The sequence below is a fragment of the Heterodontus francisci genome, chromosome 11 (genome assembly GCF_036365525.1).
Source record: "Heterodontus francisci isolate sHetFra1 chromosome 11, sHetFra1.hap1, whole genome shotgun sequence".
Lineage (NCBI taxonomy): Eukaryota > Metazoa > Chordata > Chondrichthyes > Heterodontiformes > Heterodontidae > Heterodontus > Heterodontus francisci.
The window spans coordinates 42,538,011-42,677,416 of record NC_090381.1 but is presented as its reverse complement, the minus strand read 5'-3'; the positions used below and the strand labels follow the sequence as shown (position 1 = coordinate 42,677,416).

General features: G+C 43.5%; 2 protein-coding genes across 9 annotated transcripts; both read left to right on the top strand.

Moving 5' to 3' along the window:
• Positions 1-31,460: 31,460 nt before the first annotated feature.
• Positions 31,461-83,245, top strand: LOC137375217 (hepatic and glial cell adhesion molecule-like). 7 transcript variants are annotated; one of them, XR_010975953.1, is made up of 10 exons: positions 31,462-31,802; positions 32,469-32,655; positions 38,305-38,434; positions 43,236-43,340; positions 43,827-44,189; positions 65,624-65,905; positions 69,237-69,332; positions 73,665-73,806; positions 75,673-75,724; positions 78,519-83,245. XR_010975953.1 is itself a non-coding variant. In XM_068042040.1 (8 exons), the coding sequence occupies exons 3-8, from the start codon at positions 38,383-38,385 to the stop codon at positions 69,483-69,485; spliced, it is 924 nt and encodes a 307-aa protein (XP_067898141.1). In that variant the 5' UTR covers positions 31,461-31,802; positions 32,469-32,655; positions 38,305-38,382; the 3' UTR covers positions 69,486-70,296. The 7 variants fall into 7 exon arrangements, 4 of the variants coding, with proteins under 4 accessions (XP_067898141.1, XP_067898139.1, XP_067898140.1 ...); XR_010975951.1 differs by having other exon boundaries at positions 73,665-75,724; XR_010975952.1 differs by lacking the exon at positions 78,519-83,245 and having other exon boundaries at positions 75,673-77,063.
• Positions 83,246-103,192: 19,947 nt separating this feature from the next.
• On the top strand, positions 103,193-122,991 carry LOC137375216 (signaling lymphocytic activation molecule-like). 2 transcript variants are annotated; one of them, XR_010975950.1, is made up of 4 exons: positions 112,266-112,341; positions 112,432-112,766; positions 120,070-120,348; positions 122,199-122,991. XR_010975950.1 is itself a non-coding variant. In XM_068042037.1 (3 exons), the coding sequence occupies exons 1-3, from the start codon at positions 103,209-103,211 to the stop codon at positions 122,237-122,239; spliced, it is 348 nt and encodes a 115-aa protein (XP_067898138.1). In that variant the 5' UTR covers positions 103,193-103,208; the 3' UTR covers positions 122,240-122,991. The 2 variants fall into 2 exon arrangements, 1 of the variants encoding a protein (XP_067898138.1); XM_068042037.1 differs by lacking the exons at positions 112,266-112,341; positions 112,432-112,766 and adding an exon at positions 103,193-103,236.
• Positions 122,992-139,406: the final 16,415 nt, after the last annotated feature.

Genomic DNA, 139,406 nt, shown 5'->3' with positions numbered 1-139,406 from the left:
ACCCCAGTGTTATACAGTGACATCTGTACAACAATGCAGTGGTACATCCAACAGTGCTGTAAATATTTCACAAGGGCAGTGTTTGCAATGTAGTGGGTTGTTAGTGGCAATAATAGGAACAATGGGGAGGCTCCAGGCAGGTGCTGTGACATTTCTCATCAGAAGAGAGAACTGATGAACATCATCACTACGTGGGTTTCTGTTGAGTCTCCTGTCCAACCAGCCCCTCGATCAGGGGCCTTGCCAGTGGACTCCTTATTCCTACAGTGTTAATTCTCAGTATAAGCCCAGTAACACTGGCGAGTCATAGCCCTTCACTAGAGAGCAAACAACCACAGGGGAAGAAAGATCAGATGTTAAATCCTCACTGAGTCACATGCTTATTCCAGCTAGAAGAGTAACTAGCTACGCAACAGCTGGCCTCACACACTCAGGTTAAATTGCTCACCTTCCTCAGCAGCTCGTGAGGCAAGTAGGGCAAGCATGCAGTATCCAGTTATCCAGTCTGGGTGAGTGTTGTGACCACCACTCTGCTGGTGCGGCCAAGCCACGGCCAGCCTGCTATCAGTCATACAGGACTGGCGGGCCAGATTCAAACCTTTGGCAGGCGGATTCTTGCCTGCGGGCCATTTGTTGGACAACCATGCTCTATAATGATTACCCAATCCACAACGTCAGATTTGTGCCCAGGTGACAAGTTGAAAATCTACCACATGAAGTCTACTACTGCAAACAGCAGCCATGATGTATTGTAGATTGACAATGTGTGTATATTACCAATGGTGTTTTCTAAATCAATTCATACTTTTATTTGTGGGTGTGGTCAGTCAGAATTCAGCTCCTGGTTGTTGCCCATTAGTTCCAGATGGCAGTGATGCCCATGTGATTGTTCATTAGGGCTAACATTTGGTTCAGCTGTCATCACCAGCCCAAAGTTTAACCACCTTCACGATGAATGGGCATTTAGTTTGGGCACCAAGGCAACCAGTGACTGTCGAGCCGTATCCAGCAAGGAGGAAAAAGAAAGCGATTGGAGAAAGATTTACAGCAAAGATGGAAATAACAGTCAAATCATACAACCATATGTATATAAAGAAAACAAGGATGGAGTGTGGGGATTCACAATCATTGCAACATTATCTGCAAACACTGAATTTACTGTGACCAGTTTGTGCACATTAATCTCAGCTGACATTTCAGTGCATTGCTGAGTGAGTCTCATTGGTGCCATCTTTTGAATGAGTTGCTAAATGAGGCCCTATGTGTCTTTCACCTTTATAGTGCAGATCAACATTTTTCCTGGTCTGCTGTATTTGTCTACATAACAATAGTGGTTGCATTTTCATTTCATAGGTATTGTATCAGTTGCAAAGCACTTTATCATGCATTAGATAAAGGCATTATATTAAATACAAGGTCTTTCTTTCTTGGAAAGATTCATTTTCTCATGTATCATTCCCATCTGTCACTAAACTCAAAGGTATTAGGGGTTAACTTGGCTAGACCCCGAATTCAGGCACAAGGATCACTCTGCTCAATTATCCTGCACCCGAATGAAATGATGCAGGCAGCACCCAGACTTCATGCTGCCTGTTCCTTTCCATGATTGTGGTTTGCAGCCCAGTGCTGATAGCACTGCTGAGTGGTTGCACACCTCAGCAGGGAGCCCAAGTTTGGGCAAGGCTGGCACCACTTAAAGCTAATATACACTACTTAAGGCCAGACTGCACCTCTTAAAGGTGAGGATGCTGAAACTGCTTGGGCAACATTGGAAGACCTTCCTTTATGACCTGAAATGGTGCGACTGGCCTGAGATTATCCACCCAGGATTTTGGAGTTTGCATTGGAGTCACTGATGCAGGAAGTGGACCAGAGGAGAGGTCCTCTTCCCTTCAGGGACCAGGAGGTCCTCCAGACAGCTGCTCAGAAGACAGTGGGAGCAGGAGGCCTTGGTAGATATAAAGGAAAATGGATAGGATAGAGAGAAACTATTTCCGCTAAGACAAGGGGATATAGAACCTCACTTTTCAGGAGTGAAATTAGGAAACATTTCTTCACGCAAAGAGTGGTAGATGTTTGGAACTCTCTTCCCCAAGTGGCAAGATCAATTGTAAATTTTAATCTGAGATTGATAGATTTTTGTTATCCAAACATATTAGGGAATATGGGGCAAAGGTGGTTATATGGAGTTAGGTCACAGTCCAGCCATGATCTTATTGAATGGCAGAACAGGCTCAAATGTTTAAATGGCCTACTTGTGTTCCTATGTGATGGTCAATGCCAACATCTAGTGCTGAGGACATAGATGCAGTGTCACAAGAAGTTTAATGACCTCACACAAGTTGTCAAAGTCAGTGAACGTATCTTTACGTGCCAAATCCTACCAACTGCACCGTTAGCCTCAAACACTGCTCCTGGCAATTGGTGCAGATAGGTGAAGTGCTTCCTGAAGAGCCAAGGTGGATCAGGCTGCCTGCTGGGAGCCCTTCTCCTCCTTCCTCTGTGAACAGCTTGTCTTCTCTGCTGTCTCTGCTCCATCTCCCTCTGATGCTGCAGCTCCAGGGAAACTGCAACTATATGCTGAAAACGTATAAAGCTCTGGTTAGGCCACAACTAGAATATTGCATCCAGTTCTGGTCACCACACCTTAGGAAGGATGTGAAGGTCCTTGAGAGGGTGCAGGGGAGATTTACCAGAATAGTTCCAGGGATGAGGGAATTTAGCCACAAAGTTAGGTTCGAGAAACTGGATTTGTTCTCCTTGGAGTAAAAGGAGATTGAGGGAAGATTTGATAGAGGTGTACAAGATTATTACAGGTTTAGATAAGTTAGACAAAGCAAAACTGTTCTCATTATCTGATGGTACAAGGAATAGGGGACACAGATTTAATGCTTTGGACAAGAGATGCAGTGGGGATGAGGAAGAACTTTTTTAAGCAGTGGTGGAAATGACCTGGAACTCACTGCCTATGAGGGTGGGGGGAGCAGAGCCGATCAATGATTTCAAATGGAAATTGGATGGGCAGTTGCAGGGCTACAGGTTTAGAATGGGGTGGGGGGAATGGGGCATGAATGGATTGCTCTACAGAGAGCTGGTATGGACTTGATGGGCTGAATGGCCTCCTCTGTGCTGTATTGACTCTATGACTCTGTGGAACCCCTGGTACAATCAGAGGCTTTTCAAAAACACAAGTAACTTCACAATGTCCAGCATCATTCCCTGCTGACTTAAACAACTTTTCACAACTCCTCCAACTACCCAGTACTTCTACTGACACTGCAACTGCAAGTAGAGAGTCAAAAGCAACTCCCCTACAAGTTGGACAGTGACCCCTTTAAATAGATCTGGTTGGAGGTCCCTTCAGGTGTGCATGTTTAAGAGTGGGTATTAACAAGAGCAGGTGAGTTTCAAAATGGCAGGTCAGGTGTCAAATTAGCAGTAGATGCTAACTGCCAACACGATCTGCCCATTATAGATACTTCCAGCGCACGCACTGAACACCCACACTATCACTATTCACAAATATCGATCAGCACAGACCATGCCAGAAATAGTTTTTAAAAAATTCATTCATGGGGTGTGGGTGTCACTGGCTAGGCCAGCATTTATTGCCCATCCCTAATTGCCCTTGAGAAGGTGGTGGTGAGCTGCCTTCTTGAACCGCTATATTCCATGTGGGGTAGGTACACCCACAGTGCTGTTAGGAAGGGAGTTTCAGGATTTTGACCCAGCGACAGTGAAGGAACAGCGATATAGTTCCAAGTCAGGATGGTGTGTGACTTGGAGGAGAACTTGCAGGTGGTGGTGTTCCCATGCATTTGCTGCCCTTGCCCTTCGAGTTGATAGAGGTCATGGGTTTGAAAGGTGCTGTCTAAGGAGCCTTGGTGCGTTTCTGCAGTGCATCTTGTAGATGGTACACACTGCTGCCACTGTGCGTCGGTGGTGGAGGGAGTGAATGTTTGTAGATGTGGTGCCAATCAAGCGGGCTGCTTTGTCCTGGATGGTGTTGAGCCTCTTGAGTGTTGTTGGAGCTGCACCCATCCAGGCAAGTGGAGAGCATTCCATCACACTCCTGACTTGTGCCTTGTAGATGGTGGACAGTCTTTGGGGAGCCAGGAGATGCGTTACTTGCTGCAGGATTCCTAGCCTCTGACCTACTTTTGTAGCCACGGTATTTATATGGCTACTCCAGTTCAGTTTCTGGTAGCCCCTAGGATGTTGATAGTGGGGGATTCAGCGATGGTAATGCCATTGAATTACAAGGAGAGCTGGTTAGATTCTCTCTTGTTGGAGATGGTCATTGCCTGGCACTTGTGTGGCGCGAATGTTACTTGCCACTTATCAGCCCAAGCCTGGATATTGTCCAGGTCTTGCTGCATTTCTACATGGACTGCTTCAGTATCTGAGGAGTTGCGAATGGTGCTGAACATTGTGCAATCATCAGCAAACATCCCCACTTCTGACCTAATGATTGAAGGAAGGTCATTGATGAAGCAGCTGAAGATAGTTGGGCCTAGGACACTACCCTGAGGAACTCCTGCAGTGATGTCCTGGAGCTCAGAAGATTGACCTCCAACAACCACAGCCATCTTCCTTTGCGGAGAGTTTCCCCCCTGATTCCCATTGACTTCAGTTTTTCTAGGGCTCCTTGATGCCATACTCGGTCAAATGCTGCCTTGGTGTCAAGGGCAGTCACTCTCACCTCACCTCTGGAGTTCAGCTGTTTTGCCCATGTTTGAACCAAGGCTGTAATGAGGTCAGGAGCTGAGTGGCCCTGGCAGAATCCAAACTGAGCATCACTGAGTCAGGAAACCACTGGCACTATGGAACTGAATTTTGAGGCTCTGTAATTCCTTTCTAGATTACTCAGGCCATATTGCAGCAAGTTCCTCCACACACCTCATCACAATAGCAGGGATAGCATGGAAAAAGTAATTTCTATTTCATTTAGTCTTGCAGCAAAACATTTCAGACCTTCCCTTTTGTTCGTCTTCCCCCACTTCCCATTTTCATTTGCTCAAAGTCTATTACATTTCTAACCTTTGCCAGTTCTGATGAAAGGTCACAGAACTAAAACATTGTTTTTCTCTCTATAGATGCTGCCAGACCTGCTGTGCATTTCCAGTATTTTCTGTTTTTATTTCTGATTTCTAGCATCCGCAGGATTTTGCTTTTATTTTATTTTTATTTCAGTTCTGGGTTAGTTAGTTTTGAACAAACAGTACCAGACCTGTTATAGGATCCAGGAGAACACAGTATGGAATATAATGTGAAGCAATGTATGAATCAATGCGTGGCCTAGTCAGGTTGCTTAGCTATATGTTTCCTTAATCTGTCTTTGTTTATTTAGTTTTGTATGCACGAATATGAGGGCCAGAAAGTTTGGCTCCATAATGCAGCTGATGTCAGCACTGTAGAAGCTGCAGACCTGAAAATGGCAGCAGATGCACTTCCAGCCACATCCTGCGGAAACCGTACAGTGTCCCATGCTTGTAAGGGTGCTAGTATAGGCATGCTGCACATCACTGGATCATACGAGCATACATACAAACGACTTAGGAGCAGGAGTAGGCCTCTCGGCCCCTTGAGCCTCCTTCACCATTCAATAAGATCATGGTTAATCTGATTGTAACCACAACTCCACATTTCCGCCAACCCCCGATTAAAGTGATTTATGACTTTAACCCCTTATAGGAACTAAACCAAATCAAGCATACATCCCTATGAGTCTCCCTTAATTAAGTTCAAACTGGACGGATTCCTATAGACACTTGTTTGGGTCAGAAGAACTGAATTAGTCTTCCCTCAAAGAAAGAAAACTAACAGAGAATATTACTATCTTTCAGATAGCCTATTTTAAAAATAATTATAGCTAAGTCATAAATATCCCAGATATTATAAGAGTATGGGAAACTCTCTTCAATAAGTATCTCCCCACTTAAGGAGACACAGAGAGGGAGTTCTTGTAGTTGTATACAGAATGCTACACAAGACGATTTATTAACTTTTAGATATTTATTAAAGAGTTGAACATGCAATACACTTTTAGTGGCTAAGTATACTACAATATCTAAGATTACTAAGAGATGTAAAACATAATCTTATTTCTAAAATAGGATTCAAAAGTTCAACCTTGACAACGTTACAGCAAAATATCTTAGAATATTCATCAAAATTTAAAGTAAACTTTTACCTTAAATTCCCCAAGTTAGCCTTCCTGCTTAACAAGACAAAACATTCTCAGTTAAGAGCAGAATTCTCTTGTCATGCAGTCAGCCAGAGGTTGAGAAGCATTGATGAGGAATTCAATACTTCTAGTTTTTTGATTCAAAACTCTCATGTTTATACTGTTTCTATCAATCATCTCATCTTTTAGAAATCTTTTAGAATGTAGGTGTTACCTTTCTGTGTGTGTTTTTCCTGCTTTTGACATCCATATATGGTAATATTATTAGCTACCATTCCCACTTAATTTATTTGCTGGAAATTCCCTTCTCTTGAAGTTGTGAGCTTTTATCTGGTCAAATGTTTGTAATTGGGTTTACTTGGCATCTGTTTTTGTAAGTACTATTTCATTTTGTAATTTATCATCTGTAATTGCCTTTTTACGGTACCTTGCACCATCCTCTTGAGTCAGTCTGTCTATATCACTAACACTAATTAAGTTTATAGTTATCAGTACTGACTTCACATAGGATGTCTCAGTGTGTTTCATCTTTTAATAGCATTGTCGCAGAGACCTTGGAGTGGATTTTTTAACTTAAAAGGTGTTTCTGGTTCACATTCTATTGTAACAGGGATGTTTATGGATTTTTAACTCTGCCCCTAAAAAAGGGATTTCAGTGAATCTTGAAAACTACCCATTTATTCAATCTTTAATTCTAAAAGGTATAATGTATTATATATCTAAATTATATCTAATTAAGCCTATTATACCTATGTTTCAGCGCACAATAACCTTTTACCCCCTTGCTTATCAGGAATCTAACTATCTCTTCCTTAACAATATTCAAAGTGTCTGCTTCCACTGCCTTTTGAGGAAGAGAGTTCCAAAGACTCACGACCCTCTGAGAGAAAAAAAATTGTCCTCATCTCTGTCTTAAATGGGTGACCCCTTATTCTTAAATAGTAACCCCTAATTCTAGATTCTCCCACAAAAGGAAACATCCTTTCCACATCCACCCTGTCAAGACCCCTCGAGAATTTATGCTTTAATCAAGTTGCCTCTTACTCTCTAAACTCCAGTAGATACAAGCCTAGCCTGTCCAATCCTTCCTCGTAAGACAACCTGCTCTTTCCAGGTATTAGTCTAGTAAACCTTCTCTGAACTGCTTCCAATGCATTTACATCCTTCCTTAAATAAGGAAACCAATACACAGTACTCCAGATGTGGTCTCACCAAAGCCCTGTATAACTGAAACATAACCTCCCTACTTTTGCATTCAATTCCCCTCGCAATAAATGATATTAACTTTCTATTAACTTTCCTAATTACGAGCTGTACCTGCATACCAACCTTTTGTAATTTATGCACGAGGACACCCAGATCCTTCTGCATCTCAGATCTCTGCTATCATCCTGATAGAGGACGGCAGGTTCGTGCACCACAGAGCCAGTGCCATTCCCCCAGGTGGTGCCTCAACAATCCGAGTCATCTGCTTGAGCACAGATTGCTGGACTGCTGTATTAGCCTGTATGCCCCTTTGAGCACTGGTTCCTATAACCATGATGGCAGCAGTCTGAGACTGCATGACAGCAAGCTGGGCTTACACAGCAACAAGCATGTATCTTATGATCTCAATCTGAGTTTCCACTGCAGTATTGCTTGATATGTTGGATGACTTCTGCCTGTGCTGCAATGGAAGCTGAGACATCAGCCACCAGATGCTTCATCACGGTTGGGTCTGCAAGTGCTGTCTTAAGTTGGCTACCACTTCCATGCTGGAAAGGATGGGCTCCAAGCTGTAAGTGAAGCCCTGTGCCAAGTTAGAGTCAGACTCCACTGCTCTGTGATGGTGACAACAGGCTCTGTGGCAGGCCTGGCAATGCACCAAGCATCTCTGTGTTGATGCCCATCAGCGTTCCCCTGTGCACCACTCTGTTGAAGTCCTCATCTGAATTCTCTGCAGCTGAACACGACTGCAATCTTAACCTTCGGGAAGCTGGCACGCACGTTATCCTTTCCTCCTAACCTGGCTGCAGCCCACTCATGTGCAGTGACTCACCACATGCTGATCTTGCCTCTATATTTTCCTCTTAAGTTTGCCTAGTACCTGTTTCTGAGATGGTGTTTGCAAGTGAGAGAACAGGTGACCATGCTTCTTCATCAGGTGGCTGCTCTTGGTCGCACCCTTCATGGTGAGCCTGTAGTGACTGACCATGCAACAGGTCTTGAGTATCTGAAAGCATAAATACAGAAGAGGATGGTTGGGGTGAGGGAACGGGTATTGGGTGGAAATTCAAGAGGTCCATGGTCGCACCATCTGCAGCTTGCAGGGATAGCAGGGATGAAGGTGAAGTGGAATTTGAGAAGATGCATAAGGAAGGAACAGACCGTCGTCCTGAATGGTCTTGGCAGCACTGGTTGCAACGCCCTCAGTCACTGCCAGCCAATAAGTCTCAGGACTATCTCCTCCTGTGGGGCTGAGGAGATGCAGCCGTACCTGTCTCACCAGTTCTCTGCTGCTCCCTACTGTTAAGTGCGACCTTGTCTGCAAGGGAGAGGGAAGAGTATCAGTTTGTTGCAATGTTTTTGGGTGATGTGCTTGTCATGGATGAATAGCTGGACGCATGTGGAAACTGCGAGAGGTGGGTGAATTGCTTGCAGAAATGGTAGTGTGAGAGGGTGAGGTGGAGCATCTGAGTATTAGGTATGAGTCCTAATTGCTGGTTAGTGAGTGATGGGGTTGTGCTGCATTAAGTAGTGTGTGAGGTTGGTGGTCCAGTGGGTAGGAGAACATAAAAGGGAATCTAAAAGTCTTCCATAGGCACATTAATAGTAAAAGTGTGATACAAGGTGGATTAGGGCCAATGAGAGACCTAAAAGGGGATTTATGCACAGAGGCAGAAAGCATGGCTGAGGTCAAAATGAGTGCTTTGCATCTGACTTTACCAAGGAAAAAGATGCTGCCCAAGTCATGGTGAAAGAGGCACTGGATTGGCTAAAAATTGATAAAGAGGAGGCATGAGATAGGCTGGCTATACTTAAAGTTGATAAGTCACCAGGATCGGATGAAATGCATCCAAGGCTGCTTAGGGAAGTAAGGATGGAAATTGCAGATGCACTGGCCATAATCTAATCCTCTTTAAACACAGGTGTGGTGCCAGAGGACTGGAAAATTGCACACGTATACCCTTGTTCAAAAAGGGCGTATGGACAAGTCCAGCAACTACAGGACAGTCAGTTTAACCTCAGTGGCGGGAAAGCTTTTAGAAATGAAAAGCTCAGACCAAAATTAATAGTCACTTGGGCAAATGTGGATTGATTAAGGAAAGCCAGCACAGATTTGTTAAGGGAAAATTATGTCTAACTAAACTTGCTTGAGTTTTTTGATGAGGTAACAAAGGGTTGATGAGGGTCATGCAGTTAACGTGGTGTACGTCAATTTCTAAAAGGCATTTGAAAAAATAACACATAACAGGCTTGTGAGCAACATTTAGCCCATGGAATAAATAGGACAATAGCAGCATAGATACAAAATTAGCTGAGTGACAGGAAACAGGGAATAATTGTGAACAATTTTCTTTTGGACTGGAGGGGTCAGTGTCAGGATCTCTGCTTTTCTACATATATATTTATGACCTAGACCTGGGTGTACAGGGCACAATTTCAAAATTTGCTGATGACACAAAAACTCAGAAGTACTGTGATTTGTGAGGAGGATAGTGATAAACTTCAAGAGGACGTAGACAGGCTGGTGGAATGGGCAGACAAGTGGCAGATGAAATTTAATGCAGAAAAGTGTGAAGTGATTCATTTTAGTAGCAAGAACGAGGAGAGGCATTGTAAATTAAAGGGTACAATTCTAAAAGGGGTGCAGGAGCAGAGGGACCTGGGGGAATATGTGCACAAATCATTGAAGGTTGCAAGGCAGGTTCAGAAAGCAGTTAATCAAGCATATGGGATCTTGGGGTTTATACATAAGGGAATAGAGTACAAAAACAAGGAAGTTATGATAAACCTATATAAAACACTGGTTCGGCCTCAATTGGCAGATTGAACAATTGAATCACAGAATCACAGAAACTTTATGGCACAGAAAGAGGCCACTTGGCTATCGTGTCTGTGCCGGCTAAAAATATTCCATCCAGCCTTATCCCACTTTCCAGCATTTGGTGCATAGCCCCGCAGGTTACGGCACTTCAGGTGCACATCCAGTCACCTTTTAAATGAGATGAGGTTTTCTACCTCTACCACCCTTTCAGGCAGTGAGTTCCAGACTCCCACCACGCTCTGGGTGTCCAGTCCCGGGCACCACACTTCCAGAAGGATGTTAAGGAATTAGAAAGGGTTCAGAAAATATTCACGAGAATGATTCCAGGGATGAGCAACTTCAGTAATGTGGATAGGTTGGAGAATCTGGGTTTGTTAGACCCATCGAACCATAGAAAAATTATGCTACAGAAGGACTCCATTCAGCCCAGCGTGTCTGTGCCGGCTGAAAAAACTAGCCGCCCAGTCTAATCTCACCTTCCAGCACCTGGTCTGTAACCTTGCAGGTTACAGCACTTCAGGTGCATGTCCAGGTACCTTTTAAAAGAGTTGAGAGTTTCTGCCTCCACCACTGCTCATGGCAGTGAATTCTAGATACCCACCACCCTCTGGATGAAAAGGTTTTTCCTCATGTCCCCGCTAACCCTTCTACCAATCACCTTAAATCTGTGCCCCCGGTAATTGACCTATCCGCTAGGGGAAACAGGTCCTTCCTGTCTACTCTAGCTAGAACCCTCAAAATTTTGTGCACCTCAATCAAGTCACCCCTCAGCCTCCTCTATTCTAAGGAAAACAACCCTAGCCGATCCAATCTTTCCTCATAGCTGCAACTTTCAAGCCCTGGCAACATTCTTGTAAATCTCCTTTGTACTCTCTCCAGAGCAATTATGTCCTTCCTGTAATGTGGTAACCAGAACTGTATGCAATACTCCAGCTGTGGCCTAACCAGTGTTTTATACAGTTCCAGCATTACATCCCTGCTTTTGTATTCTAAACCTCGGCCAATAAATGAAAGCATTCCATATGCCTTCTTCACCACTCCATCTACCCGTCCTGCCACCTTCAGGGACTTGTGGACATGCACTCCAAGGTCTCACATCAAGGTAACCAGTCTATGATTTGAAGATATATTCACTGACCTTGACCACCCGTGTGAGGTCATTAAACTTTTTGCGGCATTGCAGCCAGGTCCTCGGGGCCAGACTTCTTGCATTGACCTATGTGGCTATCTTCTCCCATCCCCTTCACAGTGTCTACCTGGAGGGCTTCCTGGCCCATACTGGAAACATGACCTCTCTCCTCTATTCCCACCTCCGGGACTAAGGCATCAGAGAACCTGGGAAGCCTCTCTCTGGCCTCCTGCTCCACAGGTAGTCCTGTTTCTTCCCTGAAAGACTTTCACAAACAGTTTCACCAGTTGCTGCAGCAAGAATGCACTCCCCTTTAAGAGGGTGCCTTTAAGCAGTGCAGGCTAACTGTAACTAGTGCTAGCCACGCACACATCTGGGCTCCTGTTGAGTGTGCAGTTAGCCAGCAGTGTGTTTAGCGCTGGGCTGCATGCCACAATCAAAGTGATCACCTCAACCAGGCATGGAGTAATCACGCATCACGATCCCCGTGTCTGCTAACAGGCCTCAGCGAATTTTTACTTTGAGGGATATTAGCAATAAGCAGCATTTTTCCATTGCATGTAAAAAACACTCCAAACTCAGTCTATTAAAGCCAGTAACATGGTACAGCTTCTTCTGCTTTGTCACAGCAATATGTTATATTCCCATTTCAGAACAGCATCCCTTACTCCGCCAGGAACAGTAACATTTCAGTTTTCCACATCAGTCATTCCTGAGGCCTGAGGAAAATTGACTACTTTGTGCCATTTTAATGCATAGATTCATGAAGCTGTGTTGTGGAGAAAATAACCACTCTCGAGTCCACAGGATTAAAGTAAATAAAGGTTTTATTCAAGCATGGTGCAAGGGAGAAGTTCTCTGGTCACCCAAACAGCTTCTCAGTGAAACAAAGTCTATAGCACACATTTATAGAATACAATAACCATTACTCATTTGTTTACACTACCCCCAACGCATTCCAGGTCTGCAGCTTGATCAATAAACTGGATTGTATTGCCCCACTAACTTTGTCCTGCCATCTCCTCCCCAGCCTTGAAGCTGCCAGTTCTCATGGTTTATGGCAGCCTGCCCCATCTCCAGTCGCACCCTTATCTCTTTGATTAGTGAAGCAAGGACAGCATGTTTACACAGATGTGGAGGCAATTAAATAGAGTTGTACAGTTCCAGCATAGTGGTCAAGCGAGCATTCCATCATTCAATGGGCCTCACACAACTACAGTGATTCTTCAAAACCTATGAATACATTCTAATGCTAATTCTACTAATGTTGCATTTCTGATCCCACTTCAGGCTGCTTAAATGAAGGGAAAGGAAGATAAAGCACATGAATGGTTCATTCTTCTTGTTTGCATTTTAGACAAGGTTCTGGAAGTGAAAAGAAAACAATATCCTGGATTTTTTTATTTGTTCATCGGATGTGAGCATCGCTGGCTAGGACAACATTTATTGCCCACCCCGAATCGTCCTTGAGAAGGTGATGGTGAGCAGCCTTCTTGAACCGCTGCATTCCTTGGGGTGTAGGTACACCCACGGTGCTATTAGGAAGGGAGTTCCATGATTTTGGCCCAGCGACAGTGAAGGAATGGCGATATAGTTCCAATTCAGGATGTTGTCTGGCTTGGAGAGGAACTTGCAGGTGGTGGTGTTCCCATGGACTTACTGCCCTGTCCTTCTAGGTGGAAGAGTTCGCAAGTTTGGAAGGTACTGTCGAAGGAAGGGTCGCAAGTTGCTGCAGTGCTTCTTGTAGATGATACACACTGTTGCCACTGTGCGTTGGTGGTGGAGGAAGTGAATGTTGATGGTGGTAGATGGGGTACCGATCAAACGGGCTGCTTTGTCCTGGATGGTGTCGAGCTTCTTGAGCGTAGTTGGAGCTGCATCCATCCAGGCAAGTGGAGAGTATTCCATCACACTCCTGACTTGTGCCTTGTAGATGATGGACAGGCTTTGGGCAGACAGAAGATGATTTACTCGCTGCATAATTCCCAGCCTCTGACCTGCTCTTGTAGCAACAGTATTTATATGTCTGGATCATGGTAACCCTCAGGATGTTGATGCTAGGAAAGTCAGCAATAGCAATGAGGTTGGACATCAAGGGAAGATGGTTAGTGTGGTATAAGGTTGTAAAGGGATAATACTTAAGACAGTGAGAGACTCCCCCACCACTGTACAATGATGTAACAGTCACATAAGATAGGCTTGAGGAAAAGAAGGTATAGCAGCACAAAGGATGCTAGCTTAGGTAGCATGTGGAGAGTGTAAATAGCAACTGTAAATAATAAATAGTTGTTAGTTAGCCTTTACCGGAGTCTAAGACTTTCTCTAGAACACCCTACAACGCTACAAACACAAATATAACTAAACCCGAGATTCTCTCTTGTTGGAGATGGTCATTGACTGGTACTTGCGCGCTGCAAATGCTGCTTGCCACTTATCAAACCAAGCCTGAATGTTGTCCATGTCTTGCTGCATTTGGACTTGGACTGCTTCAGTATCTGAGGAGTCGTGAATGGTACTCAATGTGCAATCATCAGCGAACACCCCCACTTCTGACCTTATGATAGAGGGTAGGTCATTGATGAAACTGCTGAAGTCTAGGACACTACCCTGAGGAATTCCTGCAGCAATGTCCTGACACTTAGATGTTTGCATTGAGAACAATGATCAAGTTGATAGTGCTCACTGTTATTAAGTAAACTGAACAGCAGCTTCCAGAGTCTGCACATATGCACTTAAATATGAAAATCTACTCCTCCACAGGCTGCGCTATAACCGTACCTCATGAGAGACTTGGAATTGAAATCCATGTAAGGGCGTGAAGATGCGATATTTACCCATGTGTTACCCATTAAACATGGCAGAAAAAGTTGGAGCTGGTACATTCAGCTGTAAGTGAACTTTTAATGGCACGATAAGACATAACTACTGCCAGACAACCTCTCTGACACTAAAAATGTAATAAAACTTTTTTTTCTTTGTTCTCTTTTATCTCTCCCCCTAAATACAACCTTTCTTTCCCTCTCTTTATTTTGCCTTCTCTACCTAATTTTACATTAAATTATATCTAATTTCTACTTCCTGCCGTAGACTCTGCATTTCTCAGTGAGGATTCAACAATCTGATTGGTTGAAGAGCCACCCTGTTGCTTGCCCTGCTCACTCACACCACAGATCTTCTGTCGGGGGCGCCATGCTGGATCAGTTACCTGATGACTGTACATCGCTGCTCACAAGCCCACAAAATGTCTGTGGCCAGCAGTAAGTATGGGAAACAGCGAGGACCATTTCTTCAGCACTGAACACAAAATCTGGGCCAACAGCCTAATCCATTGTGACACCTAGGCACTTTATTTGTATTTTTCTTGTATTATACCTGCCTTTTTGAGCCTCCCTTTCTCTAAAGGTTGCCCCAGGCTCCCTCAACTCATACATTCCACTTCCTAAGAAGTACTCTCCAAGTTCCTACGAATTGCACTTTGTAGGTGACTGCTAGGATGCATATACGAATGGTTCAGGTTGATTGTCTTCATGGGGAAGCAGCTTGGCCCTGCTTAGCATCTACCTCCAATGTCCCAACTGCCCATAAAGAACATCTTTTGTGGAGAATTCGGAGTGTGGACCTCGACTTCCAATGTTACCACATTTAGAATGTTAGTGTAATCTGGCTGACACTTCTTTCTTTCAATTCTGGAATTTATGTGAAAAGATTTAGAGAATAATCAGTTGAAAATTAAAAGAAAATAAATACAGTGACCCTGTGAAGTTTGAGTATTATTCTTTAAGTTGTGTTTACAATGATGCCAAAAACAGTTACCTCGATTGGGTTAGACTCCTATTTTGATTGAGAAAATGTACATGCCAGTTTCACATTGACATGGACAAAGGTTATCCGATTATCCATCTATTCAGAATAAAGAGTTTACCATTTTTTAAACAGCTGTTATGTCAATGATTACCCGTGTATATGTCCAGCTTATCCCATTTCCCAGGAATTGTCTCTACAGGAAGAGATGATATTAACTCATTTTGCATCTTTAAATGATAGGTTAAAATAAAACAATATAAAACTCAGGAACCATCAATTAGAAAAGCAATGTAATTCTTGTTAGTTGCCTTTCTACTCTCTTGTAGGGATACTTTTGTGAAATTCATTCAGCCATTTTAGCAGTAAATCTCTGTGTGTTGTGGTTGCATCTGTCTTTCTTGTCCCCACAAGAACTCCTCTTGGTTTAGGAAGTTCCTGATTTTGGAGAAAGAATTTCCAACCTGCATACTCTGCCTGCCGCAAGTGAAATAGCAGCTGCAAGCAAGGGCTAACGTAGAAGAGTTGCTGTGCAAAATAAAATCAGCTTTCAACAGCAGCAAGAAGCAAAGCACCAAAGAAAATGTGGATAAAGACAGATTATGAGGTTCAGTGTAAATTCTGTCACCAGGGGTTTGGGGAATTATAATGAGACTTGTGCTGGACTTGCATGCTGCAAGAAACAACTTTTTGTCAGAAAATCAGAAAACAAGTCAGGAATGTGTCTGATTCAGCAATCTGCATTCCTGTCATGTCAGACTTCACATTATGAACAGAGCCTCACAGAATCAGTCTACGTGTCACAAATGGTAAACTTTGAAATTACAAATTTGGCAAGTTTCCTTTCCTAAGCAGAGATTTTTCACTGCCACGGATGGAATGGAAGCTTGAAAAACAAGTGACCAATCATAAGTCAGTGAAGGAGAAGGTTAATTATGTGTCTGCTTCTTGGCCAAGCAGAACTAAATGTAATGGGAGTTTTTTGTGCTTAAAAGTACATCCTATTCTAAGGAAACCATTAAACAAGTACTTAACGAATCAGTCAATTGCAATATCATATCAACTGGCTTCCAAAGCAATGCAAAACTTATACAAAGTGATGTAAATCCTGTGTGAAAAATGAATCTGTTCCTGTTCTACTTTTCTGTAAATTAAGCTGTGTCCAATACTAGAGCTTATAGTGCACAGAGCATTGCAAACCACAATCTCTTGATGCTCAGCATCATGAGTTCACATAAATTCCTGCATTTCTTTTTGATGAGCTGGGGCTGTGACAGGGTAGGAAACCCATCTCCAAACTTGAATGTCCAGGGTAAATAATTTTAACATTAGCTAGATCCAAAATATTACATTGAACTATTGATATATCCAGGTGAATTCTGACATACTTCCTAATCAGTTGTGGACATTAATATCAGTTACTGTCCCCAACACAATGCCCACACCCACCCTTACTCATGTTGTACAGTCTTGTGATGTGTAGTCAGCAATATTGAGCCATCAGTTCAAATTAAAACAAGTCTGCAATTCTGAAACAAGAACCACAAAGGCTGAAAATAAACAAATAAATCATCAGTTGTAAAATAAAAAAGGCATAAATACCATTCAGACTAGTCCACTGCACAATCTGTAACACAAGACAAAGAAAATCAGTGTAAATTTGGTCCAGAGAGACCAGAATCATGGTGGGGAGAACTGAATGAAAATGTCAAACCTGTTACAGAAAAAAATCACAATTTACATTTAAAATCTAAGCAACTGCACTGTTGAACTACAGGAAAGCCCCCAGCAAGTTAACATCTGTAGCACTTAAAGTAGCCAGAAGCGCTGCACAAAGAACAGCCAGGCGCTGTGCAGATGACTACTGGCAACACCTATGCAGTCGTATTCAGCTGACCTCTGACACCGGAAACATCAGAGGAATGTATGATGGCGTTAAGAGAGCTTTGGGCCAACCATCAAGAAGATCGCCCCCCCTCAAGTCTAAGTCAGGGGAAACGATCACTGACCAACGTAAGCAAATGGACCACTGGGTGGAGCACTACCTAGAACTGTACTCCAGGGAAAATGTTGTCACTGATACCGCCCTCAATGCAGCCCAGTCTCTGCCAGTCATGGATGAGCTGGACGAACACCCAACAAAATCGGAACTCAGTGATGCCACTGATTCTCTAGCCAGCGGAAAAGCCCCTGGGAAGAATGGCATTACCCCTGAAATCATCAAGAGTGCCAAGCCTGCTATACTCTCAGCACTCCATGAACAGCTTTGCCTGTGCTGGGAGCAGTACCACAGGACATGCGCGATGCCAATATCATCACCCTCTATAAGAACAAGGGTGACCGCGGTGACTGCAACAACTACCATGGAATCTCCCTGCTCAGCATAGTGGTGAAAGTCTTCGCTCGAGTTATTTTAAACAGACTCCAGAAGCTGGCTGAGCGTGTCTACCCTGAGGCACAGTGCGGCTTTCGAGCAGAGAGATCCACCATTGACATGTTGTTCTCCCTTCGCCAGCTACAGGAGGAATGCCACGAACAACAGGTGCCCCTCTATGTTGCTTTCATAGATTTCACCAAAGCCTTTGACCTCGTCAGCAGACATGGTCTCTTCAAACTACCAGCAAAGATCGGATGCCCACCAAAGCTACTAAGTATCATCACCTCATTCCATGACAATATGAAAGGCACAATTCAGCATAGCGGTGCCACATCAGACCACTTTCCTATCCTGAGTGGCATGAAACAGGGCTGTGTTCTCGCACCTACACTGTTTGGGATCTTCTTCTCACTGCTGCTCTCATATGCGTTCAAGTCTTCAGAAGAAGGAATTTTCCTCCACACCAGATCAGATGGCAGGTTGTTCAACCTTGCCCGTCTTAGAGCGAAGACCAAAGTATGGAAAGTCCTCATCAGGGAACTCCTCTTTGCTAATGTTGCTGCATTAACATTCCACACAGAAGAGTGTCTGCAGAGACTCATCGACAGGTTTGCGGCTGCCTGCAATGAATTTGACCTAACCATCAGCCTCAAGAAAACGAACATCATGGGACAGGACATCAGAAATGCTCCATCCATCAATATCGGCGACCACGCTCTGGAAGTGGTTCAAGAGTTCACCTATCTAGGCTCAACTATCACCAGTAACCTGTCTCTCAATGCAGAAATCAACAAGCGCATGGGAAAGGTGTCCGCTGCTATGTCCAGACTGGCCAAGAGGGTGTGGGAAAATGGCGCACTGACACAGAACACAAAAGTCCGAGTGTTTCAAGCCTGTGTCCTCAGTACCTTGCTCTATGGTAGCGAGGCCTGGACAACGTATGTCAGCCAAGAGCGACGTCTCAACTCATTCCATCTTCGTTGCCTCCGGAGAATCCTTGGCATCAGGTGGCAGGACTGTATCTCCAATGCAGAAGTCCTCGAGGCAGCCAACATCCCCAGCATATACATCCTACTGAGCCAGCGCCGCTTGAGAAGTGAGTCGCATGGAAGATGGCAGGATCCCCAAGGACGCAATTTACAGCGAGCTCGTCACTGTTATCAGACCCACCGGCCATCCATGTCTCCGCTTTAAAGACATCTCCAAATGCGACATGAAGTCCTGTGACATTGATCACAAGTCGTGGGAGTCAGTTGCCAATGATCACCGGAGCTGGCGGGCAGCCATAAAGGCGGGGCTAAAGTGTGGCGAGTCGAAGAGACTTAGCAGTTGGCAGGAAAAAAGACAGAAGTGCAAGGAGAGAGCCAACTGTGTAACAGCCCCGACAACCAATTTTATCTCCAGCGCCTGTGGAAGAGTTGTCACTCTAGAATTGGACTTTATAGCCAATCCAGGCGCTGCTTCAGAAACCACTGACCACCTCTAGGCGCTTGCCCATTGTCTCTCGAGACAAGGAGGCCAAAGAAGAAGATTTTCAATCACTTAATCCTATGATTTCAATCCCACTTCAGCGTTTTATTGGCTCAAGGTCTCCTAAAAATAAGGAGTAGATGATTTCCAACAAGCAACCAATGAGAACTTTAGGTGGATGGGTGCTATTCCTGGCTCCGATTTGCTCTGCCCTCTACTGTGTTATTGACTTCATCACAGAACAACTAGTAGAAGGTTATGACACTTCAACTGCATATCCAATTATTTTTTTAAATACAGTGAAGTTTTCTGTTTCTATCACCCTTTAAGACCATGAGTTCCAGACCCCGGCCACCCTCTGGGTGAAACACATTCTCCTCCACTCCCCTTTAATCCTTCTACTAATTTAGGTCCTTCCCTCATAATTTTATAGACTTCAGTTGAATCTCCTCTTGGCCTCCTCTGCTCCAAGAAAATAACTCCAGCTTATCCAATATTTCCTCATAGCTAAAATTCTCCATTCCCAGCAACATCCGCGTAAATCTTAATTGTACCCTCTCTAGTGCAATCACACGTTTCCTCTCATGTGTTGACCAGAACAATACGCAGCACTCTAGCTGTGACCTCACTAGTGCTTTCTACAGTTCTGGCACAACTTCCCATCTCTTATATACTGTGCATTGGCTAATAAATGAAAGTGTCCCGTATTTCTTTTTAACCATCTAATCTACCTGTCCTGCTACCTTCAGGGATTTGTAGACTTACACGCCAAGGTCCCTCTGTTCCTCTACACTTCTCAGTGTCCTACCATATATTGTGTATTCCCTTGCCTTGTTTGCATTTGTGGAAGGCTAACAAGGCAAGGGAATACACAATGAATGGTACGATACTGAGAAGTTTAGAAAAACAGAGGGTGTGCATGTCCCAAATTGCTGAAGGTGTCTGGACAGGGAGATAAGGTGGTCAAGAAGGCATATGGGATGCTTGCCTTTATGAGCTGCGGCATTGAGTATGACAGCTGGGAGGTTATGCTGGAACTGTATGAAGCACTAGTAAGATCACAGCTGGAGTACTGCGTACAGTTCTGGTCACCACACAGTAGGAAAGATGTGATTGCACTAGAGAGGATGCAGAGGAGAGTTATGATGATGTTTCCTGAATTGGAGAATTTTAGTGATGATGAAAGATTGGACAGGCAAGGGTTGTTTTCTTTGGAACAGAGGATGCTGAGGGGAGATCTAATTGAAGTGTATAAAATTATGATGGGTCTAGATAGAGTGGATAGGAAGGCTCTATTCCCCTTGGTTGAGGACTCCATAACCAGGGGGCATAGATTTAGGATAAGAGGTAGGAGGTTTAGAAGGGATTCAGGGGAAATTTTTTCACCCAGAGTGTGGTGTGGATCTGGAACTCACTGCCTGAAAGGGTGATAGAGGCAAATACCCTCATAACATTTAAGAGGTATTTGGACATGCACTTGAAGTTCCGTAACCTACAATGCTACAGACCAAGAGCTGGAAAGTGGGATTAGGCTGAATGGTGATGGATACCTGTTGGCTGAAACTGACATGATGGGCTGAATGGCCTACTTCCATGCTGTAAATTTCTATGATTCTCACACTTGTATGGAATGAATTCCATTCGTCATTTTTCTGCCCAACTGACCAGTCCATTGATATCTTTTTGCAGTCTACAGTTTTCTTCCTCACTATCAACTATACAGTCAATTTTTGGATCATTCGCAAACTTTTTAATCATGTCCCCTTCATTCAAATCTAAATCATTAATATTTATCAGATGGGATTTGACCAAGGCTTTTTATAACTGAAGCATAATTTTCTCACTTTGGTATTCCAATTTCCCTTGAGATAAAGACCAACGTTCTATTAGCATTTTTGATTACTACTTGTACCTGTACAATAATTTTGAGCATCATTGCTTCTTTGGAGCTCATGGTCTCTCACCATTAAGAAAATATTCCAATTTGTCTTTCTAAGACCCAAAGTAGATGACCTGAAACTTCCCTACTTTGAACTCCATCTACCTAAGTTATTTACACTCACTTGTCTGCCTTTACCAAACAATTTCTCTTAATATGTTGATAATGTTTTCTGCTAGTTTTTTTCATAATCCTATTTTGCATGTTGATTGCGTTTTTTTGTATCTCCTTCTCCTTTTAATATCTCTCCTAGGCTGCTGGATCTCCACTTTTCCTTGCATTTTTGTAATCCTTTTCGCTCAATATTATCTATTACCTCATATGTTGACTGTGGGTGTTTCACTACACAAGTGTAGTATTTGCCTTTTAGTGTATGTATGTGTTTGGTATTGTACCAATTAATCCTTTGAATACTTCCCACTGTTTGCCTGTCAGTTTACCCATTAACAGTTCAGCCCAATTTATGAAGGTCAAGTCATTTCTCATTCTTTCGAAATTTGCCTTAACTAAATTTTAAATCCTGATTTGATACACTCACTTCTCCCACTCAAACCTCATATCAAATTCAATCATATTATGGTCACTATTTGCAGATGTTTCCTTAGCTTCCGTCACCAGTTCTGCTGTGTTACTCATAGTATGGCCTATTCTCTTGTCAGTTCTAAAACATGTTGTTCCAGAAAACCATCCTGAATGCATTCTCTGCTATTACTACTTGAGCTGTCCTGCTTCTCCCAGACTATATGAAACTTATAGATCCTGATATTAATATGAAGGTGACTTCCGGGTTTAGGGTAGGAGGGAAAAATTGCATGGGTGAAACCCGGTTGTCAACTCAACAGGCCAGTATCTGCGATCTCAATAATTGAACCAATTAATTTGGACTTCCGGATTCACATCTCCAAGCTGCGCAGCCATGTGACACGATCTCAGCTGTATTTAAAGGGACAGTTCCCAAATGTAAATTGGAATTTTTTAGGATGGATGGTGCACATAGAGCTAGGGCAGCACCCAGGTTCAGTGATGCATCACTGGAATTACTGCTGGGTGCAGTCAGAAGGAGGAGGGGCATAGTTTTCACCAGCAATGGAAGAAACCTGCTGCTCTCACCAAGAATGTGCATTTGAAAGTAGCTGAGGAGATGAGGAGTAAGAGCTTTGTGCCCAGGGCATGATGCAACACCAAGTGATTTAATGAACTAACCAGGTCAGGAAAAATTAGTGCATTTGCTCAATCAACTACATCCTGTAGTTTAAGCTCCCCCCCACCTCCCCCCCCCAACCCCCTCCCACCCCACACACACACACACACAATCACTCTGTCTTATTAAGCATTCTCCATCACATCACTGTTTACATCCACTCAACTTTTAGCAGCATCCACTTTCTTTGCACCTCATCACCTCCCCATTTATCCATCCATTGTTGCACTCACCCCAATCCTGATGCAATGTGATACATCTATCTCATAGTCACCCTCACTGAATGCACTGCATCCATTGAATAAATAAATGACCTTCGCTCACTCATAGCCCTATTTTATCACTCTGCAGGAGAAGAGAACACAACACACAAGGGAAAGAGAGAGGACTGCAGATGGACAGTCACAAAGTTTCCAGCTAACTGATGAAGAGAAGGACACCCTGGAGATAAGTGGCACACCTGCAAGTCCCGTTACCCATCATGCCTGTGGTCGCTGACCTACAGTGGCTCCCAGTTTGGCAACACCTCAACTTTAAAATTCTCATTAAAATTAAAATTCAAATCCCTTGCCCTTTCCTAGCTCTATAACCTCCTCCAGACTGATAAGCCTTTGAGACCTCTGTGCTCCTCCAATTCTGGCCTCTTGTGCATTCCCAATTTTAATCACTCCACCATTGCTGGCTGTGCCTTCACCTGCCTAGGCCCTAAGCTCTAAAATTCCCTCCCTAAACCTCTCCACCTCTTGATGCTCCTTTAAGATGTTCATTAGAACCTGTTTCTTTGACCATACTTTTGATCATCTGTCCTGATATTTTCTTCTATGCCTCAGTCAAATTTTGGAGTGGTTTGGGATGTTTTGCCACATTAAAAGTGCTATATAAATGCAAGTTGTTGTTGGTATTGTCTGGAATGTTGGACTGTCACAGCATGAATTCAGCATGACAGCTTCCAGGGAATCTGACGTAGTTCTGCATGAACTTCTTTGGTTGCGCACCAACTGCGCATTAATGGACGAATATCCCTTGCAGTTTATAACCTTCTGGTTGCTGTGGTGGTGCTCAGATTGCCACATGTGTGCTGTCAGTGTCACTCTGTACCTGTGGGGATCCAGCCAGTGAGAGGTAAAGTTGCATAATTATTGGTCCTGGTAAGCAATCCATCAGTGACCTACCTTACACATTGCTGTGCAGCCAACTAGGAGAACTTGGATATGTATGTTGTGGTGCCCTGGAAGGATCCGGAGGCAAAAAAGTTGACAATGATGGTGACTTTCATAGCCAATGGCAATGCATGACCTCTGGGTCCAGCAGGGAGCAGCTCCTCCTCTAGGAGGCTGCAGATATCTGCCACCATCTGATATGGCAACCTCAAAGGAAGCACTGCCCTTCAGAGAGCATGGATGGAATTTCTATTTGTTTGAGAGGGCGGGATGAGGGGTGGGCTCACTCCAGGTTTAAATGGCACCACCGCGAGCCAGAAAAGCCAGCCCGCCTGACATCGCTAAACGGCCAGTAAAGCCACTTAACAAGCTTCTTGTTAGCTCATTAAGGGCAGGGATAGGCACCATCTAAAAAAAAATCAAAATGTCAGCCGGGACAGGAATGAATGCACTGCTGTAGCTGATCATGAATTGGGAAGTTGATGAAGTTGCAGAGGCATCTGAGAAGTTTAAACAAAAGTGCAATTTGGCATTCAGTAGTTAGCTAAAAGGTACTAATGAAGAAGAGAGGGTCAGCTATATCCTTCTGTGGGCTGGAGATAAAGGATTACATTTATTTAATAGCTGGGACCTAAGCGAAGAGGACAGCAAAAACCCAGACGAAATGTTTGAAAGATTCAGCACCCATCTCCAGCCAAAATCAAATCATCAGATATACCGATATGAATTTCAAGGTCTCAGACAGGAACAAGGCGAGCCTATTGACAATTTTGTAGCAAGATTGAAAAGTGCAGCCAGAAAATGTAAACTTAAGGACGCAGATGAACGGCTGATAGATCAACTCATTTGGGGCTCTGCACATCCTGAAGTACAGAAAGCTCTAATCGGACAGGACAAGCTCACAATATCACAGGCTGTAGACATTGCCAGAGCACATGAAGCCACGAGCAGACAGATGAAGACTCTGACCTCCTAAATGGCTAGCCTTCAGTTAAGCCAAGAGACAGGCAGCAGGGTCAATGCAGTGAAACAACAAACAGAGAGGAGGATGTGCAGGAGCTGTGGACGACCACATGAATTGACAGATAGAAGGAAATGTCCCATATATGGATCAACCTGCAGAGCTTGTGGAAAGACCAATCATTGGGAAAAGATGTGCAGAACAAGGCAAGAAGATAGTAGACGAGTCATCAGAGCCAGAGTAGCAGGGCGAAGGAATAGTGAAAAAACCCAAAACATCCATACCCTGGAAGATGGCGATGGGTTTGAGAACATGATAGACATAGGAACCATAGAACTCCATGAAATGTCTGGATAGAGCTGCCTGTTTCATGACTCCGGCATCTGCATTGCCACCCTTCTGATCAGGGCTGTGCCTTACTTCCATCCTCTGAAGGGGGACTGGTGACAGCTGACCCTGCCTCCCCCGTCCCCTCCTGCTCTAAGCAACGCACGCTTCAGCCTGTGCCACCATCTCTAATAACACGCGATAACCCACTGAGGTGCCAGTATCTGTGCTGGTAAAGGCTATGCAAGAAAGATGTGACAGTGCACACTCCGAGATGTGCTCCTCCTCTGAGTCTTCGGGAATTTGTTGCTTTGTCTGGCCTCCTGCTCCTCTGGAGCTGGTCCTGTGGGAGACATAAAAGCAGATGGTGATGAGGGATCGGGATATAAAATAATGAGATGACAACCCATGCTTTGACAGTTTGTTGCATGGCGAGCATTGTCATGCATTCCCTAAACCTGGAGATGTTGAGATCTTTTATCCTGTCTTTGGCAAAGCCGCTCTTTCTCTGTCACCAGTGTCCCTGTGGCATGGCACTCTGGCCACATCAAGGGCAAGCTGCTCAAAGTGCATCAGCAACATGAGCTGTGGCATCCCACCATCCAGGTGTGCCTCTCGTTCTCCCTGGAATTCAATTACCCCGCTTGGCCAGCGGGGTGAATAAAGATGCAGTTAGGACAATGCCTCTCTCCCCCACCACTCGCAGCTTGTCAGTTTTGCATATGCTGCTATAGTCTGCAATCCAGCCTCCTGTCCAACAGCACTAGGATTCTGACCTATGCTTATGGGTCTTCAAGGCTGTTAAGCATCTATCTCTCCTATGGTCAGTAAAACTCCATGCACCCCCAGGATGCCCCTCCCTTATGTACTCTGGTGCCTGCTGACCAGGAGGCGATCCATTTGGGCCTATCTTTGGACTCACCTTTCCAGACCTGAAAAGGTCACTGAGGCATTTCCTGCATAGCACCCAGTTCCTCCTCACCAGTCCTCTACTGTTGACATCATGAGCCACCTCCAGCCATGCCCTCTTGGTGAGCCTTGCAGGCTTTCTGTTGCCACTGACAGGAAACACAATGTGCAGAATTTTGTGCTGCCTTGGAGGCAGGCATGGAGGTGGGGGTGGCAAACAAAATGGCAGGGGGCACCGTCCCCGATGTTGCCCGGGGCCCTCTGCCATTTTGTCCAGCATGGGGCAGGCCAATTGGCCACTTAAGTGCCTCTTCTCATTTCCAGCTCAATTTTGCTGAAGGCCACCGCCATGCTTGGACACTGCCAGGTAAAGCCTGACGGCCTCCTAATGGGGTCGGTGGGGGGGGGGTCCATCTTTTAGGGGAAATCTATTAATTGGTTATTTGAAAAAGACCATAGCAGAGAAGTATCAGAAAGTATTTAACTCATAAATTTATATAAAGTAATAAAGTAATTAACTAAGTAGAGATGGCTGTGCAGGTGATGTGCTGTAGCTGTATGATGTGGGAGCTGGCTGACTCCATTGTGAACGGCAGGGACCACATCTGCAGCAAGTGTTGGTTGCTGGAAGAACTCCGGCTCAGAGTTGATGATCTGGAATCTGAGCTTCAAACACTGCGGCACATCCGGGAGGGGGATAATTACCTGGACGTTTTGTTTCAGGAGGCAGTCACACCTGGTAGATTAAGTAATTCAAATTCAGTTAGTGCTCAGGGACAACAGGGTGTGATTGCAAGTGAGGCAGGCAGGGGGATCCTGAGTTCAGGAGTGGAGGAGCCTCAGCCTTTGACCTTATCCAACAGGTACGAGATACTTGCTCCCTGTGTGGATGAGGAAAAGGGCTGCGGGGAGGATGAGCCAACTGACCATGGCACCATGGTGCAGAAGGCCATTCAAGAGGGGGGAGCAAAAAGACAAGTGGTAGTTATAGGGGATTCTATAATTAGGGGGATAGATAGTATCCTTTGCAAGCCGGATCGGGAGTCCCGCATGGTGTGTTGCCTGCCCGGTGCCAGGGTGCAGGACATCTCTGACTGGCTTGAAAGGATATTGGAACGGGAGGGGGAGGATCCAGTTGTTGTGGTCCACATTGGGACTAACAACATAGGCAAGGCTAGGATGGAGGACCTGTTTGGGGATTATAAAGCACTAGGAACGAAATTAAGGAACAGGTCCTTGAGGGTCATAATCACCGGATTACTGCCCGAGCCACGTGCAAATTGGCTTAGGGATAAGAATATTAGGGAAGTAAACACGTGACTAAGGGAGTGGTGTGGGAAAGAGGGGTTCCATTTCATGGGGCATTGGCATCAGTTTTGGAACCGGGGGGATCTGTACCGATGGGACGGTCTCCACCTGAACCAATCTGGAACCAGTGTTCTAGCGAAACGGATAAATAGGGTGGTCTCTAGGACTTTAAACTAGTGACTCGGGGGGAAGGGAAAGGGAAAACGACAGGGAGTATGATGGTAAATAAAAAGGTAAGCAGCAGGTTAACATGTGTGCAGGAAGGTTTAAGTTCAAGGCAGACTATGAAAGAAGCAGAAAGGAAGGATAACTCAGGGGTTATTATTAGAGATGTTGGAAATCATGAGGGTAAGAAAGCTAGCATAAAGGCACTTTACCTGAATGCTCGTAGCATTCGTAACAAGGTTGATGAGTTAACGGCACAAATCATCGCGAATGAATATGATTTGGTAGCCTATACGGAGAAATGGCTACAGGTTGGTCACGACTGGGAGTTAAATATCCAGGGGTACCAGACTATTCGGAAGGACAGACAGGAAGGTAAGGGAGGTGGTGTAGCTCTGATATTCAAGGACGACATCAGGGCGGTACTGAGAGATGATATAGGTTCTATGGAGAATGAGGTTGAATCCATATGGGTGGAAATTAGAAACTCTAAGAAGAAAAAGTCATTGATAGGCGTAGTATAAAGGCCACCAAATAATAACATCACATTGGGGCGGGCAATAAACAAAGAAATAACTAATGCCTGTAAAAATGGTACGGCAATTATCATGGGGGATTTTAATCTACATGTAGTTTGGTCGAAACAGCTCAGTCAGGATAGCCTTGAGGAGGAGGTCATTGAGTGTATCCGTGATAGTTTTCTTGAACAGAATGTAATGGAACCGACGAGGGAGCAAGCTATCCTAGATCTAGTCCTGTGTAATGAGACAGGAATAATTAATTACCTCATAGTTAGGGATCCTCTTGGAAGGAGTGATCACAGTATGGTTGAATTTAGAATACAGATGGAGAGTGTGAAGATAAAATCCAATACCAAGGTGCTGCTTTGAACAAGGAGGACTACAATAGAATGAGGGGGGACTTGGCTAAAGTAGACTGGAAACAAAGATTTTATGGTGGGACAGTTGACGAGCAGTGGAGGACTTTCAAAGCAATTTTTCAAAGTGCTCAGCAAAAGTATATTCCAGTGAAAAGGAAGGACTGGAAGAAAAGGGGTAATCTGCCATGGGTGTCTAAGGAAATAAGGGAGGCTATCAAATTGAAAGAGAAGGCATACAAAGTGGCCAAAAACAGCATGAAACTAGAAGATTGGGAAAACTTTAAAGGTCAACAGAAAGCCACAAAAAGAGCTATAAAGAAAAGTAAGATAGAACATGAGAAAAAACTAGCACAGAATATAAAGACAGATAGCAAAAGTTTCTATAAATATATAAAACGAAAAAGAGTGGCTAAAGTAAACGTTGGTCCTTTAGAGGATGAGAAGGGGAATTTAGTTATGGGATATGATGAAATGGCCGAGGCATTGAACAGGTATTTTGTATCGGTCTTCACAGTGGAGGACATTAATAACATGCCAGGAATTGACAAAGAGACGAACGTAGGTGAGGACCTGGAAACAGTCATTATTACGGAAGAGGTAGTGTTGGGCAAGCTAATGGAGCTAAGAATTGATAAGTCTCCTGGCCCTGATGGAATGCATCCCAGGGTACTAAAAGAGATGGCGGGAGAAATAGCAGGTGCACTGGCGGTAATTTTCCAAAATTCGCTGGACTCTGGGGTAGTCCCAGCAGATTGGAAAACAGCAGATGTGACGCCACTGTTTAAAAAGGGAGGTAGACAAAAGATGGGGAATTATAGACCGGTTAGCTTAACCTCTGTAGTGGGGAAGATGCTTGAGTCTATTATCAAGGAAGAAATAGCAGGGCATCTCGATAGAAATTGTCCCGTTGGGCAGACGCAGCATGGGTTCATGAAGGGCAGGTCATGCTTGACAAATCTTTTGGAATTCTATGATGACATTACGAGCAAGGTGGACAATGGGGACCCAGTGGAAGTGGTGTCCCTAGATTTCCAAAAGGCCTTCGACAAAGTGCCGCACAAGAGGCTGCTGCATAAGATAAGGATGCATGGTGTTAGGGGTAAAGTATTAGCATGGATAGAGGATTGGTTGACTAACAGGAAGCAGAGAGTGGAGATAAATGAGTGCTATTCTGGTTGGCGATCAGTCACTAGTAGTGTGCCTCAGGGATCGGTGTTGGGACCGCAATTATTTACAATTTATATAGATGATTTGGAGTTGGGGACCACGTGTAGGGTGTCAAAGTTTGCAGATGACACTAAGATGAGTGGCAGAGCAAAGTGTGCAGATGACTGTGAAACTTTGCAGAGGAACATAGATACATTGAGTGAGTGGGCAAAGGTCTGGCAGATGGAATACAATGTTAATAAATGTGAAGTCATTCATTTCGGTAGGAGTAACAGTAAAAAGGATTATTACTTGAATGGTAAAAAGTTACCGCATGCTGCTATGCAGAGGGACCTGGGTGTCCTTGTGCATGAATCGCAGAAGGTTGGTCTGTAGGTACAGCAAGTAATTAGGAAGGCAAATGGAATTTTGTCCTTCATTGCTAAAGGGATTGAGTTTAAAAGCAGAGAGGTTATGTTGCAGCTGTATAAGGTACGGGTGAGGCCGCACCTGGAGTACTGTGTGCAGTTTTGGTCTCCTTACTTGAGAGAGGATGTACTGGCACTGGAGAGGGTGCAGAGGAGGTTCACTAGGTTGATTCCGGAGTTGAGGGGATTGGCTTATGAGGAGAGACTGAGTAGATTGGGATTATACTCATTGGAATTCAGAAGAATGAGGGGGGATCTTCTAGAAACATATAAAATTATGAAGGGAATAGGTAAGATACAAGTAGAGAGGATGTTTCCACTGGCAGGTGAAGCTAGGACAAGAGGGCATAGCCTCAAGATTAGAGGGAGCAGATTAAGGACTGAATTAAGAAGGAACTTCTTCACCCAGAGGGTTGTTAATCTATGGAATTCCTTGCCCAGTGAAGTAGTTGACGCTTCTTCAGTAAACGTTTTTAAAGCTAAGGTAGATATCTTTTTGAACATAAAGGAATTAAGGGATACGGTGAGAGCGCGGGTAAGTGGATCTGAATCCACAAAAAGATCAGCCATGATCTTACTGAATGGCGGAGCAGGCTCGAGGGGCCGGATGGCCTACTCCTGCTCCTCGTTCTTATGATCTTATGAAATACAGAGCCCCTGGAAGTCTCTCCAAGCAGCAATCACTGCCTCCTTATCTGTAATTATGGAGATACATTTGTAACAATGAGCCGTGATTTTGCAAACTTAGGATTTCTCCTAAAGTGTGCAACAACTGCCACAAGTCACTAGGGGGTGAAATTCCTACTGTACAGCTGAGTAAATTGCGTTTAATGCTAATATTAGGAAGATAGAGGTTTAGAGTCTATAAACATCCCTGTGAGTTACCATGAAAGTTTGCATTATATCCACCTATTAATGTGTCCAATTACACTAACATTTTATTGCAAACGTTATTTTCTCTGTGTAGTTATATAATTTCACGAATAGGTGTTAGGGATATTTATTGTTCCCTCACCTCGGGATCACTTTACAATTCTTCAACCCTCATTAGTGTTTGCTGTTTAACTGTTCTTGGCTAAATAGGGTTTTCTGTGTATTTAGCAAGATAGGATTTGGCTTTCCCATGAAACAAAGATATATTTTGCCAATCATTAAAAGATAAATGTGATTCAAAATTGCACAATTGTTGCTGAGATACAATTAAAGTAACAGATATAGGAACAAAAATGTGGAAGGATGGAATACGAAATCTGGAAATTGAGGACAAAGAGAAGAAATGCTTTACTGTAAACGTTACTCATTTCCATTTGTTTTAATTTTAAGACTAACTATTCCATGCTAAGTCTCAGGATGACAATATTCACAGAATTGGGGATGTAGAGATGGACCTCCACCAGAATTGAACTAGAGGCAACACATTTCTGAAGATGGTGCAAACAGGCTGCAGATTCAGTGTTGATGGGGCTGCTGTTTACAAACAGGACATTTTGAGAAGAAATACCAGTCACTCAATGTTTTCTTACATTGGAAGTAAACTACAATCTGGTGAATCCCCCGAGCTGACTTCAGGCTCAGAGGTTGGACACTCCTAGAGAGAGTCAGAGTGTGTCCGAATTGAACATTGAGTCACATAGTAATTCCTGTGTCTGGAAAGTGACTCCTTCCAGTTATTCATAATTCCCTAGTTAGCGACAGGAAACAGCTCGGCTTACAATGAGCTCTGTTTCTCTCTTTTACAAAGAAGGTGTTCAGTGCTGGCAGTCTTAAATTGCGAATGAAATCTTCGAAATACATTTTAATGTGTGAAGCACTTTAATTACATTAATATTAAGTTATCAATAATCTGTCAACTGTCAGTTAACACCAGATACAATGAAGAAAACACTAAACAAGAGATTTCAGCTATTAATATATTTTAAAATGAATTGTTTGTAGATGTTGAAGGTGGAATCAATATTTAACTTCCCTCATCGGCCTATTTCAGTGAATTTGGACCAATGGCAAGTCAGGTATTGAAATGAAGCCCTGGGAACCAGACAATCTGTAGCTAAGCCAAGTTCCACCCTAACTGAAAATCTAACAGTTGACAAGTTTAAATACAGATGCTGTTTATTCTAAAGTTCCAGGCTGGTGTAAGTCGAACAGGACAGAAATGGAGAAGTAGGTGAGTGTGTGGACATTTGGAAGCAGCTCCTGGACAGGAGAGAATCAATCCACTCAAACACCAGCTGGTGGCTTTGAACAGACAGGAATTAATGTGAGTGAATTCAGCCTGACTGTCACTGAGACACTTCTCACTTATTGTCATTCACTGACTGCTCAAACTGCACACAAAGGAGCTGACAGAGAGAAATATTGGAAGGAGAGAATTTCAGGAACACATTCAGGTGAGTTTCCACATTCAGGTTTATCTTTTTACTGGTGTTACAGACAGGTGAGAGATGATAGGGATGGTTTCCCCTTTTTATCTCTCGACTGACTGAAGATAGCATTTTTTTAAACCCCTGAATGCTTTAATAATCAAAACAGACAAATGATTGATTTTTTCGTAAGTTTAAAAGAAAGATAAATGTTTATTATACAATATCCAAAATATACACAACAATACCGACCCTCAAACTCATACAGATATACGCACACACTCAAGAAAAGATAGAGATTATAAAGATAGTAAGCATTACGTCTGATGATTTTAAAGAGTCGCCTGTTAAACTTGCCTATCCCCAGGGTAAGGACTTGAAACAGTGCAGGCCTGTATTATTTTCCCTTGCTCACTGAAGAAAGACTTCGGGTGTTCAGAAAGACAGATGTGCTGTTGCAGACTGCTTTTTGTTATGTTCCAACCAAAGGTCAATGATGAAGTCTTGGCATGATTTCTCAGGTCGAGAGTTCAAGGTCAAACTCCAGTCACTACCTACATGTAGTTCAAAGCTGGTAATCTTAGGCAGGGTCCCTTCTCTTCGATGGCATAGATGGATCTCCTTTGTCGGCCCAGAATATACCTTTACTAAAGCTCCTAATTTCTGTCATGTGACCATCGTTTTTCTTTCCAGTGTTCTCATAAATGGTTTCTGATGGTGAGGCCACTTTTAGACAATGGAGTCCATGTGTCATTCATCCCAGCTCAACTTTATAAAGTTTTTATACGCATGCGTTGGATTTTGAGTTTGGAGCCAAAAAGTCTGCAACATCATCGTTAACCCAATCAGTTGGAGAGAAGCAGCCATTTCCACAGAAAAGGTCATTTGCATTTTAATGATTTCTCAGAGATGTGTCTATAAAGGTCATTTATATTTTAATTCCATCTTCAAGACTTGTCCAGGCATGAAGATTATCTCAGAGTTCTTGTAGTTCTATGTGTATTGGCAGGAAAAAAATGTCACGGGGACCTGTTACTCCATTTTGTTTACAAGAAAGGTGTGCGTTTTTGGGTTTATTTCATAAGTTCATTTTATAGTTCATAAGTTCGGATTGTATGAGCCTGACACCTTCCTGAAAAAGGGAAAAAATGAAATTCCTTGGTACTTCATTTTTTATGAAAGAAAGCAAAGTAAAATACATGACAGTAAACATTCCTACGCATTTATTCAGATACATTCCTCAGTCACTGTCACCAGGCCTTCCACAGCTTGCTGGTGGCACATTGTCTGATTAAATTCTGGACAGAGCATCTGCAATGTCTTTTTTCCAGCAATGTGCATGATTTTTACATTACATGGTTGTAGGAGTAAATTTCATCTGAACAGCCTGGCGTTGTTGACTTTGACTTTCTCTAGGAAAGTCAGAGGATCATTGTCACTGAATATTAATATTTCCCTGTGTCCATTATTGACACAAACCTCAAAATGTTGAAGGGCTAACAGCAGACCCACAGCCAATTGGTCTCTCAATACCTGAGTCATCTTCCTAGAGTAAGACATCTCCTACTCCAACATCACTCACGTCAATAGCCACCTTGAATGATTTGTTAAAGTTTGGGGCTCCTAACACAGGTTTATTTGTTAGAATGGCCTTCAATTTCTCAAAAGCCGTCTGGCATAGTTCTGACCACTCTATCTTAACAGTTTTCTTTAATAAATCGGTCAATGGGGCAGCTAGAGTGCTGAAATTAGGGACAAATATTCTGTAGACTCTGCACATCCCCAGCAATTGCATTATATCTCTTTCGGTCTTGGGAACAGGGAAATCTATCAGGGCTTGTACTTTTGTTGCTGTTGGTGACACCCGAACTTGACCTACAACATGGCCCAGGTAGGTCATTTTGGCCTTAACAAACTCGTTTTTGGCTAAATTTTCCACTAGGTTAGTGCTTTGAAGCCCTTCGAATCACGCCCTTAAACGATCTAGGTGGTCTTCTCAGGTGTTGCTATGCTAAACCGAATGGCATGGCTTTGCATTGGAATAGGCCATCTGATGTTACAAAAGCTAAGATTTCTTTAGCTTGGATGGTCATGGGAACTTGCCAGTACCCTCTTAATAAGTTTTGCTGATGTAAGTGGAGTTGCCTACCCAGTCAATACAATCCTCAATACAAGGAATTGGGTACGAAGCATCGGAACATAGGAAATATGAGCAGGAGTAGGCCATTCGGCCCCTCAAGCCTGCTCCACCATTCAACTAGATCATGGCTGATCTTCTACCTCAATATCATTTTCCTGCAGTATCCCCATATCCATTGATAACTTTAATATCTAGAAATCTATCAATCGCTGTCTTGATTATGCACAATGACTGAGACTGCACAGCCCTCTGGGGTAGAGAATTACAAAGATTTACCACCCTCTGAGTGAAGAAATTTCTTCCTATCTCAGTCCTAAATAGCCGAGCTCTTATTCTGAGACTGCGTCCCCTGGTTCTGGAACAGGGGAAACCACCTTCCTGCATCTAGCTTGTCGAGCCCTGTAAGAATTTTGTATGCTTCAATGTGAGACCCCTTGGGGATGAGCAACCATAATATGATAAAATTCTTCATCAAGATGGAGAGTGACGTAGTTGATTCTGAGACTAGGGTCCTGAATCTTAAATAAAGGAAACTACGTAGGTATGAGGCGCGAGTTGGCTATGATGGATTGGGAAACGTTACTTAAAGGGATGACGGTGGATAGGCAATGGCAAACATTCAAAGAGCGCATGGATGAACTGCAACAATTGTTTCTTCCTGTCTGACGCAAAAGTAAAATGGGAAAGGTAGCCATGGCATTAGAGATGGCATTAGATCCAAGGAAGAGGCATACAAATTCGCCAGAAAAAAACAACAGACCTGAGGATTGGGAGCAGTTTAGAATTCAGCAAAGGAGAACCAAGGGATTGATTAAGAAAGGGAAAATAGAGTATGAGAGTAAGCTTGCGGGGAACATAAAAACTGACTGTAGAAGTTTCTATAGGTATGTGAAGAGAAAAAGATTGGTGAAGACAAACCTTACAGTCAGAAACAGGGGAATTTATTATGGGGAACAAAGAAATGGCTGACCAACTAAGTGCATACTTTAGTTCTGTCTTCACAAAGGAGGACACAAATATCATATGAGAAATGTTGGGGAACACAGGGTTTAGTGAGAGGGAGGAACTGAAAGAAATCAGTAATAGTAGAGAAATGGTGTTGGGGAAATTGATGGGATTGAAGGCTGATAAATCCCTAGGGCCTGATAATCTACATCCCAGAGTACTTAAGGAAGTGGCCCTAGAAATAGTGGATGCATTGGTGGTCATCTTCCAAGATTCTATAGACTCTGGAACAGTTCCTACAGCTTGGAGGGTAACTAATGTAATCCCACTATTTAAAAAGAGAGGTAGAGAGAAAGCAGAGAATTATAGACCAGTCAGCCTGACGTTGGTAGTGGGGGAATTTCTATAGTCCATTATCAAAGATTTTATAGCAGAGAACTTGGAGAACAGTGGTAGAATCAGACAGAGCCAGCATGGATTTACAAAAGGGAAATCATGCTTGACAAATCTACTGGAATTCTTCGAGGATGTAACTAGTAGAGTTGATGAGGGGGAGCCAGTGAATGTGGTTTATTTGGACTTTCAGAAGGCTTTCGACAAAGTCCCACATAAGAGATTAGCATGTAAAATTAAAGTGCATGGGATTGGGGGTAGTGTATTGCAATGGATAGAAAATTGGTTGGCAGACAAGAAACAAAGAGTAGGAATAAACGGGTCTTTTTCCGAATGGCAGGCAGTGACTAGTGGGATACCGCAGGGATCGGTGCTAGGACCCCAGCTGTTCACAATATATATTGATTTAGATGAGGGAACTAAATGTAATATCTCCAAATTTGCAGATGACACAAAACTGGGTGGGAGGGTGAGTTGTGAGGAGGATGCAGAGAGGCTTCAGGATGATTTGGACAAGTTGAGTGAGTGGGCAAATGCATGGCAGATGCAGTATAATGTGGAAAAATGTGAGGTTATCCACTTAGGTAGCAAAAACAGCAATGCAGATTATTATCTTAACACCTATAAACTGAAAGAGGGGAATATGCAATGAGATCTGGGTGTTCTCGTACACCGGTTGCTGAAGGTAAACATGCAAGTGCAACAGGCGGTAAAAAAAGGCAAATGGTATGTTGGCCTTCACAGCGAGAGGATTCACGTACAGGAGCAGGGATGTCTTGTTGCAATCATACAAGACCTTGGTGAGGCCACATCTGGAATATTGTGTGCAGTTTTGGTCTCCTTATCTGAGGAAGGATGTTCTTGCTATAGAGGGAGTGCAGCGAAGGTTTACCAGACTGATTCCTGGGATGGTGGGACTGACATATGAGGAGAGACTGAGAAAGTTAGGATTATATTCGTTGGAGTTCAGAAGAGTGAGGGGGATCTCATAGAAACCTATAAAATTCTAACAGGACTTGACAGGGTAGAAGCAGGAAGGATGTTCCCGATGGTGGGGGAGTCCAGAACCAGGGGTCATAGTCTAAGGTTACGGGGTAAACCTTTCAGGACTGAGATGAGGAGAAATTTCTTCACCCAGAAAGTGGTGAGACTGTGGAATTCGCTACCACAGAAAGCAGTTGAGGCCAAAACATTGTATGTTTTCAAGAAGGAGTTAGATATAGTTCTTGGGGCAAAAGGGATCAAAGGATATGGGGGGAAAGCGGGAACATGTTACTGAGTTGGATGATCAGCCATGATCATAATGAATGGCGGAGCAGGCTTGAAGGGCCGAATGGCCTACTCCTGCTCCTATTTGCTATGTTTCTATGTTTCTAGATCACCTCTCATTTTTCTAAACTCTAGAGAATATAGCCCCACTCTCCTCATAGGACAATCCCACCATCCCAGGGATCAGTCTGATGATCCTTTGTTGCACTCCCTCTATGGCAAGTATATGCTTTATATGCTTCTTTAGATAAGGAGGCCACAACTGTACACAATACTCCAGGTGCGGTCTCACCAAGGCTCTATACAATTGCAGCAAGACTTCTTTACTCCTGTACTCAAATCCTCTTGCAATAAAGGCCAACATACTATTTGCCTTCCTAATTGCTTGCTGCATCTGCATGTTCGCTTTCAGTGACTCATGAACAAAGACACCCAGGTCCCTTTGGACATCAACGTTTCCCAATCTCTCACCATTTAAGAAATACTCTGCATTTCTGTTTCTCCTACCAAAGTGGATAACTTCATATTTTTCCACATTATATTCCATCTGCCATGTTCTTGCCCACTCACTTAGCCTCCCTAAATCCCTTGAAGCCTCTTTGCATCCTCCTCACAACTCACATTCCCACCTAATTTTGTGTCATTAACAAACTTGGAGAAATTACATTTGGTCCCCACAACCAAATCAATGATATAGATTGTGAGTAGCTGGTGCCCAAGCACTGATCCTTGCCGTACCCCATTAGTAACAGTCTGCCAACCTGAGAATGACCCGTTATTCCTACTCTCTGTTTTCTGTCCGTTGACCAATTCTCAGTCCATGCAAGTATATTTCCCCCAATTCCATGTGCTCTAATTTGGCTTACTAACCTCCTGTGTGGGACCTTGTCAAAAGCCTTCTGAAAATTCAAATGCATCACATCCACTGATTCCGCCTTCCACTAGTTCCTCAGAAAACTCCAAAAGGTTTGTAAAACATGATTTCCCTTTCATAAATCCATGTTGACTCTGCCCTATCCTACCATTATTTTCTAAGTGTGCGGTTATCACATCCTTTATTGTAGATTCTAGCATTTTCACTACTACTGATGTCAGATTGACAGGTCCATAGTTCCTTGTTTTCCCTCTCCCTCCTTCCTTAAATAGTGAGGTTACATTTGCTACTTTCCACTCTGCAGGAACTGTTCCAGAATCTATAGAATTTTGAAAGATGAACACCAACGCATCCACTATTGCTGCAGCCACCTCTTTCAACAGTCTGAGATGTAGATTATCTCATCCAGGGGATTTATCAACTTTCAGTCCCATTGATTTCTCCAGTACTACTTTTTTACTAATACTTATTTCTTTCAGTTCCTCATTCTCGCTAGTCCCTTGGTTGTCTAGTATTCCTGGCAGGTTTTTTGCATGTTCCTCCGTGAGGACAGACACAAAGGGCTGAATTTTAGCAGCCCCTCGACGCCGTGGGTCACTGAAAGTGAACATGCAGATGCAGCAAGCAATTAGGAAGGCAAATAGTATGATGGCCTTTATTGCAAGAGGATTTAAGTACAGGAATAAATAAGTCTTGCTGCAATTGAATAGAGCCTTGGTGAGACTACACCTGGAGTATTGTGTACAGTTTTGGCCTGTAAAATTCTGCAGGGAAAGGCCTGCCTTGACCCCCGACATAGAGAAGGACCCGCCGCATATTACCAGCAGTGGGGGACCTCGGTGCAGCCCCTCCGCGGCTCGGTGGTGGCACCCCAATTAGAATATGTAAAACGCTACTTTCCTTTGCAGATTATGCATCCAACCGCCTCTTCTTCCACACTTCCGCATTTTACGTAGAACAGGCGGCCGTCACGTACAGTCCCGCTCATGAACAGAAAACTAGACAGGACAGCAGAAGCAACAGTACTGGACAGTGAAGGTAAGTCCAGATTTACAGGGGTCTCAGCTCTGCATTCTGGAAGGGAGGAGGGAGGGGCTCGAGATTACTGGAGGGAAAGCTCTGCAGGAATGAAGGGAGATACTGGGAGGTACTATGTACTTTCCCTCCAGTTCTGACGTAACACATTTCACAATTGCAGCAGCATTGCATTACCGAACTGACAATCCGCAGTGCCCATCTTTAATAACAATTTGACATCTGTTCACCTTACAGCCTGATGTCAATTTGTCCAAATGAGTGCGCCTGTTGTCTTGATGCCAGCTGCAGGGCCGCCGCCTCGCATCCGTGAGTCTAAGCATATGTGTGGGACCTCCACCGATGCCGGAGGACTCTCTCGAATTGTGGGTCGTCTTCACCTGGAGGGACAAGGAGGCAGATATTAACAATGGCATGTCAACAGGGCAACACATGTCAAAAGACTGTTGCTGGCCACAAAGGTGGGGGGTTCTCGGTGTGCACTACTGAGTCATTCATGTAGGTGCCATTCCCTGAGCACCAGACAAGGGTAAGTTATGTCATACATTGCACCATTCATGGCGTTTATTCCCTCCCTGCCCAACCTCCCATTCTTTGGCACAGCAGTGGCAGGCATATGCCATTCTGTGTGGGTGTACCCAATTTCAATGGAGCCCTGATGGACATTAGCACTCTCGTACCTCTTAGCAGGTCATTCATCCGTTTTCGGCACTGCACCCAGTTACACTGGATGGCACTTCCTGTGCAGCCAGGCTGCCTTGGTCAGGCAAGAGGGCCTCTTCCTGCCATCGCTGGGGAAGAGGACCTCACACTTTGTGCACACAGTCTGGAGGAGGGCAGTGAGGGAGGCATCACTGAACCATGGTGCCATCCTGCTCTCTCCATTACCACTCTGTGTTGCAGGGGTCCTCTGTAGGTGCAGGCATAGCTGCTGTACTGGCTGCCCTTTCAGGATGGCCCCAGCACATGACTCACAGCTGTGCCGGCATGCAGCATGGAGCCGCAGTCCGGCACCCTCCCCCACCACCCACCACCCCAACGTAATATGGGGGGAGCTGCGCGTGGCCTCTGTGGTAATGAACCTCCACACATAATATCGCGGGAGCTCGGCAGCGGCCGCTGAATGCGAGCATGCCACCGAGTTCAAAGCAGCTATCGCAGAGCGCGGCACGCGAATAAAATTCAGGCCAAAGTATTTGTTCAGTTTTTCTGCCAGTTCTTTATCCTCCATTATAAATTCTCCTGTCTCTGCCTGCAGTGGACCTACATTTGACTCTGCTATTTTTTTTTCCTTTTTACATACCTGTAGAAGCTTTTACAATCCATATTTATGTTTCTCACTAATTTACTTTCATATTCTATTTTCTCTTTCTTTGAGTTTCTTGGTCCTCCTTTGCTAAATTCCAAAATGCTCCCAATCCTCAGGCTTACTACTTATTTGGCAACTTTATAAGCCTCTTCCTTTGATCTTTAACTTCTCTTGTTAGCCTTTCCTACCGGTTTTTTGTGTCTCAAAGAAATGAACAATCTACAGCCATAAGTGCCAAGTTGATGATCCATCTCGGCCTCCTCCTGAAGTCCCCAGCATCACAGATGCCAGACTTCAGCCAATTCGATTCACTCCATGTGATATCAAGAAACAACTGAAGGCACCCCATCTACAAACATTCACTCCCTCCACAGTGGCAGCAGTGTGTACCATCTACAAGATGCACTGCAGCAATGCACCAAGGCTCCTTCGACAGCACCTTCCAAACCCACGACCTCTACCACCTGGAAGGACAAGGGCAGCAGATGCATGGGAACACCACCACCTGCAAGTTCCCCTCCAAGTCACACACCATCCTGACTTGAAACTATATCGCCGTTCCTTCACTGTCACTGGGTCAAAATCCTGGAACTCCCTTCCTAACTGCACTGTGGGTGTACCTACCCCACATGGACTGCAGCGGTTCAAGAATGCAGCTCACCAGCACCTTCTCAAGGGCAATTAGGGATGGGTAATAAATGCTGGCCTGGCCAGCAACGCCCACATGCCATGAATGAATAAAAAAAACAATTAAAAGAATGAACGGACTTGCATTTCTGGCCTATTCACCAATGTACCACTTAAGGAAGCCATAGATATTTGTACTGGAGCACTATATCATGGCCACCATTGCGTGAATCAGTATTCATTGAACATATGAACTTGGCAACTCATGCAGTTGAATTCAGTTTTAACAACACCATGTTTGACAAATAGGTGGTGTTGCCATGGGATCCCCTCTAGGTCCAGCTCTTGTAAACATCTTTGTTGAGTTCCATGCGAAATATGTCTTTGAGGGAATGACACCTAACTTCCTACCTTTTGCATATTTCTGACAGGTGGATGATACGTTTGCAATATTTGAATCCGCAGCTGCATGCAATAATTTCCTTACACATCTTAATGGGCTCCATCCTGTGCTCAAATTCACCTTTGAAATGGAGCAGTCAAATGAGCTCCCTTTCCTTAATATGCTAGTTGAAAAATCTGATGGGGGTTCTCTACCATGATCTACCACAAACCTACCTTCACTGGTCAATACATGCGTTGGGATTCTTACAGTTCCCCACGCTATACGATTGGCCTTATCGGCAACGTCATATATAGGGCCCGAGCCATTTGCTCACAATGCAAGCTTGATGCTGAAATAGGGCAAATCAAAGACATACTGCGTGACAATGGCTACCCTGATCAGATCATTTCTTGCTGTATATCACGCAAACTTATGAATGGGCCTAAGGCTGTCATTTTCAGCCCTGAAAAGTGCCCAGTCTACCTCAAATTACCCTGGAAGGGTAATGTATACCAAAAATTTGAGCAACAGGTGATGCTAGCTGTTTCAGGCTGCTACTATGCAGTAGCAACATGTGTGGTGTTCGCCACTAACAGGATGCTGCCGTCAAGCCAAACAGATGTCCTGCCTATCACACAAATGAGTAATGTAATATATGAATTCCAATGCCAGTGTGATGCTAGGTATATCGGTCGCACGTCCCAAAGACTAGCGGATTGTAATAAACAACATGTCCCTTCCGCAGTTCACAACTGGCAAGGTACAGGCCGTACCCAACCAGCCTCTGCTTGTCAAACTCAAAACACAGTGCCCAACATTAGATGTGATTCCGCAATTGGACAACGTTTACTAAATCAGCCTCAGTGTGCTAAGAATTATGCTGACAACCAATTTAAGATTGTCAGTAGGGCTCACAGTGTGGCCCATCTGTGCATACTGGAGGCTACATATATCAATACACAGGGCCCTGTTCTTTGCAGACAGAAAGAATATGTACAAACATTGCAACTGTTTCAGTTAAACAAAGTAAGTGACAGTCATTTGCTGATTCATTCCTCAGGGCAATGCCTTGACCAATCAGAGTCTAGCTGCCTGGTTTAAATTTCAAACAAAGTTAGGCAGTTAACTGTCAGTCACTGTAAACTGGTGCATTCTCCATGGCAACACCTCTACCAATCAGAGTTCACTTGCCAACCAATCAGCACTCACTTCTCAAACAGTATAATTTTCTTTTACATTGGTATTCTTTCAGACTATCCGTATGAGTGCAAGATGAAAAGCTTCGACAACATGTCTCTATTTTCAGCAATACTCAAGAATGTAAATTTGTTGTAAACCATTTATTAATTATTTAAATGCTAGCCATTGCCTGTCTACCATCAAAGCTTTTAATGTAGTTTCCCAATCTATCACAACCTATTTGCCCCTCATTCCTTCGTAGTTTCCTTTGTTTAGATCTAAGACCCTAGTTTCATATTCAACTACATCACTTTCAAAATGAATGTAAAATTCCATCATATTATGGTCACTCTTCCCTAAAGGCTCCTTTACAACAATATTGTTAATTAGCCTCTTCTCATTGCACAACACTAGATTTAAACTAACCCATTCTCTAGTTGGTTCCTCAACATACTGTTCTAGAAAACCATCTCGTATACATTTCAGAAAATAGTCCTCCACAGCATTAGTGCTAATTAGGTTGGCATAATCTCTATGTTGATTGAAGTCCCCCATGATTACTGTATTGCCCTTGTTACATGCACCTCTAATTTCCTGGTTTATATCGTGCCCTACATTTCCACTACTGTTTGGTGGCCTAAAAATAACTCCTACCAATGCTTGCTATCTCTTGCTGTTTCATAGCTCCATTCAAACTGATTAAAACATCTTTATCTTCTGATCTAAGATCCTCTCTCACGAATGTACTGATCTCTTCCTTTATTAACAGTGCTACTGCACTTCCTTTTCCTTTTTGCCTATCCTTCCTAAATGTTGAAAGTCAAATTTCAAAACGTACGAGATGCCCATTACTCTCTGCTTCCACAAAAGGTCTTTTGACTGGAATGGTGAAAAATCAATGGTGACCTTCATTGCAATTTGCAAATGCCTTTCTATATTGCCCAGGTTTTGTACACGTGAGCCTGTACTTCCTCATGCGCTACTTTTCCATTCATGTTCTGTTTCCTAATGCATTCCTCGCCAATATTTATCCCTCAACCAACAATGTTAAAAGCAGATTATCTGGTCATTATCACATTGCTGTGTGCAAATTGGCTCCTGAACTTTCTACATTGCAAGAGTGACTAAACTTCAAAAGTACTTCATTGGCTGTAAAGCAATTTGAGACATGCTGAGGTCATGGAAGGTGCTATATTGATGCAAGTCTCTCTTTCTTTCTCCATGCTCAGGTAGCTGAAGCTTCCAGGACAACCCCTGCCAAGCATTATACCATGTGTCAGAATAACTTTTTTTTTCCTTTTTAGGATCCACCAGCCTTCATGAAGAAATGTTAAAGGTTCAGTTTATGCAGAAATATCAAATGAAATTCTCCGATTCATTGAATGTTAACATCTTCATACTTACCTCAGGTAATACATCTTAATGCTGGCAATTTACACACATAGAGGTAACATGACTTGGTAATGAGTGTGAACTCAATTGTCCGTAAGACCATATCCACTTACCTAAGCCTGAAGAACCTAGTCACTGAGTGGAAAGAACAAGGGTTAGAGAAAAATCACCTCACATCCCCTCTGCCCCTCGCTCCAAATGTTTATAAGTATTACTGCTGGAATCGAAACTGCTCAAATCACGTAGCTTACCAGCACAGGGAGAAATCTGACCTCCATTAACAAATGAATCCTTCTAGCTGTCACAAGCGCCCCTTGACTTAGTTGACAGAATACTGAGTCTGCCACAGATTCCAATCTCCCATCTTGAAGCAAACTCAACCACAAAAACAAACCTGTCACCAACCTTTACCTCCATTCTCACTAGTCATGAGTTGATAATACAATTGTTCTTAGAGTAACAAAAAAAAATTGGTGTGTGTAATCTATGCTTGTGTTTTCCAGCACTCAATTTGTTTGTTGTGTGTGGAGAAGCGTTGTTTGCCAGACCTGATACCATCACTAATGCCACTGCAGGAGAACAGGTTATGTTCCCTCTACAGTACCAAGATGGAGAAGATCAGTATGATGTAACATTTAGATTGAGATTTCCATTAGCCTTTAAGATTTTAACATGGAAGTCCAATAATCCAGAGAAGCTACACATTGTGCACCCACTGTATCAACACAGAGTTCAAATCCACACAGGTTTTGTGGTGCTGTACAATGTACAGGTTAATGACACTGGGGAATATGAAATACAAATCGACTACTATGGGACAGAACTGAAAAACCGTGATCAAAGTACCTTCAGGATGCAAGTATCTGGTAAGTGTCCAATACTGGAATTTCAGCTAACTTTGAGGATTGCAGGAGCATTGTAACATTACACAATCAGTTTTTCATTGAAGCCTGAAAGAGGTCATATGTAAAGTGTATTTGATCAGTATTAAATTGTTTCTGTATTAAGTAAAGAACTGGAGTAAAGCCTTGATCCAATAACAGTAAACGTTTTGCTTCAATTTATCATTTGCAATATGCTTAAAAAAGCTAGTTTTAGGTTAATGCCTCTCTGAATCCATTGATCCAAGCAGGTTCCTGCACAGACCAGTTTTGTACGTTTTCAGCTCATTCACAGCAAATGTTGACACAGCTATCAAACAACCCTGAATAAAGGCCCATGACATAGGAAAATAAATACTGCGTATGTTCCAACAATAGCTTTCCCACGGTTACATTTAGATGATAGCTGATAAGTTACTGCTGAGCCAAAATGTGCAATTGTGAATAATCAACCCACATAATCTTTGTTGACATAACCATTGGATTTACAAAGTGTGCATGTTGAAACAACAGACAGGATTTTCACCCCAAAATGTGGACGGCTTGGTGCATAATGTCGCACCACTGACCATCGTGTCGGTTTGCTGATGCCGTCTTGACCGCCAACAGTTTTGCACGGGAGGGGCGGAGGTGGGACTCGGCAACCTGGCTAACTTGGATCCATGTTTAATTAAGCTCGTTAATGAACTTGTTGTGCCAGCTTGTTATGGGACAGTTTGCATTTTTGTGGGAAGGCTGGGGTTACACGATGGATCTGGAACAGTCAAGGTAGGAGAACATGGAAATACGGTGGTGAGCTGTCCTGGCTGCGTCATTCAATTAGGTGGGCTCATAAAAATGTGCACGGTTGAGAAGGGCGCTCATCCATTGGCATACAAGTGCCATCAGGTAAGCAGATGAGACGGAGCAAGTGGTCTGTGCGTGCTCGGTCACTGGAGGTCACTGTGACCCTCCAGGGATCATGGAGTCATAAGAGGTGAGAGTAAGTAAGCATTGTGAATGCAACTGACTGCCATCAAGGTAACATCTGGCAAAGAATCAGTGCTACAGGAGACTGCGCCTATCTAGGCAGATGGTCACTGAGATTTGTACCCTCATAGAAGAAGACCTCAGACCTTGAAGTACTGCTCACCATACCCTGCCAGTAGCCCTGCAAGTTACTGTGGCCAAGAGCTTTTTTGCTTCTGGCTCCTTCCAAAGATCAGCAGTGGACTTTGGAGGCCTCTTGCAAGCGGCAGCCCACCTTTGCATCTCGCACATCTTTATTTATGAGAGCTGGGAAGTACATACAGTTTAAGCAGATGGTATGATGGAATCTGCTGGACCAGTGGGGGAATGTGTGTGAGCTGTTGTCTGAACAGATGAATTGTTGAATGTTCTGTTAGGTGCACTGACCCTGTTTTCAAAGCTTGTATTTTTGAGACAGACCCTAACTATTAGGAAGATCTTGATGGTCAGGTCAGATGGGCAGAAAAGTGGCAAATGGAATTCAACTTGGAGAAATGTGAGGTGATGCATTCGGGGAGGTCAAACAAGGCAAAGGAATACACAATTAATGGGAAAATACTCAAGTGCAGAAGAAGTGAGGGATCTTGGAGTGGATGTCCACAGATCCCTGAAGGTAGCAGGACAGTTCGATAAGATGGTTATGAAGACATATGGAATCCTTTCCTTTATTAGCCGAGGTATAGAATACAAGAGCAGGGAGGTTATGCTGGAACTGTCTAACTCATTGGTTAGGCCACAACTTGAGTACTGTGTGCAGTTCTCATTACCTCATTACAAAAAGGATGTAATTGCACTAGAGAGGGTACAGAGGAGATTTACAAGGATGTTGCCAGGACTGGAAAAATGCAGCTAGGAGGAAAGATTGGATAGGCTGGGGTTGTTCTCCTTGGAACAGAGAAGGCTAAGGGGAAATCTGATTGAAATGTACAAAATTTTGAGGTCCCTGGATAGAGTGGAGCTGAAGGGCCTATTCACCTTAGCAGAGAGGTCAGTAACCAGGAGGCATAGGTTTCAAGTGATTGGTAGAAAAATTAGAGGGGAGATGAGGAAAAATGTTTTCACCCAGAGGGTGTTGGGATTCTGGAACTCACTGCCTGAAAGGGAGTTGAGGCAGAAACCCTCAACTCATTCAAAAGGAGTCTGGATATGCACCTCAAGTGCTATAATCTGCAGGGCTATGGACCAAATGCTGGAAGGTGGGAATAGAATAGGTGGATCGTTTTTCAGCCGGCACAGACACAATGGGCCGTGGCCTCTTTCTGTGCCTTAAACTTTCTATGATTTCTAACTGAAAGAAAAACTGAAACTGAATCAGAAACTGACATAAAAACTAAAGCAGAAACTGAACAGAAATGGAAACTAAAACTTCATGTTTCTGGGGACTGTTTGGAACCAGATGAAAGGGACACAGAGCTATCCAAGCTCAGATCACTCAGGAGTGGAGTGCAGGCATGCCGTCGAAGGTGAAGGTTGGAACCAGGAGCTGCTTCTGTTACTTAAAGTAACTGATTAACCAGACCCGGCCATACAGTGCATAGGGTTGTCACTGAAGGGCTCAAATAAAGCTAATACTGGTGGATCTACACCATCAAGATTGTCGTGAGCAGAGCTGAAGAGGTTCTGGAGACAGTTTTGGGTGGAGACCGTACCCCAGGGAGTTTGAATTGTAGGGGAACTGCTTTCAGATGGGAATTGGTGGCTACATCTTTGAAGAAAGAAGCTGGAGATGTACCTGAGGAAGTTCAGAGATTTGAAGAACTTTGTGGCTATAATTGGTACCCCATATGCTTATACACACTACTGAGTCAGCGGCGCTTGAGATGGCTTGGCCATGTGAGCCGCATGGAAGATGGCAGGATCCCCAAAGACACATTGTACAGCGAGCTCGCCACTGGTATCAGACCCACCGGCCGTCCATGTCTCCGTTATAAAGACGTCTGCAAACGCGACATGAAATCGTGTGACATTGATCACAAGTCGTGGGAGTCAGTTGCCAGCATTCGCCAGAGCTGGCGGGCAGCCATAAAGACAGGGCTAAATTGTGGCGAGTCGAAGAGACTTAGTAGTTGGCAGGAAAAAAGACAGAGGCGCAAGGGGAGAGCCAACTGTGCAACAGCCCCAACAAACAAATTTCTCTGCAGCACCTGTGGAAGAGCCTGTCACTCCAGAATTGGCCTTTATAGCCACTCCAGGCGCTGCTTCACAAACCACTGACCACCTCCAGGCGCGTATCCATTGTCTCTCGAGATAAGGAGGCCCAAAGAAATATGCTGAGTGGACTGCCCAGTAAATCTGTGAGATCAATCTCTGTTGTATCTGACAGTTAAAGTGTAATTTGTAATATCTATATATTGACCATGATTGTCTGTTAATTTGTGTTCAATTTATGTTGATTTTGGTTTGATTGTTGAAGCGTAAGTTCTAAAAATGAAATTTGTTCATTTGGTTTGTTTATTGGTGTTGTTTAGTAAATTCAGTTCTTTTGGTTTGTTGATCTCCATAGGGATCATAACAAAATTGGGGACTCATCCGGGATCAATCCAAATTAGGCTGAGTCAGCAGATTCACTGGACTTTTTCAGAATTGAAACAAACAGGATTTCACCATTACTTTTGCTGTATTCAGTGGGAAATCAATATAAACACCTTTGATGTTCAGGCCTTGGTGGAGAAAGAGGATTTGTCTCTTAGTGCCTTGGAACAGTTGACGAAAGATAATTTGAAGGCTATAGCAGGGAACCTAGGTGACAGTTTAAAATTAGTGGCTAGGAAGGTAGAGGTCATTGAAAAATTGGCTCATCACTTGAAGCTTGAATAAAAGGATGTTTCTGCTCGTGTTAAAGTTGGGCAAGCCAAAATTGAATTAGCAAAGGACAGGGAAAGGAGACAACTTGAAATAGAGAGGATGAAATTGGAAAGAGAAGAAAAAGAAAGAGAAGTAACAGAAACAATTGCAAAAACTTAAATTAGAATTAGAAAGAGAAAGAGAAATGAAAAAACTTGAATTCAAAAGAGAACAGCTCAGATTGGAGGTGAAAGATGAGGAAAACCCAGAGCAAATTCCTAATAATTTTGATTTGACAAAGAATATTCACTTGGTACCTAAATTTAGTGAGGGAAGAGTAGAAAGGTACTAGTGTCATTGGAGAAAATTGCCACAAATCTGAATTGGCCTAAATCATCCTGGACAATGTTCCTACAGAGTGTTTTCATAGGGAAAGCTTTGGGGGTGTATTCATCTCTTTCAGAAGAGGACTCAGGTGACTATGGAAAAGAAAAAACTGCTGTCATCAATGCCTATGAGTTGCTGCCAGAGGCCTATAGATAGACATTCAGAAATTTAAAATGGAAAAGGGCCAGACATATGTGGAATTTGCTAGATATCAGCCGAGAAAAAGTTTTGGAGAAACTTGAGGGACTAAAATCTGACAAGTCCCCGGGACCAGATGGCCTATATCCTAGGGTTCTAAAAGAGATAGCTGCAGAGATAGTGGATGTGCTGGCTTGATTTTCCAGAATTCCTTAGATGCAGGAATGATCCCTTCAGATTGGAACTTGGCAAATGTTACATCACTTTTCTTGAAAGGAGTTAGAGGGAAAATAGGAAACAACAGGCCAGTTAGCCTAACATCAGTCATTGGGAAGATGCTGGAAACTATTATTAAAGAAGTCTTAACAATACACTTGGAAAAGCTTAGTATGATTAGAACAAGTCAGCATGGTTTTACTTAAGGGAGATCCTGTTCAACAAATTTATTAGAGTTTTTTGAGGGTGTAACAAGTAGGGTAGATAAAGGGGAACCAGTAGAATGTAGTATACCTAGATTTTCAAAAGGCATTCAATAAGGTGCCACATAAAAGATTAATAGGGAAGATAAGGGCTCATGATGTTGGGGGTAATATATTAGTGTGGATAGAGGATTGGTTAACAGACAGGAAGCAGAGAGTCAGCATAAATGGGGCATTTTCAAGTTGGCAGGCAGTGAATAGTAGTGACGCAAGTATCAGTGCTGGGGCCTCAGCTATTTACACTCTATATTAATGATTTAGATGAAGAGACAGAGAGTAATGTATGTAAATTTTCTGATGATATAAAGCTTGGTGGAAAGGTAAGCTACGGGGAGAATGTAGAGAGGCTGCAAAGAGATATGGATGGGCTAAGTGAGTGGGAAACAAGATGGCTGCAAAGAGATATGGAGGGGCTAAGTGAGTGGGCAACAAGATGACAAATGGAGTAGAGTGTAGGGAAGTGAGAAGTTGTTCACTTTGGTCATAAAAATAGAAAAGCTGAATATTTTTTAAAAGGTGTGAAACTGGTAAGTGTTGATAGAGTCATAGAGTCATAGAGAGACACAGCACTGAAACAGGCCCTTCGGCCCACTGAGTCTGTGCCGACCATCAACCACCCATTTATACTAATCCTACATTAATCCCATATTCCCGGCCACATCCCCTCCTACATTAATCCCATATTCCCTACCAGTCTCCTACCATCTACCTACAGTAGGGGCAATTTACAATGACCAATTTACCTATCAACCTGCAAGTCTTTGGTGGTGGGAGGAAACCGGAGCACCTGGCGGAAACAGCCATTGAATTATCTGATCCATTATATGAATTGTATATTTAACCCTTCACATTAGTGTACATTTAATTACACAGTAAGAGTGCAGCATACAAACCAGATTCACAGCTCTGATGGATATGTGCCAGTCAGAGCTATTTAATTAAGATTTCTAGATTTGCAATTTTCAGTTTTAATCGGGAATCAAAAAGTAAATGCAACTTCCTTTCAGCCTTCCACATAAAATCATTTGATTTTTGGTTAGATTTAAGATATGTTGGTGAAACAGTAGGTTGAGACTTAATCTGGATCCAATTTGTGAAAAATTTGCTAACAGAAAGGTCCCTCTTTCTAAAAGTATAATTATTCCTTATTTCTTGCACTGTCCCATACAAATCTGTAAGGGTGTTGTGACTTTGTATAGCTAATCTTCAGTACTGTATTCAGCAATGGATGTAATAGTTTAAAATTAGCATGGAAGTGACCTTCTGTTGAATAACTTTATAACTGGAATTATTTAATTTTAAAACAACTTGCTTTGTGGCACTCTAATGGTTTCATGGAGTGATGAGATTTGGACCCACAATTCCAAATGAAATGAACAGTAAGCTGATGGAGCAGTTTTACATAGGATTACTTAAGATATACACTACAGAAACAGGCCATATGGCCCAATTGGTCCATACCAGCTTTTATGCTCCACTCAAGCCTCCTCCCACTTTTCCTCATCTAAATCTATCATCGTAACTCTTTGTTCCATTCTCCCTCATTGGCTTGTCTAGCTTTCCCTTAAATGTACCTATACTATTTGCTTAAACCACTCCCTGCGGTCACGAATTCCACATTCTCACCACTCTTTGGGTAAAGAAGTTTCTTCTGAATTCCCTATTGGATTTCTTGGTGACCATCTTATATTGATGTCTTCTAGTTATGCTGTTCCCCACATTCTTTCTGTATCCACGTTATCAAAACCTTTCATAATTTTAAAAACATTTATTAGGCCACCTCTCATCCTTTTTACAAGAACCAAGAGACCCATCCTGTTTATCCTTTCCTGATAGCCATACCCACACATTTCTGGTATCATCTTGTAAATTTTCTCTGCACCCACTCCAGTGCTTCTATATCCGGCACAGTGGTTAGCACTGCAGCCTCACAGCTCCAGCGACCCGGGTTCGGTTCTGGGTACTGTCTGTGTGGAGTTTGCAAGTTCTCCCTGTTCAGAGAGACTTGGGGGTACTCGTACAAGGAACGCACAAAGTTAGCAAGCAGGTACAGCAGGTTATTAGTAAGGCAAATGGCATGTTGGCCTTCATTGCAAGGGGATTGGAGTACAGGAATAAACAAGGGCTGCATTTGCTGACAACGCAGTACCAGCACATGAGCAAATGCAGCCTATTCCACTGAAATGCTGCTGTCTGTGACATCTCAAGCAGCTGCCAGGATTAAAGATGGCGCTGCTTAATTTATCACAAAAAACAAATTCAACTCGAAAATCCCCTCAGTGGTTGCTATCGCTGCCTCTCTCCTACCCCCAACAGTCCCCCACTCACTCCTGCCATTGCGCTTCTCTTTGCCGCTCCTTCCTGCACCCATCTTCTTGCCACTTGCTTCCTGTTGCCCTCCCTTAGCCACTCGCTCCAGCATCGCCGCTCCCCCGCCCCGCCCCGCCTCTGGCCACTTGCTTTCTCCACCCCCCCTCCATCCCGCTCTCTGGCCGATCGCTCCCCATTCCCCCACCCCCACCCCACTCTCTGGCCGCTCGCTCCCCGCTTCGCCTCACTCCTCCAGCCGCTAGCTCCAGGTCGTATCACTTCCCTCCTCTCAGCACCTGCTCCCACGATTGGGCGGTGGGGAACAATCAATCATTTGGAATTCTCTACCCCAGAGGGTTGTAGATGCTCCATCATTGAATACATTTAATGCTGGGATAGATAGATTTTTGGTCTCGCAGAAAATCAAGGGATATAGAAAGCAGGCAAGAAAGTGGACTTGAAGCCCAAGATCAGCCATGTATTGAATGGCAGAGCAGGCTCGATGGACCTTATGGTCTACATCTGCTCCTAGTTCTTGTGTTCTCGAGAGAATCAAATGGTGCTTGATGGGTGATGTAGATCGATGAAGGTTGCACAAGACTTTTGATGAATGAATATTGCAAAATAAATAGTTAATCTTCTGTTTTAAGACATGTCACACCTGTCAGATGGTTGGGAAGCCAAAGCCTTGGATTAAGGTAGCCCCATTAAGACTGATACCTGCAGTTGATGAACTATTTAGAAGGGGTCTTGTGGATTGTGTTGGACCCTTACCTACAACTATGTCAAGCCACAGTTATCTCCTGACCATTATGAATTTGTCCACTCGATTTCCAGAGGCAGTATCATTGAAGATGATCACAGCAAAAGTTGTGATTGAGGAGTTGGTCCAGTTTTTCTCTAGGTATGGGTTGCCAAAAGGAAGTCAGTCCGACCAGGGGCCACCTTTCTGGTCAGGTGCATTTCAAGAGGTCATGTGTAATTTAGGAGTGAGTGGCTCAAGTCGTCTGCTTATGCCATGCAGTCCCAAGGTATCACCAAACCTTAAAGAGTATAATTAGGGCCTATTGTCTTGAGTATCCTCAGGGTTGGAAGAAAGTTAGTCTTGGCTAGGGCCATGTCTTCTGGTTTCAGTCCCTTCAAATTGGTCTATGCGCATGAGGTTAGGGCCCTCTTAAACTCATTGAGCGATTTTTGGCACAGGAGTAGGAAACTACCCTCCCAGATTATTTGTGTCAAAGTTATAAGAAAGACTCCCAATAGCTTGTGCGATGGCCATAAAACATCTCAAGGCTTCTCAGCAGGTGATGAAAGCACAAGCAGATAGAACAGCTAAGGCAGGTAGTTTACAACCCAGGGATAAGGTGTTAGTGTTGTTGCCTTTGCCTGGTGAACCATTGAAAGCTAGGTTTTGTGGACATTACTGTATCAAAAGGAAACTCAGTGATGTGAACTATCTAGTTAGTACCCCAGACATTCAAAAGTTTCAAAGGATGTGTCATGTGAATATGCTGAAGAGGTACTATGACCATGCGCATAAGCAGATAGGAGTGGTAGCACAGGTGGTAGAGAATGCAGATAGTGCACTTGATGAACCAGATGATGAGTCTGAGACTGAGTTCTCAGATTGAGCCCCCTGGAGTGGAGCTGGCAAATGCGAGATCTTGGAGGGCCTGCATGAAGTGCTACACCATCTACCTTAGTAACAGGGAAAGGTATATGTTACAGACACGTGGAAAGGGGTGTTTTGTTGAAAATGATGAGTTAGCCCCTGAATGATTTTAGGGTCAAATAAACAGGCAAATGACAAGTTTTCTTGTAGTTTAAAACAGAAGATCAGTTAGTTATTGAACAATATTCACTCCCCAAAATGTTCGCAACACTACTCACAAACACATTCACTCTCACATGCACTTTCAAGAGAAGATAGATAAAAGGTAAAGGGTAAGAGTTCAAAGTGTGGTAGGTGTTTGTGGTTTACCATAAACCTGTTGAATCTTCTAAGTAGGTCAATCTCATTTAAACGTGCAGGCTGAGTTGTTTGTAGTCTTGAGCTTGTTGAGATGGTGTAGTTTTCTGGTGGTTAAGATTTCAGACTGGAGGTGGTGGTCACTTTCAGTTCTCTGCTGCACCAAGTTGAAGTGTAGCATTAGCAGCAGGCCTTCTTCTTCTCGTTTAAATTGGATCTTTCTACAGCCCCTGGCTGGACTCCCTTTTTTGTCATGTTGCTGTGATCTCTCTCTCTCTCTTCCTCTCAGCCTTGCTAGAATTCAAGATGACTTTTGATGTTTTCTGTGTGGCTGAGGATAGACCAGCCGGATCTTGATATCTGAAGCTCTGTATTGGCAAGGCACCCTTTTGTTCCTCAAAATGATTATCTTTTAAGGTGAACTTACAAGTGTTAGTTCTGTCCCTGTGACTTTAGGTTTCAATTCTTTCTGGCTGCACATTGGCCTTTTGATGGCTCCATTTTGAGGATATGAGGGTTGTTCACACCCCATTGTAGTGATGGTTTGTTGGAGATGAAAAGTCTGGGGAAGGCCTTTGTCTTAGTTTACTTGAGTATAGCTCACATCCATGTGTGATTATCTGTCTTATTTCCATGCAGACGATGTTGATTGGTTTTCAGTCTTAGTAGATAATGGATGTGGATTACTGTGCAGGATGTGGTATGAATCATGTGTCTTGTCCTCCATTTTGTTCACAGCCAATGTCCCAATCTTTTAAAATTTGTTCTCAGTTTTATAACTTTTCAGTTTGTTTCTATATGTTCATCACTACCCTCCTTGTGAGTGTGAGTCATAGCTGCCCTATTGTGAGAATATAAGCCTGAATGTGCAGATAAACCAGGTAGTACTTCTCTGGCTATTCATAAGGTTGATGTAGGGGAAGCTAAACCAATTAAACAAAACCCCTACAGACTGAATCCCAGCAAATTGCCCAAAGTCATGGAAAAGTTTCAGTACATGTTAACTAATGATATAATTGAACCCAAAGTAGTTGGAGTTCTCTTATCATTCTGGTACCAAAACCAAACAGTTCTCAAAGAGTCTGCATTGATTACTAAAAGGTTAATGCGATAACTAAGACAGACTCCTATCCAATCCCAAGGCTCGAGGATTGTATTGATAGGGTAGGGAATTTGGCCTTTGTTAGTGAGATTGACTTGCTTAAGGGATATTGGTAAGTCCCCTTGACTGACCAAGCTGAAGAAATTTTTGCTTTTGTGACACCAGATGGCCTGCTCCAATGTAACTCAGGCCATTTGGTATGAAAAATGCACCAGCTACATTTCAAAGATTAACCAATCAAGTGATTGCTAGGTTGAATAATTGTGTTGTGTCCATCGATGACCTTTCGGTGTATAGCGACACTTGGAGTGATCATTTCCCACATTTGAGAGCTCTGTTTGGCAGGCTGGCCAAAGTTAACCTTGTCATAAACCTCGCAAAGAGAGAGTTTGTCAAGACCAAGGTCAGTTATTTTAGGACATATCGTAGTTCAAGGTCAAGTGTTACCATGAGATGTTCAGGTGATAATGGACTTTTCTGTACCTAAAGCGAAGAAAGAAGCATTATGATTTCTGAGTATTTGTGGGTTCTACAGGAAATTCATCCCTAATTTCAGTACAGTAGTCACCCCATTGACAAATTTGTTAAAGAAAAATGTGAAGTTTTGAATGGTCAGAGTCATGCCAAATGGCATTCGAGGAGTGAAAGGCCATTTTGATAAAGGAGCCAGTTCTTGCAGCCCCAGATTTTAGTAAGTCATTCAAGGTGGCAATCGACACCAATGATGTAGGGGTAGGGGAGGTGTTGCTCCCAGATGATGATGCTGGTATGGAACAGCCCAATAGTTACTTCTCTAGGAAGCTTAATAAACATCAAAGAAAGTACTCAACCATCGAAAAAGAAGCTTTTAGTCTTGTACTGGCTCTTCAACAGTTTGAGGTATATGTAACCAATAGTCAGGGAAACATACTAGTTTCTACAAACCACAACCCACTTGCGTTTCTAGAAAAGTTCAGAACAAAGAATCCCAGGCTATTTCATTGGAGTTTTATGTTACAACCATTTACACCAAAAAATTATGCACATTGCAGGGAAAAGCAATGTAATTGCTGATGCTCTGTCTAGAGTTTAAATCCGGGTGTAAGACAGAAGAAATCTCTGAGTTATGATAATTTTATGATGGGTGAATCCTGCTAATCCTAATTCTCACATTTACTTGGTTTTTTTAAGCCCTTATGGTTTTGTAAATACAATACATATAATTGTAGAATATGAAAATATTAACTGTGCAGAATGTAATAAGCTATTTGTTAAAACATATTACATGTTAAGAACTTACCGTATTTCTAAACTGCTCGAAAGAAAACTTTACTACGGTGAAGCTTTCCTTTTCCCAAGGGAGGAAGTGTGATGGAATCTACAGTCTGCTGGACCCTTGGGGGATGAGTGCAAGCTGTGGTCTAAACAGATGACTTGTTGAATATTTTGTTAAGTGCACAGACCCTGGTTTCAAATAAAAGCAAAATACTGCGGATGCTGGAAATCTGAAACAAAAACAAGAAATGCTGGAATCACTCAGCAGGTCTGGCAGCATCTGTGGAAAGAGAAGCAGAGTTAACGTTTCGGGTCAGTGACCCTTCTTCGGAACTGACAAATATTAGAAAAGTCACAGATTATAAGCAAGTGAGGTGGGGGTGGGGCAAGAGATAACAAAGGAGAAGGTGCAGATTGGACCAGGCCACATAGCTGACCAAAAGGTCACGGAGCAAAGGCAAACAATATGTTAATGGTGTGTTGAAAGACAAAGCATTAGTACAGATTAGGTGTGAATACACTGAATATTGAACAGCAGCAAGTGCAAACCTGAAAAAAAACCTGAAAAAAACAGTGGGTAAGCAAACTGAACAAACTAAGATGAAATGAAATAAATGGCTTCAAAGCTTGTTTTTCTTTGGGACAGACCGTAACTGAAAGGGAAACTAAAACTGAAACAGAAACTGAAATAAAAACTGCAACAGAAACTGAACTGGAAACTGAAACAGAAATGGAAACTAAAACTGAAACAGAAATGGAAACTAAAACTTCATGTTTCTGAAGAAAGAGAAACTGGTTGGAACCAGATGAAAGGGACACAGAGCTATCCAAGCTCAGATCACTCAGCAGTGAAGCACCAGCACACTAAAGAAGGTGAAATCTGGTTCCAGAAGCTGTTTCTGTTACTTAAAGCAACTGATTAACCAGACCTGGCCATACAATGCATAGGGTTGTCATTGATGGGCTCAGATAAAGGTAATGCTGGTGGATCTGCGCCAATAAGACTGTTGTGAGCAGAGCTGAAGAGGTTCTGGGGACATGCGCAGAGTTGGATAAAGACTGTACCCCAGGGAGTTGGAATTGAAGAGGAACTGATGTTGGATGAGAATCTGTGGCTACTTATTTGAAGAAAGTACCTGAGGAAGCTCAGAGCTTTGAAGAACCTTGTGGCTGTAATTGGTGCCATATATGCTGAGTGGACTGCCCAGTAAATCTATGAGATCTATCTCTAGTTAGTATGTATTTGTAATATCTATATTTAGACCGTGATTTGTCTGTTACCTCATGTTTAATTTATGTTGATTTTGGTTTGATTGTTAAAGCAAAAGTTATAAAAGTGAAATAGTGTCATTTTTGTATTTTTATTGGGGTCATTCGGTAAATTTGGTTCTTTTGATTTGTTAATCTCCAGAGGGATCATAACAATGGGGCTTCGCAGGCACAAAGGGCAGTGCATTTCGCCTCCATCGTTGGTTTCCCTCAGGTGCAGGGCAATTGAACCCATGTGGCCATCAGGCACTGAGTGAGCAGCCAGTGAGATTCATCAACAGGAAGGGTTTCCACTTACTAAACATTCAGCTGGTATACAACCACAACAAGAGCTGTATGCATGTGTGCGCTCGCTATCCTGGCAGCTGCCATGATGCCTTCATCCGCCTGCAGTCCAGGGTGCTGCAGATCTTCATGTCACCATTGAAACTCCATGGATAGATTCTAGGAACCAAGGGATACCCCTTGAAGAGGTGGCTACTCACCTCTTTACATGATTCCAAGACAGAGGCACAGAGGCGCTACAACCAAAGCCATCAGCTCACAAGGACCACCATCAATTAAACCATCGGCTTTGAAGATGCGATTCCAGTGCTTGGACTGGTCAGGTGGTGCCCTGTAGGACACTCCTGCAAGGGTTTTGCGTATCATGGTGGTCTGCTGCACTCTCCATAACATGGCACTCCATAGAGGAGAGGAGTTTGAAGAGGGTGAATTGCTAGATTGACACAGTTGATCGAAGGAGGAGGAGGAGGAAGATGCAGAACAGAATGGTGTCTCTGCTGTGTAGAGAGGAGGCGAGGGCCGGAAAAGGAGTCAAAGCTCTCAACAGTATGGCATGAATATCAGGGCACATCTAATCCAGGCACATTTCACATGAGCCCTTCTCAACCAGCAGGACTACATGCTGTGGCACTCCTTTACTCTGCCTGTGAGAACACATCCATTAAACACACAACTTTGGGTACTTCCATTCTTACCGACAATGCACAGTGCACATCTCTCCTGTAGTCTCAGTGTCTCAGTTCAAATACCATAGCTTCCCTTCACCACCTTTTCCCTCTTTTCCAGTCTCGCCATTAAGGAATGAAAGTTCACACGTCTGGGATCGTGACTCAACATCTCAATGTTATTAATAGATTACAATGTACACAACAACAAAAGAAATTAACCCAAGTGAACCACTGGGCTGTATTTTATGAAGATGACAGGGGTCCAAAGGTAGGCCAGAAAGGCAAGTGGAACCCCGCTTCGGCTGTTCTGAGGAACCTGCAGCCGTATTTCACGACGTCCAGGCAATTAACTGCGCCGGGGTCCCTGTCCCTTTAAGGACGGGGATCGTGCCTCCAAGAGCTGCTGACCAATCAGAGGGCCAGCAGCTCAGCAGTACCACTGAGAGTGGTGGCCACTGCTGGTACTTCAGGAGGCCCAGGACAGGAGCCTCGGGAAGAGGTAAATGGGGATGGGCTCATGGGGACAGTCTGGCAGACCACAGAGAGAGTTGCGGGATGCGTGGGTTGTTGAGGGCAGGGTGGGTGGATGTTAGTATAGGAGCAGCCTTAGCCGCCGGGGCCTCTGTGGGCCACAGATTGCCCAAGGAGGAGGGCCCCTCCCAACTCCCGGCCCACAGGGCAGCCATCTGGTTTTACTAGGCAGTCTCCCCACACGGTGGTGCTCCCATCAGCCGCTGATAAAATACCAGTGGTGGGGGAAAGACGCGGGCTGCAATTGGCCTCTGGTTGGGAAGGCCGTCCTCAGCCTTCCCCACCCCAGACAAAATTGAATGGAATTGGGAAGATGATGGGCGCTCCACCCTGGCCTTCCCTAGCTATTTTGTGGGTCTGCTGCCACCCTACCTGTCCTTCGACGGCTGATAAAATTCAGCCCACTCATTGCAATGACCAACTCACAGGCCTTCATTCTCAGCCACTTCCCCTTGTGGCCTGGATGAGGTGGGAGGCAGTCTGCTCATGTGTGTCAGCTTGTGGCTGAAATGCATATGGTAGTTATTCTCATTGTGGAGGTGTCAGTGCAGAGGATGCTGCACTCGCGTCAATGCAGGGGCAGCCTGAGTCACAGGGCCCTGCTGCATCGATGCCAGAGAGGTCAAGGAGGCCTTTAGGGGCGGCACCCTCATCCTCTTCAGTGACTGCTTCAGCCCTTTGATGGCACTCTGGATCGCTGGAAGGAATCACCAGCTGGGTGCAACTGACATTCACTCCATGCACCATTGTGTCATCAGCATCACTGACTGGACAATGGTACAGAGTATTGCATGCATTCTGTGCATGTTACTGCCCTGTTTCTGCATCCACTCTAAGTGCTGCCACATATGACTCTCCATGAAGTCGGCCACTCTCTCAATGGAGGAGCTCATGCACTCAAACCCTGTGCCATGGTGGAGCACATGGGCTGAATGGACTCCTCCATTCTCAGCCCATGACTCCACACTGCCTCAGGGAACTCCAACAGGTGGGCACATATCTCATGCTGCTGGTCAAAGTAGAGCCCCTTGCTTGTGAATCCTGAGGCCCTGCATCTGCACCCAGCTGAGTGAGGCTGTGTCTGTCCTCCATCCTTTGATGGGGACAGCCCACAGGATACGTCACCTCCTCCTGTTCACTCATTACGTGCTTTTCATCCAGTGCCATCCTTTCTAATCATGCTGGGACCCACTGATGTGAGTGTATATGCACTGGTGGAGGGTGCACTTGAATGATGTGATGATAGTGGGTCTGTTGGTTCTGTTTTGTCTGAGGCTTCTGGTTTTTCTGCAGCAGCACTGGCATGCTCCCCCTCCACAACTGGCCTGTGGGAGACATAAGAAGGAGATCATGAGAATTCGGCATTGACAACGGATGCCTCTGCAGAGCTGAGGCTTCCCAATGCAGCTGTAGTTTTGGCATGTAGTTACATGGTGAGGAGTGCAGTCCATTCCCTTCATCTACAGAATTCAATATCTTTTCACCCTTTCCTCCAGCTATTTCTATCTCTCCATTGCCACTTCTTCATCTTTCGCCACCCTCGCGATGTCCAGTACTGGCTCCTCCATAGCAGTTATGGCAAGCTGTCATACTCCTCCTCCTCCTTTGCATGCCCTCTCCCTTGCATTGTGCACCCTTTTCTCTTGCAAGGACAAATGAGAGAGTAACAACACATTGCTGGCCTCTCTCAGCCAATATCAACGGCTCCTTCAAATAAAAAGTTGCATGTATCAGTGTTGAGAGCTCTCAACAGCGTTAGGGCTTTCAGCCTTGCTGACAGATCAGTGATCACCTTGGGCACACATTTTCCCAGGTTCAGGAGTAGCATGCGCCCTCAGGCTGCTCAGCTGGTGTATCTGCTGGTGGCTGCAGAGCTGGAGGCCTGTCATCTGAGTGTCGTGTTGCACTCACTTTGCCAGAACAAAGAAAGTGATTAAACTTTTCCAGCCCTGCTACGTTTGCCTGACCTCTGCCTCTCCTTTGCTAACTGCTGCCTTCCATTGATTTGCAAGACAGTTGCCATCATGCCTTTAAATCATGCACTTTTACAGTCATGCCTCCAAATAAGAGAAGCAAAGAGAGAGTATAAAAAGAGACTGTAAAAGAGAATCCAGAAGTCTTCTATCGGCATATTAATAGTAAAAGGATGGTGAAGGGAGGAGTGGGGCCGATTAGGGACCAAAATGTGGGTTTACATGTGGAGGCAGGGGCATGGCTGAAGTATCAAATGAATACTTTGCACCTGTCTTTACCAAGGAAGAAGATGCTGTGCAGGTCATGGTGAATGAGGAGGTAATTCAGACACTAGAAGGGTTTAAAATTGATAAGGAAGAGGTTTTGAATAGGCTATCTGTACTTGAAGTTGATAAGGCACCAGGATTGGATGAGATGCATCCAAGAGTACTGAAGGAAGTGAGAGTGAAAATTGTTGAGGCACTGGCCATAATCTTACAGTCTTCTTTAGACTCAGGGTTGTGCTAGAGGACTGGAGAATTGCAAATGTTACACCCTTGCTCAAAAATAGATGTAAAAATTAGGCCAGTAACTACAAGCCAGTCAGTTTAATCTCAGTGGTGGGCATTTCTAGAAACAATAATCTCGGACAAAATTAATAGCAATTTGGGCAAATACGGGTTAATTAGGGAAAGCCAGCATGGATTAATGAAGGGCAAATGATGTTTAACTACCTTGCTAGAGTTTTTTGAAGAGGTAACAGAGAGAGTTGATGAGGGCAATGCTGTTGATGTGGTGTACATGGACTTCCAACAAGCATTAGATAAATTGCCGTACAACATACTTTTGAGCAAAGTTATAGCTCATGGAATAAAAGGGACAGTAACAATAATAGCAGGCACAGAGCCTGCTCCGGAGCGCATCCACCATTAGGAAGGCATTGACAGAAGCAATGTTGATGAATTTGATGGTCGTGTTGGATCTCTTTTTCGTATATTAACTTAATTATAAATTTTCACTGCAATTTGCAAGAAAAATATCACTAGTTAAAATCTTGAGGTTCTGTGTTGCAAACGTGATGCAAGATGGATTTTAAAAGATTTTATTTCATTTTTACTTTGTAAAATCTTAGAAATAAGATCAAAGAACAAATTCAGTGGAAAGCATTTTTACCCACATTGAGGTTCCAGAGATGTGGTGCAGTTAGTCATTTTTTGCGCACGTGTAGAGAAACATTCATCCAGGGAGCCGATATAAACTGAAGAAAATCATCTAGGGTTGTTTTCCTTAGCTAGGGTTGTTTTCCTTAGAGCAGAGAAGGCTGAGGGGAGATATGATGGTGGTATACAAAATTATGAGGGGCACAGATAGGTTAGATAGGTAGAAACTTTTTCCCTTAGCGGAGGGGTCAATAACCAGGGGGCATAGATTTAAGGTTAGGTGCAAGAGGTTTAGAGGAGATTTGAGGAAATAAATTTCACCCAGAGGGTGGTTCGAATTTGGAATGCACAGCCTGAAGAGGTGGTAGAGGCAGGAACCCTCACAACATTTAAGAAGTATTTAGATGAGCACTTGAAACGCCATAGCATACATGGCTACGGGCCAAGTGCTGGAAAATGGGATTAGAATAGTTAGGTGCTTGATGGCCGGTACAGACACGATGCGTCAAAGGGCCTGTTTCTGTGCTGTACAACTCTATGACTCTATCTAGCATTGAAACAAATCATCCAGAGAGCACCACTGGTACTGAGGAGCGAGTTCTAAAAAGATTAAAACAAGCATTTCTCCTCAAGTTGTCAGTATGAGGACCTGGAATATCCTCTTGAAAAATTTGTGCTACCTAGAGCAGAGCCTGAAACAGCATGGTTGGTTTGCTCAGAGAGCGATGCAGGCAAGAAAATGAAGTTTATACTTTCCAACGGAGTGAATGCAAAATTATCTTTAGGCAGCTGAGAATGTTCATGTTAAAATGTTAATCAAGCATATTGGCATTGAATGACTTGATAGTTCAGCAGCCTCCATACAAATTAACTTCAGAGACATTTTCTGTCCTGTTTGACATTGATTGCCTTGGGATTCTTTATAGCCGACTGTGTGTTGACTTCTGCATCATTTAGCAAAATGTGGCTTTCTGAGAAACAGATTAAGTACATGAATCCTGAACGAGACAAAAAAAAGCCAAAGAATTATGGATTGAAATTGTGTTCTTTGACGGAAGATCTTTGTATCTTTACTTGATGGCATGATATTGCTAGTTTATGTAATATGATTTTAGGAATAGTTTACGTAATATGATGTGACATTGATCACAAGTCGTGGGAGCCAGTTGCCAGCATTCGCCAGAGCTGGCGGGCAGCCATAAAGACAGGGCTAAATTGTGGCGAGTCGAAGAGACTTAGTAGTTGGCAGGAAAAAAGACAGAGGCGCAAGGGGAGAGCCAACTGTGCAACAGCCCCAACAAACAAATTTCTCTGCAGCACCTGTGGAAGAGCCTGTCACTCCAGAATTGGCCTTTATAGCCACTCCAGGCGCTGCTTCACAAACCACTGACCACCTCCAGGCGCGTATCCATTGTCTCTCGAGATAAGGAGGCCCAAAAGAAAGAAGAAAGAAAAAAAGAAAGACGTAATATGATTTTAGGAGTAGTTCAAATGAGTGTTTGAAGCAGAATACACTCAACAATAAGCATTTGTTAAATCTATTAAATTATATGCAAGGCTGCCAGCGGACAGGATGACAAGCAGAGGCGACTACTTAATGTGGACTTAACAATTTTGAAACAAAAATAAACAAAGCACTTGTGTTTTCCACTGCCTTCTTTTCTGAAAGCACTTTGTGTTAGTGGTGTGACAAGATTTATGAATCCTAGTTTTTGCACATCCTTTCTCTACACATGCTTGAAGTGTGTGTGTGTGTGGTGGGGGGTGGGGGGGGGGTGGTGGGTGGGTGGAGTGGTAAATAGCTTCTCCTGAATCACTGCAGACAGCTTCATTGTAGTCAAGTTGAGCATGTGGGGCAGCGATCTCTCTCCATTGTGGATAAGAAGCAGGTGGTCATCAGGTGCGAGGCGCTCACGTTGTTGCTGTACGTGGCGCAGGTCTGGCCCATACCCCACTCCTGCGCTGTGGCGGTCACCCAAGGCATTTTCTGCTTCATCTGGGGATCCAAAATGGACCAGGTCCGGAGGGACACGATGTTCAAACCTCTGGATAAGGGCGGAAAAAATATACCCAACGTTGCCCTCATCCTGATGACCACCTTCGTGTGCGGCTGCATCAAGCTGTGTGTAGATCTCCAGTACGCAAACTCCAAGTGTCACTACATGTTGAGGTTCTATCTGTCCCCGGTGTTGCGAAGGATGGGCCTGGTTACATTGCCGCGGAACGCTCCATCCAGTTGTACTGTGCTATGCCACCTATCCTTCGTGGAAAAGTTTCTGCAGAAAAACACCTTTGACCACCGATCCATCAGGCAGTGGTCTGCACGGAATGTCCTCAAGGCCCTACAGGAAAAGGAGATGGTGGATCCTGTCGGATGGTTCCCCAAGCAGACTGCCAAAGTCATTTGGCAGAATGCCTCATCACCAGAAATCTCAAACAAGCACCAAGATGTAGCTTGGCTGGTGGTGCATGCTCGGAGTCTCACACCCTCCGCACAATGCCCTTGAGGTGGCTGTGGTGGGGAAGAGATGGTTGCCCATCTCCTTCTGGAATGTGTCTTTGCAAAACAGGTGTGGAAAGAGATGCAGTGGTTTTTGTCGAGGTTCATCCCAAGCAGCTCTGTAACACAGGAGTCTGTGCTCTACGGGCTGTTCCCAGGGACACACACCGAGATAAACATCAACTGCTGCTGGAGGACTATCAATTTGGTGAAAGACGCTCTTTGGTCTGCCCGAAACTTGCTGGTCTTCCAGCACAAAGAGTTATCCATGACTGAATGTTGCAGACTGGCACATTTCAAGCTCCAGGACTACGTGCTGAGGGACACATTAAAGCTTGGGGCAGCCGCGGTAAAGGCTCAATGGGGAAAGACCACTGTGTAAGGTCTCCCCACCAAGGTGAACTGAGGGGCTGGATCCATAGGAAACCCCTCAAACTGTATCCAGAAAATATTTGCTTGCTGTAAAATGTACATGGCATGTAAAATGAAATGGAAGGGTTGTGAGGTATTGAAGGAAACTGATCTCCTTTGCACTCTTTGTATTGTTTGACTTGGTGCTTTTTGGAACTGTTTGTAATGTATTTTTACAGATCTTTATGAATAAAGTATATTTTGGAAATTTAAAAAAATGTAGTTCCAGACTAGGAGAGAAAGAGAGGGGGAGATTCGTGTGCTAATAGTGCGAGATGGGGGTCTGAATTTACTTTATGAAGACACCGTTGCTCTCTTCTCTGATACTTTTATGTATTCCAAGTTCTAATGCCCACCATGGATTCGCAGTTCCTGTTGAAAACCAAAGGAATTTGTCCATGATGTGCCACTGCTTTACCGCTGACTACAAAATCCGGGCCAGTATAGGGGAATTCCCTCTGCCGTTCTCCTATTCAGCTACCATAACTTTATCAAAACTTCGGTGAAACCCTCTGATTACACATGTAAACAGAATTTCTACCAAACATCAGCGAAAGGCATAGCTGCAGAGTGAGAGAAGCCCAAGAAAATTCCCGGTGCATGTGATAATCCCGGTGGTATGCTATCAAAAATATCCATTGTCTCCTACATAATACATAATCTGGATCTGTTTGTGAAGTATAAAAACAATGCATTAGTTAATATCAGGATCTCTATTATGTTGGAACATTATTCGTTTAAAACACATCGATAGAGTGGATAGCCGGAGACTTTTTCCCAGGGTGGAAAGGGCTATCACCAGGGGGCATAATTTTAAGGTGATTGGAGGAAGGTTTTGGGGAGATGTCAGAGGTAGGTTCTTTACACAGAGAGTGGTGGGTGCGTGGAATGCACTGCCAGGGGTGATAGTAGAAGCAGATACATTAGGGACATTTAAGTGACTCTTGGATAGGTACATGGATGATAGTAGTATGAAGGGTATGTAGGTAGTTTGATCCTGGAGTAGGTTAAAGGTTCGGCACAACATCGTGGGCCGAAGGGCCTGTACTGTGCTGTACTGTTCTATGTTCTATGTTCTAAAAGGGAAAGACTTGCATGCGTGTATTGGTTTATCATGTCTCAGAAATGTCTCAAAAGGCATCATATTAAATGAATTACTCTAACGTGAAATGAATATGTTGTGTAGGTTAATTATCATCTTTGTATTTCAGAGCCAGTTTCTCAGCCTGTGATAGAAATTCTTGGTAACTGTGTGAGTGCACCAAATATCACTTTGAGCTGCTCGGTCTCCAAAGGAACAAATGTCATCATTCACTGGGAAAAAGTGTCTTTGTCTGGAGTTCTCAATGAGACATATGATGTGGCATTGCTTGTGATAGACTGTGTTACTGAAGAGCAGCAACATGCGTACAGATGCATAGCAGAAAACCCAGTCAGTAATATAACAAGCAACCGAGTGACTATCGATCTACATAAAGGGACCAATCCCAATGGTGAGAAATTTTTTAAAACCTATACTACAACTCTTTAATTGTAGTTTTCCTTCACCGGAATTCAGCTAAGAATGTGCAGTGATGATGTTCTGACACATACATTCCTCTATGTCCGTGGCTAATACAGCTGCTAAATCTGCCAACCTCTGTGAGTAATGGGAAGAGGGACGGTGGTGGAGGTTACAGGGAATGTTCATCTTGCTGAGAGATGGAGTGTCAGGTCTACGAAAGGAAAATTGACCAGCCTGTGTAAGATATATTGCAATGTCTAGAAACAGAGGATTCTCCTTTTTGAGCTGTAGATTTATAACGTTTCAGTGTGATAAGCTGTTGGTGTGACTGAACCTTAGCTGTGATTCCTCCTCTTGCGACTTCACATAGCCTGTGTGTTTTATAGCTAGTTTTCCTTGTCATGCCATCCAGCAATCTTTGGATCTATTTTTTAAACCAATATTCAGACTTTCTTCACAACTTTATTCCTCCTTTCATGAGAAGTTAGCATAACATTGACTGATTTTACTGGTCAGATTCTCAAACAAATTTCCAGTCACTAGGAGCAAAAATTATGTCCTGGATTTTGTGGTTGTAAAGATGACAAAACTGTCAGTGTTCGCTGTTACTAGTCTGCGAAATTGACAGCAACTTCTTGTGTCCGCACAAGTGCAACTAAATGTGGAAATCCAGACGTTGCTGTCAGTGATTTGCTGCTCCTCCACAGAGTGCATTGTAGAAGGAAGTCCTCACAGAAGGAAATCAATTATAACTCAAGAATTGACATGTATATCCACTTTTTACACGTTATTTGTTCTGTATGCTAAGCGTTAATTCTTGTTGAATGAGGTGTGTTATGAGATTGCTTCTATTTATTTGTAAAATATGTTTTTAGGTATTTATAGTTGAATTATGAACACTGATGCATCTGGAATCTTGAAGAAATTGCTGAACAGTGTGGGTTTTTTAAAAAAAAGTCACCAGAAGGTTCCTGGATTTGGTTAGTAAACAAGTCTTACTGGAAGGCACCTGTCTGTGGCTAATCACCCAGCAGGGGTTGTTTTGACTTGGGGAGAGGTTTACAAAGAAGCAACAGGCCAAGATTTATAAATATCAGGAGGCTTGACTTCTGGAAGGTTTTAGTTTAGTTTGAACTGTTACAACAGACAGTTGTTTTTTGCCTGCCAGAATAAGAACAGCTCACCTCTCTATCTCTTGAAAACAAACCCTGCAAACATTGTGGCAGTTTCCTATTTCCTCCTGTATTTTTTTTATTCATTCATGGGATGTGGGCGTTGCTGGACAGGCCAGCATTTATTGCCCATCCCTAATTGCCCTTCAGAAGGTAGTGGTGAGCTGCCTTCTTGAACTGCTGCAGTCCTTGTGGGGTAGGTACACAGTGCTAGCAGTTAGATACAACTGAGTGGCTTGCTAGGCCATTTCAGAGGGCATGTAAGAGTCAACCACATTGCTGTGGGTCTGGAGTCACAAGTAAGGACAGCAGATTTCCTTCCCTAAAGGACATTAGTGAACCAGATGGGTTTTTACAACAATCAACAATGGTTTCATAGCCATCATTAGACTAGCTTTTTTTTTAAATTCCAGATTTATTAATTGAATTCAAATTCCACCTTCTACTGTGGTGGGATTCGAACCCATGTCCCCAGAGCAATAACCTGGGTCTCTGTGTTACTAGTCCAGTGACAATGCCACTACGCCATTGCCTCCCCACTATTTGAAGAAACCCTGCATGTTTGAAAGAACCTTGCATATCAAATGTGAGGAAACTGAAACCTTGTTGCTGCATTTCTGCTGTAAGATCTATTTGGAGCCTCTGTAGCTGCATCTCTTGGAAAGCCTACCCAAACCGATCTTCAACATCACCTGGAAAGAACTGTTCTAGGAAGATCCGAGTGACGGTCGCCTATACGCTTTTGGGATGCCTAACCAAAACAAAGGACATCTTTCCATACCGTTTCAGCCTAAGTGGTTTCTTTCCTTCTGTTTTCTTTGTAATAGCTATAAGCAAAAATCCCTTTTATTTTCCTGGCTAACCGGTGTGTGTGAGGGGTTAGGATAAATAAGGGACTTTAATATTTTAATTTGTGTGTATGTTTTACTTCATTATTTAAGACTTGGTTTATAATAAACTGATAATTTTGTTGTTTATTAAAGAAACCTGGTTGGCATGTTTTATTCTGGGGAAAAATAGAGTATATGATTGACTGTATTGGTAGGTGGGAAAATTAAAATATTTGTTGTGTCCTGTGGAGAAGTGGGACTAGAATAAACAGTACACTCCTCCCACCTCGGTTGTAACAGTTGTAGCTGGGTTTTTAACAGCATATTGTCATAATTACCACTAATCAACCTGTCTGGCCCTGAAAAACTAGTTTTATATTTGTGGAATGTCAAATTTTTCCATTCCATGATAGAAATTCCATAGATTTTTAAAACTTTTGTTTAAAGTTTGCTTATGATATTTCAGCTTCTATCATAACCCCATGTGAATGTCCCAATCTTTATTTTGCGCTCTCTAAAATTATTTAAAATAATAAATGATAAAATTTGCTTGTTACTTCAGTGTGATAGGCGCTTAGCTTGCTTGATGGCATCACAGTTTCTGGATGCCAGAAATCCACAATAGAGGACACCAGAATGAAATTAACATTGGTAAAGTTGAAATGAACACGCCGTAGAGCTCACTAGATCTTTGTGGCGAGCTTTCTTTGACGTCAGCAGCGAGCGGCATCATTTCACCACTGTCTGCAAAATCTGGGCCCATTGCTGTTTTTTTGCAATATGAAGCCAATCCTCTCCATTTTGCACGAATTCAGTAAATGATCACATGCTCAAAAATACCCACAAACAGTTGAGGCAATTCTTTACACTTAAGCTCATCAATGAGATTTGGAGAATTTCTGACTCAGGCAATACAGCTTGGATTTTCCAAAAATATCTCACCAAATTTTGGGTGGGACAGCAACAGAAAGAGCAGGGCAGGAAAGAAAGCAGGTAACGAGGCCGATTGCAGCTGCCCTGATATTAAATCAGGAATAACTATTACCATCAAATAGGCCATAAGCTTATCACCAAAAAAGTAAAAGGAGAAGTTAGGAAATTTAGGAGGTGAGTGTAAAGGATATGGAATGCCTCACCAGAATCAGTGGTGAGAGTGGAATCCAGAATGGCTTATGAACGAGAAGTGGTTGAAATTTGGAAAAGCAAACATTTAAAAGGGTATGAGGAAAGGCCAAGGGAATGGACTCAGTGGGTAGTTCCCTGAGAGCTGCCACAAGCATGATCTCCTGTTTCATAAAATACAATAAATCTATTTTAGGTAACAGAACCCATTTGATGATCCTGATCCCTGTGGTGTTGGCAGTTCTGGTCTCATCCATTGTGTACCTCTGCAGTGCTCTGCACAGTAAAACTGGTAAGTGCTATAGTTCAAATTAGCATAAACCACTTAAAAATGCAAAGACATTATCTAGTGATCTGTTACTTCATTGTACTATTTGTAGAGGAACTGTTTTTATTGTATGAATATTTGTCAATTAAAGACATGATGAGAACATTTGTCAGCTGATTAAAAGAAAACGTGAAGAGGTTATCATGTTGAGGATATTTTCTTCCAGCAGTGGCCCAGTACTGAATTCCTAATTACGCAGAGCTCTAAGTCACATTATTAAATTCTGATAACAGGTTTAAAAACACTACATAGTCAGAACTTAAAAACTTAATAGTTAATAGTTCTGGCTCAAATGACCAGATGACAGTTTTTGTACAAAGAAATCGGTGATTTGTTTTCTAACCACTATAATTAAACACACACCTAGTCTATTTGCAGTGGGTTGTTCACTGTATTTATGGAGGATTCCTGCTTTGCCTTTCGTCTTTTGAAAGATGGAAAATATCACATGTCAAAACAGCTTTGCACAAAGCAAAACAAGTGTTCCAATTTATTTACAACAGTGAAATTATGAGGCAAATATCACTTGTAGATTAAATAAGTTCATACAAAGCATCTGCAAGGGGTTAGTTAAACCTTTTCAAGCTCCAAACTTTCTCCCGTTAAGATCAAATCAGTTCCAGCAAATAGTTCTCAATAGTTGATTTTCTGGGTGTTTTTTGAGTGGTAAAACCACCATATCTTAAAGGTCATCATTAGTCTTGCACAGTTCTTGCATTTGGACAAACCCCAGAAACCAAAGCACAGCTCGAGAAAGCTCAAAGATCTTCTTATATAATAAAAACCGAAAATGCTGGAAATACTCAACAGGCCTGGCAGCATCTGTGGAAAGAGAAACAGTTAACGTTTCAGGTCGATGACCTGTCATCAGAACTGAGTAAAGTTAGAAATGTAATAGGTTTTGAGCAAGTGAAAGGGGGTGGGGGGGGAAACGGTGGGGAAAAGGACAACAAGGAAGGTCTGTTACAGGGTAGAAGGCTGGAGAGATTAAATGGCAAATGATTTCATGGTGCAAAGCCAAAGGGAGTGGTAATGGGACAAGTAAAGAAACAAAAGATGTGTCAGGAGGAAGTGTAAATGGCAGGATAGCTGCCATCTGAATGCAAAGTAAAGAAATGATAAAACAGCGGGGGGGAAACCCAGAAAAAAAACACTAACTAAAATGGGGACAACAGTTATGATCTAAAATTGTTCAACTCAATGTTCGAGTCTGGAAGTATATAAAGTGCCCAGTTGAAAGATGAGATGGTGTTCCTCGAGCTTGTGTTGGACTTAATTGGAACACTGGATTAGGCAGCAGTGGAGGTGTTCCACAAAGCAGTCACCCAGTCTGCGTTTAGTCTCCCCAATGTAGAGGTGACTGCATTGTGAGCAGCAAATACAGTATGCTGAATTTTAAAAGTATTTGGGGACTTTGGTGAGAGGAGACGAAGTAAATGGACAGGTATTGCATCTCCTACGCCTGCATGGAAAGGTGCCGCAGGAAAGTGGAAAGTATTGGGAGTAACTGAGGAGGAGACCAGGGTGTCGCGGAGGGAACGCTCCCTTTGGAATACTGAAAGGAGAGGGGAGGGGAAAATGTGTTTGGTGCTGGCATCACGCTGGAGGTGGCGGAAATGGCAGAGGATGATGCTTTGGCTATGGAGGTGGGTGGGGTGGAAGATGAGGACAAGGGGAACCCTATCATGGTTCTGGAAGGGAAGGGATGAAAGCAGAAGTGTGTGAAATAGAAGAGATACGGTCAAGGGCTCTGTCAACCATGGTGGGGGCAGTCCTCAGTTGAGGAAAAAGGAAGATATATTGGAAGCGCTAGTATGGAAGGTTGCATTGTCTAAATAGATGCGATAGAGATGGAGGAACTGGGAGAATGGAATAGAGTCCTTACAGGAAGCGAGATATGAGGAAGTGGAGAAAAGATAGCTGTGGGAGTCATTGGGCTTATAGTGAATATTGGTAAATAGCCTATCCCCAGAAATGGAGACAGAGAAGTCGAGGAAGGGAAAGGAAGTGTCAAAGGTGGACCATGTGACGGTGAGAGAAGGATGGAAATTGGAAACAAAGTCAATGAAATTCTCCAGTTCAGGGCAAGAGAAGGAAGCAGCACCAATACAGTCACCAATGTATCGGAAGGAGAAGTGAAGAAGGGGGCCTGAGTAGGACTGGAACAAGGAATTTTCCACATAACCTACAAAAAGGAAGTCATAGTTAGGATCCTTGTAGGTACCCATAGCAACACCTTTTATTTGGAGGAAGTGAGTGCAGTTAAAGGAGAAGTTGTACAATGTGAGAACAATTTCACCCAGACAGAGGAGGGTGGTGGTGGATACGGAATGTTCAAGAAAGAAGCGGAGAGCCCTCAGATCATCCTGGTGGGGGTTGGAGGTGTAGAGAGTTTTGACGTCCATGGTGAACCGGAGATGGTTAGGGCCAGGAAACTGGAAACTGTTACAGTGACGGAGAGCATCAGAAGCAGCACGGAATAAGGTGGGAAGAGACTGGACAAGGGAGAAAAAATAGAGTCAAGGTAAGAAGAAATCAGTTCAGTGAGGCAGAAACAGGCTGAAACAATGGGTCTACCAGGTCAGTCATGTTTGTGGATATTGTCAAGGAGATAGAAGTGGTTTGTAAGGAATTGGTTGGAGGCCGTGGAGGGAAGGTCTCCAGAGGAGACTAGGTCAGTGACAGTCCTGGAAAAAATGGCTTGATGTTTGGTGGTGGTGTCATGGTCTAGGGAGAGGTAGGAGGAAGTGTCAAAGAGCTGGTGTTCGGCCTCTGCTAGGTAGAGGTTGGTACCCCAATGAACAGCAGGTTTGATCACAATGTTGGGGTTAGACCTGAGAGAATGGAGTGCAGCAAGTTCAGAGGGAGACAAGTTAGAGTGAGTGAGGGGAGTGGAGAAATTGAGATGGCTAATGTTACGCCGACAGTTCTCAATAAAAAGATGGAGCTAGGGTAAGAGGCCCGAGGGAGGGGTCCAGGTGGAGGGAGAATATTCGGGATGGGTAAAAGGGTCTGCTGAGTGGGGTGGAAGACTTATTATGAAGTTAATTTAGTAGTGGGAATGTCATAGACTAAAAGCACAAAACTAGTTAATCTTTGACTGGCCATAGCTGTACTTTTACATTAAAAATCAATTAGAGCAAATTTCATTAGTTTAGTTTAGAGATACAGCACTGAAACAGACCCTTCGGCCGACCGAGTCTGTGTCGACCATCAACCACCCATTTATACTAATCCTACACTAATCCCATATTACTACCACATCCCCACCTGTCCCTATATTTCCCTACCATCTAAAAACCAAGATTGATGTTCAGGATAGGTACATGGTGATGGCCAGGTCTGGTGCTACTATCCAAGGTATCATTATGCCTGAATAATAGCTAATTACAATTCCATCAGGCCCATTTTATGTATTTTCTTTTTCAAACACTGGAACTATGAGGAATATTAGATCAGCCTATCAAAAAGGGAGGCTGTGGCTGACTTTAGAGGTCAGGTCTTCCATGAGGGGATCTTAAAATTGAGAACAATGGGTTTTCCTGGTGGCTGTTGGAAAATGAATAGCTTGGTGGGATACACAAGAATTAGGAGCAGCAGTAGGCCATTCAGCCCTTCTAGCCTGCTCTGCCATTTGATAAGATTTGATCTGATTCTGGCCTCAACTCCACTTTCTTATCTGCACCTCCCCCCATAACCCTTGACTCCCTTGTCAATCAAAAATCAATCAAACTCAACCTTGAATATATTCCATGACCCAGCCTCCACTGCTGTCTGGGGAAGAGAATTCCACAGACAAATGAACTTCTCAGAGAAAAAATTTCTCCTCATCTCTGTCTTAAATGGGAGACCCCTAATTTTTAAACTGTGTCCCCCAGTTCTAGACTCCCCCACGAGGGGAAACATCCTCTCAGCATCCACCCTGTCAAGTCCCCTCAGGATCTTATATGTTTCAATAAGATACGGCTGAGATCAGACCAAAGTGGGCCCAGATTCAATATCAAACCTGGGCAGAGTTAACTGGCAGTAATGAGGTAACTAGCTGGTTCTTCATTGCTGCCCTAGAAATGGGAAAGGTTTGATTATTAAGGATTTTGCTAAACTCAAAAGATGGAAATAATAGTTTAAAAACTTAAATTTAGATTTTATGAAAAAATATCTTAAGTAATTAAGATACAACTGTCACAACATTTCCTTAAAAAATATATTATTGGTATGGCTATGACAAGATTGGTTAGTGGTCAACATAACATAGAGGCTAATGGCACTTGCTGTTATTTATGCAAAATACTACAGCAACTTCAGGTGACACCAGATGTGTGGTTAAACGTGGAAATCCAAAAGTTGCTGTTGAAGATGTGTCTCTCCATCGTTAGCTTCAAGGAAATGACATCTCACTGTCTGGCTCACCGTGAAAGTTGCTGCGTTTGCATGGGAGGTACAAACTAAACATGTTACAGGAAGTTAAGTCTTGTCCATTTCAAGCTAAGTATCCTTCTAATGATGTGCAAAATGCTTATTACTGCCAAACAAGCTCTCTGGCATTGAAAAATAACTGTTACAACTGTGGAGTCTCATTCCTTCAGGTTTTAATTGTTGTTGAATATTTTAAAAATGTAAAATTTTAATTTCTTTGATTTTTTTTTCCTTTGTCATATTTTCTCTCCTTCCCTATTAACCCAATCTTTCTTTCTCTCCGTTTATCTCACTTTCATTACCTAATTTCACATTGCATTTACCCACTCTAATTTACACTTTTTTCTCACTCCTTCCATTCTTAATTTTGCAATCCTTCAATGTGGTTAAGGAAATACCCAGTTGTTTGCCCTGTTCATTTAGGTCTCACTTTCAGCAACTTGCTGCGCAAAAACTTAACCAAGTGTCTCCTGACAACACAGAGCATAGGCAGAGCTATTGCCAACGTCACCAGTGTGACTGAACATTTTCCAGCTTGCCAGTATGGGTCTGTGCACGCACGTGTCATTGTCATCACGAATGACGTCCAAGTGTTGCCTTAGTCCTCAATGACCACTATTGCCTCCTCCATTCCCTCTTCGCCGCTTCTCTTCCCCGCACCTGCCTGCTCGCTGCTCCATCCCGCCCCTCACTTCCCGCCTTGCCACTGGCAGCCCGCTTGCTCACTATCAACATGCTCCCCACTCCTACCACTTCTGCGGGCGACGAGGTGGGGAGGGAACCGCAAACAGATGGACGCGGGAGAGAACAGCGAGATGGAGCGCCGAGCAGACGGGCGGGAGGAACAGTTGGATGGAGTGGTGAGCAGTCTGAAATGATGGGATGGAGTTGCGAGAAGGTGTGTGTGAGAGACAGCGGGGAAGAGAAGCGACGAGCGCAGGAGAGAGTGGGGAACAGAAGCGGCAATTGTGAGAGCAGCAGGGTACTGTAGGGAGTGGGTGGAGATGGCAGTTGCGGCCATTGAAGGGTGAGGGGGTTTGGGTTCAATTATTTGTGTCAAATTGAGCAGCATAGAGACATCGCCCGTCCATTTAAGGCACCAAGGTTAATTGTTGTAAATGAGGAATTTTGCAGATTAGCAGGTGCTCCAATTCCCAGCTCCAGGTCCAAAGTCAGCATAACATGAAAAATACTTCTGACACTTCTATGACTAGAATGTGATAAATGAGGCTGCATTTGTGCATGTGCCAGTACTGCGCCACCTAGTGGTGCATTGTCAGCAACGCAGCCAAAACTTTAAAAAACCTAAGCATGCGAGGGTAAGTCTATCGAACAGCAGATGTCATTAGATTCACTCCTACAGCAAATTATGGCCCAATTAAATCAATGCTACTACTCATTCAATTAGATCATGACATGCACCTCAATCCCATTTACCCACCTTTTCTCCGTATCCCTTGATTCCCTTATCTAAAAAAATCTATTGATCTAAATCTTAAAAACTCCAATTGGTCCAGCATCCAAAGCCTTTTGGAGCAGAGAGTTCCAGATTTTACTACCCTTTGTGTGTAAGTTGTTCCTGATTTTGCTGTTGAATGACTTTGCCAACAAGGAAAGCCCCCCGACCCCACTCCTCACCCACCCTAGCCTCTCCGTCAGCATCCTGAACAGGGTTCAGTGGCATTTGTTGTTTCAACAAGAAATCCAAGCATCCTACTTCTTATGAAATTGAATCATGCTTTCTTTTATATACTTGTATAATAGAATAACCCAGAGACAGAACAATAACATCCCCTTATCATCAGGTTCAGATATTAGTGTCTGTTCCAATCTATCCAAAGGTGGGCCAAGCAAACACTTGGTTTTTATATTTTGCATTTTCTTTCAGGGAGCCTCAATTTGCAACAGGAAATATCCACTGGAAATTAAAAATAATGATGGTGTGTACAAACGCTAGCAGCATAAATGTACATATTATTTCTGAACTCTCTCAAATTTGCCTTGATTGTCCTTGTATTAATATTTTGTTTATACTTTCAAATTTGTAATTCTTTTATATTGCTTTGTTACTTTTTACCATTGAGTGATCACATGGAGTTTCTAATAGTAAAGCAGTAGATATTGTTGTGTTATAATGAGTGCAATGCATAATCTTTTATTTAGCTGCTAATATGCAGATTTATTTTTGTTGCCTGTCCATTTAAGGGCACAAAGATTAATTGATGTAAATGAGGAATTTTGCAGATTAGCAGGTGCTCAAATTCCCAGCTCCAGATCCAAAATCAGCATAAGATGAAAAAATACTTCTGACAATTCTATGACTCACGTGTGAAAGATGTGCATTGGATTTAGATGAATATTTGAGACTCATAATTTTATGTTCATGATCTATTGTTTCACAACCTGAAGTTATTTTAATTTTACATTTTGACAAATGGAAATAAGTATGACTGCCTGTCTCTTTTTCAACTACATTATGTGCTTGTTTATCATTCCCTTAGATGTTTTGTCCCTATAAATCTGTTGACTATTTGTTCAATATGTACATCATTTTCTTTTGATATTGTGGCCATTGGATTTGATTTCGATGTGAGAGTTACAGTTGGATATTGATATGGATTGAGACTTTACCTTATTATTCTTACTTTAATAATAAGACTTGCAACACCAAGCACCAGTTAAAATTTAATTCTAGTGCATTAAGTACTGAATAACCAATTGCAAAAAAAAAGCATTGTTATTTTTGTTAAATCACAAGGAGAGTTCTATTTTTAATCAGTGATACTTCTACACAAAGATTGGAGAACCAATTATTGCCAATGTGACCAATTTTGGTGAAATCATTGACAAATCAAATTGTCCCAATTTGGCTGCAGTGCCCTTCTTTGGCTTCTACTATGCATGAACTGGGTAATCTTTTACTACACAGCAACTGGCCCAAGTGGTCTTCTCCCAAGAGTCTGTGAGCCATGCTTTTAACCCTTGAGAAACTGTGCCAGGGTCACTTTTCCACCATTGTTTTGTGGAGAGACCATAGAGGTCAACGTGGCATTTTCCCCAGAGTAACATGGATGAGGTTAGACACTCAGTGATATGGGGAATATAAATTCCACCACATAATTCAAAAATAAACCTTGGTTAATGTCCAACTTTTAGACTTGTTGCGCATATCCAGCTACACTGATGTATGCCTGTTCTGTATCTGTCTCAAAATCGTCCGCAAATAAAAAAGCTCCAAAAACCCCATTCATGGAACTTGAATACTTTATATGGCTCTTGCTTTTCTCTGCACATGCAAGAAGTGAATACTTCATAGCTTCTCTGTGTCCATTTGGCCCTATGTGGCAGTGTGTCCCTCCCTAACCAAACTTCAGACTGTGTTGCTCCTGCCCCATCTACATTCTAAACCTGTAACCTGATACTTCCAGATACTACCCAAATGGTGTCACCTGGTGACTGAGAGAGCACGACATGATAATTGTGAATACAATGCCTACCCCAATCTCTCCAGCCAGAAATTTAAATGATTGAATCTCCCTCCTGCACTTAACAACAGCAACAGCAACAGCTTGTATCTATATAGCATCTTTAACATAGTAAAACATCCCAAAGCATTTCACAGTCCTTTGAATAATGATCTTGTGAACTGTCTTGGGACCTTTTGCTAGATGAAAGTTGCTATATAAATGCAAGCTGTTGTTGGTGTTGTCTGGAATGTTAGACTGTCACGGTGTGCTTGTATTATAGCAGCTTCCAGGGAATCTGATGTAGATCTGCATGAACACCTTCTTATGATGGCACACCAGCTGTATGTTGAAGGATAAATATCCCTTGCTATTTGTAATAACCCCTTGTTGCTGTGACGATGCTTGGATTGCCACAAGTACAGGGAGCCACAATGCAGTCGATGGCCCCCTGTATCTGTGAGAATCCAACATGAGCAAGGTAAATTTACATAATTGTCAGACCTGGCAAAGAGTCCATCAGTGATTACCTTGTGCAGGGAGATCTTGGATATGTCTCCAGTAGTGTCCTGGAGAGATCCAGAGGCAAAACAAATTGTAGGCAGTGGTCACTTGCACAGCCACTGGAAATACGTAGCACTGGATCCAACAAGTTCTCTTCTAGGAGGCTGCAGCTGTCTGTCACCACCTGATGTGACAACCTCAGCACCCTACCCACCTCCAACTCAACCATTCTTGAAGGTTCAAAATCCCCTCAAAATCTCTCAATACATTTACAACACATCATTACTATAAGGATTAAAAACAAAGTACTGGAAATATTCAGCAGGTCAGGCAGCATCTGCAGAGAAGGAAATAATGTTTCAGGACTGTGACCTTTCATCCACAGATACTGCCTGACCTGCTGAGTATTTCCAGCACTTTCTGTTTTATTTCAAATTTCCAGCATCCGCAGTATTTTGCTTTTATTATACTACTTTCAGGATGTCTGTAGATAATTGCTATAAGATTCTTGTATTCTTTGCTACCCATAGTGTTTCCACTACCTGATGACCCTTACGAAAATGTTTTATTTGTACTGCTATAGTTGTGTCTTTTATCAATATTGCCACTCCTCTTCCTTTCTCAATATCCCTACCTTTCTAAATATCTTACTGCCAGGAATACTTTGGATCCCAATAATGTCTAGCTTGGAGCTATGTTTTTGTAATGACAACTATAGTTTAAGCTGTATCTCTAACTCACTTTGTTTTATTTCTTATGTGTACAGAACTATTTTTTAGGTAATGGTCTCCACCCTGACCATATGCTCTGCTGGTCTTATCCTCACATTTTGGCACCTGGGAGATCAAAGAAGTTGATCCTGGGGGAAGTTAGAAAGTTACAAAATGAAGTACTCTGGTTGGACAGCTCTAAACCAAGCAAAAATCTCAACTAACATTAGTGCTATTTACCACCTGGTCAATATAAGGAGGAGAATAACATGTATCTGTGAAGAGATAAGAAGAATATGTGACAACAGGGATGATATTTTAATGGGAGACTTCAGTCAACTGGATATAAACTGGTACATGACTGCTTCCTGATCCAGTGTCTCAAGAAACCTATGAGAGGCAATGCACCTTTTTATTTGGGATTGATTAATGATTCAGAAATTATACAAGACATGACGGTTCTGGCATCACTGTGACAGTGACCACAGAATGATAAGTCTTAATTTTTTTTTGGTTTGAGACATAATTTTGAAAGGCTGAGAATTGAGGAAATGCTGGAACAACTAAAATTAATAAATTTTGGGAGGTTGTTTAACAACAATTTAGCAGAAGTGGAGTGCTTTTAAAGGTATAATATTGAGGATGCATGATAAATACATTCCCAAAACCAAGCAGGCCACACTTCCCTTAATGTAATAACAAACAATTTAAAAGAGAAATAAGGAAAATGCCATCTACAAAACCCGCAGAGAGAAAGGAGAAGCAGCTCATTGCAAGGAACTGCAGAAATACATTAAAAAGGTGACTGGAGAGTCAAAGGGAGATCGGAAAAAAGCATAGCAGCTGAGGCGAAATAAAACAGTAAAACACTTTCAGTACTACAAAAGCAAGAGGCTATCAGAGAAGGAGTGAATTCCCTAAAAGACACATGCAAGTTTGAAATGGAGGAGGAGCATAAAGTGCACTATTCTGAATTGCCAATTCATGCAAGCATCCATGAGATAATGGATGAGCAACATGCATTCTCCAAAGATATTCCAGGTAAAATATGTTTTCATTCTAAATGAAATGAAAACAACTCGAGCAAAGACTTTTCCCACTATGCTGAGCAGGGAGATTCCATGGTAGTTGTTGCCGTCGCCGCGGTCACCCTTGTTCTTATCGAGAGTGATGATATTGGCATTGCGCATGTCCTGTGGACTGCTCTCTCATCCCAGCACAGACAAAGCAGTTCATGGAGTGCTGAGAGTATAGCAGGATTGGCACTCTTGATTATTTCAGGGGTAATGCCATCCTTTCCAGAGGCTTTTCCACTGGCTAGAGAATCAATGGCATCACTGAGTTCCGATTCTGTTGGCTGTTCATCCAGCTCATCCATGACTGGCAGAGACTGGGCTGCATTGAGGGCGGTCTCAGTGATAACATTTTCCCTGGAGTACAGTTCTAGGTAGTGCTGCACCCAGCGGTCCATTTGCTTGCGTTGGTCAGTGATCGTGTCCTCTGATTTAGACTTGAGGGGGGGCGATCTTCTTGATGGTTGGCCCAAAAGCTCTCTTAATGCCATCATACATTCCTCTGATGTTTCCGGTGTCGGAGGCCAGCTGAATACGACTGCATAGGTGTTGCCAGTAGTCATTTGCACAGCGCCTGGCTGTTCTTTGTGCAGCGCTTCTGGGTTCATTGGGTTTTTCCATATTGCACAACAGCTACAGAGAGCAAATGGCCTCATTTTATGCTGTGGTATTCTATGATTCTATGAAGATTATGTTTCTGTGTCTGCCAGTTTGTCACAAAATACAAAATGAGTTGTTGAACATGTTTGATCAATTCAAGTAATTACATTTTTAACTGTTGCCACTGTAAACCGTGGCATGGAGTCAACTCCCCCTTGGCCCCTTTATTCCCTTCACCCACTTGATCCTGGCCATCACATGGGACTAGGTCCTCTTAATTCAGGCTCAGGCTGGGTGTTTGGGATAACGGGGTTACAGGAGAGCCACCCTCCAGCTAATCCACCGGCTACAGTTAATGGCTTAGTACAAAGAGGAGGAAACTCAGTCCTTTCTTTAACTATCAATTTACTTTATTCACGTTGTTGTACAATGTAAGAATAAGGCTTATACACTTGGTTAAACAAAAGCATGCAACTCAAACTGGGTTATACAGTTAATGACAAAGCTAACTAGAATCGATAAGCACACCCACTAGGTTCCTCTGACCTTTTCCTGACCTAGTCACAGAAAACAAAGGATAATACCCGAAAAAGGGGAGAGCTGACGCTGGCCAGGTGTTCCGTTCTCACTCTCTTTTACGTCATCACCGCGTTGCTCACGCAGGGTCTTCCACTTCCATGATGGTTGGTCTCCGGAGTTTCTCGTTGGTTCTATGCCTGAGATCCTCCATACTTATTCTCTTATCTTTTCCAGCTGTGCTGTCTCTTTCCTGTTGGATTAGGCCTGCTCACCTCATTCGTATCTTCTCCTTATTGGCCCAGGCCCAAAGACCCCGGTATCACTCCGTGTCCAAATAAGGCTCTATTCCTGTGATCTCTCCCTTGTCTTTCACATAAATTAATTAGTTCAAACTGGTTTTTACCAGCACAGGCCAGTGTCTGAGCTCAGGTTACTTTAGTTCATGAGCTGTTCAACAGTTTGTAACAGACTCTGTACTTCCTGCAGCCCCTGGCCAACACCACATTCCAAGATGACTATTTTGAAGTGTACTTGACATCTGATGTGCACCTGAAGCCAAAAGGTCTAGCAACAAATGTCTGCTGTAACTAAATAGAATATGTATTAAATCATTATTTTAGAGGGTATATTCACAAACAGAAAGAGCTGCAAATAGTGACACCACTATTCCCAGCAAGAATGGAAATGATTGAGTATTTCCTGTAAGGAGAGATTGAATAGAATGGGCCTATACTCCCTGGAGTTTAAAAGAATGAGAGGTGATCTTATATGTATAAAATTCTTAGAGGGCTTGATGGGATAGTTGCTAAGAGGCTGTTTTCCCTGGCTGAAAAGTATAGAACTAGGGGTCATAGTCTCAAGATAAGGGATCAATCATGTAGGACTCAGATAAGGAGAAAGGTTGTGAATCTTTGGATTTCTGTCCCCAGAGAGTACTGGATGCTCGGTCATTGAGTCGATTCAAGACTGAGATTGATAGTTTGTGGGGCACTGAGGTAATCAAGTGATATTGTGATATCGCAGGAAATAGAGTTGATGTAGAATTTCAGCCATGATCCTACTGAATGGCAGAGCTGGCTCAATGGGTGTATGTCCTACCCCTGCTCTTATTTCTTATGGCCCACTGTCAATCATGCCTGGCATCATTGGAATCACTCCTGTAGGTGGCTGGGATTCATATGTTTATCTAGCTTCCTCTGAAATGCACCTATGCTATTTGCCTCAACCACTCCATGTGGTAGCAGGCTCCACATTCTCAGACTGAGTAGTTAAATTAAATAAGCAGATTTATCTTCTTTGTATAAAGCTACCTTGTGATAGTACTTTTTCTCATTTTACACTTATAATTTAAAATCATATATATGCTTACAAATTTGGGAGTGCTGAAATAGCTTCTTGGCTTCAGTTGCATCTGTTGATCCTATAAGGAGTCCAAGAATCTTAGTCTTCATGCTGCCCTATATCTACTGTATGATAGAGTAACCCAGGGACAGAGCATTAACATCCCACTGTGATCTGGGTTAGATATTCGTGTCTGTTGCACACGTGCTTCCTCAATCAATCCAAAGGTGAGCCAAACAAACACTTGAGTGGTTTTAATATTTTACTTTTTCTTTCCGAAACCCAAGATTTGCAATAGGAAATTGTCATTGCACCAATTTATTTTGGTCTTATTTTCAGATTGTTTTTTTTTAAATCTATTGCTTGGTTACTTTTTCCCATTGCAATGATCACATAGTGCTTTTCATGGTAAGGAAAACATAATCTGTTTCTTAATTAATAAGTGTAATGATTAATATATTATGTAATGAGTTATTTTATGATGTCTGATCCAACATAAATGAGATATGTGGAGTCCAGGTCATTGAAGATCTCTAACAGATCTATTACAGCTAAACTATTATGTACAGTACAGCGCTAAGTATTTACAGAACCTTCCTCTAGATGTTATAGTTACAGACTGACTCAGGCTTGTAGTCACATGACTATATTCCTGGTACTTAGCTTATGAGCATACTAAGATCTTAAAGGGACATCACTCTTAAAAGAAATCATACAACATATTAATCAGGTGCTACGGTGCGGCTTTATTTTAATGGCCTGTTCCTTTAAGGGTGCATCATTTGTAAATAATGAATTTTGCAGATTAGTAGGTGTTCATAAATTCAAAGTTCTAGGTCCAAAATCAACATGAAATAATTGCTATTTTTTAAAAACACCTGACATTTTGATGGCTAGAGTATCATAGATGTGCATTGAGTGCATGACTTCATGACTTTTTTGTTCATTTGATGAATGAATATTTGAGGCTTTTAATTTTATGTGCATGATCTATTATTTCAGTGTAAGGTCCCCCCACCAAGCTGAACTGAGGGGCTGGATCCATGGGAAACCCCTCGAACTGTATCGGAGAAATTTTGTGTGCTGGAAATGTAAAAATATATATTGCATGACAATGAAATGGAAGGGCTGTGAGGCAACTCATGATTGTATAGAAGGTCACCTTTGCACTGTTTGTATTTTTTGACTTGATGCTGTTTTAAACTGTTTGGGAATGTAATTTTTACAGATTTTTATGAATAAAGTATATTTTGGAAATTAAAAAAAATCTATTATTTCATAACCTGAAGCTTTTTATTGTAAAATCAAATGGAATAAAGTATTGATTGCCTTCAACTACATTATGTGCTCATAAATCATTCTTTTTCGGATGTCGTTTCCCTATAAACCTGTTGATTATTTCTTCAAAAGGTACATTATTTTCCTTTGATGCTGTGACCATTGGATTTGATTTTGATGAGATTTACAGCTGCATATTGATATAGGTTGTGACTTTTACCTTGCTCTTCCTATTTTAATAAAACTTGCAACACCAAGCACCAGTTAAAATTTAATAGTAGCATATTAGGTACTGAATAACCCATTGCAAAAAATAGCATCATCAGTTTTGTTAAATCACGAGGAGAGTTTCCATTTTTGATCACAGATGCTTCCACACAAACAACAGAGAAGCAGAAGGGAGGAATAACTTAAATTATTGCCAAAAAAATCAATTGGACCAGTTTTGGTGAATTCACTAACAAGCCAAATTTTCCCAATTTGGCCAAAAAAAATTCTTCGGGTTCTACTCGGCATGCATCAGTACACACTTACTCCAACATTACCTCACTTGTTTATAATCTGTGACTTTTCTAATATTTGTCAGTTCCGAAGAAGGGTCACTGACCCGAAACGTTAACTCTGCTTCTCTTTCCACAGATGCTGCCAGACCTGCTGAGTGAATCCAGCATTTCTTGTTTTTGTTTCAGATTTCCAGCATCCGCAGTATTTTGCTTTTATTTTAGTGTTTAATTCACTGCCACTTCTCTTCCAGGAATGCCTACCTTGAAGAAGTTCTGCTCTTCTCTCCGACGGGATTTTCGTTTGTCTCTTTTGCATTTATTTCATTTCATCTTAGTTTGTTCAGTTTGCTTACCCACTGTTTTTTTCAGGTTGTTTTTCTTCAGGTTTGCACTTGCTGATGTTCTATATTCAGTATATTCACACCTAATCTGTACTAATGCTTTGTCTTTCAAAACACCATTAACATATTGTTTGCCTTTGCTCCGTGACCTTTTGGTCAGCTATGTGGCCTGGTCCAATCTGCACCTTCTCCTTTGTTATCTCTTGCCCAACCCCCACCTCACTTGTTTATAATCTGTGACTTTTCTAATATTTGTCAGTTCCGAAGAAGGGTCACTGACCCGAAACGTTAACTCTGCTTCTCTTTCCACAGATGCTGCCAGACCTGCTGAGTGAATCCAGCATTTCTTGTTTTTGTTTCAGATTTCCAGCATCCGCAGTATTTTGCTTTTATTACTTTGTGGTAACTGTTGTGTTCACAGAGGGGTCAATCTTTTACCACACAGCAATGCAGCAAGTGGTCTTCTCCCAGGATTCTGTCAGTCATGCCTTAAATCCTAAAGGAAGTGTTCAAACATCACTTTTTCCCCCATCGTTCTGTAAGGAGACAATAGAGTTCCACATGGCATTTTCTCCAGAGTAACATGGATGAGGTAAGATATGCAGTGATATGGGGAACACAAATTCCACCACACAATTCAAAAATAAACTTTTACCTGTAATTGGGGGCTGGTGGTGGCAGATTAATTTCCAAATTTTGGACAGTTTTGTGTCTTGTTGCACATATCCAGGAGCACAGCTGATATGTGTGCCTGTTCCATGGCTGTCTCAGAAAGGTCCAGAGATAAAAATGATGAACCTGCTCAGAAACCAATCTATTTTATATTGGCAGAAATATCTTCAATAACTTTCCCAAGGTTGGCCTTCCCATCTCTATGGAGCTTGCCTTCAACTCCACGCATGGAACTTGTATACTTATATGGCCCTTTCTTTCTCTGCACACACAAGAAGTTTGAATACCTTGTGGCTTTTCTGTGTCCATGGGGCCCTCAGGGAAAGGTTAATTCCTAACCAAACTTCAGATTGTGTTGCTACTGCCCCATCTACATTAGAGACCTGTATTCTGCCATTTCCAGACATGAGCCGAATGGTGCTACTTGGACACATTCTGAGAGCATGACATGATAATTGTGAACACAATGCCAATCAATCTCTCTGGCCCAGAAAGGGACCAATTTCAATGAATCTTCTTCCGACATATAACAACGTGTATTAATATAGCATCTTTAACATAGTAAAACATCTCCAGGCAGTTCACAGGAGCATTATCAAGCCACATAAAGAGATCTTAGGGCAAATGACCAAAAGCTTGATCAAAGAGGTAGGTTTCACAGAACAGCTTAATGAGGGAAAAGGAGCAAGAAAGAAAGAAGTGTTTAGGGAAGAAATCCAAGAGCTTAGGTCCTTGGAAGCTGAAGGCATAGCCGCTAATGATGGAGTGATTAACAATGCTATACCTTGACTTGCACAAGATTTCTGACAAAGTTCCACACAAAAGTCTATTAACTAAACTCAAAGCTGGGGGTATTCAGAGTAAACCTGATGAATGGATAAGAAACTGGCAGAAGGGTGGGAAATAATGAGCACTCTTTAGAGCAACTATGTCAGAGTGAAGTGAGAGGGGGTAGGGAGCACTCTCAGGGTTCAGTGCTGGGAACATTACTGTTGCTAATTTACATAAATGACATGGATACAGAAACACGAAGCAAAGTGATCAAATTTGCAGAATATACCAAACAAGGAGGGGAAGTGGAACCAGGGAAGACTGTTCAGAAATTCCAGAAGAGTAGGATAAAATAAATAGGTGGGAAGAAGAACACAAACCAAAAACGCTTATCTGGTCATTATCACATTGTTGTTTGTGGGATCTTGCTGTGTGTGAATTGTTTGCCAGATTTCACTATATTACAGCAGTGACTATAATTCAAGAGTATTTCATTGACTGATGGGTGTTACATAAATACAAGTTTTCTTTTACTAAAAATCATTTCAGAAACAATTGGATGCTACACCTGGGCAATAGACAGAGTCATAAAGTAATTACAGCAGGGAAGGAGGCCATTTGGCCCATCTGATCCATGCCCGCTCTCTGCAGAACAATCCAGTCAGGCCCATTCCCCTGCTCTATCCCTGTAGCCCAGCAATTTATTTCCCACATGTGCCCATCCAATTTCCTTTTGAAACATTGATTGTCTCTGCTTCCACCACCCTCATAGGCAAAGAGTTCCAGGTCATTACCACTCACTGCATAGAAAAGTGCTTCCTCATATCCCCCCCCCCCCCCCCCTGCATCTGTTGTCTAAACCTTACATCTGTGCGCCATAGTCCTTGTATTATCAACTAATGGGAACAGCTTTTCTTTGTCTGCCTTATCGTAACCTGTTATAATCTTGTACATCTCTCTTAAATCTCCCCTCAATCTCCTTTACTCCAAGGAGAACAACCCCAGCTTCTCCAATCTAACATTGTAGCTAAATTTCCTCATCCCTGGAACCTTCTGATAAATCTCCTCTGCACCCTCTCAAGGATCCTCACATCCTTCCTAAAGTGTGGTGACCAGAACTGGATGCAGTACTCTAACTGTGGCCTAACTAGTTTTATAAAGGTTCAGCATAGTTTCCCTGTTTTGCATTCAATACCTCTGTTTATGAAACCCAAGATCACATATGCTTTGCTAACCACTCTCTCAATATGTTCTGCCACCTTCAAAAATCTATGCAAATGCACGGAGTGTAAGAAATAAGCTAGATGAGCTGCAGGCGCAAATTCAAATGGAAGATTATGATGTGGTGGCCATTGCGGAGATGTAGCTGCAGGATGGTCGGGACTGGGAATTAAATATGCCTGGTTATAAAGTTTACAGGAGTGACAGGGAAAATGGCAGAGGGGATGGAGTAGCCTTACTGATTAGAAATAATATCACCTCATTGGTGAGGGAGGATATAATGAGGGAAAAGCATCCAATGGAGACCTTATGGGTGGAATTGAGGAACAGAAAAGGATCTAAAACTGTAATAGGTGTTGTGTATAGACCCCCTGGTAGCAGTCCTGAGGTGTTAGATTGTATAAATGCACAAATTAGGCAAGTGTGTAACAAAGGCAGCGTAGTATTAATGGGGATTTTAACTTACACATAGATTGGGAGAGGCAGACTAGCACCTGTTATAAAGGTAGTGAATTTCTGGAATGTGTCCGGGATAGTTTCCTACAGCAATATGTCCTTGATGTATCAAGGAGACAGGCAATATTAGATTTAGTTATGAGTAATGAGCCAAATTTAATTAGTAGCCTAACAATGTGTGAACATTTATCAAATAGTGATCACAACATGATTGAATTCAAGGTAGCGTTTGAAAGTGAAAATCAAGAATCAGCTACTAGAATTTTAGACTTGGGTAAGGCTGACTTTACCGGGATGAGACAGAGACTGTCCACGGTAAACTGGGTAGATCTGTTAATGGGTCAAACGACTGAAGAACAATGGAGAATATTTAAAGAAACATTTAACAAATACAGAGCGAGTATATACCCCCGAGAGGAAAAAGCTCCACTTCACAGAAAAAACAGCCATGGACAACTAAAGAGATTAGGGATAGCATAAAACAAAAAGAAAGGGCTTACAAAAATGCAAAATGCAGCACAGATGTGGCCAAATGGGATCGATACAAAGACCAGCAAAGGGTCACAAAGCAGCTTATCTTCTTCTTTAGCCTCCTTGTCTCAAGAGACAATGGGTAAGTGGTTTGTGAAGCAGCGCCTGGAGTGGCTATAAAGGCCAATTCAAGAGTGGCAGACTCTTCCACAGGTGCTGCAGATAAAATTGGTTGTCGGGGCTGTTACACAGTTGGCTCTCCCCTTGCGCTTCTGTCTTTTTTCCTGCCAACTGCTAAGTCTCTTTGAATTGCCACACTTTAGCCCCACCTTTATGGCTGCCCGCCAGCTCTGGCGATCGCTGGCAACTGACTCCCACGACTTCTGATCAATGTCACAGGACTTCATGTTGTGTTTGCAGACGTCTTTAAAGCGGAGACATGGACGGCCGGTGGGTCTGATACCAGTGGCGAGCTCGCTGTACAATGTGTCTTTGAGGATCCTGCCATCTTCCATGCGGCTCACAAGGCCAAGCCATCTCAAGCGCCGCTGGCTCAGTAGGGTGTATATGCTGGGGATGTTGGCCGCCTCGAGGACTTCTGTGTTGGAGATACAGTCCTGCCACCTGATGCCAGGGATTCTCCGAAGGCAGCGGAGATGGAATGAATTGAGACGTCGCTCTTGGCTGACATACGTTGTCCAGGCCTCGTTGCCGTAGAGCAAGGTACTGAGGACACAGGCCTGATACACTCGGAATTTTGTGTACCGTGTCAGTGCGCCATCTTCCCACACTCTCTTGGCCAGTCTGGACATAGCAGTGGAAGCCTTTCCCATGCGCTTGTTGATTTCTGCATCGAGATACAGGTTACTGGTGATAGTTGAGCCTAGGTAGGTGAACTCTTGAACCACTTCCAGAGCGTGATCACCAATATTGATGGATGGAGCATTTCTGACGTCCTACTGAAAGGGATAATGAAAGGAAACTTGCAAGGGACATCAAAATCAATAAGAAGATATTTTATAGTTACATCAAGGGAAAGCGAGTGGTCAAGAGCAATGTAGGCCCACTAAAAGCTGAAAATGGAGATAGTGTCATTGATAATGGGGAAATGGCAGACATGTTGAACAATTACTTTGCCTCAGTATTTACAGTTGAAATGGAGGATAACTTGCTGGAAGTCCCGAAAAAATTAATAGCCGATAGGGGACAGGGACTTAATACAATTAACGTAAGTAAAACATCAGTAACAAGGAAATTCTCGTAATGTGTGCCACTAGTCACTAGAGGGTTAGATTCCTACTGTACAGCCAGGTTCAAAGCTTTTAATGCAAATTTTGCCCTTTTTTCCTTTTATCTGCTGTATTATAGGCTGAAGACTCCTTGCTGGGATGGAGCTCCTTCGCAACTAGACTTTCTCCAACACCTTTCCCATTCTTTGGAGTAGAAATTGATAATTTTGCACCCATTTCATGCCTGAAACTCCACCTGATTTTCTCCTCTTGATCCAGGGTGCTCAGGCCAAGCCCACAGCAAGTGTAGCAGAGACTGAACCTGGAATAAAATCAAAATACTGCAGATGCTGGAAATCTGAAACACAAACAAGAAATGCTGGAAATACTCAGCAGGTCTGGCAGCATCTGTGCAGACAGAAGAGAGTTAACGTTTCAGGTCAGTGACCCTTCATCAGAACTGACAGATATTAGAAATGTAAAAGGTTTTAAGCAAGTAAAGTGGGGGTGGGACAATAGATAACCAAAGAGAAGGTGTTGATAGGACAAGGTCACAGAGAATAACTGACCAGAAGGAATCCTGAACCTGGAATCCTGCTTTGTACAGCTCGCTGATCAATCAGATGAACCTTCAGTGGAATCCAAATTAAAAACTGACATTTTAGAAACTAAAGGCTGAAAATTGGACATGGCTCGTTAGCAGGTGTTGGTATCCTAATGGGCAATTACCCTGCACTCAATGGAACTGATGCAGCTAGTTTACAAACCTCATGTTGCCTGTTCATCTCCATGATTGTGGCAAACAGCCCAGTGATTAGCACGCTGCTGACTGGCCACACGCTCAGCAGGGGTCCAGGTTTGTGTGGGACTAGCACCAATTAATACAAGCCTCCACTTCTTTAAAACCAGCCTGCATCTCTTAAAGGGGAGGTGCATTCTAGCTGCAGCACAGGCTGTAAGTGGCTGTGAAAGACTTTAAGAACAGGAATAATTCAGAGCAATGAAGCAGCAGGCCAAAGAGAGAGCTTTTATTCTCAGCTTCAGTGCTGGAAGCCTTAGTGCAGGAAGTAGAATGGAGGAGAGAAGTTTTCTTAGAAGGCAGAGGGCGAGGAGGCCCTCCAGACGTACACTTAGAAACAGAAGCAGCAGATCACTGCGGAAAGTCAATGCCAGGATGGTGGCCCTGATGACCTGGATACAGTGCTTGATAAAGTTCAATGGCCTCATGTGATTGGTCAAGTCAGTGAATGCATTTTCAAATGCCATCTCTTACCCACCACACCACCAACATCACACACTGCTCAATGCACCACATCTGCATCACTCACCTCTCAAACATCAAGACTCATGCCTCGCATTTACATGCTCCATTCCGCCCTCACATACTTAGCACTGTTGCACGCTTCACACCCACATCTCAGAGCTTTCACATGATTCCAGCTATTCATCCATGACAGGCACATCACCCAAACACATTGCATCACACTTACTGACACTCATCCATCACTCTTGCAGGACAAGGTGGCACATAACAGGAGGGCGCAGTGACGATCTGGTGGGTGGGGAAGGAGACAGGCATACCTGCATGTTCTCAGCCTCATGGAGGAGATGGTTCTTGGCAAAGTTAGCAGGGCTGTCACTGAGGCCATTGTAATCAGCATCGCTGAAGCCATGCAGGATGATATTATGCTCATGCCTTATGCACCTTCTCAAATTCCCACTCTACCATCACCTGCAATCTGGTATGAAGTACAAGCTGCAGATGGTGTAACCATGCACCTGTCACTTTCCATCCAACCTTGCTTTCCTCACCCCAACCATCCTCTTGTGTATTTATACTTTCAGAGATCCAAGGCATGCTGCCAGGCCAGCCTGTGCTGCCCTGACAATGAAGGACGAGAAGAAGCATGCAGGGTCTGAGGAAAAACACCATCACTTGATCTGAGACTCGTTGGCTACCAGCTCAGATACTGGCACTGTGCAAACTTTAGGGGTAGTTTCAAGGCAGGACCTGTAAATAGTGAGTCACTGGGCATGGGTTGGGCTACAGCCAAGCCTGGGGGAAAGGATAGTGCATGTGCCAGCTCTGCAGACGACGAAGTCATAGATGCATTCTGCTGCAGAGGATTCAGATTGGGTGGAATACAGGAAAAGGTTGATGGGCATGCATACCAAAATGTTTGGTGCATTGGCAGGCCTGCCAGGCAGCCTGTTCTCACTGTCAAGAAGCTTGGAGGAGTCTGGGTCCAACTTGGCACAGGGCTGCACACAGAGCTTGGACCCCATCAATGATTAGCAACTCCATGAGGAGATTTGCAGACCCAGCTATGATAGAGCTTCTGATGGCCAATATCTCATTGTAGCACAGGCAGAAGCCACACAATGTTTCAGTGCTGCAAGGCAAGCTCAGACTAAGATTATGAGATCTCTGCTTGTTGCCATATGCAAATTCAGCTTGGTGCCATACCGGCTCAGACTGCTGCCTTCATGGCTGCGGATACCAGTGCTCAAAGGGGTCTTACAGCAGGTACTAGGAATGCTGAGGCTCCGCCCCAGAATGTGCTAGTGGCTCCATGATGTGCAAACTTGATGTTGTCTCGCTGGACGGTAGCATTCATGCTCCCACTCTGCCACTCCACCTCAGCTGTTGCCTGTCAGCCAGCCAGCCCAGATAGCTGCAGCCAATGCCAAGGTGGTGCAGTTTGAAGTCAGGCCTTCTAGATGCAGAACTGCTTGAGATCGTCCTCCATAGCCATCTGCAGTCTCCTTCACTGAAAGTCAGCAGCTTTCAACCAGCCACGCTGCAGCCACTTTGGTGGTAAAGCCTAAAACAGGTTTCAGCAACTTTTTTACCTGAAGAGAATTTTTAAAAAGAGCCTCAAATAAAAACCATGTGAGCCGCAAGACAAATATTCAGCATTTCTAAACCAAATACATGGCAAATTGCCAAGTGTCTCTAGTAGAGTGCATAATTTGCATATGTAATCCAATATATGTTTGGAATTTATGTATCAATAGAAAAAAAAATGAAATTAAAATAGACCTAACTCTGAATTATCGTGACTTTTGGCATTTTTGTGTCTTTTTTTTACTTTTTCTTAGCATGTCCAGTATATGAATGTTCTGGTTTTATGCACCAATTTGCATGAATTATATGTACAATCATGTTTGAAAAGAAAATGTAAAAATATTAATTTAATGGAAAAACATCATGTTTTCACCTTAAATTAAAAAATAGGAGATTTACATATAAAACTGAAAGAACGCTTCTCTTTTTGTGTTTTTATAACAGCTCTTGTAACAAATGAATTTTTAGCTATAATTTTGTCAGTGAAGTCATTTATAAACAATCTTTAGCTTAGGATGATTGGAATTAAGCCAATTTTCAGATATTGATTCTAATGATTAAAAAAGGCTTCCAATAGCACATTCAGAATAATTTATCGTCTCAGCTATATTAGAGACAGTAATGGTAGCAAATATAACACTTGTTCTGAGAACCAAAGGCATGATTTCTAACTATGGGTGTATCTATACACAGAGAGTTATTTACAGCACAATGATATTCTTTGTTAAAATAATCATTTTAAACCATGAAGTACATCATAATAATTAGCCTTTTATCCCCACAATAAAATCAGTTCTCACTTTCCTTGACTTAATTTTTTAAGGCTTTCTTCATGACAATGTGATCCAACTGGAAAAGGTTGGGAGCTGCAAATGAGATGTTAAAGAGCTGCATGCAGCTCCGGAGCCGCAGGTTGCAGAGCTCTGGCCTAGAGCACTAGGATGCAAGCCTGGGACTAAGGCAATGCACAAAGGTGATTGGTTGAGTATTGTATGGAGTATTAGATGTGTTGTTGGATAATGTTGGTATGAAATGATTGGTTTGTGGTGTCTTTTATTTCAGGATTTTGTCCAAGATTTTGTGATTGTCCGTAACAGAGGGATGGAAGAGTGGGGAAGGGTTGAGCAATAATGATGTGGACATTTTCCAGGGGAAACGTAATCTGATGAGATACTCATGGACAGCTCATACTGGCGCTGATATCCCTTCTCCTTCTTCTTCTCTTCCTCCTCCTCCTGAGGTGGTTGCTGAAGCCCTGGTGGCAATTAAGTACTGCAGCTTCATGATGGCCAGGTTGTGGAGAACACAGCAGATCACCACGAAGCACGAGATATACTCGGGCGAGTGCTGGAGGGTGCTCCCCATGCAGTCCAGGCAATGGCGCTTTGTTTGAGGATGCCAATGGTCTGCTCCACAACGTACCTGGTCGCAGCATGGCTCTCATCGTAGGAGCAGCAACCACATGTGATCAGGTTGGAGAAGAGAGTCATGAGCCACCTGAAGAGCGAGTATCTCTTGTCGCTAAACAATCAGCGTCAGGTTCAACATGGTAGTTCAATGATGGCAAGAGCAGCTGACTGTCACACAATGATGATTGCTGCCAGGGTAGTGGGCATTCACCAACATGATGGGTTGGGCATAGTTGCACACCAAATGTACATTCAGGCAGTGGAACCCTTTGCAGTTGTGGTACGTCTACCCATTGACCTGCAGTGCCCGCAGAATCACATGCATGCAGTCAATGGCTCACTGCACTATCACAGAAGCCCATTCTCCTGGCAAAGCCACGTGTCCACTCCTCTTGTTTGTCTCTGCATAGTGAGAAGACAATGAAGTCCCTCTCCCAGTGTGCAGGGCCTCAGTCACCTCCTGGCTGCAGTGATGCATGGCGAACTGAGAAATGTTGGTGATGTCGTCCGCTCCCGCCTGGAAGGATCCACTAGCATAGAAATTGAGTGTATTTGGTGAGCATGATGGCTACTGGCAGTGCAGTGCTTGCCCTGCTCTGAGGATGCAGGCCCAGTTCAAGAAGTGGGCACAGTTCTGTGACCACCTCCCTGGTAAAGCACAGACACTGCTCCTGGCTGAGGTGGAGGGAAGAGAAGTGCTGTGTCTTTATGTAAGGCCTCCTGTTGAAAGCTGTCCTCCTCTCTCTGTGAACAGCTTCTCCTCTCTGCTGCCTCTACTCCATCTCCCGGTCATGCCACAGCCCAAGAGGAAATACCAACTACAGCCCCTATGACTGAGGGCATGCTTTCTGCTCAGAGATCTTTCACATCCACACCTCTCCTTCCAAAGGTCCAGCACCACTCCCTGGTGATGGAAAGAATTTGTGAGAGTTGCTCAAACAACACAGAACACAGTACTTCCACTAACTCTGCAGTAGACAAAGAAAGTTAAAGACACTTCACCTGAAAGTTGGATGATGATCCCTTTAAACAGTGCTCATGGGTGGTCTCTCAGGTAGATGACCACATGTTCAGCTGTACGTGTTTAAGAGAGGGCGTTAACAGGAACTGTGAGATTCTAAATGACAGGTCGGTGCCAAATCAGCATTAGATGCTGACTGACATCACTATCTGCTGCTAAGCATTCTTCCAGCGCACGGTCACAAGGCATTACTTCACTCTGTCGACCCCTGGTCTCCAAGCAATCAGCTCACACGGCGCGTTTGTTACAAATTTAGCAGTAAGTTTTGACATGACTTCATCGGACTTCGCAGGTGTTCCCCTTCATAGTTCAATTACACCACATAGCTTTCTCAGCACATCCCTACTTCCCTGCTGTGGACCTGATTACACTTTTAGTCGCTCACATTATTTCCCCATGTAACAGGTCACATGCAGTTCACAGGTTGGATGGTGGTCGCCTACAGGTGTTCCTATGAGTCTGCTGCCATTGTTCTTTGAGCGGAGCGGGCAAGAAAATGGAGTTGAGGTAGAAGATCATCCATGATCATGTACAATGGTGGAGCAGGCTCAAGGGACTTAATGGTCTATTACTGCTCTATTTATTCTGCTCTTATGTTCTTATGTAGGTGGTAGAGGTTGTGGGTTTGGAAGGTGCTGTGGAAGGAATCTTGGTGAGTTGTTGCAGTGCATCCTATAGATGGTATACACTGCTACCACTATGCACCAGTGGTGGAGGGAGTGAATGTTTGTGGATCGGGTGCCAGTCAAGTGGGCTGCTTTGTCCTGAATGGTGTCTTCTTGAGTGTTGTTGGAGTTGCACTAATCCAGGCAAGTGTACAGTATTCCATCACACCCCTGACTTGTGCCTTGTAGATGGAAGGCAGGCATTGGGGAGACAGGAGGTGAGTTACTCGCCGCAGAATTCCCAGCTTCTGACCTGCTCTTGTAGCCTTAGCACTTATATTGCTGGTCCAGTTCAGTTTCTGTTCAATGGTAATGCCTAGGATGGTGGTGGTGGGGGTTTCAACGATGGTAATGCCATTCAATGTTAAGGGGAGATGGTTACATTCTCTCTCATTGGATATGGTCATTGCCTGGCACTTGTGTGGCACAAATGTTTGCCAGTTAACAGCCCAAGCTAGAATGTTGTCCATGTCTTGCTGCATGCAACACAGACTGCTTCAATATCTGAGGAATTGCGAATGGTATTGACCACTGTGCAATTATCAGTGAACTGGAGGAGGTTCGATTGTATGGGGCAATCAGAAGCGGGGGGGGGGGGGGAGGTGATTGGGGAGGAGTGATCGCGAGGTGATCGGAGGGTGAAGGGGTTGTTGAGCGGGGGAGCAGAGGCTTGAGGGAGTGAAACCCGGAGGCCTCACGTTTGGGTGGGTTCAGGTCCTGGTGGTTTTGGGGGATTGAGGCCTGGTAGTGTTGGGGGCATCGGGGCCTGATGTGCGGGAGGAACTGGGCCGAGTAGTGATGGGGAGATCAGGGCCTAGTGTGCAGGATTAGGGGCTGATGTGCGGGGGGATCGGAAATTGGGGCATGGTGGTATTGAGGGAATCAGGGATTGTTGTGAAGACGAAAGTTGGAGACCACGGGGCGAAGGTCATTAGGTTGTGGAGCCCAATCACGGAGGCTCCTCAGGCAGACATTTAGATCCAGGAGTATGTTTGCAGGCACTCACCTCCCTAATCCACCAAGTCACCCCCTCGATGAAGCTGCAAGGTTACCGGACGCTCAGGGAAACCCACCCGAGAGCAATTAAATATTAAAATCAGAATGACAATGAGGTTCGCAGTCTCATTACCATATTTAAAATTGCAAGCCGCCTCCTTAAAGCTGGAAATGTGTAGGTTGGAAGTGGGTTTGTGTCAGGAAACAGATTTCTAAAACTTTAAACCCCCCTCCACCGGAACCAAACCCACCCATTTTTAAGTTGAAAATTCAGCCCATTGTTTCCATTGACTTCACTGGAAATAAAAATCAGGGCTGCCAACTCATTAGCACATGTCTTATACCATTGCATAACATCAAGATCTACCCCAGTGGGTTTGAGGAAGAAATCAGACCGCTGTTTATTTTACAATGAAATTGGTGTATTACTCATATTGATCTATTCGCACTGTCTTGGTAAATAAGATGTTATTTTTTTGAAGAGAAGGATGCACGACCAAAAAATTAAAAGAATATTAGTGAGCACAATGTTACTTTAATACCACAATCACAATATAAGAAAGTAATGTGAAATCCGTCAAGTCTCTCCTCTGAATAATGCATTCACTCAGGCTCTGGGAGCTTCCTCCCTCACATCGACCAGCCCCTCCCAGCCCCTTTAAACAAAGTCTTGGTGTGGCTTCAAGCCCAGGGTTAAATCTTCCCTCTTCCTCACAGAACGGGTACTCATCCTTGGGATAAGTCTCTATGCCGCTGGGTTTGGAGAGTTGACAGCACTGGAAGGTTCTATGCCGTTGAGAAACTCTCTGGACCCTTGCTTTGCCTAAACCTCCCGTCCGCCAGGATCTGTCCCTCGGGTATCAACATCACCCGGCTTCTCTTGGCCCGCACTCCGGGCTTCTCTCCCACCCAACCGCACCCCAGCTCTTCTGTATCCCCCGCGCCAGTTCCACTACATCCCCTGTCTCCTCACCGCACCACCACCCGCAACTCCACAGCTCTTCAGTCCCACCGATGTTGGAAACAGCACTTGATATAAAACCAATGGGAGGGGAAAGTCACAGTAAAACCGCGTGGAAAGAAATCTGCAATCGCCAGCTCTCCTCTACCAGTGGGAATGAATCCGAGCAGCTCTGGGTCTGCGTCCAGCTCCTGAAATTGCTTCCTTGCTTGCATCACAAAAGCTCAAGAAAGTAATTTTCTGAAATTTGCATAAGAACCATAATCACACATAATACTTATTGATGTACAGACTGCACGATGAATTTTTATTACACATAAAACAGAAAAGCAGTCTGCTGCTTTCATGATTTAATAGTGTGGAATCTCCTGAGCAGGCTCTGTGCCTGTTAATATCAGCTTTAAGAAAATAGGTGTGAAAAATCGTCAGAACTGGTGAGCAAACAGCTCAAAATCCCAAATTACTAGTCCCTGCCACTTTACAAACTGGCCTGGTGAGACCTGTAATCAGCATGCACTTTTGAGGTGCAAAGCAACTTCCGCTTTTTGCTGCAAGTGCAATTGCCAGAAGTTGATTGCCGTTAGGGCCCTCAATAACAGCAAAATCCGGGCCAATATATCCTCATGTGACTCGGTGTCATATTTTGTTTTATAATGCTCCTGTGGAGCACCTTTGGATATTTTATTATGTTAAAGCGCTATACAAATATAAGTTTTTGTTGTTGTTGTGGTAGTTGAGTAAGAATTGGCATGCATTTCTCATTCTTCACTCAAGGCAGCACAGGTTCAGACTGGCAAAAGGCAAACTGGGGCTGGTGTCAAACCTTTTCGTTTAGACAAAAAATGATCAACACGTGGAATAAATCTCTGGGTAGGACAATGGAGGCAACGTCTTGGAATCAATAAAAATAGCTGGAAGTCCTGATGGGGGAATGGTTGACTCTTTCTGGATGGGCAAGGCAGGATTGACTAAATGGCCTACCTCATTAATACTTATCATGCACAGTTATGCTAATTTCCATCATGGTACTTCAATTAATTGCAGCAAACAGTAATCAGATTGGATTTCCTTCCTGCAGAACTAAACACAACAGGGACATGCATTGGGAATTCACTCAGTCACTGTCCATGATTTTCTCTCCATTATATGAGATACTTACCTTTATCAGCCGAGGCATTGAATATAAGAGCAGGGAGTTTATGATGGAGCTGGAAAAAATGTTAGTTAGGCCATAGCTGGAGTACTTTGTACAGTTCTGGGCACCACACTATAGGAAGGATGTGATTGCACCCTCCTTGATTAGTTTTTTTATATTGGGCCTTGGTAAACTACAATTGATTTCTTAGCTTTGATAAGCCATGGCTACATTCATTCCCCAAATTAAATCAGTAAAGAGCCAATCTTGTGAGTCTTGATTGCAGTCAGTAAGGCCATTAATTTCAAGGTCTACAGGATGGGCCATTAAGCCAGAAACATTAGAAGCTTGTGGTGAGACTGAAGACAGAGAAAAGAAGGGCCCAAGCACCGACTGTACCTGGACATATACGTATCATCAATATGATTGGCTAGATTGGGGAGAATATGGGAGAAAACATGATTGTGCTTCAAGGTCTGTTTATGGGGTAGAACCAGGGGACTTGGGGCCACTTTCAGTGTAGATGATTCAACAGTGAGTACATGGAGGTGAATGAGGATGAACAGTATGGGAAACAATATCTGCCCAAGGAACATTGAGGTCATAGAATTCTCAACTGTACCTTGTAAACCGCTGTTCTAATACTGTACCAAATAAAAAAAACACTGTTGCCAATATGGTCTCAGCTTTGGACAATTGGAAAGAGTCTAAAAGAGCAAAAAGGCAAACCAACTACCCCTTTGTTCGACAAATTTATTAGAGATCTTTGAGGATGTAACAAGCAGGGTGGATAAAGGGGAACCAGTAGATGTGTATTTGGATTTCCGAAAGACATTTGATAAGTACTATGTACAGTTTTGGTCTCCTTATTTAAGGAGGGATATACTTGCATTGGAAGCAGTTCAGAGAAGGTTCACCAGACTGATTCCTGTGATGAAAGTGTTGTCTTATGAGGAAAAGTTGAGCAGGTTGTGCCTATACTCACTGGAGTTTAGAAGAATGAGAGGTGATCTTACTGAAACATATAACAGGCTGAGGGGGCTTGACAAGGTAGGTGTTCAGAGGATGTTTCCCCTCCTGGGGTAATCTAGAATGAGTTTAAAATAAGGGGTCTGCCATTTAAGATGGTGATGAGGAGGAATTTCTTCTCTCAGAGGGTCTTTAATCTTTGGAATTCTCTTCCCCAGAGAGCAGTGCAGCCTGTGTCATTGAATATATTCAAGGCTGAGCTGGACAGAATTTTGATATACAAGGGAGTCAAGGGTTATGGGGGGTCGGAATGAAAGTGGAGTTAAGGCCACAATCAGATCAGCCATGATCTTATAGAACAGAGGACCAGGCTCGAGGGGCAAATGGCCTACTCCTACTCTTATTTATTATGTTCTTTTTTGATTTTCTTCTCTAAAACCTGGCCAACTAGTTTTATGATTCATTCAGACCACAACATTAGGGTGGCTGCAGAGTAGTTTGCACTTTGCAATGATACCAGAATTTTAATATAAATCTAGAAAAGGGATTCATACTGAAACTTTTGTGGTATTGTAAAGTATTTGAAACACGGAGCTGCCGCCGTGAGATTTTAATCTTGAAGCTTCTCTGCTCTCCCAGGTAGCTCCACACCTCAAAACCTTGACCTTAGCGGCATTCACCTCCACATTCAACTTTGTGTTGCTCTGACTTCCTCCCAAATTCTGTAACTGTGAACAGTTCTGCTCTGTGGGCTGTTGAGTTAAGGCACTGCAAATGAGACAGCATATACTCTGTATATCACATCAGTAGATTTTCTTATGCTTGGTCTATAATCTTTCAATTAAAAAAAAAACTCTGGTTATGGCTAATTGCACTAGGGTGTACCTCTAAATGCAGATTTGTTTAAAAAAAAGAACCTTAATTACTTGTTATGTGTGTATATTAATCGTTGAACTAATTTCAACTGCTTTTTGTAAATTCATGTGTTGATGTCTCATACCAACAACCCCCAACTGGGGATTTTCCATATTTTGGCTCCTCTATTATGATTGACCACACAACAATGGAATCAAATCATTTCTGGAAGTGGGACTGAGATCGATTGGTGTGTGAAGGTGCTTGTGGAGCTGTACAGCTGGTCTGTTACTGAGAGCAACAAGTATGTTGGTAGTTTTCACTCACAGAATTCAAATCAGACATGGAAAATAACGTGGGATTTAACTTCTACACAAGTGTGAAATGGTAAGACTGACTTCAACACACTCGAAGACCAGTCTGAGATTGGTAAATGTAGACTGTGAGGTGCAGCATTTCTTTACATTCACTCGTGGGATGTGAGCATTGCTGGCAAGCCCAGCATTTATCGCCTATCCCTAATTGCTCTTGAGAAGGTGGTTATACTGAACAGCTGCAGTCCATGTGGTGCAGGTACATCCACAGTGTTGTCATGGAGGGAGTGCCAGGATTATCACCCAGTGACAGTGAAGAAGTGCATGGGCTTTGCTTGCCTGCAACATGTATTCTTTCAATAATCATTAAGGGGCTACTTTTTAATATCAAGTTAGAGTAGCTGGTGGTATTGGTTTTTCCATAATATTGACAAAAACAATCTCAGCACTAAGTGGACTGAATTTAATGAGCCCATCGCCGGTCCCTGAAATGGGCGACGTTCCCGTACATCATGTGTGCAGCCGCACTGTGGCCATTTATCATAATGGAGACACCGGTCACCCCCAAACATGTGGCAGGTGCGGGAGCCGAGATGCCGATTACGGCATCAACTGACAGTGGATCACGTGCTGGTGCCTTCTTGAAAAGCCTGACAGCCCTGCCTTTCAGTCAATAGAAGCGCGATGTGCTATTAAGCATAAAAATTTACAGCATTGTTTTCCTACACCGCCCAACCTTCCTAGAGAGAGTGGACAGGATGGCAGAGGGTAGATACAGGGTGTCAGTGATGCCTTCCTGCAGATTTTCCTCGGAGCTGTAAGGGAAAGGTGGGAAGTTCTCTCCCTCAGAGATGGTATGAAGAGGTCCTCCCACCTGACCAAGAAAGCCTGGATGGAGATTGCAGAGGAGGTCAGCAGTCGTGTGGTCACCCACCGGAACTGGGTCCAGTTCAGGAAGAGGGTCAATGACCTCCTGCATTCAGCCAAGGTGAGTGCTTCATTCCAATGTTCTTTTTGGGATTTCCATGTGACCATGCGGCAGGGTGTGTGACATGGTGAGGGTGACACTACCAGCACAATGGCAGAGAGGTTGTGACCTCACCATGACGATGCACAGCTGCATCTGGGCCACATGCCACCCTCGTTCATAGCTCAGCCCCAGTAAATCCCATGACAGCATGTATCATCATGAGATATATCAGATCGCCCATTTGGGATGAGGAGCCCATAGAAACAGAACTGTTATTGTGATATTTATGCCAATTTATAATTTCTCCATCCTTCCTCTTGCAGAAGAAGAGGGCCCATAACAGGAGGAATAAGGCCAGGACTGGAGGAGGGATCCCTGACATTTGTCCTCTAAGCCATGCCAAAGAAGAGGGTTTAGAACTGTTGGGGAGCCAGGGCAGATGTGCAGTATCTGATGGGGAGACTGCAGTCCTGGCACAAGAGAGTGATTATTGCCGTTCATTGAAATATTCATGAGTTGTGGAAAACCACCTCAGGCATGTTTGTCATTACAGGATATGTGCAGTCTGTCCTAAAGGCTTACTCAGGTCGGGAACGGGCCCAACCCAGACTCGACCCGACCCGAGCCCAACCCAACCATCCCTTTACTTACTTTCTGACTCAGAACCTCCAGGAAGCTGCAGCGCATGTGTGGTGACGTCATAGTGACGTCACTTGCTCACTGTGCAGACTCAGTTTCATCCCAGACTCCCAGCTCAGGTAAGTTTTTTAATTTCAATATTTACCAGCAGAGCACTTACCTTGTGTGTGACCCGACCCGGACCCTGCCCGAACTGGACTCAGACTGACCTGCGCCCAAAAGCCGGACCCTAAAGAGAGGCCCAACCCGACCCAATCTGAACCTGACACGTCATCAGCTCGTGGTGTCGGGTCAGGTAGCAGGCCTTTAGTCTAACCCACACGTTTGTGTTCTCTGATGCAGCTAGGCATTCACAGGTGACTGCAGCCCCAGAAGAACACCCATCAACCTCTTAGGAGGAGAACCACTCAGAGAATACACCGTCCCATGACTCCTGCACCTTCCACCAGTGCAGATACTTTCACCTCAGTGGGTAATCTATCAGGATTAGATTCGGGGTCACAAGCTGGTGAGAGCACCACACACATGCCTGAGCAGCTGGCTGACACTGAGATAGCCGAGGGCTCCGACAGTCGGAGAACTGTGGGTGGCCAGACCCATGCTGAGCCCCAGGCTGATGACAAGCTTCTGGTGTAGACAGCACAAGGCATGCTGCAGTCCCAGACAGGAGTTAAGCAACATATGGCAGAGATGCCAGAGCCCATGGTAAGGCTTGAGCAGACGCTGGATGCGTCCATCCATGTCATGAGTGCTGCCGTATCCCAGGCATAGGAGCATATGGCTTCCTCCATCGAAAGGTTGGTGACCCGCTGGAGAGCCAGATCTCACAGATGCATACAGACCTTGGCCATGAGCTCGACAAAGCAGTGGCAAGGCGACAGAAGGACCAGGAGCCTGGAGATTTCTCCCGCTCTTCGTCCTCTGGTCAGCAGGGAGGTTCAAATGAGCCTTGAAAGGGACGAGGGCCCTCTGAGTGTGGACAGCAGCTGTTTAGCCCTCTGCCAGCTCCAGCATCCGCCACACCTGAGGGGAATTCTGCACCAGTACAGGAAACCCTCCAGCAGCCGGGGCCCTCCAGGCCTCAGGCACCCGGAGGACGGCTGCCAAAGTCACCTCAGGCCAAGGGACAGCCTGATCAGCAGCCTGCCTCCAGCCCAGCTGCTACTGCAGGGGTCACATCATGTAGCAGCACCTGAAAGCATATTAAGTAAAGCACCAAGTCACACTCAGTGATTCACAGGTGTTCCAAATATGTACTTTGGAATTTAACTAAAGATTCTTTTGTACCAATCATTAGCCAATCATTGTGCAAAACCCATGTTCCATAATGCCATAATTGTGAAACTTCCACCCTACCCCTTAGTGCAGTGCCAATGCAACCATGACCCTCATTATCATGGCAATATAACTGCAGACCTCATTAACGTATGTTCTCCCATGGGCATCAGTGTCTATTGCAGCTAGTCAGCATTCAGGGAACACAGATGGAATGGAGGCTGCAGATTACATGCATGAAGGTGAGTCTTTATTGGATTTTCAGTGAGTGGACATAAGGGTGGCTGAAAGCGAATCATTATGAGGTTGTCCCTTGCCTCCTTTGCATGCTGCTCAACATGTCTGGCCTCCATCACCATGTTCCCATGATCCATTGATGGTTGCCCCTGTCTCTCTTCGGCGTCCTCCTCATCGGAGGATGTGTGTTGCTCATACGTCATCCTCATGTAAGGCCGGCTCCCCCTGTAGTGCTAGACTGTGCAGAACACAGCAGACCACCACGAGACGCGAGACCCTCACTATTGCAGGACTCCACCAGATCGATCGAGGCAGCAGAATGTCACTCGAGTGGAGGCGTGGCAGTTGTTGTACCTCTCCTCCACTGCATTGTGAAGGCTCCTCACAGGGGTCAGTCGCCATGTCTTCAATAGTCTGCGCCCCGAAAATCCATTCCCAAAGGCGAGCAGAGGGATTGAAAACCTGAGGCACCTGGGACTGTCAAAGTATGTTGCGATTTGGCTGCTTCCTGGGAAGCGGGCACACACTTACAGGAAATACTTCAGGTGGTCGCAGAGCAGTTGAAAGTTGATTGAATGGAAGCCCTTCCTGTTGATGAAGGCAGCTGGCTGGTCCATGGGAGCCTTGATGGCCACATACATGCAATCTATCACATCTGGCACCTGGGGGAATCCAGTGATGGCCCTCTTGGTCTGACTGTCAGGGTCAATCTGCTAGCGCACATAGTCACTGGCCCTATTGTATAGGGAATTGGTCACCTCCTTGATGTAGCAATCAGCTGCTGCCTGGCAGACATTACATATGTCCCTGGTGGATCCCTATAAGGATCCGGATGTTTGGAAGTTTGTTGCCATGGTAATCTTCAGCGTCTGTGGCATATGGTTGGCCCCAAACCCCATAAGTCGCAAATTGTCCTGCAGAAGGCCGCTTAAGTCAGGGACAGCCGACCGAAGAGCTGTAGTCTTTGCTGACAGTGTCACTTGGAGGTAGCTGATGTGAGTCCTGTAGACTGTCTGGCATACCTGGGCCATTCTTGGCCTGGCTGGCTGCTACTGCTCTTGTCATGGAGCGTTAGGGTCAGGTGCAGCTGCCTCATGGGCCTGCCCCCGTTGGAGGCACCTTAACATGACAAGGGGATCCAAATATACAGGATGCGTGAAACTCATGGCAGGTAACCTGGGGCCTTCAAATCGCTTCAGATGTAGAGACAACCCTGCCTTGGCAACTATGCTTATCACTATTTGATTGGCTGAATGCCTGATGTACCTGAGAATGAAAACTTATTGATGGGCCACCATCTTTTACAGCAGTGTGAGCCATCACACACAGTAACAGCAGTTACAAAACCCAATAATGCCCACTCACACCCAACCTAAACCCTCACAGAGCCCCCGATAAACCCAATCCCCCTGCAGAGTCCCCATTACACACACCCCCTTCCAGAGCCCATCCATGATACAACCCCCTTCCAGAGCCCCCTGATACAAACAACCCCCTTCCAGATCCCCCTCCCGATGCACACAACTCCATTGCACGGCCCCTGATACAATCCATCCCCGTGCAGAGCCCCCCCCCCCCCGATAAACACAACCCCCTTGCAGAGCCCCCCTCAATACACAAAACCACTTTCCTGAGCCCCTGATGCACACAACCCCTTTGCCGAGCCCCCGATACACACAACCCCATTGCCGAGCCCCCGATACACACAACCCCCTTGCCGAGGCCCCGATACACACAACCCCCTTGCAGACCCTACATCATTACAGCAACAACGGCCTCAGAACCATTACTTCCCCTATTCTGCAATGGTCCGAATACCTCTCCATCGTAGCTCTGAGGCCTCTTGTCTCAGTGTCCCAGCTTTTAGCAGTCGCAAACCTGAAGGCACGTGAGTGCTACCCGACATTCATAAAATCACATTAAATTTCAAGTAATTAATTTAAATTCATGTGAAACAGCATTTCAGCAATTTAAAGTAAGTTGCTGTTGCTTCGGAGCATCAATTCCACCATGGTACATTCCCGCCTCTGACAAAATCGGGAACCGATGTCACAACGTTGGATTTCTGGACGGACAGCTGCACTGCGATTCTCCGACCCCCAAACCACCATACCTGCCTTAAACGGCTGAACTAAGTTCAGCCCAGTATATGCAGTGCCCAAAATACGCAAAGGACAGATTGAGCACTTTTTAAAGACTAGTTGTACACCAGAGTGTGAGATGCTTTTGTAGAGGGGGTGTCTCATGTCATATAACTTTGATGAACTTGGAGTTACATCATGACCTGAAGCCCAATTTATAATGTCACTTGCAGCAATACTAACTCAAAAGTATCTCCATGAAATTAGCATTATAATCATAGCCAAGTTACACTGAGTTTTAAACCCAGGAAGCAATATATTGTAATACATTCCTTCTGGTCATCATATTTTTGTCATTTTTTTATTCATTCATGGGGATGTGGGCATTGCTGGCCAGGCCAGCACTTATTGCCATCCCTAATTGCCCTTGAGAAGGTGGTGGTGAGCTGCCTTCTTGAACCGCTGCTGTCCATGTGGGGTAGGTACACCCACAGTGCTGTTAGGAAGGGAGTTCCAGGATTTTGACCCAGCAACAGTGAAGGAACGGCAATATAGTTCCAAGCCGGGATGGTGAGTGGCTTGGAGGGGAACTTGCAGGTGGTGGTGTTCCCATGCATTTGCTATCCTTGTCCTTCTGGGTAGTAGAGGTCAACGGTTTGGAAGCTGCTGTCTAAGGAGCCTTGGTGCGTTGCTGCAGTGCATCTTGTAGATGGTACACACTGCTGCCACTGTGTCGGTGGTGGAGGGAGTGGATGTTGGTGGATGGGGTGCCAATCAAGCAGGCAGCTTTGTCCTGAATGGTGTCGAGCTTCCTGAGTGCTGTTGGAGCTGCACCCATCCAGGCAAGTGGAGAGTATTCCATTACACTCCTGACTTGTGCCTTGTAGATGGTGGACAGGCTTTGGTGAGTCAGGAGGTGAGTCAGTCGCCAGAGGATTCCTAGCCTCTGTAGCCACAGTATTTATATGGCTACTCAAGTTCAGTTTCTGGTCAATGGTAACCCCCAGGATGTTGATAGTGGGGATTCAATGATGGTAATGCCATTGAATGTCAAGGGGAGATGGTTAGATTCTCTCTTGTTGGAGATGGTCATTGCCTGGCACTTGTTTGGCGTGAATGTTAACTTGCCACTTATCAGCCCAAGCCTGGATATTGTCCAGGTCTTGCTGTATTTCTCCATGGACTGCTTCAGTATCTGAGGAGTCACGAATGGTGCTGAACATTGTGCAATCATCAGCAAACATCCCCACTTCCGACTTTATGATTGAAAGAAGGTCGCTGATGAAGCAGCTGAAGATGGTTGGGTATAGGACACTATCCTGAGGAACTCCTGCAGTGATGTCCTAGAGCTGAGATGATTGACCTCCAACAATACAGCCATCTTCCTTTGCGCTAGGTATGACTCCAACCAGCAGAGAGTTTTCCCCCTGATTCCCATTGACTTCAATTTTGCTAGGGCTTCTTGATGCCCTACTCAGTCAGATGCTGCCTTGATGTCAAGGGCAGTCACTCTCACTCTTACCTTATATTCTGCAGTATAATTTAAATCATCAAGACAGATTTACTTCAAAACACAACAATCAGTTCCACAGAAAATAATGTGAGCTTGAAATGTTATTTATGCTTTGCTCATGGTAATGACTGAAAATTTTTCAGTGGAACTGACAGTATTGGGGCCAATATGGTGAATGTCAAGGGAAGAAGATTAGATTCTCTCTTGTTAGAGATGGTCATTGGCTAGCACTTGTGTGGCATGGATGCTGCTTGCCCCTTATCAGCCCAAGCCTGAATATTGTCCATGTCTTCCTGACTTCCAGAATACAAAAGCAAAGAAACTATGCTCAAACTTTATAAATATTGGTCAGGCCTCATTTGGAATATTTTGTCCATTTCTGGGCACCACACTTTAAGTAAGATGTCAAGGTCTTAGTGAATGCAAAGGAGATTTACTGGAATGGTACCAGGGATGAGGGATATCAGTTGCATGGAGAGGCTAGACAAATTAATGTTGCTCTCTATGGAGCAGGAAAAAAAAGTGGAGATTTGATAGAGATGTTCACAATCATGATATATTTTGATAGAGTAAATAAGGAGATATTGTTTCCAGTGGCAGATGGATCAGTATTCAGAGGACCCAGATTTAAGGTAATTGGCAAAACAACCAGAGGCATGATGAAGAGGCATTTTTTATGCAAGTTGTTATAACCTGGAAAACACCACCTTTAAGGTTGATGAAATCAGATGTAATAATAAGTTTCAAAAGAGAATTGGATAAATATATGAAGGGGAAAAATTTGCAGGGCTATGAGGAAAGAGCAGGGGGATGGGTCTAATTGCATAGCTCTTTCAAAGAGCTGATACGGACGTGATGGGCCGCATGGTCTCCTGTGCTGTATCTTTCCATGGTCCTATGATCAAACACTGGATATATTGGGAACATGGTTTTATGTTGATTTTGGATCACTGCATGCTGTTACTGACACCCCATGAATCTGAGTCATCATTTTTTATTTGTACAAGTGGTGTGGAAAATATTTTTCACATGGTTTAGTTACACTTTATGGTTTTATCTCATACAAGTTACTTAAAGAGTAATGATAAGGATCATGTAAGAAATGACACAGGAGAAGGTTTTGGTCACCAATAGCATTACGATGCCACCAACAGCTGCTTTACATTGTTAAGCCTAATTTTAAGATATTTTTATTCTCCTCTTTTAACTCTATTTACAGACAATATCCACAACCAAAAGCATGGACAGGTAATCGGGTTACAGACCTCTGCCAATGTCTCTCTGTAGTTGGAGATGAGATTATGGGTCAAGCTGACATGCTCCTTCACCTTCCTTGTCTCCTTCTCTCGAGGTGTCAGACCCAATAACTGGGGATTTGTTGGAGGTGGTTTGAGGAGCTCAATTGTGTCCACCCCCTCCAAATAATAATGACTGAAACTGCTTAATACTTCTGTTCCACATGACATCCATGGCCTGTCAGTGCTGTGAGTGGTGACATCCATTATTATCTATTTTAACCAAAAATACCCAAAGAAAAATAATTACAGAACAAGTATGAATTTCATTACAAACAGCACTAATTAACAATGGGTTTGCATGTACTCTGCCAGAAAGGATAACATTGAGACTTAGTAAAATTTGCCTAAATCTGGACATTGTTTATAGTTTTTTGTACAAAATAAACAAGTCTGACAATGGGATGGAAAGTACAAGGCCCTCCTACATACACTCTTATAGGCAGCATTTGTGGTTCCTATTTATTTAATGTCCTTTCAAAAGCTGAACGGAAATTGTGCAGGGCAACAGCGTTACTTATATAATCAAATGGTGGGATTGTTTTGCAGGAAGTGGCTGTGAACACACATACATATCTCTTCAACAGTCGCGGCTTTTTTTTAAACAAAGGTGCTGGGTGTTTATTCTTTGTAATGCCCAGTGCAGAGCAAAATGGTGTTAGCACTCTGTGAACGTCAAGTCAGCCTACACACAAATAAAAATGTGGCGAATAAATAAATAAAGGTTAGAAATCATAATTCGCCTACGCCCGTGAAGAAAGTTGTAGATACACAGCAAGACTGTAGTGGGTGAGATGGCATTTTTTAATGTCAATATTTTCACATTGCATTTTATTGACCCGGCAATTAAAATAATTGTATTGTAATTTCAAATTAAATAATAGTTTTAGCGGGTTGATGCAAAGAGGGTCAGAAAACAGATGATTACCACAATAACTTAAACTGTGTTTTTAAAATTAAATTCAGAATCTCTTTTACCTTGTTATAATCTCCGGATCAAATATTTTCGCCAGCTTTTTTTAAAAGCCCCAGTCTGAAAATAAAGAGTGCAGTTTCTAATAAAAGAGTTTACATTGAGCCGCTTGGCTCTGTCACTCTTGACCATTTGTCCAGTTCGAGTCTCTCAGTCTCACAGCGTCCCTCTGAGCAGATTATTGTAGCGCTGCCTTGAGCGACTCGGATTTATAAACCTTGCCAGAATTTGCACTGTGATTCCAGCTGCTCTTTCTGAAGCCCTGTCTTTATTTGCTGCATGGCTGTATTTTGAGAAAGGCATGTTATAAAGTGTATCTCGAGGTAAGTGGTCACTGGACCCGACGGGCAGAAAGAACACTGTTAGCGGGAAAGCTGCTTTTCTGCACATCTGCGGACTTTGCAAATGCTGGAAATCTGAAACACAAACAAGAAATGCTGGAAATACTCAGCAGGTCTGGCAGCATCTGTGGAGAGAGAAGCAGAGTTAACGTTTCAGGGTCACTGACCTGAAACGTTAATTCTGTTTCTCTCTGCACAGATGCTGCCAGACCTGCTGAGTATTTCCAGCATTTCTTGCTTGTGTTTTAAGAGGTGAAGCCGCGGTAATTATGAGGACTGTACATTGTGGATTACCAGTACGTTTCAGTGAATTGTTACTCAAGAGGGAATGGGATTTTTATATTTATCAATCTAAAATCGATTAAGTGCGATCTGCTATATAAATGCAAGTTGATGTTAAATAAGAACTGAAACGTGGAACGTCCTTTGGTATTCATTTAAAAAAAAGAGAATGATCAATTTGTGAAAGTAACCGTTTGGTTGCAAACCTGTTCCTCACCATAACTTCAATTCCAGAGTTCCTCCTGGTTAGAATTCTCTCGGTTTTAAAAAGGGGGAAATACTAAAATTGAATTATAGTTTTGTGAATTGCTTTGACAATAAAGCAGAATCTAAGGACAATTTGTAACATCACAAAATTAAAGACCGTTGTACAGGAATTAATTCAATATTCACTGTGCCGGCTAAATCTGTTTTTTACATGTGTCTGTTTTAAGTGTTTAAGGATTCTGTTCCATTTGTATTTTGTACTCTTTAGTGGGACAGTTTTCTTCAATGGGTGAAGATTTCATCCGTGCATTAGCGGAAACAAAATCCTTATAATCACCTTTTTAGTGTTCTTCATTTCGTCTACAGACACAATCCTTACCTGATACATTCAAATTGGAAATATTTCAGAATCTTCCATTCTCCTTGTTAATATCATCTTTGCGTGACATTTGTAAACTTTGAGAAATACCTCAACTTGTTTAATGTCAAAAAGACAAGTATTGTTTTCTCTCACTGCACTTTGTTGGCCGATTATTTGTCAAAGTCAATCATTCCACTTAAATTGTGATGATAAAACTCAAGAACATGACTAAAATGCGGGGGGAGGGGGATCAAATGAAAGGAGATGCAGCGCAGCCTCGCTTTCTCTCTCACACACACGGTAGTTGATATTTGGAATAAATTTCCATTCATAGTAGATCAATGCTACTCACATCTTTAAGAACGAGCTGGATGATTGAGAGTTAGATTACTAATATTGAATGGGGTTTCTGGGCATCAAGTAGACATAGATATAAAAACAAGAAATGCTGGAACCACTCAGCAGGTCTGGCAGCATCTGTGGAAAGAGAAGCAGAGTTAACGTTTCGGGTCAGTGACCCTTCATCGGAACATAGATAATTATTTATACTTCAAACAATGGATCCAGCTCTGTTCGGATCATGGGAATGTTCTGTGCAATAAAACTACTCCTGGCTGGAATACATAGACAGTAATGTTAGATTGATCTCCTGGAATCTTGTGTTTCTGTGACTGGTGATTAAAATGTATTATTTATTCTGGTTATGTGACCAGATTTTAAAAATAAGATATTATTTTGTCAGCTTAAGGCTGGCTAACATCATGCAGATCTTCACAGTCATTTGGCTTTATTTTGTTACTAACCTCCAGTTCATTATGTGTGTACAGGAGGTAAAATTAAGTCAGAAATGGAAACTAACTTTTCTGCTATTTACTGTTGTACACCCAAAATTAAAAGGCTGAATCAGAAAAAAGTAGTCTATTTGCATACTTTAAAAGCACTCATTTATCTTTGTATTTGCACTTGACAGAAAGCAAGGCTGAGAAAGCAGGCAATGCTGTTTCACTGAAAATTTTAAATAATCCTTTAATTACTTTGAACATAGTCTATGAGAAGGTGAATAGGGATAAGGTGGGTAAAAATTGGAATCTGCCTTAAAGTTAGCATATCTGTTGCATCTGCACATAGCCATTTGCCTTTGCGTGGCCTGCTTCAGCTGCAAGCTCTCTGTGGTCCCAACCACAGGCTTCTCAATATAGCAAATGTATCTCTTAATAGGTCAGTAGGACGTGTGATATTAATGGCACGAAGCAAGCAAAGTGAATTTATTCTCTCCTGTAGTTTAATGCTTTGCTGTTGCAAATTCCTCCCCCATGCCTGGGACTGATGAGACTCAACAGACTCGAGAATGTCAAATTGTAGTGATATGATACATTCCTATTTTAAAAAATAACAGTCAAACCACTGCTTGGAGTTGGACACCATACTAAATATGAAGAGCCTCCCAACATCTTCTCACACTCGTGGACAAGATGCAAGAAAAAGCTAATCATATGGCAGGCAATATTTCTCTGCCTCCAACCTTTTTTTGTCACACCTTTTGTCTTTCTTGATTTAATTGATACTATTCTGATTACCAAACCTCTGAGCTTTCCGATCTTGTTTCTTGTAAATTCCAACTGCATCATTTTGCGAACTCTTTATCTTCTCTGTATTCTTCATTCTTTTCCAGGACCTCAAATTTGTACATCTCACGATTTTTTTTCAATTTGTCTCTCTTCCCAGAATTGTTACACTTGAAACCCAAGCTTGGCAGCAAATGCCCAAATGCTTCTCAAATGATTAGATCTCAGTCTTGGTTGTGCTTTGTACCATAACCAGTGGCCATCACTGATTCTCAACTTACAAACAAAATGCCTCAACATACTCCAATTGGGTAAACATTAAATTCCCATGAAAGGACAAGTGCTGTTACTCAATAAATTTATTTTGTTCTTCTGCGCATGAAGTTCTTTTAGAACCAGCACTGCAAACAAGAAACGAAAAACAAACAGTACAAAGCACAGATATAAAGAATTTTCACCTGTTCAATGTGAAAATGCTGGCACTGCTTTCAGGTAAACACTTCTGGAATTATTAAGCCAATTGTCATTCAGAAATATAAATATTCATCAACTTAATGTCGATATATTTATTTTCCTTTCCAGTATTTCATTTGCTTACACTGTGTGGGACAGAGATCTCAGCCGTGCCCAATAGCATCATTAATGCCATTGTGGGAGAACAGGTTCTGTTCCCTGTACATAACCATTGTGGAGCTCAGTATGAAGTAACATTTCTAACAAAATCACCAACTCATGCTAAACTTGCTACATGGGGATTCAACATATCTGTATGAAAACAGACTGGAAAGAAGCATGAATGGTTCTGTGGTGTTGTACAATGTACAGATTAATGACACTAAACTATATGGATTACAAATCGAATGTTACAGCAAAACCGTGACAGACAAATGAAAGATTATTTGATTTGCGAGTGTTTGGTAAGTTACTTGATAATATAACTGTAAAATAAAACTGAGGTTTTTAAACTCAATGTCTCTCTGAGACAATTATTGGAAGCCACAATAGTGTTTCTCTCCATGAGGAGGTTCCAGACCTCTATTCAGGACTCCAACTGAGATCAGGAACACAGTGGAGAGGGAGGAAGGCAGAATGCTCACTCTGTGGGAACCCTTCTCATTATCCCAGATCTGTTAGTTATACGGAAGCTCCATCAGCATCTGAAAACAGAATATCTAGGCAAACATTTTGAATAAGCCTCCAATGTCAGGGCCTGCTGTGTGTGTCCAGCTTTTATATTAACTCATTTAAACTGTAGTAACTTCATAAAATTAACAGGAGGTTTACTGTGGACAGATTGTACCAAAAAACAGGCTTGTGTTTTGTGAGGAAGATTGACCAAGCATTTTCAGCAATCCAGTTATAAACATTACAGATTTATATACTTTACTGGAACTTAACCAATCATTTATTCTGCACTAAATTTCATGGTTTGGAGGACATACAGGCATTTCTGTAACCATCATCGTGAATCCCGCTTGGTGTGTTGCCTCCCTGGTGCCACGATAAAGGACATCATGGACAAGGTGCAGAATATTCTGCAGTTGGGAACAGAGTGAGCCAGAAGTTGCAGTACACATTGGTACCAACAACATAGAGAGAGCAAGTATTGAGGTCCCACGGTCAGATTTCCAGGAGCTAGGAAAGAAGTTAAAAAGTAAGACCTCAAAAGGTAGTAATTTCTGGATTACTCCCAGTACCACACGCCAGCAAGAGTAGAAATAGAAAGATAGGGAGAATCAAAGCATGGCTTGAGATATGGTGCAAGAGGAATGGCTTCAGATTCTTGCGACATAAAGGAGTGAGAATGCATGTAGGTAAAAGCACAAAGTGTGGTGAATTAGGTTAATGAGCTACATGCATAAACAGCCATGTGGGAATATGATGTAGATTTTTTATTTGCTTTGCAGGAAGTGGGCGTCGCTGGCTAAGACAGCATTTATTGTCCCTCCGTAATTGCCCTTGAGAAGATAGTGGTGTGCTGCCTTCTTGAACTGCTGCAGTCCATGTGGTATAGGTACACCTACAGTGCAGTTAGGAAGGGAGTTCCAGGATTTTGACCCAGTGACAGTGAAGGAACGTGCGGTATAGTTTCAAGTCAGGATGGTGTGTGGCCTGGAAGGGAAATTGCAGGTGGTGGTGTTCCTGTGCATCTACAGCCCTTGTCCTTCTAGGTGATAGAGATTGCATGTTTGGAAGGTGCTGTCGAAGGTGCCTTGGTGAGTTGCTACAATGCATCTTGTAGAGGGTACATACTGCTGTGATGGTGGAGGGAGTGAATGTTGAGAATGGTGGATGGGGTGCCCATTAAGCAGGCTGCTTTGTCCTGGATGATGTTGAGCTGCTTGAGTGTTGTTGGAGCTGCATCCATCCAGGCAAGTGGAGAGTATTCTATCACATTCCTGACTTGTGCCTTGTCGATGGTGAACAGGGATTGGGGAGATAGGAGGTGAGTTACTTGCCACAGAATTCCCAGCCTCTGACCTGCTCTTGTAGCCACAGCATTTATGTGGCTGGTCCCCAGTTCAGTTTCTGGTCAATGGTAACCCCAAGATGTTGATAGTGGGGGATTCAGCGATGGTAATGCCATTGAACACCAATGGGTCATGGTTAGATCCTCCCTTGTTGGAGATGGTCATTGCCTAGCACTTGTGTGGTTTGAACTTTACTTGCCACTTATCAGCCCAAGCCTGGATGTTGTCCAGGTCCTGCTGCATATGGACATGGGTTGCTTCAGCATCTGAGGAGTCACGAATGGTGTTGAACATTGTGCAATCATCTGTGAACATCCCTACTTCTGACCTTATGATGGAGGGAAGGTCATTGATGAAGCAGCTGAAGATGGTTGGGCCTAGACACTACCCTGAGGAACTCCTGCCATGATGTCCTGGGACTGAGATGATTGACCTCCAAGAACTACAACCATCCTCCTTTTTACTAGGCATGACTCAAACCTGCAAAGAGCATTCCCCCTGATTCCATTGCCTCCAGTTTTGCTAGGGCTCCTAGATGCCATACCCGATCAAATGTTAGCTTGATGTAAAGGGCAGTCACTCTCACCCCACTTCTGGAGTTCAGCTCTTTTGTCCAAGTTTGGACCATGGCTGTAATGAGGTCAGGAGCTGAGTGGCCCTGGCAGAACCCAAACTGATCATCTATCAGCAGGTTATTGCTAAGCTAGAGCCACTTGTTAGCACTGTTGACGACCCATTCCATCACGTTGCTGATGATCGAGAGTAGACTGATAGGATGGTAATTCGCCGGGCTGGATTTGTCCTGCTTTTTGTGCACAGGAAGCAAAGCCTGACAGGAAAAACGGTAATGGAACAATGGGTGATCTTTAAGGAGGAGTTATTTCAGGTACAGGCTGGGTATATTGCAACAAGGGAAATAAAGGTAGGGAACCAAAGCCAGAGCTCGTTGGATGATGAAGGAGATCGAGATTATGATGAAATGAATAAAGAGGGTGTATGATGCATATCAGCTGAATTCTTCAAGCAAGGACCAGGCCAAACACAATAAGTTAAAAGGGGAAGTAAAGGGGAAAATAAGACTGGAAAAGAGATAATATGAGAATAGAATAGCAATTAACATAAAGGGAACCCCCCAAATCTTCGACCGGCATGTATGTAGAAGGAGGCAGGGTGTGGCCTATTAGGAACAAAGAAGGTGATAAGGGTAGGCGGTAGCATAGTGGTATCATCACTGGACTAGTAACCCAGAGACCCAGGGTATCTCTCTGGGGACATGGGTTCGAATCCCACCACAGCAGAAGGTGGAATTTGAATTTAATTAATAAATCTGGAATTAAAAACTAGTCTAATGATGGCCATGAAACTATTGTCGATTGTTGTAAAAACCCATCTGGTTCACTAATTTCCTTTAGGGAAGGAAATCTGCTGTCCTTACCTGGTCTGGCCTACATGTGACTCCAGATCCACAGCAATGTGGTTAACTCTTACATGCCCTCTGAAATGGCCGAGCAAGCCACTCAGTTGTACCTAACCGCTACAAAGTCTATAAAAAGGAATGAAACCGGACGGACCACCCGGCATCGACCTAGGCACTGGAAACAACAACGGCAAACCCAGCCCTGTCGACCCTGCAAAGTCCTCCTTACTAACATCTGGGGGCTTGTGCCAAAGTTGGGAGAGCTGTCCCACAGACTAGTCAAGCAACAGCCTGACATAGTCATACTCACAGAATGATACCTTACAGACAATGTCCCAGACACTGCCATTACTGTCCCTGGGTACGTTCTGTCCCACTGGCAGGACAGACCCAGCAGAGGTGGCGGCACAGTGGTATACAGTAGGGAGGGAGTTGCCCTGGGAGTCCTCAACATCGACTCCAGACCCCATGAAGTCTCATGGCATCAGATCAAACATGGGCAAGGTAACCTCCTACTGATTACCACCTACCGCCCTCTCTCAGCTGATGACTCAGTACTCCTCCATGTTGAACACCACTTGGAGGAAGCACTGAGGGTGGCAAGGGCACAAAATGTACTCTGGGTGGAAGACTTCAATGTCCATCACCAAGAGTGGCTCGGTAGCACCACTACTGACCGAGCTGACCAAGTCCTAAAGGACATGGCTGCTAGACTGGGTCTGCGGCAGGTGGTGGGGGAACCAACATGAGGGAAGAACATACTCGACCTCGTCCTCACCAATCTGCCTGCCGCAGATGCATCTATCCAGGACAGTATTGGTAGGAGTGACCACCGCAGAGTCCTTGTGGAGACTAAGTCCCGCCTTCACATTGAGGATACCATCCATCATGTTGTGTGGCACTATCACCGTGCTGAATGGGATAGATTTCGAATAGATCTAGCAATGCAAAACTGGACATCCATGAGGCGCTGTGGGCCATCAGCAGCAGCAGAATTGTACTCAACCACAATCTGTAGCCTCAGGGCCCGGCATATCCCCCACTTTATCATTACCATCAAGCCAGGAGACCAACCCTGGTTCAAAGAAGAGTGCAGGAGGGCATGCCAGGAGCAGCACCAGGCATACCTCAAAATGAGGTGTCAACCTGGTGAAGCTACAACCCACGACTACTTGCATGCCAAACTGCATAAGCAGCATGCGATAGAGCTAAGCGATCCCATAACCAACGGATCAGATCTAAGCTCTGCAGTCCTGCCACATCCAGCCGAGAAAGGTGGTGGACAATTAAACAACTAACTGGAGGAGGTGGCTCCACAAATATCCCCATCCTCAATGATGGGGGAGCCCAGCACATCAGTGCAAAAGATAAGGCTGAAGCATTTGCAACAATCTTCAGCCAGAAGTGCTGAGTTGATGATCCATCTCGGCCTCCTCCTGAACTCCCCAGCATCACAGATGCCAGACTTCAGCCAATTCGATTCACTCCACGTGATATCAAGAAACGACTGAAGGCACTGGATACTGCAAAAGCTATGGGCCCTGACAATATTCCAGCAATATTACTGAAGACCTGTGCTCCAGAACATGCCGCGCCCCTAGCCAAGCTGTTCCAGTACAGCTACAACACTGGCATCTACCCTGCAATGTGGAAAATTGCCCAGGTATGTCCTGTACACAAAAAGCAGGACAAATCCAACCCGGCCAACTACCGCCCCATTAGCCTCCTCTCAATCATCATTGAAGTGATGGAGGGTGTCATCAACAGTGCTATCAAGCGGCACTTGCTTAGCAACAACCTGCTCAGTGACGCTCAGTTTGGGTTCCGCCAGGGCCACTCAGCTCCTGACCTCATTACAGCCTTGGTTCAAACATGGACAAAAGAGCTGAACTCAAGAGGTGAGGTGAGAGTGACTGCCCTTGACATCAAGGCAGCATTTGACCGAGTATGGCATCAAGGAGCCCTAGCAAAACTGAAGTCAATGGGAATCAGGGGGAAAACCCTCCGCTGGCTGGAGTCATACCTAGCACAAAGGAAGATGGTTGTGGTTGTTGGAGGTCAATCATCTGAGCTCCAGGACATCACTGCAGGACATCATCCTCAGGGTAGTGTTCTAGGCCCAACCATCTTCAGCTGCTTCATCAATGACCTTCCTTCAGTCATAAGGTCAGAAGTGGGGATGTTCGCTGATGATTGCACAATGTTCAGCACCATTCGTGACTCCTCAGATACTGAAACAGTCCATGTAGAAATGCAGCAAGACTTGGACAATATCAAGGCTTGGGCTGATAAGTGGCAAGTAACATTCGCGCTACACAAGTGTCAGGCAATGACCATCTCCAACAAGAGAGAATCTAACCATCTCCCCTTGACATTCAATGGCATTACCATCATTGAATCCCCACTATCAACATCCTGGGGGTTACCATTGACCAGAAACTGAACTTGAGTAGCCATATAAATACTGTGGCTACAGAGGCTAGGAATCCTCTGGCGACTGACTCACCTCCTGACTCACCAAAGCCTGTCCACCATCTACAAGGCACAAGTCAGGAGTGTAATGGAATACTCTCCACTTGCCTGGATGGGTGCAGCTCCAACAACACTCAAGAAGCTCGACACCATCCAGGACAAAGCAGCCCGCTTGATTGGCATCCCATCTACAAACATTCACTCCCTCCACCACCGACGCACAGTGGCAGCAGTGTGTACCATCTACAAGATGCACTGCAGCAATGCACCAAGGCTCCTTAGACAGCACCTTCCAAACCCGCAACCTCTACCAACTAGAAGGACAAGGGCAGCACATACATGGGAACACCACCACCTGCAAGTTCCCCTCCAAGTCACACACCATCCTGACGTGGAACTATATCGCCGTTCTTTCACTGTCACTGGGTCAAAATCCTGGAACTCCCTTCCTAACAGCACTGTGGGTGTACCTACCCTACATGGACTGCAGCGGTTCAAGAAGGCAGCTCACCACCGCCTTCTCAAGGGCAATTAGGGATGGGCAATGAATGCTGGCCTGGCCAGCGACGCCCACATCCCATGAATGAATTATAAAAAAATGCTTAGAGATGCAGGGCAAGCTTAGAAGACTTAATCAGTACATAGTATCAGTGTTTCCTAAGGAGGAGGATGCTGACAATATTATGGTAGAGGCGGAGATGCTAGAAGTAATGGAAGGGGTTAAATTTGATAGGGAGGATGTACTGAAAGGGCTGGCTATGATTAGAGTGGAAATGTCGCCTGGTCCAAATGGCTTGCATTCCAGGTTGAATATTGACTTGAATATTGGAATAATGAGTAAAATTTCAAAATTTGCCAATGATACCAAACTTGGAGGTGTTGCACACAGTGAGAATGATACAAATCAACTACAACAGGACATAGATAGGCCGGCAGAATAATCAGACAAGTGGCAGATGAAATTTAATACAGAGAAGTGTGATGTGATGCATGTTGACAGAATGGATAGGGAGAAGCAATATAGACTAAATGGCACAGTTCCAAAGTGCACACAGGGACAGAGGAACCTGGGGGTTCATGCACATAGATCTTTGAAGGTGACAGGATATATTTACAGATTCATTAGCAAAACATTTGAGATCAAGGTGTTGAGTACAAAAGCAGGGAGGTTATGCTGAATCTTCATAAAGCTCTGATTAGGCCACAACTAGAGTATTGCGTCCAGTTCTGGTCACCACACTTTAGGAAGGATGTAAGGGTCTTTGAGATGTTGCAGAAGAGATTTACCAGAATGGTTCCAGGGATGAGGGATTTTAAATTGGAGAAGCTGGGGTTGTTCTCCCTGGAGCAAAGGAGAGTGAGCAGAGATTTGATAGCGGTGTACAAGTTTATGACAGGTTTGGATAGGGTAGACAATGAAAAGGTGTTCCTATTAGCTGATTGTACAAGGACTAAGGGACACAGATTTAAGATTTTGGGGATGAGATGCATGGGTTGGGTGGGGGAGTGGGGGTGGGGGGGGGGGTGGTGGTGTTGTGGGTGAATGTGAGGAAAAATGTTTTTATGCAGTGAATGGTAATGACCTGGACCTCCCTGCCTATGAGGTTGGTAAAGGGGAGAAGATGAATAATTTTAAAAGTAAATTGGATGTGCATTTGACAGAAATATAATTACAGGGCTATGGGGATAGAGTGCGGGAATGAGACTGATTGGATTTCTCTGCAGAGAGCTGGTCTGGACTTGATGGGCCAAATGGTCTCCTTCTGTGCAGTAATGACTCTATGACTAAATGTAAAATGTCAAATTCAGGAAGTACAACCAAGTCTTATCATTTGCATCCTAACTATTCTTTTATTTCAGAGCCAGTTTCCAAGCCTGTGCTGACAATAACTGCCAAAACCTCAACTCCAAATATCACTCTGAGCTGCTTTGTCTCCAAGGGAAATAATGTCACATTTCACTGGGAAAAACAATCCTTGTCTGGAGCCATCAATAGAACCTCTGATGGTGAAGAACTAGTGATAGACCATGTTAGTGAACAGGAACAATACGTGTACATCTGTACAGCAGAGAATCCAGTCAGTAATGCAACCAGTGATCCCTGGACCAGACAGCAGTGTAATGGGAATAATTCTGGAGGTGAGAGATTGTAAAAGCTACTCGAACTGCAGTACCTGAGTATCTCCTTCTTCTCCTGCACAGCCTCCCATCTTCCACTTTCCATAAACTTAGTTCATCCAATTCTCTGCTGCCCATATTCTAAGTAACATCAAGTCCCATTCAGCCATAACCCGCTGTGCTCCCTCTCCTACACTGGCTCCCTGTCCACATCCGCTCAATTTTAAAATTCTATTCTTTGTTTTCAAACCGCTCCATGGCCTTGACCCTCCTTATCTCTGTAACTAGTCCAGGCCTACAACCCTATGGGATGTCTGCTCCCCTCCAGTTCTAGCCTTCCTAAACCTTTCTCTCTGCCTATCTCTTCTCAGAGAAGGCTCACTAGGCCGATTACTGGAATAAGGGGTTTGTCTTATGAGAAAAGATTCAGCAGATTGAGTCTATATTCATTGGAGTTTAGAAGATTGAGAGGTGATCTTACTGACATGTTTAAGATTACTGGGGGGGTTGACAGGGTAGATGCTGAGAGGATGATTCCCCTCGTGGGGGAAGCTAGAACTAGGGGACAATGTTTAATTTATTTTCATTATTTCATCATTTCATTTCATTATTCAAGGCGGGCCTCTCCCGGCAGCATTTTACCAGCCCCCACACCGCGACCCACGACATCGAGCGGCCAGTAAAATTCAGCCCTATGATTCTGTGTCTGCCACTTTGTCACAAAATACAAAATGAGTTGTTGAGCATGTTTGATCAAGTCAAGTAATTACATTTTTAACTATTGCCACATTCCAGGATGACTATTTTGAAGTGTACTTGGCATCTGATGTGCACCTGAAGCCAAAAGGTCTAGCAACAAATGTCTGCTGTAACTAAATAGAATATATATTAAATCATTATTTTAGAAGGTATGTTCACAAACAGAAAGAGCTACAAATAGTGACACCACTATTCCCAGCAAGAATGGAAATGATTGAGTATTTCCTGTAAGGAGAGATTGAATAGAATGGGCCTATACTCCCTGGAGTTTAAGAGAATGAGAGGTGATCTCATACATATAACATTCTTAGAGGGTTTGATGGGATAGTTGCTAAGAGGCTGTTTTCCCTGGCTGAAAAGTATAGAACTAAGGGGTCATAGTCTCAAGATAAGGGATCAATCATGTAGGACTCAGATAAGGAGAAAGGTTGTGAATCTTTGGATTTCTGTCCCCAGAGAGTACTGGATGCTCGGTCATTGAGTCGATTCAAGACTGAGATTGATAGTTTGTGGGGCACTGAGGTAATCAAGTGATATTGTGATATCGCAGGAAATAGAGTTGATGTAGAATTTCAGCCATGATCCTACTGAATGGCAGAGCTGGCTCAATGGGTGTATGTCCTACTCCTGCTCCTATTTCTTATGGCCCACTGTCAATCATGCCTGGCATCATTGGAATCACTCCTGTAGGTGGCTGGGATTCATGTTTATCTAGCTTCCTCTGAAATGCACCTATGCTATTTGCCTCAACTACTCCATGTGGTAGCAGGTTCCACATTCTCAGACTGAGTAGTTAAATTAAATAAGCAGAATTACCTTCTTTGTATAAAGCTACCTTGTGATAGTACTTTTTCTCATTTCATACTTAGAATTTTAAATCATATATATTCTTACAAATTTGGGAGTGCTTAGATAGCTTCTTGGCTTCAGTTGCATCTGTTGATCCTATAAGGAGTCCAAGAATCTTAGTCTTTATGCTGCCCTATATCTACTGTATGATAGAGTAACCCAGGGACAGAGCATTAACATCCCCCTGTGATCTGGTTTAGATATTCGTGTCTGTGAGCCAAACAAACACTTGAGTGATTTTAATATTTTACTTTTTCTTTCAGAAAGCCCAGACTTGCAATTGGAAATATCCAGTGGAAATTAAAAAGAATGATGGTGTGTCCCTACACTATCAGCATGAGTGCATTTATTTCTAAACTCCCTCAAATTTGCCTTGATTGTCATTGCACCAATTTATTTTGTTCTTATTTTCAGATTTGTCTTTTTTAATCTATTGCTTGGTTACTTTTTCCCATTGAAATGATCACATTGTTTTTTTCATGGTGAGGAAAACATACTGTTTCATAATTAATAAGTGTAATGATTAATATATTATGTAATGAGTTATTTTATGTTGTCTGATGCAACGTAAATGAGATATGTGGAGTCCAGCTCATTGAAGATCTCTAACAGATCTATTACAGCTAAACTATTATGTACAGTACAGAGCTAACTATTTACAGAACCTTCCTCTAGATGTTATAGTTACAGACTGACGCAGGCTTGTAGTCACATGACTATATTCCTGGTACTTAGTTTATGAGCATACTAAGATCTTAAAGGGATATCAGTCTTAAAGGCAATCATACAACATATTAATCAGCTGCTAAGGTGCGGCTTTATTTTTATGGCCTGCCCCTTTAAGGGTGCATCATTCATAAATAAAGAATTTTGCAGATTAGTAGGTGTTCATAAATTCACAGTTCCATGTCCTAAATCAGCAGGAAATAATTGCTATTTTCAAAAATACACCTGACATTTTGATGGCGAGAATATAAAATATGTGCATTGAGTGCATGACTTCATGACTTTTTTATTCATTGGATGAATGAATATTTGAGGCTTTTAATTTTATGTGCATGATCTATTATTTCATAACCTGAAGTTTTTAATGTAAAATCTTGTCAAATGGAATAAAGTATTGATTGCCTTCAACTACATTATGTGCTCATAATTCTTTTTCGGATGTCTTTTCCCTATAAACCTGTTGATTATTTCTTCAAAAGGTACATTATTTTCCTTTGATGCTGTGACCATTGAATTTGATTTTGATGAGATTTACTGCTGCATATTGATATAGGGTCTGACTTTTACCGTGCTCTTCCTATCTTAATAAAACTTGCAACACCAAGCACCAGTTAAAATTTAATTGTAGCTCAAGAAGCTCGACACCATTTAGGACAAAACAGCCCGCTTGATTGGCACCCCATCTACAAATATTCACTCCCTCCATCACCAACGCAAAGTGACAGCAGTGTGTACCATCTACAAGATGCACTGCAGCAGCACACCAAGACACCTTCGACAGCACCTTGCAAACCCGTGACTTCTACCAATTAGCAGGACAAGGGCAGCAAATGCGTGGAAACACCACCACCTGCAAGTTCCCCTCCAAGTCACACACCATCCTGACTTGGAACTATATCGCCATTCCTTCACTGTCGCTGGGTCAAAATCCTGGAACTCCCTTCCTAACAGCACTGTAGGTGTACCTACCTCACATGGACTGCAGTGGTTCAAGAAGGCAGCTCACCACCACCTTCTCAAGGGCAATTAGGGATGGGCAATAAATGTTGGCCTAGACAGCAATACCCACGTCCCATGAATGAATAAAAAAAAAATCTAGGCACTGAATAACCCATTGCAAAAAATAGAATCGTTATTTTTGTTAAATCACAAGGAGAGTATCTATTTCTGATCACCGATGCTTCCACACAAACACCAGAGAAGCAGAAGGGAGGAATAACTTAAATGATTGCCAAAGTAATCAAATTTTCCCAATATGGCTAAAAAAAAATTCTTCATGCACCAGTACACACTTACTCCAACATTACTTTGTGGTAACTGTTGTGTTCACAGAGGGGTAAATCTTTTACCACACAGCAATGCAGCAAGTGGTCTTCTCCCAGGATTCTGTCAGCCATGCTTTAAACCCCAGAGAAAATGTGCAAAGGTCATTTTTTCCCCCATCGTTCTGTGTGTGAGGAGACAGAGTTCCACATGGCATTTTCCCCAGAGTGATGTGGATGAAGTAAGACACACAGTGACATGGGGAACACAAATTCCACCACACAATTCAAAAATAAACTTTTACCTGTAATTGGGGGCTGGTGGTGGCAGATTAATTTCCAAATTTTGGACAGTTTTGTGTCTTTTTGCACATATCCAGGAGCACAGCTGATATGTGTGCCTGTTCCATGCCTGTCTCAGAAAGGTCCAGAGATAAAAATGATGAACCTGCTCAGAAACCAATCTATTTTATATTGGCAGAAATATCTTCAATAACTTTCCCAAGGTTGGCCTTCCCATCTCTATGGAGCTTGCCTTCAACTCCACGCATGGAACTTGTATACTTATATGGCCCTTTCTTTCTCTGCACACACAAGAAGTTTGAATACCTTGTGGCTTTTCTGTGTCCATGGGGCCCTCAGGGAAAGGTTAATTCCTAACCAAACTTCAGATTGTGTTGCTACTGCCCCATCTACATTAGAGACCTGTATTCTGCCATTTCCAGACATGAGCCGAATGGTGCTACTTGGACATATTCTGAGAAAATGACGTGATAATTGTGAACACAATGCCAATCAATCTTTCTGGCCCAGAAAGAGAACAATTTAAATCTTTGAATCTCCTTCCTACATATAACAACGTGAATTAATATAGCATCTTTAACATAGTAAAACATCTCCAGGCAGTTCACAGGAGCATTATCAAGCCACATAAAGAGATTTTAGGGCAAATGACCAAAAGCTTGATCAAAGAGGTAGGTTTCACACAACAGCTTAATGAGGGAAAAGGAGCAATAGAGGCAGAAGTGTTTAGGGAAGAAATCCAAGAGCTTAGGTCCTTGGAAGCTGAGGGCATAGCCACGAATGATGGAGTGATTAACAATGCTATACCTCGGCTTGCAAAAGATTTCTGACAAAGTTCCACACAAAAGTCTATTAACTAAACTCAAAGCTGGGGGTATTCAGAGTAAACCTGATGAATGGATAAGAAACTGGCAGAAGGGTGGGAAATAATGAGCACTCTTTAGAGCAACTATGTCAGAGTGAAGTGAGAGGGGGCAGGGAGCACTCTCAGGGCTCAGTGCTGGGAACATTACTGTTGCTAATTTACATAAATGACATGGATACAGAAACACGAAGCAAAGTGATCAAATTTGCAGAATATACCAAACTAGGAGGGGAAGTGGAACCAGGGAAGACTGTTCAGAAATTCCAGAAGAGTAGGATAAAATAAATAGGTGGGAAGAACATAACCCACATGGGAGATTGGTTAAGACGGTGAGAGCCCATGGGATCCAGGGTAATTTGGCAAATTGGATCCAAAGTTGGCTTAGTGGCAGGAGGCAGAGTGTGATGGTCGAGGGTTGTTTTTGCAAGTGGAAGCCTGTGACCAGTGGTGTACCGCAGGGATCGGTGCTGGGAACCTTGCTGTTTGTAGTCTACATTAATGATTTAGACCTGAATATAGGAGGTAAGTTCGCAGATGACATGAAAATTTGTGGTGTCGTAAATAGTGAGGAGGAAAGCCTTAGATTACAGAATGATATAGATGAGCTGGTAAGATGGGCGGAGCAGTGGCAAATGGAATTGAATCCTGAGAAGTGTGAGGTGATGCATTTTGGGAGGACTCACAAGGCAAGGGAATATACAATGGATGGTAGGACCCTAGGAAGTACAGAGGGTCAGAGGGACCTTGGTGTACTTGCCCATAGATCACTGAAGGCAGCAGCACAGGTAGATAAGGTGGTTAGGAAGGCATATGGGATACTTGCCTTTATTAGCTGAGGCATAGAATATCAGAGCAGGGAGGTTATGATGGAGCTGTATAAAACGCTATTTAGGCCACAGCTGGAGAACTGTGTACAGTTCTGGTCACCGCACTACAGGAAGGATGTGATTGCACTGAAGAGGGTGCAGAGGAGATTCACCAGGATGTTGCCTGGACTGGAGCATTTCAGCTATGAAGAGAGAATGTAAAGGCTAGGGTTGTTTTCCTTACAGCAGAGAAGGCTGAGGGGGGACATGATTGAGGTATACAAAATTATGAGGGGCATTGATATGTTAGATAGGAAGAAACATTTTCCCTTAGCAGAGGGGTCAATAACCAGGAGGCATAGATTTAAGATTAGGGGCAGGAGGTTCAGAGGAGATTTGAGGAAAAAGAATTTCACTCAGAGGGTGGTTGGAATCTAGAACGCACTGCCTGAAGAGGTGGTAGAGGCAGGAACCCTCACAACATTTAAGAAGTCTTTAGATGAGCACTTGAAACACCATAGCGCACAAGGTTACAGGCCAAATGCTGGAAAATGAGATTAGAATAGTCAGATGCTTGAAGGCCGGCACAGACACGATGGGCCAAAGGGCCAGTTTCTGTGCTGTATAACTCTATGGCTCTATGACTCTAACCCAAAGACGTTTATCTGGTCATTATCACATTGCTGTTCGTGGGATCTTGCTGTGTGTGAATCAGTTGCCACATTTCAATATATTACAGCCGTGACTATAATTCAAGAGTATTTCATTGACTGAAGCACTCTGGCACATGCTGATGGGTGTTACATAAATACAAGTCCTTTCTTTTACTGAAAATCATTTAAGAAACAATTGGATGCTACACCTGGGAGACAAACAGTAGGATCTCTCGGGGCAATAGACAGAGTCATAAAGTAATTACAGCAGAGAAGGAGGCCATTCGGCCCATCGACTCCATGCCAGCTCTCTGCAGAGAATCCAGTCAGGCCCATTCCCCTGCTCTATCCCTGTAGCCCAGCAATTTATTTCCCACATGTGCCCATCCAATTTCCTTTTGAAACATTGATTGTCTTTGCTTCCACCATCCTCATAGGCAGAGAGTTCCAGGTCATTACCACTCACTGCATAGAAAAGGGCTTTCTCATATTCCCCCTGCATCTGTTGTCCAAAACCTTACATCTGTGCGCCATAGTCCTTGTACCATCAACTAATGGGAACAGCTTTTCTTTGTCTGCCTTATCTAAACTTGGTATAATCTTGTGGGATCTATCAAATCTCCCCTCAATTTCCTTTCATCCAAGGAGAACAACCCCAGCTTCTCCAATCTAACATTGTAGCTAAATTTGCTCATCCTTAGAACCTTCTGATAAATCTCCTCTGCACCCTCTCAAGGATCCTCACATCCTTCCTCAAGTGTCATGACCAGTACTGGACACAGTACTCTAACTGTGGCCTAACCAGAGTTTTATAAAGGTTCAGCATAGTTTCCCTGTTTTGCACTCTTTACCTCTATTTATGAAACCCACGATCACATATGCTTTGCTAACCACACTCTCAATATGTTCTGCCACCTTCAAAGATCTGTGCAAATGAATTCCCAGGTCCCTCTGTTCCTGCACACTCTTTAGAACTGTACCATTGAGTCTTTATTGCCTCTCTCTATCCATTCTGCCAAATTAAACTCCATCTGCCACTTGTCTGTCCATTCTGTTAGCCTATTTATGTCCTGTTACAATTAATTGGTATCAATGATATCATTGTCAAATTTTGAAACTTTACACTATATTCCAATATCCAAGTCATTTATATATATATCAAAGAAACAATGGTCCCTGTAGAATAAGGGTCTGAAAGGGTTAATGTTTGGAACAGTGAGAGTAACACCTCCCACTGTGATGATGATGTAAGTGATCACATGTGTAATGGGCTTGGACAGAAGCAAGAAGCATCATGCAGAGCAAGAGCTAAACAGGCTTATGGAAAGTGAATATAGTCCATGTAAATATAATAAATGAGTTGCTGTTTAGATTTACAATGACCTCGAGATCTCTATAAATCATTCACAGTTTTGTCGGAGAATGAACCATGGCTATCAACATATTGCTTGCAACCAACAGATGCTCAGTTACTCAGTCCAGGAGGGATTGAACTGAAAGTCAAGGTAAAGCTACAGGCAATATTCCAGTACAAAGGAAAGGAGGTATTGGAAACACTGCATGTTTTACAGAATCAAGAAGCTTCTCTTTTGGGCAGAAGAGCATGTTTCGATCTTCATCTTATCAAAAATGTGGATGAAATCAGTCAACAAGAATCTCAGAGCCACCTTCCAGCAGACTTTCCAAAACTATATTTGGGTCTAGAAAGATTGAAGACCGAATGCAGCATTATGATGAGGGAAGATGCTAAATTGATATGTATCCTTACTCCTAGGAAGATACAACACCCATTGCTGAAGCAAGTCCAAATACAGCGAAAAGAGATGCCTAGGATGGGAGTAATTTCTGCTTTCACAAAATCAGCAGAGTAGTGTTCGGGAATGGTTCTAGTTTGTAAACCAAACGGTACTCTTCGCATTTGTGTAGACGTAACTCAGCTTAATAAGGCTGTCGCAAGGGAAATTCATCCAATGTCCTCAGTAAATGAAAGTTTGGCAAAGTTACACAAAAGTGTTACATTCACGAAACTCGACGTGAATAGTGGCTTTTGGCAAGTTCCATTGGACAATAAGTCAAGATTACTGACAAACTTCATCACTCTGTTTGGAAAACTTTGTTTCAATCGTTTACCATTTGGTATAACATCTGCACCTGAAATATTCCAAAGGACCAAGTCAAACATTTTGCAGGGCCTTAAAGGAGTATTATGCCATATGGACGACATCTTAGTCCATGGTGAATCCGTTGAAGAACATGACCTGAGGGTTAGAGAAGTTTTGTATCGTTTACAGGAAGAAGGCCTGACACTTAATGTAAAGTATGAATTCTCAAGAACGTCTATTCATTTCTTAGTTAGTTAGTAGCAATGGCATAATGGCAGAGCCGCAAAAGACGTGAGCCATCAGTGAATTCCCAATTCCTACTTCTGTCCAAGATCTTCAAAAATTCCTTGGAATGGTTAATCAGCTGACAAAATTTTTGCCCAATCTAGTGCAAATTACTGATCCCTTAAGACAACTCTTAAAGAAAGATCAATCATGGTATTGAAATGCACATCAAGGGCAGGTATTTTGAAGGATCAAGGAAATGCTGTTCTCACCACAGATCTTAGTGCATTTTAAACCTTCACTTCCAACCACAATTGCAGCAGATGCCTCATCTACGGGGCTAGGGGCAGTCCTTTGTCAAGAACAGTCAGATGGATGTAGAAGACTGAGCTATTATGCATCGCGAGCATTGTCTGAGACAAAGTCAAGGTACGCTGTCATAGAGAAAGAAGCTCTCGCAGTCACAAGGGTTTGCGAAAAGTTCCCAGGTTATATTATTGGCTGAAAAGTTGTCATTGAGACAGACCACAAACTCTTAGTTTCCTTACTGGATGAAAAGGAACTCACTAGAATGCCTCCGAGAATTCAGAGATTCTGGTTGAGGCTAATGTATGAAACGGTGTATGTACAAGGCCAAGATGCAAACTTCCGCAGGTGTTTTATCTAGAGCTACTGCTGACCAACCTACACAACAGGATGTTAACTTGGTGGATGAGATTGAGTCATAGTCAGTGTACACAGCGTCGCAATGGCCGGCAAGTACACAAAAGCTCCAAGAAATTCATCAGAAGCGAGATGAAGAATGTATCCAAATGCACCAATATTGCACACAAGGGGCTGAATTGGCAGCGAGCTCAAAAAATGGCAGCCCGCCTGTGTAGGCCACACACCAAAGAGCCACCGCAATCTTAAGCGCAGCAGCTCGTTTAAATAGCCGGGGTGGCCTGTATCCCCCAATCGAATGGAGGGGGCAGACTGTCCATCGCCGGCAATGGTGTCAGCTGCCTGTGCGCAGGCGCTGGCGCCATTTTTAAAAGGCAGCTAGTAAATTTTTAAAGAAAGAGCCCCCAAAATTAAATAAATAAATTTCTCATGTCCCTTTCCCATCCCCCCAATAACAATTTCAATAACTATTTGCTCTTTCCCCCCACCAACACACTTACCTTTTACATCTGACCTTCCCCCCCCAAATCACACAAAGTTCAAGGTTCAACCCTTCCCACCATCCCCTACATCAATTACGTGTATTTGACCCCATTCCCCCACCGCACCCCCACACTGACAAACTTACCTCCTCCACCCTCCCCACCAGTGTGGCACCTCATTTCCCCAGAAGGCAATCTGAAGGCGCGGGACTTGTGACTGGTGCGTCATAGATCGCAACGGGACCTCAAGATCTCAGGTAAGCATATTTTAATTTATTAATTCTATTGATTTATGTATTTAAATTCGTCAGGCTCAGTTCGAAGTCACCCAGTGGCAGGGGGCCGCCACGGAGCCTCGCCACAGCCGGGAGGATCGGGTGGGCCCTGCCAGTGTCGAGGTCCATGGCAGGTCTCATCCGGGGCCATCTTCAGGCCACCCCACACCCACCACCCCCCCACCCACCACAGATCAAGAGGTCGAGGGCTTGTTAAAATCCAGCCCACGTTGGCCACAGCAACGTCACAGTGGTAAAGTGATGAAAATTTTCTTCAGGTTCAGGAAGCACTTCACTATTATTGGCGATTTACCGGTGTATAACAATAGGCTGGTGATTGCGGTCTGACTCCGACTGATATCTTAGAAAGATTACATCAGTGCCACATGCGTATCATGAAATGCAGAGCAGGGCTCGGTCATCCAACTGGGGGCCAGGGATGTCCAGAGATATAGAAGAAATCTCTAATTGCCAGATATATGCAGCGCACAGACCAGACCAGACGGACCCCCTTATATTGACACCTTTTCAAACCAGACTGTGGGAACATCTAGGGATGGATCTATTTATGTTCCATGGGAAATCCGACATGATAGTGATTGAATATTTTTCAAAATGGATTGAAGTGAACATATTGCATACACCAACTACTGAAACTGTCATTTTGAGTTTGACAAACGATCTTCACAATGCATGGCATTCCGGATGAAGTTATGTCAGATAATGGACCACAATTTGCAAACAAATACTTCACACAATTTGTGGGAAAATGTGGATTTGTGCATCTTACAAGTTCCCCTAGATATCTTCAATCTAATGGTGAAGCTGAAAGAGGAGTCAGAACTACTAAAGCATTGTTGAAGAAAAACGAAGATTTTCAAACTCCACTCTTAAAGTACAGGTCTACTCCATTGCTATGATGGATTAGCACCGCCCAAGCTGTTGATGGGGAGGACGCTCAAAACTCAACTTCCTATCTTACCCAAAAAACTACTTCCAGGACGAGAAGTCCAGGATTATCAGAGAGTTCAAGAAAGAGAGAAGTCTTATAGAAAACAACAAGCACAGAATTACAGTAGGAGATATCGTACCAGAAAGCTACCCAATTTGATGGAAGGACAAAAGGTATGGATATAAGACCAAGCAAAGAAGGCGTAATTATCCAGCAAGATGAAAATGATCAGAGATGGTATTTAATACATTCTCCAGAAGGTACTATAAGAAAAAATAGGAGAAACCTTATTCCTATTCCGCAAAGACATCAATCAGTCATATATTTGGATGAACCAGGTGTTGATCCTGAAGTTCAGAGAAAACCAGATACTACAAACCTCAATGAAGTCAATGACCAAGTGTTCAGAAAAAGACTACTGATCTTCCAAGACTACTGTCCCCATCAGGGAACTCCTCTTTGCTGACGATGCTGCATTAACATCTCACACTGAAGAGCGTCTGCAGAGTCTCATCGACAGGTTTGCGGCTGTCTGCAACGAATTTGGCCTAACCATCAGCCTCAAGAAAACGAACATCATGGGACAGGACGTCAGAAATGCTCCATCCATCAATATTGGCGACCACGCTCTGGAACTGGTTCAAGAGTTCACCTACCTAGGCTCAACTATCACCAGTAACCTGTCTCTCGATGCAGAAATCAACAAGCGCATGGGAAAGGCTTCCACTGCGATGTCCAGACTGGCCAAGAGAGTGTGGGAAAATGGCGCACTGACACGGAACACAAAAGTCCGAGTGTATCAAGCCTGTGTCCTCAATACCTTACTCTATGGCAGCGAGGCCTGGACAACGTATGTCAGCCAAGATCGACGTATCAATTCATTTCATCTTCGCTACCTCCGGAGAATCCTTGGCATCAAGTGGCAGGACTGCATCTCCAACACAGAAGTCCTCGAGGTGGCCAACATCCCCAGCTTATACACACTACTGATTCAGTGGCGCTTGAGATGGCTTGGCCATGTGAGCCACATGGAAGATGGCAGGATCCCCAAGGAGACATTGTACAGCGAGCTCGTCACTGGTATCAGACCTACCAGCCATCCATGTCTCCGCTTTAAAGACGTCTGCAAACGCGACATGAAGTCCTGTAACATTGATGAGAAGTCGTGGGAGTCAGTTGCCAGCGATCGTCAGAGCTGGCGGGCAGCCATAAAGGTGGGGCTAAAGTGTGGCGAGTCGAAGAGACTTAGCAGTTGGCAGGAAAAAAGACAGAAGTGCAAGGGGACAGCCAACTGTGTAACAGCCCCGACAACCAATTTTTTCTGCAGCACCTGTGGAAGAGTCTGTCACTCGAGTATTGGCCTTTATAGCCACTCCAGGCGCTGCTCCACAAACCACTGACCACCTCCAGGCGCTTACCCATTGTCTCCCGAGACAAGGAGGCCAAGACGATGAAGACTGGTCTGACAAGAACACGACCAAGGAGAGTTGTGAAGCCTCCTGACAGATTGAATCTGTGATGTCAGAGACTTGGGGGAGATGGAGTAGTATGTAAAGTAAAAATGAATGAATATATATAAAAATATAATAGGACAAAGACTTGTGGAGGGGAGGAGGAGATGTAGTATAAAGGTTTGAAAGGGTTAATGTTTGGGACAGTGAGAGTAACATCTCCCACTGTGTTGATGATGTAAGAGATCACGTGTGTAATGGGCTTGGGGAGAAGCAAGAAGCATCATGCAGAGTAAGAGCTAAACAGGCTTATGGAAAGTGAATATAATCCATGTAAATATAAGAAATGAGTTGCTGTTTAGATTTACAATGACTTTGAGATCTTTGTAAACCAAGCTCAACCTATTATCTGACAATGCTAGCAATAATATACAACAGCACCAGTTCTGATTAAAATGGGATGAAAGAGTTTTCCTTATCTGTAATTATTGAGATACATTCATAATAGTGAACCTGATTTTCCAATCTCAGAATTCATCCTAATGTGTGCAATTACTGCCACTAGTCACTAGAGGGTGAGATTCCTACTGTACATCCGGGTTCAAAGCTTTTAATGCAAATTTTTCCCTCATTCCCACTCTTCCCGTTTTCTTTTTATCTGCTGTACTATAGGCTGAAGACTCCTTGCTGGGATGGAACTCCTTAGCAACTAGACTTTCTCCAACACCTTTTCCGTTCTTTGGAGTAGAAATTGATAACTTTGCACCCATTTCACGCCTAAAACGCCACCTGATTGTCTCCTCTTGATTCAGGGTGCTCAGGCCAAGCCCACAGCAAGAGACTGAACCTGGAATCCTGCTTTGTACAGCTCACTGATCAATCAGATGAACCTTTAGGGGAATCCAAATTAAAAACTAACATTTTAGAGACTAAAGGCTGAAAATTGGACATGGCTCGTTAGCAGGTGTTGGTATCCTAATGGGCAATTACCCTGCACTCAATGGAACTGATGCAGCTAGTTTACAAACCTCATGTTGCCTGTTCATCTCCATGATTGTGGCAAACAGCCCAGTGCTGAATACACTGCTGACTGGCCACACGCTCAGCAGGGGTCCAGGTTTCTGCGGGACTAGCACCAATTAATACAAGCCTCCACTTCTTTAAAACTAGCCTGCATCTCTTAAAGGGGAGGTGCATTTTAGCTGCAGCACAGGCTGTAAGTGGCTGTGAAAGACTTTTAGAACAGGAATAATTCAGAGCAATGGTGCAGCAGGCCAAAGAGAGAGCTTTTATTCTCAGCTTCAGTGCTGGAGGCCTTAGTGCAGGAAGCAGAATGGAGGAGAGAAGTTTTCTTAGAAGACAGAGGGTGAGGAGGCCGTCCAGACCTCCAGATCAAAAATATGTTTGGAATTTATGTATCAATAGAAACATTTTTAAAATTAAAATAGACCTAACTCTGAATTATCGTGACTTTTGACGTTTTTGTATCTTTTTTTACTTTTTCTTAGTATGTCCTGTATATGCATGTTCAGGTTTAATGCATCAATTTGCACAAATTATGTATAATCATGTTCGAAAAGAATAATGGAAAAACAACATGTTTTCACCTTGAATTAAAATATAAGCAATTTACATATAAAACTGAAAGAATGCTTCTCTTTTTGTGTTTTTATAACAGCTCTTGTAATAAATGGATTTTTAGCTGTAATTTTTTCAGTAAAGTCCTCTATAGGAGGACTATCTATCTTTAGCTTAGGATGAATAGAATTAAGCCAATTTTTCAGATATTGATTCTCATGATTAAAAAAGGCTTCTAATAGCACATTCAGAATAATTTATCGTCTCAGCTATATTAGAGACAGTAATGGTAGCAAATATAACACTTGTTCCGAGAACCAAAGGCATGATTTCTAACTATGGGTGTATCTATACACAGAGATTTATTTACAGCACAATGATATTCTTTGTTAAAATAATCATTTTAAACCATGAAGTACATCATAATAATTAGCCTTTTATCCCCACAATAAAATCAGTTCTCACTTTCCTTGACTTAATTTTTTAAGGCTTTCTTCATGACAATGTGATCCAACTGGAAAAGGTTGGGAGCTGCAAATGAGATGTTAAAGAGCTGCATGCAGCTCCGGAGCCGCAGGTTGCAGAGCTCTGGCCTAGAGCACTAGGATGCAAGCCTGGGACTAAGGCAATGCACAAAGGTGATTGGTTGAGTATTGTATGGAGTATTAGATGTGTTGTTGGATAATGTTGGTATGAAATGATTGGTTTGTTCATTTTAGGATTTCAATTCAGGATTTTGTCCAAGATTTTGTGATTGTCCGTAACAGAGGGATGGAAGAGTGGGGAAGGGTTGAGCAATAATGATGTGGACATTTTCCAGGGGAAACGTAGTCTGATGAGATGCTCACGGACAGCTCATACTGGCGCTGATATCCCTCCTCCTTCTTCTTCTCTTCCTCCTCCTCCTGAGGTGGTTGCTGAAGCCCTGGTGGCAATTAAGTACTGCAGCTTCATGATGGCCAGGTTGTGGAGAACACAGCAGATCACCACGAAGCACGAGATATACTCGGGCGAGTGCTGGAGGGTGCTCCCCATGCAGTCCAGGCAATGGCGCTTTGTTTGAGGACACCAATGCTCTGCTCCACAATGTTCCTGGTCGCAGCATGGCTCTCATCGTAGGACCAGCAACCACATGTGATCAGGTTGGAGAAGGGAGTCACGAGCCACCTGAAGAGCGAGTATCCCTTGTCGCTAAACAATCAGCTTCTAGTTCAACATGGTAGCTCAATGATGGCAGGAGCAGCTATCGCATGACGAAAACATCATGATTTCTGTCAGATTAATGGGCATTCACCAACATGATGGGCTGGGCATAGTTGCACACCAAATGTACATTCAGGCAGTGGAACCCTTTGCAGTTGCGGTACGTCTACCCATTGACCTGCAGTGCCCGCAGAATCACATGCATGCAGTCAATGGCTCACTGCACTATCACAGAAGCCCATTCTCCTGGCAAAGCCACGTGTCCACTCCTCTTGTTTCTCTCTGCATAGTGAGAAGACAATGAAGTCCCTCTCCTAGTGTGCAGGGCCTCAGTCACCTCCTGGCTGCAGTGATGCATGGCGAACTGAGAAATGTTGGTGATGTTGCCGGCTTCAGCCTGGAAGGATCCACTAGCATAGAAATTGAGTGTATTTGGTGAACATGATGGCTATTGGCAGTGCAGTGCTTGCCCTGCTCTGAGGATGCAGGCCCAGTTGGAGAAGTGGGCACAGTTCTGTGACCACCTCCCTGGTAAAGCACAGACACTGCTCCTGGCTGAGGTGGAGGGAAGAGAAGTGCTGTGTCTTTATGTAAGGCCTCCTGTTCAAAGCTGTCCTCCTCTCTCTGTGAACAGCTTCTCCTCTCTGCTGCCTCTACTGCCTAGTCATGCCGCAGCCCAAGAGGAAATACCAACTACAGCCTCTATGACTGAGGGCATGCTTTCTGCTCAGAGATCTTTCACATCCGCACCTCTCCTTCCAAAGGTCCAGCACCACTCCCTGGTGAAGGAAAGATTTTGTGAGAGTTCCTCAAACAACACAGAACACAGTACTTCCATTAACTCTGCAGTAGACAAAGAAAGTTAAGGACACTTCACCTGAAAGTTGGATGATGATCCCTTTAAACAGTGCTCGTGGGTGGTCTCTTGGGTAAATGAAGACATGTTCAGCTGCACGTGTTTAAGAGAGGGGGATAACAGGAACTGTGAGGTTCTAATGACAGGTCGGGTGCCAAATCAGTGTTAGATGCTGACTGACGTCACTATTTGCTGCTTAGCATTCTTCCAGTGCACGGTCACATGGTGATCGGCACGGACTGCGCTGGAAGTTTCAGGAGTGAATCCCCCCATTTTTTTCTTTTCCGAAACCAACAGTGCTATGAAGCTGAATTTTGTGGCCGTTCTCTTCATAAAATATTCCTTTGCCAATATTTCCATGTTCTTCATCCTCCTGCTCTCTCAACAATCAGCTTTAAGCCCTCCTTTTAAACATTCTGTCTTCATATCAAACCCTTCCGTAGCTGCCTTCAACTGCCGTCAATGTTAATTTAATGCCACTTCCTTATTGGTTAGCACATCTGCTGCACTTCTACTTAGCCTTGCTTTTGCAGCAACACAGGGCCTTAGATGTGGTATTCTCAGCAAAAGTAAAAGTAACAGATTGCTTACACTGGCATGGAGGGTGTTGGGATAGCTATTCTTCCAAAAAATAGGGACAGCGAGAGTGAGGTAGATCTTGACTTTGTAAAATAGGGGTTAGCAAGTCAGCAGACCATTTTACAGCTCCTGATTTTTAGGCAGAATTTTTACTTAATTTTTTTTATTCATTCATGGAATGTAAGCATCACTGGCCAGGCCAGCATTTATTTCCCATTCCTAATTGCCCTTGAGAAGGTGATGGTGAGTTGCTTTCTTCAACTGCTGCAGTCCATGTTGGGTAGGTATATCCGCAGTACTGTTAGGGATGGAGTTCTAGGATTTTGACCCAGTGACAGTGAAGGAAAAGTGATGCAGTTCCAAGTCAGGATGGTGTGTGACCTGGAGGGGAACATGGAAGTGGTGGTATGTAACCTATCCCTACCACTGGTCCTGGTCCAGAGATTTACTCTGGGTATCAACGACTCAAGACTACCAAATTAATGCTCACACATAGCACGTTTATTCAGTGTTTCAAAATCTTATCTTCAAAAAGCTAGGTTACTTAGGTTCGTCTGAGAGTCAGCAAAGAGCAGGTGATCAGTCCTACCCTTCCAATTCTCCAAGTAGTTGATCAGACAACTTAGTCCTGAGCGAGCTAGCTAGTAAGCACTTTGGAGAACGCTTTCTTATACCCTGTTTCGTGCAAGCTACGTACGTGATCAGCTCGGGATGGGCTGGACCTGACTGCCCAATGTACAGTGATTGGTCAGTCAGCTGTTGCTATTGCCATGGGTGCGCAACGCCGGCCACTGTCGGTCAACCATTCACTGGTTTTGACATCTGCTTATTTTTGGTATCCTTATCCTTCAAGTTTCAACTACATTGCATAGTTAGTTCTCCGTTCTCCAGCCCTTGTCTGATAACAAGGCATTACCTCACTCTGTCGAGCCCCAATTTCCAAGCAGCCAGCTCACACGGCGCATTTGTTACAAATTTAGCAGTCAGTTTCGACATGACTTCATCAGACCTCACAGGTGTTAGTACATCCACTTCCCCTTCATAGTTCAGTTACACCACATAGCTTTCTCAGCACATCCCGACTTCCCTGCTGTGGACTTGTTTAGACTTTTAGCCGCACACATTATTTCCCCATGTAACAGGTCACATGCAGTTCACAGGTTGGATGGTGGTCCCCTACAGGTGTTCCTATGAGTCTGCTGCCATTGTTCTTTGAGCGGAGCAGGCAAGAAAATGGAGTTGAGGTAGAAGATCATCCATGATCATATACAATGGTGGAGCAGGCTCAAGGGACTTAATGGTCTATTGCTGCTCTATTCTTCTGCTCTTATGTAGGTGGTAGAGGTCATGGGTTTGGAAGGTGCAGTGGAAGGAACCTTGGTGAGTTGCTGCAGTGCATCTTATAGATGGTATACACTGTTGCCACTGTGCACCAGTGGGGGAGGGAGTGAATGTTTGTGGATCGGGTGCCAATCAAATGAGCTGCTTTGTCCTGAATGGTGTCTCAGTTTTTTTAGTTTTAGAGATACAGCACTGAAACAGGCCCTTCGGTCCACCGAGTCTGTGCCGACCATCAACCACCCATTTATACTAATCCTACACTAATCCCATATTCCTACCACATCCCCACCTGTCCCTATATTTCCCTACCACCTACCTATACTAGGGGCAATTTATAATGGCCAATTAACCTATCAACCTGCAAGTCTTTGGCATGTGGGAGGAAACCGGAGCACCCGGAGGAAACCCACGCAGACACAGGGAGAACTTGCAAACCCCACACAGGCAGTACCCAGAATTGAACCCGGGTCGCTGGAGCTGTGAGGCTGCGGTGCAAACCACTGCGCGACTGTGCCGCCCCGTCTTCTTGAGTGTTGTTGGAGTTGCACTAATCCAGGCAAGTGTAGAGTACTCCAACACACCCCCTGACTTGTGCCTTGCAGATGGAGGACAGGCATTGGGGAGACAGAAGGTGAGTTACTCGCCGCAGAATTCCCAGCTTCTGACCTGCTTTAGTATATGGCTGGTCCAGTTCAGTTTCTGTTCAATGGTAACCCCTAGGATGTTGATGATAGGGGATTCAGCGATGGTAATGACATTCATTGTGAAGGGGAGATGGTTAGATTCTCCTTGGATATGGTCATTGCCTGGCACTTGTTTGGCACGAATGTTTGCCACTTATCAGCCCAAGCCAGAATATTGTCCATGTCTTGCTGCATGCACAAAGGCTGCTTCAGTATCTGAGGAATTGCGAATGGTATTGACCACTGTGCAATTATCAGTGAACTGAAGGAGGTTCGATCGTAGGGGACAATCAGAAGGGGGGGGGGGGAGCTATTGGGGAGGAGTGATTGCAAGGTGATCGGAGGGTGGAGAAGGGGTTGTTGAGCGGGGGAGCAGAGGCCTGAGGGAGTGAAACCCGGAGGCCCCATGTTTGGGTGGGTTCAGGTCCTGGTGATTTTACAGGGAATCGGTGGCTGGTAGTGTTGG

Excerpts from the sequence above, each read along its gene's own strand:
- LOC137375217 (XM_068042039.1), top strand. The coding sequence starts at position 38,383 with ATGAACAGAAAACTAGACAGGACAGCAGAAGCAACAGTACTGGACAGT. Across the intron at positions 38,435-43,235 it reads AACAGTACTGGACAGTGAAG|GATCCACCAGCCTTCATGAA; the intron begins GTAAGTCCAGAT and ends TTTCCTTTTTAG. Across the intron at positions 65,906-69,236 it reads TAAAGGGACCAATCCCAATG|GTAACAGAACCCATTTGATG; the intron begins GTGAGAAATTTT and ends AATCTATTTTAG.
- LOC137375216 (XM_068042037.1), top strand. The coding sequence starts at position 103,209 with ATGGAGGCTGCAGATTACATGCATGAAG. Across the intron at positions 103,237-120,069 it reads TGCAGATTACATGCATGAAG|AGCCAGTTTCCAAGCCTGTG; the intron begins GTGAGTCTTTAT and ends CTTTTATTTCAG. Across the intron at positions 120,349-122,198 it reads TAATGGGAATAATTCTGGAG|AAAGCCCAGACTTGCAATTG; the intron begins GTGAGAGATTGT and ends TTTTTCTTTCAG.